The sequence below is a fragment of the Plectropomus leopardus genome, chromosome 6 (genome assembly GCF_008729295.1).
Source record: "Plectropomus leopardus isolate mb chromosome 6, YSFRI_Pleo_2.0, whole genome shotgun sequence".
Classification (NCBI taxonomy): Eukaryota; Metazoa; Chordata; class Actinopteri; order Perciformes; family Serranidae; genus Plectropomus; species Plectropomus leopardus.
In genome coordinates, this window is record NC_056468.1 from 5,040,342 (window position 1) to 5,167,058 (window position 126,717).

General features: G+C 38.7%; 4 protein-coding genes across 6 annotated transcripts in view; all 4 read left to right on the top strand.

The window, feature by feature from the left end:
* Positions 1-11,051, top strand: part of unc5db (unc-5 netrin receptor Db) — a 269,867-nt gene extending 258,816 nt beyond the window's left edge. Inside the window, exons 15-16 of the mRNA XM_042488868.1 lie at positions 4,765-4,943; positions 8,599-11,051. Of these exons, the coding sequence (XP_042344802.1) occupies positions 4,765-4,943; positions 8,599-8,860 (441 nt within the window). The 3' untranslated portion in view covers positions 8,861-11,051. The remainder of the gene's footprint in view (positions 1-4,764; positions 4,944-8,598) is intronic.
* An 11,352-nt stretch (positions 11,052-22,403) lies between these two features.
* Positions 22,404-36,325, top strand: hdr (hematopoietic death receptor). The gene is made up of 10 exons (XM_042488867.1): positions 22,404-22,554; positions 26,303-26,456; positions 26,655-26,783; positions 26,914-27,025; positions 27,200-27,291; positions 27,519-27,614; positions 30,199-30,236; positions 30,627-30,875; positions 33,840-33,876; positions 34,003-36,325. The coding sequence occupies exons 1-10, from the start codon at positions 22,531-22,533 to the stop codon at positions 34,293-34,295; spliced, it is 1,224 nt and encodes a 407-aa protein (XP_042344801.1). The 5' UTR covers positions 22,404-22,530; the 3' UTR covers positions 34,296-36,325.
* A 15,726-nt stretch (positions 36,326-52,051) lies between these two features.
* On the top strand, positions 52,052-64,103 carry LOC121944505 (lysosomal membrane ascorbate-dependent ferrireductase CYB561A3). 3 transcript variants are annotated; one of them, XM_042488318.1, is made up of 7 exons: positions 52,052-52,067; positions 52,678-52,822; positions 54,986-55,190; positions 61,695-61,903; positions 62,049-62,203; positions 62,287-62,443; positions 62,531-64,103. In XM_042488318.1, exons 2-7 carry the CDS (start codon positions 52,685-52,687, stop codon positions 62,555-62,557), a joined length of 891 nt encoding a protein of 296 aa, XP_042344252.1. In that variant the 5' UTR covers positions 52,052-52,067; positions 52,678-52,684; the 3' UTR covers positions 62,558-64,103. The 3 variants fall into 3 exon arrangements, with proteins under 3 accessions (XP_042344252.1, XP_042344250.1, XP_042344251.1); XM_042488316.1 differs by lacking the exon at positions 52,052-52,067 and adding an exon at positions 52,074-52,177; XM_042488317.1 differs by lacking the exon at positions 52,052-52,067 and adding an exon at positions 52,286-52,523.
* Positions 64,104-64,561: 458 nt separating this feature from the next.
* loxl2b (lysyl oxidase-like 2b) lies at positions 64,562-120,245 on the top strand. The gene is made up of 15 exons (XM_042488476.1): positions 64,562-65,027; positions 66,993-67,285; positions 72,781-73,140; positions 74,029-74,204; positions 92,178-92,389; positions 101,242-101,458; positions 105,658-105,841; positions 109,814-109,965; positions 111,071-111,238; positions 112,877-113,042; positions 114,535-114,775; positions 116,268-116,383; positions 117,061-117,197; positions 117,290-117,401; positions 118,635-120,245. Exons 3-15 carry the CDS (start codon positions 72,792-72,794, stop codon positions 118,703-118,705), a joined length of 2,301 nt encoding a protein of 766 aa, XP_042344410.1. The 5' UTR covers positions 64,562-65,027; positions 66,993-67,285; positions 72,781-72,791; the 3' UTR covers positions 118,706-120,245.
* Positions 120,246-126,717: the final 6,472 nt, after the last annotated feature.

Sequence of the window (126,717 nt, forward strand, 5' to 3'; positions counted from 1 at the left end):
AGAATTCAAATCATCATCAAATCATCACCGCACACACACACACACACAGTAAACATACAGGACATGAGTCTACATTGCATTTTACACTGTGGGTCACCAAGTTGGATCAATGTCTTTTCATACATTTTCATACAGCGCGACAACACAACAGTTTTAGAGGAGCTTCACAACAACATGAGCCAGTTTCTATCCAAATTTGGCACAAAATCTGAGCTAATTTCCATAAAATTGGCAAAAGAAGATGTGAATTAATTCAGGTTACTGTTGTTTAAACATTAGAGGTTGGTTCTTTTAGAAAATTTGATGATCAGGTGACATGAAACCATCGCAGAGGACACAAAGAGACTGGGGCATATTTGCAACAAAAAGCAGCCTGAGAATTTGCTGTCAAAAGGCTCCAGTTTGATACACCAGATTAGAACTAACAAAACATGTCTGCGAATCAACAAATCATTTGTTGAAATGATTAATTTGTATTGTTTGTGTTAGGCTAATATGTAAAACAATGAAATTAATTATGCAAAGTTTTTCTGCAGGGAGCCAATGAGCCACCCGCAGCCATGTTCTAAAAATAATTGCGGTCAAGCCAGCTGTCACTTACATCTTTGTAGTCAAATTAGCCAACAGCTGTAATGCATCCATACACTGACACTCACACTATACTGGCACTCATACTGACAAATGCTTTCAAATGACCCAGATCGAGCCGACGAGGAGAGCTAGTAATGAACTTGGCAATATTAGCAGATGGATACATGTTCGACTATGTCTGGTTTTTAAAATAAGGTGTAAACAAAAGGTGTATAATGCCTGTGTTTGGAGAAAAGGACCGGCCCTCAAAAGCCCAGCCCACTAGGAAAATTATTACATTATTGCAACTTGTAGGTAACGTTGGCCAATGTTGTGGGAACGTTCCCTGCTAGCTGGGTATACTCTGTAAATCTGGGGTTACAACATAGATACATTACCTAACCAATGTTGTTACAGTGGAACCAACTTGTCAACAGATGCCGCCCACCTGTCGCTAAAAAGCCTCGCCCTTAATTATACATAACTGTCAGCCCTAATAACATTTTATTGGTTGTGTTCTATAAAAATGTACCCACCCTACCATGAGCAAATGGCTAATTAATGTTGAAATTAGCTTTAGAGACCAAAACTGTTTTTTTCTGTTTGTTTTGTTTGTTTGTTTTTTAACCAGGAAATGAACATTTTAACACGGGGGTCTATGGGGACTGACTCACTCTTGAAACCAGCATCAAGTGGACATTCGAGGAAACTTTGCACTTCTGCGTTGGCCTCATTTTTCAGCCCCCAAGGTTGCCGCTGCTACTAAGAGGATTAACTGTCCATGCCTCATTTATGTTAAGATAAATATTGTAATTTTTAAATTCACAAGTCTTTCCTGGGCTGTTTTTGTTTTGTTTTTTTCAAGCGCACATGTCTCAAGTAAAACTACAATAGTAATTGCCTCCACACTGCTCTCTGCATCGTATACTCATTGATTTTGGTGAGCACATTGCATTGCGTTGATCATTTGCAGAGGGCTGTATGGTACAGTCTCATTAGCCCAGCACTCAGTCCTGACAAAAAAATTTTTTTTTTATTTTCCTGGTCGACAGTGACTGAAAAAACCTCCAATGGACAAATTGAGGCACACGTTTCCAGTTCAAACTCTAGCTCGCTCTGGTGAACTCACAGCTCACTTTTGTTCAGCTGCGTCCACAGTTGGAGATTCTTTCAGTCATTGTCTTGCCAGTTAAAAATTAAAGGACTCTCAAGAGATGACATATATGCTTGCCTAATCTAGAGGTGTGTGTGAGTGGTGAAAGTGCTGGTGCTGCATGTAGATGTGCTTCAGGCTGGATACAGTGAGATGTCTGCTGGACTGTGACATAGGACATAGCAAAAAGATGGCGCTGTGATTCTATCAGAAGTCAAAATGGTTGATGATGGACTTTGCAAGACGAAAAAGTCATTGGCAGCATCAGACTTAATGCTGCAAATGATGACGTAACTCAAAAAAGTAAATAAGTAAAACTCCACCCTAAATCCTGAGAACCAAACACCTGAAGGCTTGAAAGGTGGCCTGAATGTTTGTAATTTGCCCCTTTGTGGAAAGAGGACACAGGAGGTGGGATTCTTACAGACAGGAACTTTAGAGTACACTAGAGGTCAATCAATCAATCATTCATTCATTTTACATAATCACTTGTCCTCACAAGGGTCACGGGGGGCTGGAGCAAATCTCAGCTGTCATCGGGCGGAAGGCGTGGTACACCCTGGACAGGTTGCCAGACTATCACAGGGCCAACACATATAGACAGACAACCATACACGCACACAGTCACACCTAAGGGCAATTTAGAGTCACCAATCAACCTGAGCTGCATGTCTTTGGACTGTGGGAGGAAGCCAGAGACCCTGGAGAGAACCCACGCAGACACTGGGAGAACATGCAAACTCCGCACAGAAGGGCCCCCGCCCACGGACCGAACCCCATTCTGTAACACAAAGTGCCTCATACAATAAAACCAGAAAACACCCCCCAAACACACACACACACACACACACACACACAATTACACAGGCACTTGGATGAAAGAAAGATTTTGTAATTGATGAAAGCACTCATTAGGAGTAGTACTCATTAAAACCAGGAGCTGAGAAAGCACCACCATAAGTGAGGAAACACCAGAGGCAGAATAAAACCTATAGATAAAACATAAAAATAAATAAATATAATATTAACAATAAGTAGTAAGAATAAATAAATTTTTAGTCTGTGTACTCGATAGTATGTCATTTAAAGGATAATAGAACAAATAACAATAGATACAAATGTTTAAATATAAGAATAAAATAAAATGATATACTATCGAGTACACAGACTAAAATGCATAGATAAATAGTCAAATAATCCATCCATGTCTTTGCTGCCCTGATGTAGGCTTATATTCAGAGTATGCTCCTGTAATTGGTGTGTTTGAAGCTTGCTATCTAGAGTATGGTGTTTTGCTTTCAGTGGAGGTAACTGTGTGATATGTCTGGAAGCCGAACATTAGAAAATAACAGAAATTCAGGAAAAACATACCAGCTGGCTCTCCAGTAAGTAAGTTTGGTTAGAGAGGTTCAGAGTGGAAGAGGAGGAAACCATTGTAACTGATCTAAAGTTAAACTAACCACAGCCTCTGCTGACCCAAAGGAGAAAATTCCAATGTACAATATGTCATTTTCTGCTGCTGGAGGTCTCTCAATCAAAACAATAACAAAAGACAGAGCAATGTTATCATTGCACTCGGCTTTTTGCAGTCATGATCCCTCCTGTGTTCTTCATTCAGGAGGTTTTTACCAGGTGCTGAATTATCCACAGAGATATCTCCCTCTCTAAAACAAACGGACAAAGTCATTATTACTGGTAAAAACACTGAATAGGGCAGTTTCACATTAAAAATCAGTGTTTCTCCAGTGCTGTTTGTTGTTGACAACTTAAGATCCAAATGTTTAGAGTTTTTACCAGGAGCCAAATTATTCGCAGAGGTCTCCTCCTCTACAAAACAAATAGATTTGGTGATTCTAACCACCAAAAACAATGAATAATGCAGAATCACGTTTAAAATCAGCCATCTGCAGAGCTGCTACTGATGTTTGCTCAGTTGTTTCTCTGATAACTTAAGATCAAGACGTTGAGGACGTTTTTACCGGGAGCCGAAATCTATTGGTTTCTCCAAAACCAATAGATTTGGTGGTTAAAACTAATAAAAACACTACATAATGCACTTTTACGTAAAAAATCTGTGTTTCTGCTACCCTGTTCAGCATGGCAGGGGCTGGAGCCAAGGTGCTACTAATGTTTGCTCAGCTTGTGTCTCTCATAACTAAGGATCCAGATGTTTAGGAGGTTTTTACTGTGAGCCCAATTATCTGCAGAGGTCTTCTCCTATCCAAAACAGATTTGTTGATTAAAACTGGTAAAAACACTAAATAATGCTTTCTCAGGCTAAAAATCTGTGCTTCTCCTACTCTGTTCAGCATGGCAGGGGCTGGAGCCGAGCTGCCACTAACGTTTGCTCAGCTTGTTTCTCTGATTACTTAAGATCCAGATGCCAAGACAATTGCATTCGTCATCTGCTTAAAATATAGCTAAAATTGACCAAGATCTAAAAAGTGTATTGTAAAAATGTACCTTAAAAGTCAATTTATGATAGGTTCTTGACAACAACCATAACCCAGATGCCTGCGCAAAGGGGATATGACTCTATTGACAGTTGATGGTGACCAAATGACACAGACCATATCCTTGATTAAAGTTACATATTTTTCTAAGTTTGAACATTGTTGTAAATGTTTGGGATAACACAAGTACTCATCTCAATGAAATATATGGTGATGGTCTATTTGTTTTTAGACATGTTAATGCTGAAAAATTATATATTATATCTTTAAAGCCACGTTTTAGGTCCACAGGGTTTGAGTGTTTAACAATCGTACGATAGATTTTGGCTGGTGAACTGCTTTAATTTTGAGCACTGCCTGCACTAAGGGCACCTCTCGAGGCTACCAGATGTCTCCACCTTTGTCTTTCTTGTTTACAGTCTGTGCACTGATGTTTTCAAATGTTAAACATACCTATCTGAATTGTCCTGACCCAGTGCGACCCATCCATCTGGCTCTCCAAGCTGGTAAAAACAAGCACAAAGCGACATTTGCAAATACTATCTGACCCTGGTGTGATTCGATTCTTTGTCTGCTCTGTTCCTTTAGACTGAAAAGGAGTCAGTTCCATTTTTTATGCAGACAGACTGCACCATCACGTCCCAGACGGGGCCCAAGGCCTTCAAAATCCCCTTGTCCATCCGCCAGAGGATCTGTGCCACCTTCGACACTGCCAACGCCAAGGGCAAGGACTGGCAACTCTTAGCCCAGAAGCTCCACTTAGATCGGTGAGCGTATGATGTGCATCCTCTCTAAGATTGCGTGATGTGTGTGCATCTTTTCTCAGAAATGGCCTCGCCTTGAACACTCGCTGATGAGAATGATAACATGCTGTGAGTGTTAACCACATGAATGGGTCTTCTTTTATGCTGCTACCTTTCCTTCTTCATGTTCTCTCCCAGCAGTAGGAGACACAACTGGTAATTTTACAGCACATAAGTGATCGGGTAGTGTGTTTAATGCTTCATGTGCATTGTGATTTGTTACAAAACCGTATTTTATCACATGCATCTGTCAGAGTAAATCAGCCAGTCTTAAAGTGCATTACTCGTTTGCCCCTGTTTTTTAATCAACTGAAATGCATTTATGATGAGACACCGTGCATATATTTACCCAATCCAGTTGTTGTCTTTGCCCGGTCTAATCTTGTGGCAGCTATAATCTCCTGTTAAGTGCATGATTCATGAAATGCTGGTATCTAAGAGTCCTTTGGGATTCCAAATTATCCAGATAAGCTTTCCTCTCCAAGTTGGGCAGCTTTGAACTGAGACTGATGTGACCAATGGCTGCAGCCTTTTATGTTGCTTGTTGTTTTTTCCTCTTGTAAAGCCTCCAGGAGCTGCAGTGAAACACTGCCCCCAGCTGGATCCATCGTGCATGATACATAGAGTCACAGCACTGGCATAGCAACAAGCTCTCTTTTCTTTAATTTTGGCAGCACCTGAGAGTTCAATCCAAACCAGGCTGTGTTTGCCAGTAATTGCTTATCATTTGTGATGGTAATTTATTCCCTATATTTTTGAAAGTCTTTAAAGGTCACGCCTTTTGTTTTACGTACATGTAGAACCAGATGGCTTTGTTTACGACGCCAAGACAATTTGTGTTGAATTCATTTTTTAGTTACAGAGAGAATTAATGAGTAGATTTTATAATAGTTGAGTGAAAGGAACCCCAGCAGCCATATGGGTTTTTGTTAGTATTGATTTTTGATGTTAAGAATGAGGATAATGTTGCTAACTGTTTGTTATACGGTACATTCTCTCATTTGGAATACATTTTAATAGACAGCATTATAATAACATGTTTTCAGTTGGGATTCAAACATAAGTGTCCAAAATAACAAAAATACAAGAAAGATCTGTAATTAAATGATTTGTAACCTGGAGTAACATCACTTTTCCTGTGCAGCTTTTAGATGCCTGTCACAAGTATTTAAACCTTTCAACACTGAGCAAATTGGTGCAATTTCTTTCAAAATCATGGGAAAATGGCAATGAGCAGCTAGGTAAGAAATATTCCACAAATTGCAAGAAATAAGTAGATTTGGAAAATTATTTTTAAAAAGCTATGGAAAAATGCAGAGGGGAATAATGATAAAGCTAGGAAAAAACAAGTCTATATTTATTGTAAGTAAATACTTTAAATTTTACAAATATTATTTTATTTTTAAGCACTTTTTTCCAGGTCATTTCCTTGTACTTTAAACTTTCTTTTCCTTTCTTTTTTCCCACTAATTTTCAGGTAATTGTCTTATACTTTTTATTAATTTCTTGCTAATTTGGGGATCTTTTTTTCTCTAATTTTCTGTTTTTCAAATGTGCTCAGGGTTTAAATGGTTAATAACCTTTCTTGCCAAATGCACTCAAAGACATTAAAGATATAGCTTTCACAGTAGAAAAAATATGGCAGCAATTCTGATGATATACACATTTTTTTGATATGAGGATATGCAGTGTCATATCGCCCATCCCTTCAAGCCACACAGCAGTAGCTATATCCGTCATGTTTACAGCATGTAACTGTGATTTTTGGTGTTTTTATAAATCTGATCACTTGATAACCTCTCTGGCCAAATATACGCAAAAACATTAGGATGTTCTGGCTTTCACAGAAACAATATGGCAACATCTCTAACCATAGACACATTTTTATAGTTTGAGGATATACACTGTCACATAGCACATCCCTGCCAGGCAAAAAAAAGCTGCTATATTTATTAATATTTCTATGATACCAGCACAGACCGAACAAGAGAGCTGCTGTGCAAGAAATCCAAAATATGCAACTGCACTTGGACACCATAAACTCACATTTAGTCAGCAGTGGATATAAACTTATAGTATAATTAAATATGTGATATTATCAATAAAAAATGAATTTGTATCTTTGCATGAATATATCTAGTTTTGAAGTTAATCAGCATTTGTTCAAAACAAGACATTTTTTTCCTTAACAAGTCCCAGCTAATCTTCTTAGGTAGACCCACTCAACAAACAATGATCCTCTCAGTTGATTACACCTTCAGAAATATGGCTTAAAATCATTGCAAAATACTGGTCACAGATCATATTTTATGTACAAATTTTTCAGTAGTTTATGTCTGACTGGTCTTCTTTGATCTGCATAATCTGATACAAAAAGTTGCCTCAGTGTTTCAGTGAAAGGTCCTCATGTTTCGAACCAGTGTTGTAATTCCCTCCGGGGATATAGGATGTTTAATATGGTGTTAATTTGATATATTGTCTGGCGTTTTAAACATGTCAATGATCCACACTGTTGTATAGGGTGACGCTTCCTTCATTACCATGACAACACACCCTGTAGTTTTTCTTTGACTCAAGCCTACACACACACCACCCTGCTAGCTCCATCGTAAAGCACCAAATGTGTATTAATCTATTAATTAAACTCATTATTTCTTTCTGTTTTAGTAACATTTGCTAGAAGCTACAGTTCCCAGCTTTTTCATAGAATTACTTTCTGTGGTCCTTGAATAGGTTTTATTGCCCAAAACAAAAATATAGAATAACATGAGCCTTATTGTTAAAGCCAGGGATATTCAGCTTGCTTTGCTCTGGGGCCACTTTTGCAAAATGATGTGTTTTTTTGGATTTTAGGCCATTTTTAGGATTTCAGAACTTTTTAAGGAGTTTAGGACCTTTCTAGGATTTTAGGATGTTCCCAGGATTTTAGGATGTTCCCAGGATTTTATGACATTTCTACAATTTTAGGGTGATTCTACGATATAATTACATTTCTGGGATTTTAGGATGTGTCTCAAATTTTAGGCCGTTTCTAGGATTTTAGGACACTTCTAAAATTTTAGGCTGTCTCTTAAATCTTTGGATAATTCTAGTATTTGAGTATGTTAGGGGCTTTGCTAGGACCGCTATCAGGGGGTGCAGGGGATCTTCCAATGGCACTTTTTTGATAAACAAACTCCATTTTGATGCTTGTTTTTATGCACTGTGGAAACTTATATATACTAAAAGTACAAAAAAAAATTCTCATAGTGAATCTTTTCGATTTTATTATGAATTAGAAATTGGTTAGGGTACCACCCAGCAAACCACTGGGGGCCAGATTTTGCCCATAGGCTGGCAGTTGAGTATCACAACTTTACGGTCTGCGGTTTACTTGCTTTCTTTTCTGTGAATCAAAACCACACCTGGCACTGTTTCTCAAAGAAAAGAAAAAACAACTTAAATTATTCACAGTTTCAGTTTGACTCATGTCTTTACAGTGAATGCATATTTCCTCAGCAGGGATGCAGCCCATATCAGAAGCCAACATTAAACATCTCCCTGTGTTGTCCCTCTAGTGTCCGTCTAGTGACCTCTTTCCATGCCGTTCATTAATCCAGCTTTGTGTGCCCCTCCACAGAAACCTGGGTTATTTTGCAAAGCAGCGGAGCCCGTCAGCGGTCATACTGAGCCTGTGGGAGGCTCGCCACCAGGACACTGCTGACCTTGACTCTCTAGCCAGCGCCCTCGAGGAGATTGGCAAGATCCACTCCAAAAGCTCCCCCAAGGACCAGGATGAGCCGGAGTCTGACTTCAATGACATACAGGCGGGCAGCATGTACGGAACGGGCAAATTAGCAAATCAGACGACAGAGGACTCTGCCCCTGAATATACAGGCTGAGGGGGAAAGAGAGCGAGAGCTGACAGACTAAGGCATATATCTGTGTACGCACACAGCCAGTGATGGACAACACGCTGCGGCGGAGTGCTGGAAGGTCACGAGGTTGTGAGTAGATGGTGCAAGCAGTCAACATGCTGAGCTATTACAATAGACGGAGGTGAGCCGTACCCGCTGTGGATCTACCCCTCTCTTTTAAGATTCTGTCTGAGGATGGACTGTACATTTTTTTCTGCCTTTCCACTCCATTTTAAGTTCATTTTTAATTTATGTCTTGTTTCAAGATGCCCCTTTCTATATTCATCTTTCAGGCCAGAGGGTGAGTGGGGTATTTCCTGAACTTTTCTGCACATTATTTTCTGAATTTGTGTTAGAAGAGGTCTTTTTATCCCCCCTGGGACTGTCACTACCACCTCTGCTGCATTTCCTAGTGGTCCACACGGCAGCTGGACATATTTGCATAGAAGTTCTTATATGCAAATAAGATGATACAACTGTGGCGTCATTTCAGAGACATCCGATCTAATTTCTTATTTCCCCCCCAACACCACATCCCTGCGAGTGAATGAGGACTTAGAAGCTACTTTTTTGGCGTCCAATATTATATTTTTAAAAGGATGCTGCTGATTGCTTAAATGTTGTGATTGTGAACTTTCAAAGCCAAGTATCTTGAAATTCTCCCATTTTCATGTCACAAGAAGAAAAATTTAAAAATCTATTCTATGGGAAGTTTAGCACTTCTGATGGCAGCCAGTGTTGTATGATCATTTATACAAAAAAAAAGTTTAATCTCAAAGTACGGCACGGTCAGAGTGTGACTTCCCATGAGTTATGAGGAAAAAAAACATGGTCATGGCGTAATGTGGCAGAGTGAGATTTCTAACCGTGACATTGCAGTTCATTACAGTTTCCTCGGCCAAAAGATAGAGAGGGAGGAAGCTGTTAGACATCATTTCCTGGCACGGCAGGGAGCGCGTCGCCGCGTCTTATCAACCAATTCCCACCTTTAACACCCGTCACACAGACCTCATATCAGGCCCTGACACACCCAACTGCCCCCGCAGCCACCGCCACTGTCACCTCCCCCTTTCCCCCACATACACAGGAAGACACACACATTGACATTTCACGGCTGCAGAGGTCATGAGCACATTGAGATGGTGAGTTTGCATACTGTACAACAAGCAAATAAGGAAAACTGATGGTAACGGTATCAGAGATAACAACATGTAGGCACTTTTTTTTTTATTCATAGAAATGCGTGAAATTATTACAACCTCTCAACAAAGCATTACAAGGTGGTGGGTAAAAAATGACAAAAAAAATGACATGCTGACAACACAAGAACAATGCCTAATGCAAAGGCAATGAGGATGTTTTGTTGTGATGGAAACAAATTAAGTATAAAAAGTGCGAACATAAGGAGGTGTTGTGGTGGTGGATTGGTCAAACAAACATGCACTTTCAACCAGGAGACTGCTGTTTGTGTCCCATCATGATGAAGCCAAACGTCAATGTAGATATGTGACTAAGTGACCAGCAAGCGGCAACCTCCAGGGCTGAAAAATGAAGCCAACATGGAGTTGACAAAAACTCAATTTGCAACAATTAACATGCAGTCAAATTGTTTCTTAAATGCACCCTATATAGACTATTGACTTGCATGCCAGCAGACTGATTTAGCATCAGCTAAGGTCAGTAAACTCAACGTCCTTAGAGACAAGAACCACATTTTCATCAAACACTCTCGATATAGTACCCTTAAAACCATACGTAGCCTGTACAAACATGTACCTAAACAATAGATCTGTTTGTGCGTCCATCATGTGGCAACCTCCGAGGCTGAAAAATGAAGCCAGTGTAGAAGTGCCAAAAACTTTGCCCAACTTTACAGCAGAAATAAACACCAGAAATAAACACCAAGCTCCACACTCTCACCTAAATATGCAAATGTGGTCAACTCTGGCTCCAAAAAAACAAATGATTGAAACTAAACTAAAACTAAACTAATGGGCGGCGTCACGGTAACTATATCCATTATATTTATTAAACCGCGCAAAGTCTATGCACGTACTTTAGGTAACTACACAAAGTACTTAAGTTTGCCTCACCAATGTCCTGTACATCAACACTTTGACCAAAACCACATTCTTTTCCTAAACTTAACCAAGTAGTTTTCTTTCATTCAATAACCAAACTGTTTCACAACCATGCAGCGACCGTGAACACATTTTATGCCCACCACCACTTAATGTGTTGTGAAGAAGCCGTGTCCATTTCACGTATTTTTGGTTCAAATCACACTAAACACACATTATACTGATAAGGGGAAGGATGTTTTGGGGCATGCAAGGCTTTAAATTAGAAAAGCAAAACATATTTTGTGTCAACCACAGCGGTAATGGTAAATTAAAGGTTTGCTGACCTATAGAACTGTATGACCTTTGAGTTGAATGGTTACGAGCATACGGTCTATGTGGTGGTATGGGACAGAGGACTTGTTGGCTCAAATTTTTGAAAGATTACATAAAAAAAAAACAGCAAAATAAAATTCCAGTAACTCGGTCCTGGATTCTCTGGAAAATTCAGAGAACATACTGTTCACAGTTTTTATGCAGACTATTTCTCATGTGGAAAACAGAATAAAATTCCATGTACCGCCATTGTACTGGGGTGGAGACAGAAATCTCAGTGGAGGATATCTCTTCAAAAAATAAAATACTAGTATGTTTTTATGTCTAGGTATAAATTTATTCTGGATTCCTAATATGCTCGGCTAGGCTAGGATAATTTATACTTTATAGAGGAGAGCTAGCCAGTGTATCCAGCTGTGGAGGCAGGTTGTAAATTGTTAACCTCGAAAAGAATTGACTGTGCAGGAAATAGACTGACATTTCTGAATTCTATCCAAATGCGTACCCAGCCAGCAATTTTTGGTTCTAAATCGTTCTGAGAATGGTACACTGCAACCAGTGTTTTAGTAACGTTTTAAGTGGCAAGTTTTCTTTTAGTTCCCAGAATGTTCTTCTCAAAGTTAGGGTAACATAATATCTATAAATGTTGCCTCAGAATGTTGCAGTACGTTATGTTTTAGTCAGTTCCCTGCAAGCTGGGTAATCACATATCTGCACCTTTATCTTCAGTGTGGACATGAAGCATAGCCTCATCTGTGACCCTAACAACTCCGCACGTTCCTCTGTGATTCTACGACACAACGCCACGCAGACGTCAGGTGGGACACATATTTCTCATTAATTTTTACGTCCCTCTTCCCAAAATAACAAAACATTTGCTAAGTTTGCTGTGTAACACAGCTTGAAAAACAAAATTTAGCCTTTGAAAGAAAGATTAAAAAAGAGAAAAGAAATTCTATTCCCAGTTTTTTCAGTACAGGAATGAAGCTTTACTAACTTATTCTCAAGGTAAGGGCTTTTATAGTAAACATCAGTGAACCCTTCAGATTAAGTCGTGTGACATTTTTTCCCCACCACCTAAATTCAGGGAAACAAGCTTACTAATCACAGTGCCTGGAACTCTGAACACATTGTTTGAGTGGGTGTGGAGACTTTGTTGTAGCACCCTGTTGAGTCAGGCTTTGCTTTCACCCACTCCTTACTTGAAAATGCCCGCAAATTCCACGTAATATTCAATCTCAGTGCTCTGAATTGTATAAAGAGTCCAAAGCAGTGAGCTAGAAAGACATTGTCACACTTTTTGAATAACAAAATCAGAGCTTCGGCTTTAAATTGGTACCTCAACCATAACTGACTTTCATAATTGTCACAATTACCCTGAATAAAGAAAAGTACAATACTCGCTGTCAGCTAAACAAACTCACAATTCCTTGTCAACAAACCCAACATTTCTATTGGAATTTAAATTCTGTCGGCTATTTCTGAGACAAGAGAGCTGTATGTATTTTGAATTTGTCCCCCTGTGGTTTATCAGGAATGATATGGTGACTTTAAATACATCGCTGTCTGACCTGACATATGTGAATGGTTTCATCCAGAACCATTTTTGTTTCTCAGCATCATCTCTATGCATTTCTAACCAGATTCCATTGATCTTTTATGTAATTTAAGCTGGTAAGTGAAGGATGTGGAAGGTAATCTCTTTTTTTCTTTTTTTTTCCTCAATATGATTGTTTCCTTAATTGTGACTAACTGGATTCTCCTTTACAGTGTCAAAAAATGGAAATGTGTGCTTTTGTAACGCTTAGCGGTGGCTTATGTTGCATCGAGAGCATCCTGTTTGTGCCCATCCCACTCACCAATCATCCTCATCCCGGATGTGTTTCAGCTGTGTCCACTGTATCCCATAAATGTGTTGAAATTCTGTTTCTTTAAAGGTGAGCGCACACACACACACATACACAAACGTATTCTCACTATGTATAATGCTTTGGTGTAAGACTAACCCTGTATCATGAGATTAAAAGTTCACTGTTGCGTCCACGACTTTTTCTGTCACCTGAGTTGGTCGGTCCCATGCTCTTTTTTTGCTTTACGCATGGCCTTCGGCTTCATATCACTATTCTTGTGCCTTGTTTAACTACTGTAAATGGTGAATGTTGTAAAGTACAGATGCGGATGAAAAAAAAAACAACAATTAATCATACTGACATACATTTAAAGGTATTAGTTGAAAAAGTATTTAAGATTATAATATTGAATAGGCTGCAGAGCTTTTCTAGTGCTGAACATCTATGTTTGGTAATGCCAGGGCAGCTTTGTGGTATATTGTATCTATAATTATGGACATTTTGGATGTTTTCTGTACAGTAGAATTTGCAAATGTATATGCAGCCTTTTGGAAATAAATGTACAGTTGAAAGAGCTCAGCTTGTCCAAACACTAGTTATTTTGCTTTGTGCGGTGAAACTATCCCCAAATTAATTTTCAGTCCTTGACAGTTTGGTCAGAGATTCAGGTTTGTGATGCTTATAGCAGCTTATGTAGCCTTTAGCTGCTAGCCTCACGCATAGAGGAGGAGCAGGCTACAGTCAGGAGCGTAATCATAATTTACACAGGCGACATAATACAGTTGGACCCTTCTACTTTCTATAATTTCTACATTACGAAAACTTTTATATTTAACAAAAACAAAACAAAACAAAATATATATATATTATATATATATATATATATATATATATATATATATATATATATATATATATATATATATATATATATATTATATATATATATATATATATATATTAATAAAAAGAAAAAAAAAGAAATTCAAAAATCTGTAAAAGTCTGAAAGGGTAGGTAGGAAACTGAAACTGTTGATTGCTTCTTGAAAAAAAAAAACAATAGGATTTATATAGCATGCACTTAAACTTTATAGATCTTTTTTTTAAGGTGGCTAAAATGAATTTTGTTGCTACCCACAGCAGAACATTGATTAGCTTCCGTGGTGGTACCCCAAATGCTTCTCCAGACCCAGGGCATGTTGACAAACATCTGCAGTATGCAATACACTGACTATAGGTAAGTAGCTCACACAGCCCACCTTCCGAAATGTGAACGATCCCTGTAAGTAAAATAACTTGCTTGCTTTTATGAATTTCTGTCTATGACAGCTTTGTCTTTGAAAGCCTCTAATTTTGTAATAAATATATATTTTGTTGTTCACAGTGGCTTGAGGTGTAGGCCAGATAGGTGACATGATATTTAGTAGGCATCCCACCACCTCCAGAGTGGTTTTGTTATGCACCTTTTTGCCTATGGGTAAACAAATATATCAATCAAATTTAATTTCATCACCTTTTGGTATTTTAATCATCCACTTTCATGATGCCCCACCCCTACCCACACACACACATACACACACACACACACACACACACACTCACACTCCCTCCCAGTACACACACACACACACACACACCTTTGAAATCCAAATTCTGCCCCTGGCAATGGAGGTCTGTAAACTCAGTCCTTTCTAACCTCCAGATTTCACGCATCTCCCAAGGGAGACACAAAAGGCTTTATACAAAAAAGTTTTTCTCCTGTATACAATATCCTCTAAGTACCTCTAAACAGACTTTGATGTGTAAAATCAGTGGAGTTCCTTTTTTAATGGTACCTTTAAAAAAATGAACAACACCAAAATGAAGCTGCACAACAGTAGATAAAGGAAATCATTCATATTCAGATCAAGTTAAAGGAGAACTTCACATTTCACCCTGGTTTGTTCAGTTGTGAGGTGTTGTTGTAATCATCAGCGGACACTGAAGCTTCTACTGTTTCATTCTGTGTGCAAGTTCAGGAAGTTAGCTCACTGATCACCTGATGTGTGAGTCATGAATCAGTATTGTGGTACAGTGTGCTGTAGGTGTGACCTACTAGGTTTTCAGAAGCATGTTGAGATTTATTACATAAACAGTGATGAAATTCTGTACAGAACAACTGGTAGCTTGAAAAGAAAGAGTAGCTTGAAAAGAAAGAGAGCTATACACTCTTTCTCTTCAAGTAGCTTGAAGAGAAAGAGTGTATAGCTTGTGGGTGGATCAAGGCCAATCAGCGCAATCATAGAGGAACAAACTGATTCAAGCTTGCATCTGTGTCTGCAGGAATGTCATGAGTTCACTAATTATATGTTAAAACAAAAAAATAAGGCAACTATAATGAGAGTTGAACCTGATTTACTCACATGGCTGTAAGGCATTGGTGCTAATAGAACTATTGTATTGTTCGAGTTCTAACTGCTAACATGTAGCCAGCTAGGTTATTGTCATTTATGCCAATACAGGACACTGGTTGACACAGATTCATTATCAGCTGGACGTTGCATTGGTTACAGCATTTATATGTAAACACTGCTTAGTTAGTAGGAAAAAAAGATTTATTAGTGTATCACTTCTTTTAGTTTTTGTGTTAAGGACAGGTACAATGCAACACCAACGGTTGCTTTTTCTGATGTTAAAGTGTACTGTTTTTAGGTTTATATGTTTTTTAGGTATATATTATTTCTAACACTCATCCCTTGATGATAGAAAGTTTAAGAAAACATTAAAAAATACACATTACATACTAAAAAATAGTGCATATAATAATCAAAAACAAGAACTGCCACCCATCACAACATGCAAACTAATACTCAAACACACAGCAGAAACTAGTAAAGGAGAATTCAGAACATTCAATTGTAGCATGATACTGGCCAATTACAAGAACTGTATATTTTTAATTTCTTCTAATAATATATCAGGCTGTTGTATGGCAGGGCAAAACAGCTTTATTTGTATAGTACATTTTTTTTTTTTTACAACAGGGCAATTCAAAGTGCTTTACAGAGCAATAAAATGTAATAACAATCAAAGATACAGAATTACAATAACATAGTATGCTAGGTGATGATTGCAATATCTTTAGCCTTTTGGTGATGGCTGTTTGCTATGTTTGGTTCTTTTAAAGCTACAGTTCATAACAATATACATAATATACATAAAATAACTTTTTGTCATACTTGCTGAAACTGTCACTATGTCCACACAGTAGTACATGAGATGGATAATCTGTGGGGGAAAAAAATCATGTTCCTCCTCATACTGCTAATGGCATTCATAAGAATCCACCGCAGAAAGATTTGTAACAGGGCTGCCATGATGAAAACAGCTGAGCAAAACTAAGCACCACCCACTGGCCGAAGCAAACACTCATTTTACAGATAAACAGTACACTAAAATGTGTTTCTGAAAACATTTGAAGTGAAAAATAGGCAATGCAGTAATAAAAATCTTAATTCTTCTTTGATCAGCACTAAGAGTTTGACCTCAGTTCAGATGATGATCGGTCTCATGTACTACTGTGTGGATGTAGTGAGAGTTTTAGCAAATAGGACAAAAAGTTTTTTTTTTTATAAAAGTTACATCCACTTATAAAATTACCTGAATGAAAATCAGGTGGGGAAAATGACAGTGAATAAGTTTGCTATGACTGAAGACTTTTCAAGCATTCTTAAAATCATCCATGTGGTCAGATGTGGAAGTGATATAGGCCATATTTGCAGCTAACTAACTGCCAACTGTAGCATCTGCACCAAATCTGCATAAGTATTTAGCCAGAATAACTCCATCTTGCAAGAAATTAACATAATGTGTTATGTGTTTATAGCATAATGCTTAATGGGGGATGAATGACACAACATTGCACCAAGTATTTTTCCATCTCAAGAGCAAATGATGCTACTTTGTAATCATTATTGTCCCGTCAGTAGAGTAAAAGACAAAAACAGTCCTCCCCCAGTCATTGCAGCAATGACTTTTGCAGCTTGTTCCACTCAATGAAGGTATGTTTTCTCTGAACCTTGTTGTTCGAAGCCTGGTAATCCCCATTCATCACGCTAAAACTGCCACCTCTCTGAATTCAGGAAGTTGGTAATACACTTGAAATCATGAGTGGGTATTGACAACTGATCTGAAGCATGTTGTGGTGGTTCTGTGGGAGGATTACACTGCACAGATGCTGCTCGAGGAACATTGAAATTGTGGCCTCAAGAGGTTACAGTTTCACTTGTGAGCTGAACAACATTAACCCATTAAAACCAAGGCTGACTGGCTTTATTTCCTTTAAAAACATGGACAGACGGCAATGAGCACCTGAAGTAGAAATGACTCAGAAATAAGCATGAAAGTAGTAAAAAATACAGGAAAATTACTTGAGAAACCCAAAACAAAAATATAAATAAAATCATGAGACGAAAAAACAAAGAAAATTACCTGAAGAAGGGGTGCTTTAAAATTGGAATAATGCTCTGAAATTATTTTATTTTATATTTAATTTAGTTTATATTTATATTTATTTCTATTTAATTGTGATAATTCTGAACTAGTTTTCTTGACATTTTACCCTTGCTTATAAAAACATAATAATTTTCCAAGTCTAAAAAAATGTCTTGCAATTTGTGGGACACCTCTTGCCAAGTTGCTCATTGCCTTTCCCCCCATGTTTTTAAAATATAATTAAAGCAGTGTTTTCAGAGTTCACTGGTTTAAAAACTCGTGAAAGGCGTGTGAATGCAGCTCAAGAAAAGTGATGACCATCTAGGTTTCAGAGGGCTAAGCACATAACCGCTGAATCATATGATTTGAAGGTGTCCCTCCAACAGTGTGCTAATTGGGACCACACTGTATCCTCTTTTATTTTTAACAACCATCCAATAAGCCTATATTTAATAATCATCTCTCAAATCGATTACTCAAATTCTACAGTATTTATATAGCACCTTTCAAACAAATTGAATGCAATTGAAAGTCCTTTACAATTTGAAGAACCAAAAGCAAAAACAAGAACGTAAGAAATAAGCAAAAATGGAACTTAATGAATACAATAAGTATAAACCATAACATTGTGATGGTAAGACACTACATGAAAGCCAAACTAAAAAGATAAGCTTTTAGTTTATGTTTAAAAGTATTAATATTTCCAGCTCCTCTCTGATCCTTTGGCAGACTGTTCCAAAATTTTGGAGTTTAAAGGCTAAAAGCAGAATAACCAAGTGTTTTAGTTCTGCTCTGTGGCAGACCTAAAAAAAAGAAGAGACAGAGGATCTGAGGGGCCTTTCTGCTTCCTCAGCCAAGAAGAATATTTTATAATGTCCTTGTTTGCAAAAACTAGAAACTTTTTAGGTTTATAGGTTTTTGAGGTTTATAATAATAATAATAATAATAATAATTCCCAATATTAGTCCCTTGATGATAGATAGTTTAAGAAATCATTAAAAATTACACATTACAGCCTAAAATCTTTCAGTCAGGGCATATAATAATCAAAAACAAGAGCAACCATCCATAACAACATGCAAACTAATACTCAAACACACAACTGAAACAAATAAAACAGAATTCAAAACTATAATTTATTATAATTCACATGTTACTTACAGCTTACAGGAGCATGTTAACAGCCATGGCAAGATACTGGCCAATTACAAGTACTCTATGTTTTAATTTATAATAACATATTAGGATACATATGCTAGGTGACGATAGCAATATCGTTAGTCTGTTTGAAGCAGATGTTTGTTGTGTTTTTGGTTCATCTAAAGCCACAGTTTTTATTTAAAAAACTAAACAAAAAACTCATGTTCCTCCTAGTACTTAGAATGGCATTTGCAAGAATCCACCACAGAAAGTTTCAACTGCCATGTCGGAAACAGTTGAACTAAAATTAAGAAGGGCCCATCAGCCAGAGCAAATGATCTCATTTTACAGCTAAACAATGCACTAAACTATGTTTCTTGGAACATGTGAGGTGAGAAATAGGCAGCTCACTATAGCCTCTTTTATTTTCATCAGCCATCCAACAAGCCTATGCATTATAATGCCATTGTTTGTAAAAACTACAAATAAGCAACATTCATTTGAGACCTAAAATCTGTTGGAGGGAATTAAACATGTTAAAAGGACAACATGTAGGTCAGGACCATAGACTGTATATAAAAACACGCCCCACTTACCCCCGCTATGCTTATGTGAGGTTTAAATATCCGAGATACAGGCGTTGGCATCTTGTGATGGTGATGTCATTTAGAGCCAGAGTCTGCACAGTAGTAATATCTGCGGTGGGGAGTTCCTGGCAAAACAACCGCCTGACCAATCGAGAGCAGCAGCTCCATTGAATGCAAGTGCATGGATTGGCACATACAGCTGCCAATCATGGCAGAAAATCCCATTTTTGTATAATTTAATAACTCATTGAAACCAAACTTATCATGAAAACAAACACTTGAACAAACTTCAGAGTGATGAGAACCTGCAGTGACAGAAACTATCTTTGGGAAAAATGTATATGTTGTGTACTTTGAGTTTTTAGTTTGGTCCATATTTACTAACATGGAGGGGCGGGCTTTATGACCTATACTGCAGTCAGACACCTGGGGGAAATCGAGTTTGAAAAGTTACACTTCGGGGGAGGTCTCATGTTGTTCATCTTATATACAGTCAATGGTCAGGACTGATTACCACAGCAATCATGAGGCTGCTGATTGTTTTTCCTGGCTGTAAGGCTCTGTGTCCACAGAATTACTGTATTTCCTACCTCTAACTGCTAAAATTACCACTGTGACCGCCTTAGCTATTGTCATTTAAGTCAATAAGGGACCTGCTGTCAATGTTGGGATTATTTAGCTTGATGTCTCGGGCAGCCATGGAAGAGCTGTTGAAAAAAGAATTGAATGACAATGTACATTTGACAATGGAGTCAGTGTGCATGTGTACTTTAGGCAGTCTGCTGGTCTACTTTATCTTTTCATTCCTTCCTACTTGGCCTACTGTATCCCAGTTGATGACTGCAAGCTTCCGGTATGTAGTGGCTTTTTGCATGCTGTAACCAGCCATTTATCCTTTATGTAAATCCCCTGCCACTCTATGCTAATATTCCAAAAGAACAACCTCAAGTTACTGCATGAAATTAATACCCATGGCATCTAACCTCAGTATTCTGCAAAGCTTATTCAGTCCCTCTTCACTCCTCACTCAAAAATGTGTTTTGCTTTTTATTACTTCACTAGGATGTTTGAGCTTAGTGAGTTTTTACACTAGAAGGTGTTTTCAGAGTCATCTGCTGAAGAGATAAATGTTTAACACTTAGAAATCTGGAGCGACATCCACTTTTAGACACCTATGACAAGAATTTCAACCTTTAAACCCTGTGATAAAACCATAAATTTAAGGCAGGAAAATAAGTAAAACTGAAATAAGATAGGTAAAATAAAAAAATAATGATAGATAGATAGATAGATAGATAGATAGATAGATAGATGTCCTTATTCAGTCTCCATCACATCATCACTATAATGCACACAAACATCACATGTCACCTGCAGGTTGGTGGCTCCTTTGTATAATTGTTTTATATTGCAGTATAACCTGACACAAGCACAACACAAATCACTCTCGTCAGACGTTTCCTGCCTGGTTTTTGGTTTATTGCTCTCTTGTGTTGTTGCCCTGCACGTTCCTCTTTGATAAGCTTTGTATAAATCCCACATAGAAAAATACAGTATACTGAGTTAATCTGCTTACCCTTAACTCTTTCCCCTTGCACTGTGTTTCAAAAATATTCCCTCACACAACACAACCTTCCTCTTGTTGCACACACAAGTAAGAGAGGAAAAAAATACTTTTTTTTACATATCATTGGAATTGATCTTGACCATGGGGCAGCAGATGAGTAGAGTCCATCTGAATGCAAAATTCATGTCTTATCTCGGGAAAAAAAAAGGTTGCTCAGAGGTTTCAGCCTCCTCCCACGCCTTATCATCAAAAACACAAGTTCCAGCAGTGTGCAGGGGTACGTGGGGCAGAAATGAATCCACATGCAGTGCACTCTGTGAGTCTGACTGGTTGTGGAAAACACAAATGCAGTGTTGCATTGTGAAATTTAGAATAAGACATTGATGAGCTGCAGTGCTCAGTAGGCTCAGAGTGACAGCTTATTGTCAGTCTGCTTAGATTCACATGAAATCATCAGACACCCATCAGTCCGATCTTTGACAATGAGTCCGGACCCATCAGGTCTACGGCTTTCCTGCAAACTAACGGTCATGACCAACATGGAGCTATATTTTACTCCCGCCGTGTCTTCTCTAGTTGGCATCGACGCATAGTCCACATCCCGGTTCAGCTGAACACACCCCTTCCTGTTGGGATGCATATCTGTGCTCTGCAGACAACTGCTTGTTAGATACTGTTAAACTGACACACGCACACACACACACACACACACACACACACACACAGGAGAATGAGGTTTGCGAAAACTTGTGATGATGGCTGACTTCATGCAGTTTGCGATGAGAGGCTTTGTACAATCGTATGTTTTCCCCATTATCCTGCAGGGCCTGACAGCAGAGAGGAACCACTTGAAAACTGTTATTCAGGTTGCACTACAGCAACACTAGTGATGCCATTCAGCCTAAAAGCACTTCTACTTTTAGATATCCAAGGTGACAAGCCATGTGTGTGACAGCAGAGGAGGTTTTTATTTACATATTTTGCATTTTGAAATTAACAGGGGGCCTGTCTGCGTAACACTTTTGATTTGTTAAGTGTATTTTACTAATGATGTGTCTGCTTAAGCTCAAGTGGAATGCAGGACTTCTGCAGTGACATTGTGATATTGATTGCTGCTTTCACTCAGGTAGAGGCTCTGAGTTTTCACTGCTTTTAGGCTTTTTTCAGTCGTGCATAATTAAGTTGCTACATATACTCCAGTATACTAACTAGTGCAATATCAGGGTACTTGTACTTTACTAGATTATCTCCATGTTCCTTTATACTTCTACATCTGTCTGTCTGTTTAGCTGTCTTTCTGTCTGTCTGTCTGTCTGTCTCTCTCTTTCAATCTGTCAGTATGTCTCACTGTCTGTATGCCTATCTGCCTGTCTTCTCATTTGTCTGTGACTGTCTTCCTATGTGTCTGTCTATGTGTCTATTTATCTGTCTGTAAGTCTGTTGGACCAATAGCGGCTCTAGGAAACTATGTGGCCCCGCCCACCCGGTTCCACGTCATTGTCATTACTTTGACGCAGACACACCTGCGCGAGACTTTGACAAGGAAGGACACGAGACGCGACGCCTCTCAAAACATCTCGCCGCAATCAAGTTTTGGAATGACTCAACTGAAGTTTGTGGATTTCGACCGCTTCACTAAAGCATGACGAGGTTCCTACAATGTCTGGTAAGTGTCTCTGAAACAACAGAAACAGCACAAAAGTTAGTTTTTGCTCCTGGCCCCGGCCAGGACACCGGCTCTATTAGCAGTTTAACTCAGTCATTAAAACACTAGGTTTCGCTCGTGCTAACATGGCATTTCCTGAAAGTGAAAAACAAGTCATAAATGTTGTGTGGAGTCATTTTCAAAAGAACGCATCCGAGCTTTAATCACTCATTAACTCTCAGAAGTTTCTCGAAAGTCGTTTTAGTTCCTGTGGTATTGGTTGAGAGACACGTATGGACATGTCTTGTCGAAGTTATCACCTTTATCAGTTCGTTTGCCATAAAGAAATGTGAGTTTGGAGTTTTCTGGGTCGCTAGTTTGTCCCCCCACAAGACCCTCAGAATGTCACATTTGCCTGCCAAAGTTTATCTCGGTCAGTCTGAGCTCAGGTGCGAAATTCCTCGTAGTCTTCCAAAAGTCTTTTAGTCAAGCTCTGTGCCTCCTACACAACAGTGGACTGCTCTAAAGTTCCTATGTTCAACTCCTGCGGGTAAAATAGCCTAACAGTTACCATTTAGAAAATAATATTTACCTTCTCCTTATAAAGCCCACATTATGCCGTAAGCAAACGCAGTTGTCATTCTGGTGTGTTACACCAAGTTCCATGTACAAATTGTCAATTTGACGTGCTCGTCGGAATTTCCGCACGTGCATACCCTAAATGCCAGCGCAGACTATATTTACTGATTTTTTATAAATATACCTTTAATTCGGCGTGGTTGTAATCCACAAAATACCCTTGCTCACTTAAGATTTCATCTTTATATCTGACGTGCGTGTTATTCCCGCACTCATTCCCTCATATAGGCCTACTCGCAGAGGCGACAGCATAATGTAGCCCAGGAAGTTTTTGTTTTTTTTTTCAAAATCAAATGCCGTTGTGTTGACTATATGCATGCCGATTTAAAGCGTGACTTTTGAAAATTCAGAACATTTTTTTATAATAATCTAGATGAAAAGTAATATATTTCTGCGTCGTTAAACAAGATTGAATTCAGTTCTTTTAACCCTTTGAAACCTTGAGCGACATCATATTGTGCTGCTTTCAGATGCCTTTTACAGGTATTTAAACCTTTGAATCTTGAGCACATTGGGGCAATTTGGTTAAAACATGGGGGGAAAGGCAACGAAAGAAGTGTTTAACAAATTGCAAGAAGTTAGTAGATTTAGAAATGTATTTTAAAAAAGTTGGTGTAAAATGTCTAGGGAAAAACTATATATATAATTATCAGAATAACTTATTTAACATTTTGTTTGTTTACCAGATTTTCAGGTAATTTTCTTTTACTATTTTTTAGACTAATTTCTTGCTAATTTTGGGGTCAGTTCTTGTTTTCCTTCTTCCTATGTTTTTTGCTCAGGTTTCAAAGGGTTGGTGGAGGCTTGTATGATTCTTTTTTGCCCTTTACTGAAGATGAAGCCTCACATGATTCAGTGGTCTATAATGTATTATATTGTTATTTAATATAACTTATTAAAACACACACCAAAATAAGTGTATGTTTGTGTGGATGCACGTGTTTGTGCTTGCTAGTAAGAGGCACTGCCACAGCATGTGATCTTTTAGCTAAGTAGGCCAGCATTGATATTCCCGGGAAATATTGGGTGTGGACAGCAATCTGAGGTATGCATGATTGCCTTATTTGGTTATTCTCTCAACCTGCTCAGGTATTGACTGTTTGGACACACTGTGTTTGTGATTCCTCTTGAAAAACCTGTCAAGTTTAAGATGGCATCCCAGCATCGGCTTCGCTGAATTTATTAATACTACATAAATCAGACAGTTTCCATGCTCAAAAGAAAGAGTTTGAGCCTGTATATGATGAGGAGGAAATCCCCTCCTCATCATATCTACCTGCCCAGCTTCTATCGTGTGTGTCAGCTAGTGGTCTGATCAGAAGTGCATTCCACTGGGCGGGTACAGTCCGCTGAGCTGTTTCATCATATCTCCATAAAACAAGAGAGGAAAATGACTCATTCTGTTTCAGTGTTTGGAGTATTTGAACCTTGGATACATTTTCAAATAAGTCATTTCCTTTGAGCGGAACAGACATGTTTACAAAGGATTAAAGACTGCTATAAAAGGAGGAGGCTATTAGATACACAGATATGTGTTTGACTGAAGCATTCAAGAGGGACAAAACTAATTCAAGTAACTGTTACATTAATAAGTAAAATCCTGAAGATTTTAAACTGTGGAGACTTTCTCAAGTCAGCAGTAATGTTCCTCAAGTTATACTGACTCAAAGATTGTGATTAATCTTTTTTCCACTTTTTTAAACACTCATACTCTGTCGTCCTTGAAAAAGTTACATTTATGATTAAGGGTAATCATCCTACCTTTGATAAGATACAGGGACGTTTTGTGACATTTCTACGAGTTTTCCATGACATAATGATGTGCATTTCTGTTTGTCATTTGTTTTTTCTTTTTCTTGCTTTCAGACCATCAGCACTTGTATAGGAAGCATCCTCTGAATGCAAATCTATTTTGGACATTGAAAATGTACTTGATGTGTTGCCCTATCTTAGCAGTTCATATTTAGATGGTGCTTTATTATGAATTTCCAGGTATTATAACAAAGACAAAATAGGATACAATACATAAATATGTAAAACTCCAATTAGCACACTTGTTTTTTAAGTGCAAAGATGGAAGATGGAAAATTGAATGGCTGGGGCTGCAACCAAAGACTGTCCATCACTTCCTCTCATAGTCCAAGGTGACTTAAATATCTCATTTGTCCCAATCAGCAGTCCAAAGAGATATAGTTTACAATGATCTAAAAAGAAGAGAACGGCATGTGAGAAGGTGAAACAAGACAGTGTCTGTCATTTTTATGACTGTGCCAGCGATAGCACTGACCAGAGGCAATATGTTTTCGGGTTGTCCGTGCAACTGTCCATCTGTATGTTCGTAAACACAATATCTCAGGATATAGGTAATTTCTTCAAATTTAACACAAATGCTCACTTGGACTCAGCAATGACGTAATTAGGTTTTGGTGGTCAAAAGTCATGGTCACTGTGACCTTGCATCTGTTTCATTCTTTTAAATGCAATATGTCAATAAGGAATGAGGGAGTTTATATCAAATCTGTACAAACATAAAATTAGACTCGTGAATGAACGGATTAGAATTTGGTGGTCAAAGGTTGCAGTGACCTCACAAAACATGTTTTTGGCCATAACTCAAGAATACACGCACTAATTATGACAGAATTTGACACAGGGAAAAATAAAGTGATAGCATTTTATATCCAAAAGGTTAAAGGTCAACTTCTCTGTGACATCAATATGTTGTGCAAAAACACTTTAACTGTCTGTTAATCATTTGGTCTCTAAAATGTCAGCAATCATATTAATGTCTAAAACAATTGAGGGAATTGCCAATTTATAGGAGAAGTTTACATATTTACATACCTTGTTTTGTCCCAACAGTCCAAAATCCCTGAAGATTCAGTCTAAAAAATCAATAATTTTCAGATTTTACAGCTTGAGCCAATGCCATCTAGGCATTTTTGCCCAAATGCATTAAATGTACCAAAATTATGTTTTTTATATTGTTACTTATTAATTTTATGTAAACTGTTGAATCATTTTCAGCTATAAATGGTCATTAAAACAATTCTTAGGCAAAAAAAGGAGCAAACAACAACATTATTTTTCTTTACCTTTTGACTGTTGTTTTTTTTTTTTTTCCCCAAAGGTTTATATCTCATTGATCTGGCCCCTCAGTCACACTGAGGCGTTTCCGCGGTCTAGCCATGACAAGGGAGACAGCAGGAAACGGCGGGATGTCTCCTGCAGAGAGAACCTGGAGTACTCAAACGGCAACATCTGCTGTTTAAACTGTCCAGCTGGTAAGACACATGGAGCCCCTCAGAATCAGTCCTCTGAGACTGAAGTTCTGTCTCCAGCATGAATCAGAAATACATCACCTCAACTATGAAGCAGCTTGACTGTGATTGGTTATTATTAAGCTGGAGTGACGGGTCCAGATGAAGGGTTAATTAGGTAGGTAAATAATGACTTTTAGGTTATTTTGTGTTGTGTGGTAGGTACACATATGACATCACCCTGCCCTGGAGAAGGACAGAAGGGGACATGTGAGGAATGTGACTTTGGGACGTACATGGAGCACAGCAACGGACTGAAGCAATGTTTCAAGTGCACACAGTGTCGCTCAGGTAATTCTGCTTGACGGCTTTACACTATCGATTGGAACGACTGCGGAAGAAAAATCAATATTCAACCTTTTCAAAGTGCTCCGAGCATAAACTCAGACTTAACAAGGTCTTTTTCATGTTGCTTTCTCAGATCAGGAAGTTGTAAGGCCATGCACTCACACTCAAGATGCCGAATGTCAGTGCAAAGTGGGAAAATTTTGTGTCCACGACGACCCATGTGAGGTGTGCAAGAAGTGTTCAAGGTGAGTCTATGCCAACCAGACGGAGAACACAACTGAGGCTTGGTTCATACAAAGCGAGTGATGGAAGAATCACCCTTTTGTTGGCACTTATTTCTCAATCTTAGACTGTTTCTCTGTTGCTCATTTTCATTCCTTCATGCTTTCAGTATGTGTTTTTGCCTGCCTCCTAACTAGGTGTGAACAAGATGAAGAGGTAGTGAGGAACTGCACTGCTACTACCAACACACAGTGCAAGAAAAAACAGCCCGACTCTGTCTCTGGCTCAGGTACACTGCTCACTGAAAGCTAATGCCAACAAACATCATAAAGACTCCAGTCATCACTGGAGAGATGCATGGTATTTCTGACAAAATTCCCCATAAAAGGTCAAAAATGAATACCACGACTTAACATATCTGTCCAGCTGCAACACCAGTAAAGGAAAAAAGTATGAAATGTATTATTATGCCGTAATATGGTGTTAAATGTTGTAAATTGTGCTTTTTTTTGTCAGCTGGGGCCTCTGTGATTGTGTCAATTGGGCTGGCTGCTTTTTTGGTGGTTGGAATCTTAATTGCAGTGTGTGTATGGAGACGTCGTCGAACAACAGGTAGGTAAAAACTATTATAATACAGTGTTTTTTAAATGGACTACACACTGGCTTGGAAATATTCAAATCCTACATTTCCCAGATTTGTAGATGAAATAGGTTTGAGGTGAAAGTGACTATGCTTTTTAAAACTATTTTTAAGTCATATTAAGATCTTTAAGAGTCAGCTCTAGTTGAACGTCTGCCCTGCCACAGTCAGCATAATACTGAAAGGAACAATGTCAACAGGTGCTGTAAGCAAATTAAGACCTTGCAGATACATTTATAGTGAACAGTATGACACAACACATTTTAATATCTGACACATATTCCTTAATAACAGACAGTTGTCATCTTCAGGCCTGATCTTTCAATCGTTGATATTCTTGTGAAGTGCAGAATCTAAAGAGTCTTGGATATAGGTATATCTCTCTGCAAACAGATACATCCAATAATAAATGTTGTTCCGTTGGTACAAAGACATTTCAGGACACTGTCTGGCATTTCACCTGGATCATGTCCAAGTCTCGGGAAAGAAGTGTCTCAGTCTTGGTAAAAGAATCGTGACTTTCATGAGGGTTCACACTAGTTGCAGAGGCCCTTTGAAGCGCGCTGATTTTCCATTAGCGTTGCGCACTACTGTTCTCCGCCCATGTTACCAATCAGGCTGTTTACACTGTGTGCACCACAGCGCTGAGCTCCATGGCTGACTTGCAGCGATCTCATCTGCAGTGATGTTATCAGCGTATAGTCTATTTTTTATGAGTGGATCTGGCAAGAAAAACACACTGACAGTCTATTTTAAATGATATAAAGGATATATTGGATCTGATCATCATAAATGATAAAATATGCATCCCAGGCCCACTTGTCCCATTTTTTGTCAGTTGTTTTTAAACAGGTTTTAACAGAGAGATGAGAGATGATGTTTTTTCTTTTGTTTGTGGTGACCAGAAAGGTATTCTCATTTTATTGAGCTGATTGCTTACACCTTAAATATGAGTGACAGGCCATCAGACTGTCCTAACTAATGTTTTTCAGCTGTCATTGGGAAGCTAGAAGGGGCCCCACATATGTTGGGAGGGTTAAGGGGATTTGTGATCATCTTTGTAAAATTTGCCAATACTGGGGCTATTTGAGTCCAAAACATTTGCCTGGTGTTGTTTTCCTGATGGTGCGCTACTGCACACACAGAAGCAGGCAGAGACGGAGCTCTACGTCTGATTAGAAAAGATTGGTTGAGCACATGGCTTCCTGACCAGCTGCAGAAATGTGCCTCTGGTGTGAACAGCCAGACAACCATACACACAACAACTGATGTTGTGAACCTGGTGTGAAAAAGGCATCTTAATTTGAAAAATGACAGTTGATAAATTATCAAACCTGTTTCTGATTATTTTGTGTTGATCAACTAAGTGATTTATCAAGCAGTTGTTTCAGCTCTAAATAGTTTGAGTTTGATTTAAAAAACTATGCACATATGACGGAGCATAAAGGCAAGGCTTGGGCTCTTACAGCAGATACATTTCTTTTTGTCTCATTTTTTGGTGTCTTATCTTTTAGAGATAAACAGCTACAGCGCTTGGTACTGCTGTGACAGGTCTGCTGCTTCGGTGCTGTGGGGAGCACTTTGTTTTTCCTCACTGCGGTAACAGACACACTCAGATGGTACTGTTGCAAAGCAGTTGGCATGCTTTATGTAGTTCACGCTTCCAGAGTTGTATTATTAGCCGAATTTGGTTGACCAAAGTGAACATACAGTTGTTATCTACTTCTCACTGTCCAGAGAGGCATGTCATCATGCTCCGGCTGAGTTTTTGACACCAATGGAGGAAGCTCCACAGTAGGTGCCACATGAACAGGGCGAGAATGGTTTAGCTAAATCACAACAATGGACAATCTGAAAGAAATGCATGCCCTTTAATCACCACAAGTTAGACTGTGATCAGCCCTGTAAGACTGTAATTACTAGCTTGACATGACGTATCACACAGAAACAATTGAATATTTGAGTAGTGATAAACAGCGACATCACTGCAGGCTTTGTGTCTTGGGCTGTGCCTCACACACCTTCCAGACATGCTGCATGTTTTTGTAGCTGTATGGGCACAGTAACCTGCTGAACTGGACTGCTCATGGCGGGCATGACGCTGATCATTTCAGCTGATGATGACAGCAGCAGGCAGCGTAGTAGTAGTTGTGCAGTAACACTTCTTGCTGACAAAGTTGGGACAGAGCATAATCAAGAAGAACATAAATATTGGGTCTACAAGGATGCTTGGTTTCAGTTGTTGACATGTTACAGTTAAATACCTTTCTGTTTGGATTGGAGCCATGCTCTCAGGGAACTCCACCCAATCTTACACAACTTGTGCTGTATCAATCAGGTTTCAGAGCTGACCTTATGCTAATTCCCTCACTCTGACTTCACAGATTGGTGTAGTCAGAGATGCTGTAATGAACATCAGAATCCAGGGAGAGCACCAGCAATTTTCTGTCCTGTTATTCAATGTTGATTTAACATTTAGAATTAAGAATGATTCTTGTGTCATGTATGCTGTTAAATAGCTACTTGTGGGCTCTAACCCTCTCTTACTTTCCTCAGACTCCCAAAGATATCCTGAGGGGCTGAAAGCTGGACAGGTGAGGTCTCACTCTCATGAAGGCGACATCTCAAGAACACACTGAAGGAACTTTTTCAAATTTGGCACAAATGTCCACTGCGATTCAAGAATGAACTAATTAGAATCTGGTGGTGAGAGGTCAAGGTCACTGTGACCTTGACCTCACTTTTGTGAGTCTATATTTTCACAGACATGAATGTCAACTGTGAGTGCAAGTTGACTGGTGCACAGAGACAACCACCTGCATGGCAGTAATTGTAGTTCTAGATATACTATAGCATTAAGTAAAACAAGTGTAGATCTGTACACTAAGCTTATCACAAAGACTTAAGTTTATTAAAAACAAATATGACTTCCTTCAGAGGGACATATTGGATGTCTGTGTGATTATGTTCCTCATCCTCTCCAGCGTTACAGTGACAACTGTCCCACTGAGCGCAGTGGAGAAACCCGAAGGCAGAGCTCCTCCCATCCGATCCTGTCCCGGCCACTGGTGAGAACCAAATCCTCTGCCGGAATGGAGGAAGAGCGCAAAGTCCTGTGTGAAAGCCTCAGCAGCTCCGCCAGTAACTCCCAGCACAGTCTAACCGCCCTGCCCTGCTCTGCCTACCCCGCACCTCCCCCCAGCCCCGTGGTCCTCCGACAGCCCACCAGGAGGGTGAGAGAGCAACAGCTCCTTTCTAACCCTGCTTCCATCCTTGCTTCCTATTTTGCTTCCTTCCTTCTCACCTGCTCACCTGTTGTTTGTTGCCATTGAGTTTTGCTTTGCCGTCTGAACAGCAGACACCTTCAGCTGTCTGGTTACAAAGGTCAGACTGTGTTTCTCCTCCAGTTTACCCACTTTGATTCTTCTGTGTTAAATCCATGGAAAGTGTTTTGACACAGCCGCCTTGTTTAAATCAACAGTACTTCTTGACGTACTGACTTCTTATTTCAAAGCAAGCACTGGCTGCTCACCCTCTAGAATTATGCAGTTCAATTACATACTTATTGTGAAAATGATGAATGCTCCATAAGTGTCTCAAAGACAACTTGTGTATTTGTCTTTTTCACCCGATCTTCCAAGTTTCTGGAAACTGAATACTTTGAATACATTTAGTTTGGATTTTCACCTCTCTCTGATAATAGATGCTGATAATCCTCAGTGAGCTGCTGATGATTTATGCACTGCGACAAATGTCTTTCTCACTTTCATTACTACATTCTTCAAAATTAGAATTAAAGGTGCTAACTGGAGGCACACAGGGTTCTTAGCATAGAGTGTATTTAGCTTGTCCCCATAAGAGAAGCCTTTTTGGTTCCTGACAGAGCCTTGTATGAGTTATCAGTGGAGGGTGCAGCACAATAAGCAACACAAGTTAACAGCAGTAGTAAGATGACAGATGGCTTTAATTGCTTTTGTTCTGATGTCATCACAGTTTGCACTTCAGTTCAAAGAAAACGTGCTATTTTTTGTTTCCAGCCGGGAACCAACTTTTCGGGTTCCCTTTTATACTCCATTAATCCTGGTTGTAGGTTAACAAGTTAGCCCCAGGCCAAGGGAACCACATCTAGCAGTCCTTTATGAAGTTCTTGAAGGGCTGCAGCTAATGTGGTCCAGAGAGACCAGGGGGTGGAGATTTCATGAAATTACTGCCAGACTTTACTATTTCAATGGTACTGTGGATCTTAAATCTAAAAGGATGCTTAATGGCAGAGTGGACAGTACAGGGTTCATACGGTCATGAAAAACTTGAAAAAGTCATGGAATTTGTGAATAACCACTTGTATGCTTTAAAAGTTTTGGAAAAGTGAATGAAATTTGTTGCACAAATACCTGCGTTATAGAGTATATGTGGTTCAGCTATAATCAACAGAAAAATCTATGTTTGTGAATCATCACTTCAGTGTTTGGACGGGTCAGTCATGTCACTTGACGGCATGATGTTCTCTGTGGGGGTAACGTCAAACTCTGACCTGAGTTGCGCCTTGTTCTTTGAAGAGGCGTAAGTTAAGGAAATGCCTGGAAAATGCTGTTTTAATAATGTCTAGCTTTACTCTGGGTTGAGAAATGCAAAATATTAACTGTGTTGTAAAACGTTGGTCATTTCTAAAACAGGAGAGTTAGTGCGAGCTACCCATGCTAAAAGAGCTAATTTCAAAAGCTGTATTAACTTCCAGCACCGCCATTTTCACCTGGTCATCAAAGTGACACCTGCTGCCAGCTGCAGCTCTTCTCTGTCATCCATCACCAAACAAGAGACTATTTTTTCTGCTTTGTCCAAAAACAAAATCATACCTGCAGTTAAGGATGGGTACTGGAATCCAGGATAAAAGGGCCCCGGGCCATAGACAGTAGTTCTGATTAAGTTTGATGTTGCTGTTACTTTTTTAACGCATAACACCAAGTCAGTGAAGAGCAGAGAGGCAGCGGTGGAGACAACAAACAGCTCGCTATTGTAAGTAAGAACCACAAAACCTCACTGAGTAAAAGCCAACACTTTACCAGTGCACCTGTTCAATAAGCAATGTACACTCACTGTTTCGCCACTCACTTGTGGCGTTAAATCTACTTTGCTGCTGTAATACGTGCACACACAAGCCTGTCTGCAGTCTCTCTGCCGCTATTTGACAAAAGCACAGCGCGCCTGCTCAGCTAATAGCAAATCCTCACAAACGGTCTGAAACGAAAGCTGTCTTTATATAGTCGAACTGTTAAACTTAGTTTGCCAAAATGAATGTAAAATGTATCAGCAGTGCCTGCAGACAGTGAGTCACCTCAGCAGCAGAGGACATTAGGACAGGAGGACAGGAGGAATGACTGATACTGACTAATGTCTGTGTTCTTCATTCTTTCTAAGCTTCATTCAGTATTGTGATGTCGGGAGTAAGATTTTTTTAATTGACATTTTAGATATGTTTACAGTGAAATAGTATTAGGTCCAAACAGTGACTTTGCTGTTTTAAACATTTCTGCTGCTTTTCTAGAAACCACGTTTGCTTATTTAAAATATTTAAATGCAATGCTGATCTCAAGTAATGAATAGTTATGAAAAATAACTGATGAGAATATTGATAGAACAGAATCTTTTAAGAGTGCGAGTAGTAGTTTCAGAGAATGTAGGGACATGATTGTTTGCGTGTAAGTCATGGAAATATATTTGTTAAGGTGTGTATGAATCCTGAGAGTATCTCTACCTCTGGTCCTTTCTTAAATAAAGGGATCTTCAGACGCAAATGGTTCCAAGTGGAACCTCAGCCCTTATAAAAGAGCCCCTCTGGAACCCTTATTTCTAAGAGGGACAGTCTTGTGACACAGCTGCAGGCTCCTGTGATTGTTTAGAGGTGTGTCGATATTATTGGAAACAGAAGTTGATGAGTCACATGTTCCTGTTTACACCTGTTAAAGATTAACGCAAAGAGAGCATTCCTTCCTTTCAAACCTGAAATACAGCTTTGCATTTCTGCAAATCTGTTTTTCCAAATGATTTCCAGTTCAAGCAATGTAGCAAGGGATTTTAGGACATGCCAAGTGACTGAGTAAGAGATGAGTTATACTCACCAGGGTGTACAATTTATGACTCGTGAAGACTTTCAACAGACTTCTTTGGCTGTTAATGATTGTTTCTGTTTTGTTATTTAGGAAGAGGAGAAATTTCACAAGCTTGTTCCCATGCACGGTAAAGTATTTTAATTTTCATTTGTCCTCTCAAACATTACACCCCTCCTCCTGTTGCTGTCACTACAGTGGTGACTTAATATCTGAGCGAGGTCAGGTTGCTTCAAGCCGCTAACTTTGTCTGCAGGCGAAGAGTCTCTTCGGAGCTGTTTTCATTATTTTGAAGAAATAGACTTCAACCTTCACAAGAAATTCTTCCGTCACCTCGGGATCAACGACAACAAGATCAAGAGCAAAGACAACCTTCCCTATGACGACAAGATCCACGAGCTGCTCAATATTTGGATGGAGAAAGAGGGCAGAGGAGCCGACTTAAATGACCTGCTGAAAGCCTTACTTGATTTGAATCAGCGCCGAACAGCTGAAGACATCAAGGAGAAAGCTGTTCAGGACAGGCATTATTGCATCTCTGAGTGTTAATGAGTGGTTACTGTTTTCAGAACACCCGTCTGAAAACCTCTAGTTCTGTGAGTACCTCTTATGGAGTCAGTTCCTTGTTGCTGAGCGCTTACGTACCATCCAGTATTGGTTGGAGTAGCTCGCACAAGGCTACTGCCCATAAGGGTGTTTTGGTATGAATAGTTATGACTATTCAGCTGTGAAAAAAAATGAGAATGCATTCATTCTCATGGAAATCACTCAAGGTTGAGGACCGTGTGAGTCAAGTTACATGTCATCTTATTGATGATCATAAACAACTCCCAAGGCTACCTCCCAAAGAAGTGTTTTGGCCTGAGTAGTATAGTTTAACTATTCAGCCAAAAAACATTGCTCGTACATTTACTAAGTGCGTACTTTACTGATGCTACTACTTCAGTAAAGTTACTGTACCTTACTGTACTGTACAACTGTGATGGGAAATGCGGCATGTTTAGTTAAACTGCATGCCTGCTAGACCCTAAACAAACGCTCCAAAATGACAGCTTGAGTTCAGCTGTTTTTGTCTGACTGAAGCTGGAGTGAGTAGTTAAGTGCAAAAAGTGTTTGCTGTCTTGTGTACGAGGAGAGCAAAGACAAAGAACAAGAAGAAATGAGCAGAAATCAGGTTGAAGACAGGTTGATTGTCTGTTAGAACTTGTTGATGATTTTGTACAAGATGTGCTTTATTTATTTAATGACAAATCTGAGCATATGTCCTCAGGAATAAATGTCTTTATGACTGTACTGATTGATCAACGAATCATAAAGAACATGTCATTGAGATTACTAGAGAAACATTAAGTTTATGATGGTGGAGAGATGTTATGTTCTCTACCCCTGCCTAACTGTATTTTATTTGTATTCATTGAAAGGGATGTTTTGATCATGGTTCAGCTTGGCTGTTTTACTCACGCAAAGCACCTGCTCAAAATGGATTTGTGTTTTTTTTCTCTCTCCCAGTCTGTGTTGTGTTTCTGTACTATTGTTGCACTTCTGTCATAGTCCTGATCAACAGTAATGACTTACAGGGTTACAAAAACACAAAAGCTCCTGCTGGGAGCCTCTGATGTGCTTTAGAGAAATAATTTCAATCAATATATCAATACATTTAAATGGAAAATATTTCATTTTTTGCCCTTTTTCCGAAAAAGACAACATTCCAACTAAACTGTTTACATGACTAATGAAAAAGAATATTCCAATACTACTGACATTGATTTAAGTGTGTTAACATCGTCGTTTATCACGTCAAAGTATTGAAACGTGAAAAAACTGGAGTGCTTCTTTCTTGCAGCAACATTTTTCCAAAGTGTCATACTGGAGATGAACTTGTTTGATTGTTCAAAGACGGCTGTCGTCTTTCATTCCTTAAACCACCTTTTTGAAAAAGTTAGCAGTGTTAGATTTGGCCCAAAACCTGTTGATATCCAAGTCATTAGATCTGCAGTAGGTGAGTTTCTCTATCAGGTTGGCTTTTCTTTTGGGCAGGTATCTCTACCCCAGCCTTACAAGTTTGCACATATCCATGACAACGCACAGAGCTAATCATAAACAGACAAGATGCTGTCTAATGCAAACTGTGATTAAAAACCCCAAATGAGACCTTAAAACCTGAATAATATCAGCATATCCCAGAGGCCTTAATTGGAAATACTAAATTTGTAAAAAGGCCTAATTTGAAATGTCTAAATGTAATATTGTCTTAAATAGACTAGCATCAAATCCAGAATATTTACATGTTTTGGATGATTTGTGAAATATTAGTGTGCCTGTAAACATAGCCACTGTTACATATTGCCTACTTTTACTTTCCTTCTGTTGCTTTCTCTCTCAGGTCATGGAGTGTTTGTCAACCCATTGATTCTGAAATTTTTACATTTACTTTTTAATGGATTTCACAGATCCATGTGAGGCTGTTTTTATTTTGTAGAGAATTATTACATCTAAACGCTCTGAAATATCACATCTGTCTTCAGAGCAGAAGTTGAAATCTAACTTGAATGTGAAAAAAAATAAACTCTGCCACTTTATGTTGATTTCGTTGACTGAAATAACATGTTTTTATCCACAGAATATACATACAGTATAAGGGGGAATTGTGCTCTGATACAGAAAGGAATGTAAAATTCCCTGTAATACTGAACAGTGTAAGTTGAGTTGAGCCAGTGTGTTCGCAATTCACCCTTCACCCAAACTTGAGCAACTTGGTTTGATTTCTTTGGGAAAAAGGAAAAAGTCACAAGAAAATACTCTAAATTTAGCAGGGAAAACGGTTTTTAAATATTGAATTATAGATTTTAAATGGTTAATAATTCTGCTAATATGAGTATAGATTTCTGGACAGTTCCCCCTATTTTAGAAGTTTATTAAATTCTGATTTCTTTAATAATGTCATCTGTTTTATCTTGTGATCTTTCCAATAACATGCGATGGGACATCTTTTAACAATGGGCTCAGAATTCAAAGGTTTAACTGCATGTAAAAGCACAAGCAGCACAATGCAAGAAACGTGATATCGGTTTTAAAGGGTTAAACTGGGTCACACCCTGGTTATTGGATGAGTAACCAGATGTCCGCATTCGCAATGTTTACTTAACGTAACTGCAAAATATAAGATGAAGAACAGTTGTTCTACAGATGATGGCATGTGTATAATGTGTAATGATTAATTTGATTGGCTATCAATTTTCCCACTACCTCATTAGTCAGCTACCTCAATGGAAAAAACAAGATAAAGGTAACAGCATATTATGAAAGTACACGGATGCAGAATTTGTGTTTTAGAAAGAAAGATTTTTGAATGTGATGGCATACTGGATATATTACAATAATTTATTCGCAACAAATGTAAGGTAGTTTCCCACAAGTTGCACAATGCTGAAACTGAAAAAAACCTTTTTCATGGCAGACGTCACGCCCGCAGTTATTGGTCTGTTCTTGTAATGCATTACAGTGAGGCAGCATGCACCACAGTCTGCTACATTTCAGTAACTGCCATTATAAAAGTAAAGTTGCAGTCTGGGATTATTCTAGTTCTAAGTATAGAGAGACATTCTTTCTTTTCTTTTTTTTTGACTAATAGTCCAAACCCAAATTAAATACATCTGTACTTTTCTTGCTATTATATGTCAAATATCTACTGAGAAAAAGGCCTATTTACTTTAATAGAAGAGTAAGAAAATCTTGATACTTGAGATTTGGCTACAAAATGTGTATGTCCCAAAATGGGCATCTTGGGTAAATTCCCCCATGTGGGCACTTGGCATGGGGCCATTAACAAACCTGTGGACAGTGCCCTTTAGGGCCCACATGGACCCTACATACAAATGTTGGCTGCATTGCTCTGACTCCCGCTGTGGTTTCATTGTGAACCCTATTTTTGCCTCATGGTGACCACAATGCCGTTTAGCAGCAGGAGTGCTGTCGGTCTGAGCCGCACCACTGAGCAGTACAGTTAGTACCCAGAACAAAAGAGAGCTCTGTTCAGCTCTCTGCACCTTCAGCCCTGAAAGCAGCTGCTACATGTTGAGACGATGACGCAGGAGACATGTAGCATCCTGCTGAGCTCATAGACATCAGCACTTCCTGCAGAGGCAAAGGTTGACAGTTTGATGCTCCTTTCTTTGCAGTGTTTGAGTTCGTCCCCAAGGTGTTCTGAGGGACAGGTATCAGGCGCTTTGCCAGACCTTTGACGTCATTCAGTCTAACAAACGGAAGTTCTACACCCACACATCAATCTGTGTCGCTGACGTGCCTGCTCACACTCATTTGCCAATCATTTCTGCAGCCTCATTTTCGCATTCATTCCTCATTCAGCAGGTTGCATAGCGTGCTGCCTTTGCTGTTCATTTACTTGGTGTCTTTGTCTTACATTCCCATTATGAATATTGATGGGATAACCATGTCCGTCAATTCATACACCAGCTCTACAGTGTGTACTCAAAGCCAGAGCATTTAATGGAGGTGTCGCAGAAACATTCAGCCAAATGATACTTCTGCTGTAACAAATCAGCCGTCTGACTCTCATACGTCAAACTAATGCTTACTGAGAACATTATTAAACATTCTATCACGGCCGTCTAGTGTACCAGCCAAATTGCCACTCAGAGAAAAGGTGATTTGAAGGTATGTATCTATTAAAGACCTGAGAGCTAGGCTGCAGAGGCCGTTAGACTTTGTTACATGAAATACGTGTTTGACTGTGAAAATTGAAATCATTCTGCAGCCATGCAATACAAAGTAGCTTTTAAAGTAGAAAACAAATCCTCATCAAAATACATAGATACATATCATCCAATATAAAAACTACTGGAATGGAGAGGACAGGGCGGAGCTGGAGGGGGTGGCATCTGGGGCTCCAGCCCCAAATGTATTACAAAAGCCCCAAATTTTTAGATTTTAAAAATTCCATTCCATTCCTTTGACTACATTTACATGCACAAAATATTCTGTTATTTTTCTAATTCCAAAAAAGACAAAATGTCTTCTAAGGGCTCAGTTTTGTCAGTCAGTCAGTCATTCATTGAGTAAATATTCCTCTGTTGGCTTAATATTCAATTCAGATGATTAAAAAACACATTTTCTTGGCATTTTTGGCAATCCTAGATTTGCAGTTAGAGCAGCCCAGATTATCATGGCATGGATCGGATGTATGGACCCCCCTAGATTTGGGACTGAACCCCGAATGCATGCAACATCTGGCTCTGCCCCTGATTGAAACTGAGTGAAGGAAAACACATAACTTTTATTTTCTACACTCGCTGAGAGGATGTGAAATCAAAACTGAGAAATCCAACCAGCAGACCACATCTAAGAAATCACTCTCTTCAAACATTTAATTCAAATCTCAAACAGTGGCTAATAAAACCAGACGCAACTCCAAAACATAAATCCCGTATTCTTGATGTGTTACTCTGAGAACACCAGCAATGATAATTTGAATTTGCTCAACGTCAGAGCTCTTCTGCCTCAGTGCAAAAACTTTCACTTTCACTCATGTCAGCGCCAGTGCAGCAGTTCAGTGGAGTCTGAAGGGAACCATTTGAAACACTGGAGATTTTTTTAACGAGAGCGAGTGTTTAATGAGCGAGCCGCTCTGTGAGGCTGTCATGCTTGCTGTCTCGAAAAACAAATTGTTTCAGTCCAAACTTTGTTTTTGACACTCATGGTAAAGTAAATGTAAAAATCATAGTGGTTGCTATGCTAACATGCATGCAATGACATTGTTGACCTGTGGATATTTAACAGGTTTTATTTCAACCCTTTTCATCTTTTAGCATGTTAGCATACTAACATTTGCTAATTAGCACTTGACACAAAGTAGAGTCGAGCTGCGTTCACAGACGGTAGACAGCAAGTCGGATGCCATTTTAGTGACCGAGAGCAGGACGGTGAAATGAGGAGAGTCCAAAAGTTAAAATTTTTATCTTTTTGCCGTCCTCTGGAGTGTATTTTCAGCCGGATATTACAGTATGTAGCTCCCACTCACGGAGAAAACATGGCCGATCTGGACAACAAAAAGCTGATGATTTTGGTGCAGTACCCACAATCATACAATCAAAAATTTAAATCCTACGGCGGACATATGGTTGTCTTCAACTTTCTTTACATTTAAAGGAAATTTAACAATCATTTTAAGTTTGCAATAGAATATGGAGAGAAAGCGTCACTTTTTGGCATTACATACAACAAAAGACAGGAAACAATTTTATTTAATACTTTTATTCCATTTTTTTTCTTCAAAGATTATTTTTTGGGCTTTTATGTCTTTATTCCATAGGACAGGTTGAGCGGGAAAGGGGGATAGAGAGAGGGGATGACATGCAGCAAAGGGCCGAGGCTGGAATCGAACCCGCAGCTGCTGCAGTGAGGACACAGCCTCCATACATGGAGCACCTGCTTTTGGAGTATTGGTGCATGACATAAACATAGTCAGAGAAAATACATTTTAAAAATTTAAAAAAGCAAGTACAGCACAAATCAATAAACATCAATATATAAAGGAAAAAAATACAATAAAAGTATAAAAAAAAATATGTACAATGTATCTCACTTAAAAGTAGAAGCACCTGCTGACCCAGCATATCAGAAAAAAACATGTTTGATTCTGCAGAGGAAGATAAAGCAGAGACTGACTGTGAGAAGCAGACGCACAACATGAAACCACAACTCTGATGACTGAGACGTACTTTGATTTATGTGTGATTTCACACGTAATTCTATCCGGGTAAAGGAACTAGATCACGTCACTATGCTTCTTTTCCAAAACCTAATCTCTGTAACTTTATGTTTATTACTTCACCTCATGGGCAATAATTTTTAGGAAATCATACAAACTATTGTGTGTGCATTTTTATAGGATATCATGTGAAATGTTCTGAGGATATCTTGATATGAAACTGCACATAACAAGGTCTGTGGATTAGTTTGACTTTTTCAGATGTTTTTTCTTTTTAATTAATGTTGGTGCTTTGGGCACCACAAGCTGAGCGCCATCTAGTTCTGTTATACTGGAGAGAGGGTAGACATCTCTACGGCTGATAACTCCAACACTCAGCAACTTACCAGAATAATTTTGACTGATCAATAGAACTGCTCTAAAAGGACATATATGTTGTTGTTTTTCTAATTTTGAAGTGGACTTTCCCTTTAACTTTTAAATAAACCACAGTTTGCTAACATGTCTTTCACATCAGATTTAGAAGCTGATAATCTGTCAGTGCCCCTATGTGGCCAAACAATGAGTCGATGCAGCTTTAAAATCTAATTTTATCAATTCTTCAACAAGATTCAGACTTTCATTTCCTGAAACACTCAACTCCTACAGCATCTTTTGTCCCTATTTTAGCAAATTGACGGCAGTTTCCTGTGATTATTGGTAAGACCCCAAGAAGCCCAGCTGCCACTCCAGAGAATTCACTCCCATTCTGTGATAACAGCCCCATTGGCTCACCACAGCTGCCAAGGATTTCATGGAGCCGAAGGCAGAGACCCAAAACCTCTAGTGTGTGTGATCGTGAACCAAAAAGGCCTCTGGGATCACAATGACATCCAGTGGCGATATTACTCTCGGTCCCTTTTGGGGAAAGCACTCGCTGGTTGTGTCCCCGTTGCCACAACACAATAACTTTAATAGAGCACAGTTCAGTTCGCATCCCTTCCATTTTAGACTATATTTGACCATGTCTACATTCATTTTAACAAGTCAGATTTCCTCCAAAATGATCTCACACAATTCTCGTCATTTCCATGTCAGAGCTGTTCCAATAGGATGCTGGGTACTTCTTAGGTGCAATTTTGAGTGAATAGGGCCTAATTTTGATGACAGCTATGGTTCCATTCAGGCCAAGTAACAAGGAGATACACTAGCTTGCCAGTCTTCATACTAAGAGTTCTGTTAATCAGTGTTGAGACTGTTAGAAAAAGGCATTCAGTCTTACTTTTTTGGCCTTCAGGGCAGCTCCACTGGACTTAAAGGACAATAAAAGTGAATTTCAGCTGTAAAATATGAAGCTACAGGAGAAAGTCTAAAATATACTGCCTCCTTTGCTGGAAACAAGTGGAAATTTGCCGCGTCCCTTAATCTGAATTTGTTATACTGATGTACAACTCTGCGGAGAATAAATTGTAAAAGGTAGAAAAGGTCAATGTGACAGAATTCAGGATGACTTTTTCAGAATAAGAAGGGGGTAATTTCTTATTCACAAACTCAGCCCTCCATTCAGTGCCGACAGAGTGGCTCCACGCTGTAGATCAGTGTGACATCACTGATTCCAGTCTGCACTCTTCAATTTGCTTCAGGACAGGATCATTCATTCCACTTATTCCACAGCATAATAACCCAGATGGCAGTTTCAGTGGGGTTCCCATCACGCATTGTAGTTCCTCCACTCCAGCCTCATTTCCACCGAGTGCCCTGGTTTGGTTCAGTTTGGTACACGTTAGAATGGTTGATTTTGTTTCCATTGTCAAGAGTTGTGGATGGGACCAATAAAACCGCTCCATTACATACAGTTTTTTTGTCACACGCATGTTGATGTAACTATCACACTGATTTATTAAATAGAGACACTTGGTCAGTGGTCTGTCACTTTAAAATATGACATTGTACCCCTCCTGTGTCAGTTTTGGACGTTCAAGGTCACTTTTGAATTTACAGTTACATTCACTGTTGTTGTTTTTTCTTCAAAATAAAAGTTTCACAGGAAATGTAGGCTGAATCTGCTTGTTAAATGCATAAATAAGTGCACAAATAAATAAATAACACTTGTTGATTGATTTTCATTTGTTAAATGATGAGGTGCAGTTCTGCTATTGGAGAGGGAAAACAAGTCCCACCCCTTCACGTACTATTTGCTTGTACTGAGAGAAATGCCTGAGAAACCTGATTTTACTTTACTTTAATACATACATGGAATGGACAAGTGAGTCAGGCACTCCACGAAAGTAAAACGAGTAGTTAGTTCAACTAACTACTCGTTTTACTTTCGTCGAGTGGGGCAATGTCGGTGTGTAGGCCTGCCAGAGCTGCTCCAACAGGTTCCCTGAGGTCATACATACGTTGGAGAATATGATACGTGCTGTTCCAGCGTGTATCCACCTCTTGAATTAGCTTCAGGGCCTGCCGGCCCATTTGCTCCTGCACCTGCGTCAGCCTTTCCTATAAAATTAGCCAAAAAAACAGTGATTAATTCAAGTGTCACTGCAGCAGCAACTTAAACAAAACAGCATCATTTAGAATACTGCAATGAAATAAAGGAACTTACCTTTGCAGTGGTGCTGCTCTTGAAATAGCCCACTGTCTTACTTGACTTTGCCCAGATGTCAGCCAACACGGTGTTATGGTAAAGAGCCTTTTTGATAAGCAAGTTAAATATATGTGCCACACAATTTGTGTGACGCAAACGAAGCTCCTTGGCACATGCACCCATATTTGCTGCGCCATCGGTCACAAGGCAAGTAACTTTGTGTGTAATACCCCACTGTGACATGAGTGCTGCTTTCACTTGTGCCAAATTTTCTGCAGTATGTGCCTCAGGGAAATGCTGCACCCCCAAAACAACAGAATGCAAAGAGGTGCTTGCATCTATGAAATGGTATGTCACAGCCAGATATGCATCAGTGTTGATGGATGTCCACATATCTGATGTCAGACTAACTGCAGATGCCTTTGATCCAATGGCTTTGGCTTTCTCCTTGGATTCCTTGTATCTGTCCTCCACCATAGCTTTCAAAGCCTAAAGGAAAGAATAGAACAATCTTGGAATGGCAAATATGGGGAAATGGGGAAAATGCTTCATGTGCTTTCATATGCACCTGCCTTGTGGGGAGAACATAGGTGGGGTTCAAAGCTCTAACAAGCTTTCTGAACCCTTTGTGGCTGGGAATCCTCAATCACCATATTGACCAAGGCCTCATCCACATCATTCTTCTCTCCTGATGACAAAATAATGCAATTCAATTCAATTCCAGATGTCATTAGTCACATTTAAGATAAAAAAAATAATGTTGTCTAACACAAATGTACCATGTAATTTTATGTTTGTATGCTGTCTTATCATTGCGTCCTAAAATGACTTACCTGAGCTTGGTCCACCTTGGCTGGTCTCCTTGTTCTCATGCAGGGCCCTGTAATGCCTCAGCATAGATGAGGTGTTATTGTTGTATCCCAGTTCTTTGGAACACAACAGACACTTCACCTTTTAAAATACCAGAAATTAGAAGAAACAAATTAGAACAAGTGGTACGCTGTGTTGTCACATGTATTTATATTACGCTAGTTATTACTATGTGCTTACCTTATTAGGAGAGATCAGATCAAAATGTTCCCAGACAAGAGGAAAATCTCCTCTTTCTTGCAGGTTCCATCGCAAAAAAAGAAGCTTGAATAGACTGCAGATAAATGCGCAATAAAGTCCCAAGTCCGCAAAATGTGAGAGTAGGGGGGGGGTCTATTTCGTTTCGTTGCCCCTCATATTTCAAATCGCACACCAAACCCGCGAAACAGTTCCTGAATCAGTCACGTGGTCAGCTCTCATAGGAATGAATGAGGCCCCGCCCCCACGGCTGTATCCAGACTTCCTTATAATACATCCATGTTTATAATACATCCATGTTTATAATACATCCATGCTTATAATACATCCATGCTCGCGAGGCTTCGAACGTCACCACACACGTCATCGACACAAGCCTCCATACGTGCTTCACAAAAATATTAATGGATTACTTGACACATGCTTCGAAGCCTCGACACGGAAGGACACATCACTAGTTAGTTGTGGATAGCTTTGTTGGAAATACTGATCAGAACAGGACACGACATTTGTGATGTGGAAGAAGTGAACCTGGACTTGGCGCCAGGAGTTTATCGCGTTTGGCAGCGTCTTGTTGAGTTTGTCTGAGTTGAGTTAGCATGGCGGCTAACTACTTAGCGAGTGTTGTCTGTGGACACGAGGCGCTGCAGAAAGCCTCCCGCTGCCTTCACGTGCCCTGCAGAGACATCGTATTTAAAGTGTAAGCAAGTACACGAACGGCCCTCTAAAGCACTGGTGTATTATAGGTTAAAAGTCTGTGGTTAAAAGTTGTTATCATGAGTGGGAAATTGGGAAATTTCGATGATACCCGAGTGGCCAAGTTGTGACGTCGGCGTGATGTTTCAGGGCAGCAGAAATGGCGATAAGATTTGAAACAGTGTCAACAATTGACGGAAAAATATGTATCTATAAATGTACAAACACACACACACACACACACACACGCACACACACACATATATATGGTTATTTTGTTTCAAGTACCAGGCATTGAGTTTTAGTCTATGCATCTATTAACATGCAAGCAAACTTTTAACTATAAAGCATGCCAGGCGAGTATACTTTCGTAGACAACTCGATGTCATGGTTGGCAAAAGTCAGTGTTTGGTCAATGGTAAGAAACTTAAAAAACAAAAATAAAAAAAAACAAGTATTAAGTATACATTTTTGAAGGTGTATTATAGTATTAATATTAACTGGCGTCCATGTTGAGTGACCTAGATAATACAACTATATATAATCTGTAAATTGTATAAAAATTAAATATTATGTGCAACAATAATAAATGTACTGGAAACAGCTATCGACCCCATTTAAATGTTCTTAGCAGTAAAATGTAACCCACTCGGAAATTTCAAACGCAGTATCTGTTTTCCTTGGTGATCTTCATGTTGTCTTTAATGCTGTGATATTAAGTGTGAAAGCTCTAGTTAAAGCTGCACATGTTTGCATTGTTGACCTGACTGAAGTATTTAGGTTCAAGTTTTATGTCAGTTGTTTACTTTGATGCAGGATTCAACATTGTGCTTTTGTTAGTGTTATGCAATGTGCGCTGGCAGTGTGGCTGCCCTGTTATGCACTGCCAGTGCTAAAAATATGCGGTATGTTTTAAAAAAGAAAGTCCTGTATATGTGCACTTGAAGCTACCTTGAATATGAGTGTGATGTGATGTATGCAAAATACATGATGTTGGTGCTTTTCAGTCCATGACTTTAAATGAAACACGCAGTGTCATGTTTAAAATGTTAAATAATCCCAATTCATAGTGAAAAAGATAAAAAAAATAGTTCATGATTGGTGTAAAAATGGATGAAATATTCCACACAAGAGATGCTGTGTTGTTTAAAAAGCATTTATGTAATCAGTATTGTGTGACAGTAGTGTTTGAGAATTATGATGTGATATTCAGTATGACCAGAGAGGATTTGGATTTTATGACTCAAAGGAGCAGCAGCCTTTGTTTTTGAAACATGGTTGGATTTTGGACCTTGAACTCTCCTTGATGAAGGAGATGACGAGGACTATGGCTGGGCGATATCGGGAAAAAAGTCTTATCGCGATACATTTTTTCATATCAGTTGATATTGATCACAATATACATCAAACCATATTTCTGTCAAGCTTAAAGGTACCCTTTTACTGGAGTGTAATAAACATATGATTTATTATTATTTATTACATTTTCCAGCATTATATAAAAATGAAAAGCTACATCTTAAACAAACTTTAGGAACGTTTAAGCACATGGTGCTGATAATAGACCAGCCTGTCCTGACTGCAGGACTCTGACTTCAGCTTCTGTGAATCTTCTGTGCTATTTATCATTTTACTCAGGAAAAAGAAAACTTTTGCGTAGGCCTGTTTATCCTATAGCTGCCAACAGCTTGCCAACATTCCCAGTTAGAGAAAGTTATTTCGCGATTGACATTATCGTTTTATCGCCCAGCCCCAACGTAGATATGTCTGCCTGTATACTATATACCGAATGTGACCAACCTCACCCAGAGGAGCGGGAGATCATCTTTTGCGGGAGGAGGAAACCACCCATTCAAACAGAGCAAACGGTGCGGAAGGACCGATGAAGCCCACATTTGACGTTCTGAATAAAAACGGAGACATTTGAAACTGACTTGGCACTACCCTTTGTGACTGAAGCTAGCTGAACTGACCGCAACCAAGGAGCAAAGTGGAACTTAGAGGAACAGAAACAGCAATCCTGAACTCTGTTGCACTCAGAGACATTGTCATTTTGTGGCAAATTAGTTGTGTTAACCAACCAGTTTCATGGGATTAATGTTATGTGTTCAGACTGTGAAGCACTGTTAAAACAGTTATGGCTGTATTGAACACGTTTATACACGATCCACCGATTTATTGACATTAGAATACTGGTTTAAGAGGGGCCCATTTATTTTTGTTTTTTGCCTAAGTTTTAAAATACTTTTAAGTGAAACACACCCCTGTGTCTTCAGTTGCTTACTGTGTCTGTCACTCTCTTTTCAACCCCTCCTACGATTCTAGGTACTGATCCTAACATATTTAAATACTCTCAGCACATTAAAATGTGTTGAAAGAAAATAAAAGAATTTTTAGAATACACACATCCACATTAGTGCTACATTACATATTGAAGGTTCCAGTTAAGAGTTTTGACTCTGACATTTGTGGTTTTGAGTGAAATGTAAGCAACTTTTGACTTTAGTTTAGGACTAAAATAGCATTGATTTGACTTCAGATTATGGGTGCCAAGGTGGTGCCTATTATTCAAATGGAGTTATTTGCTTCATGCAAATGGCCAAAAAGTTTTCTAGCTTCTGTGTTTAATTCTGCAAAACTAAACACGGAGTTTCCATGGCTTTACACTGTGAAAACTTTACATTTTGACTTTACATTTCGATGGCGTCACAGATTTTTAAATCACTACTCTCAGCTTCAGGAAAATGTTACAAATACAATACTACCATGTATCAATAATTTAAAAAAAAGTCACAATTGACTTTGCAGTTCTAGCAGTCCTGTTTTACAGAATTCTCTTACGATGGTGGTTTGTGGAGGAAATGCTTTTCGGGATGCAGGTGATTTCTTTCACTGCAATACCCCAAGAAATCAGTGGGAAAAGAAGGCTGCAAGGCTGAGCTACCATCCTGAGGGCCTGGTGTACATGCACATGGTTAAATCGTAGCTTGTGTATAAAGTTATACAACCACTGTTCCTATTGTGGCAAGTTTACATGGGCTACATTAGTTAAACATGAAACAAAAGGATGTTTTTGCTGCCTTTTCATTTTCACTAGGTAAGAATTAGCAGCCACAGACATTACCGCTCAAAGGTGCAAGTAGCCATCAACAGCTTTTATGGTGGAATGTTTTCTAGTACGTTAGTCAAAGCATGATTTGATGTGAGTCAACACACCTAAATGTCAATAGGATCACTTTGACCATTCAGTTTGTTCTTATTGTCTGTCTTGCATGACTTACTCTTCTGTGATGATGGAGCCAGAGGAGCTGTGGAGGAGCTGTGGAGCAGCGAGGGGTAGATCTGACTCAGTCTGTGACTGTTTACAGACATCTTGTCACTCAAGTAGCCATGCAGTAAATGTACTGAAGTGTGTATGTAAATGCAGTGTACACAGGTGAGCAGCCTCAGTTGGCTGTTTCAGGAACAGTTTTTGGCACTTCCATATTGACTTCATTTTTCAGCCTTTGGGCTACATACGGTTCTAAGGGTAATATTTCAAACATTTTTGGTGGAAATGTGGCTTTTGTCTGTGAGGACTCAGGTTGCAAATTGTTAGCATTTTCTTTAATCGATTAGTGGGTAAAATTAACAAGCGATTAATCTTTATTTGAATAAAACATAAAAACATTGCTTATTTTAAAAGATAGAAAATGTGTTTTATTGCAATAGCATTTTATAGCCTATTGATTAATAGATACAAGGTTCACACGTTCGATTAAATTCTCAATGAGCGATTCTTTGTTATCATCCTTAGTGAGGACTGTGAGCTCTCTGGTCTAAGCTGCTGCTCATTCATGTGGTCTGCTGGCATATGAGTCAGCAGACTACAAAGGGTGCATTTAAGGTTGGGGGAGTAGAAACTGACTATTCAAATGAACGTATATTACTTAAGTAAGCCGAATATGAATCAACACAGCAACATAATAGAATCAAAACCAAGTGCTGACAGGAAGTGAGGTTTTGTTGTTTTTTTTGTCCACCCACTCTCATTAGCATTACACTAAGTGTTTCAGCATCCAGCTAAGAGTTTTGCCATGACAGGTTTGGTTTTGAGAAAAACACCAACAACAACTATTGACCTCATGACCGAAGACCTGCAAACCCCATTCTCATCAGCCTCAACTGTACCTAATGTCTAATGTTAGCTAAAAGATTGTGAACATGGTGAAAGTTATACCTGCCAAACATCAGCATGTTAGCCATGTCACTGCGAGCATGTTAGCATGCTGACGTTTGCATTTAGCTTAAGCACGGTGCCTTAGTGCAGCCTCACGGACCCATTAGCATGGTTGGAAACTGTTGAGCCTGTTTTATCATTAGTTTTCAGTGAGTTCTTAAACTTATGACAGTTGTTTAAAAAGCTTTCCAGAGACAGGAGACTTGACAACAAGCCTGTCGCTCACCAAGTTCTGCCTTCCTGGACTCAGAAAATAGCAAGGGAGAAACCACCGCAGGACTATAAGGAATGAGACTAAGTCCATGCCAGAATCCAAGAGGGACTAAAGGAAGTGTAGAACATTAACTTAGATGTCCGTAACAAAAGCCTGGAGCTGTCCCACTGTGTCACACAGCCAGCTCTGAACACTGAATTTAAGCATCTTCATCTCCAGCTCAGTGCTGTTCTGGCCTGTCACACTGAGAGGGGACTGGCAGAAGCATTTGAACAGATCACTTCAAGGAGCCTGTCAGAGGATCTGAAAGACTTTGATAATAGAAGTCAGAGACTTGCATCCACTGACAGCTTGATTCTTGTCTGTTTTAAAGAACAGCGCTGGAGGACAGGGGCCTCTGTTTGGGAGATATTATGATGCACCTTCCCTGAACTGGTGGGCATGGAAGCCCATTCTGCCACTGATGAACAGAAGATAAGTTATTAGAATGAGAAACTTTCATGATATGTGACTCGGTGTCTCACCCCCTGACATATACAGATGACCATTTCTGAGACTCAGTGTCTCAGAAATGGTCACCTGCATATGTGGGGTTTTTTTCTGAGAACTGTTTTTTCTGTATTCCTGCTTTACCTTAAAGGATCTGGTCATGTGTTTGAAGCTGAAACTAAATTGTGGTTAGTGTGAAAAAAGCAAGGCGCTTGCTTTTTGCACCAGTTTTGCTTTTGGCCATCTGCTGCAACACAGAGTATGCACAAACCAGGACAAATGTGAATAAGAGTACATGCAGCACAAAGCTGGCACGATGCATGGTGTGTGCATCAATGTGTGACTGTGACGTAATCAGATGTGCAGCAGAGAACAGGAGTTACACTGCATGCATACCTGGTTGACTCGAGGGATGATGATCTGAGACGTGCTCCCATGATATATCTTTGTTGTTTTTTTGTATTTTATATAAATTCATGCTGGTGGTAAGTGTAGCCTGAACGTTTTCGTGTCCTTCCATCGGTACATTGGTATGTCAGTATGTCAGTACATCTATATGTGTCATTCTTGTGAACAGTGTATCTCGAAAAAGCCTTGCAGATTAAATTCAGCACAAACGCCACCTTGGACTCAACAGTAATCTGATCAGATGTTGGTGGTTATTATTTAACATCATATCTCAGGAACAGAAGGGAAGAATTTTGGTCAGATCATGAATTGGTGACACTAATCTTGGATGACCATGAAACTGTGCTGATTGTATAGCTCTTCTGTGCTGCTGGGGGAAAGATGAGTGTGAAACAACCATGTTTTCACAGACGTGGATGTGTAAGAGAAACTTGACTGATGCGTAGAGGCATAAAACCACGGAGCAGTATTTCTAGTTTATTGTTAAACCTTTATACTTTTACTTCAGTGATAACATTTAATGCACAAATTCACGTTTATCAAGTATTTCAATATGGTAGTGTTGATATTTTTGCTTAAGTAAAATATCTAAATACTTTCCACCACTGTGATATATTAAATACATTCAGTAAGGGGCTGTACTTTATTTAACAGTGAAGGGGCTGTACTTTATTTAACAGTGAAGGGGCTGGCTGGGGTGTGACAAATATTTTCTTTAAGCCTCCCTGAGTGACTGGAGGAGAATGCTTTTGCCATAAATAACCACATTTTCACACAGTTTCTGGCTATATTAAATGGTGTGATTTGGGGGATTTTTAAAATGAAAACGTATCTTTTAAACCCACTTGGCTGGTTTGGCTTAGGGTTTTTAAAACAGATTCAAAACACAACCATTTAAAGTTGCATGTCATTCCCCTAAGCTAATTTAGAAATCCTGACTCCCTCCTCAGTGCTTATAAAATATTTGAAGTGCCTCCCTTGTTTGGCACCACCCCTTCCACTCTCATAAATAATGAACAGTCCCTAAATATTATAAAAGATATTAGGTTAAGTAAAACAAATAGTATATTTTCATAAAATATTCAAACATATGCTGTACATGTATACCAGCAGAAGCTGATTACTAACTGTGTGTGTGTGTGTGTGTGTGTGTGTGTGTGTGTGTGTGTGTCTAATGTGTTTGTATCTTGTGACAATGTAGTCTTTTATGACCAAAAACACTCAAAATGACAGTGTTTAGCTTGGAGCTTTTTAGGAGACACCGGGAGCAGCATATAAACTCATTTAAATTCAGGTAGCAGACTGAACAGAAGAGCAAATAACATACTGACTAACACTGCCTCCAGGTGGAGCTGGAAGACAGCAGATCTTCACAGGTCAGCCATCCTGCCGCCACGATAGCCCTCCTCCTGCAGTGGGGTCCCTTTCTGATTTTCACACATACAGTCATTGTAATCACAGCCAGCAAGAAAAAGCAGTCATTTGAATAATTTCATCAGTATTGGTAATTCATGTGTTTATACAATCCCAGACTTGCATATTGCCTATAATAGCTTTATTGCTGTATTATTTAATTATTTGCCTTGTTTTATTGTTTGTGTTAATATTGCATATGTGTGTGATTAGATTCTATTTTCATTTTCCCTTCTGGGTCTTATTGCTTTAACTGCCGCAACGAATTTATTTCTCCTGGTTGATCAATAAAGTTTTATCATCCTATTTTCATGGGGGCTGCCTGTTAAGAGATAAGGATAGCAGTATTAGTAGAACTAGAGGGCAGAGCATAATATTTAACAGCGCGGGACTTTTAAGTTATTCCATTTAATTACAGAATCATGATTGGAAAGTGCGGGGCGCTGCCGGGAGCGCTGTTTAAACATAAAACTACAATTCCCACAAGGCCTTGCGCTGTCAATAAGGAAATGGGAAAGGTAAATGTCGCTTCCCGGCGATTAAAATTTACCCTGTTTAACCTGTATACGCAGCTTTTATCCTCAGCGTTTTTTTGTCGCCGTCCCTCTAAATGTGGAGCTTAAAAGAGGTGCACGACTTTACGCTTTATTATTCGAATTATTCCGACTTCTTGTGTATGCTATAGCGGTCACAGTAGTACGTAACTTTGGACGCTAATTTTACACGACGTAATTTGAAAAACAGTATTTGACACACTTTAATTCGCCGTGCTTAAAATGTAGCTACACTAAAAAACGCCAAGTGGTTGTTAACATTAAAATATTTCGCTAAATTGCTAAAAAGTGTCGAACTAAATAACCTGATTTATTGAGTCATGAGACGTTTCCCTCTGCCAGAAAGCACTTGCGTTTTTCCACTTAAGTTTTATTTCTTTTTTTATGACGTTAAGTAGCTAACTCTGTCACATTTGGAAAGTGAGCAACTCCACTTTAATCTTTACAAACGCCCTAATTCCGGTATTTTTGTTTAGACGAAGAATACAATGTTTTGCATTGGCTTGATGATTCTAATTTCTCTCCAACCAAACTGACAAATGTGACCGACTCCCACTGTCCCCCGTATCCATAGGCAGCAGATGCAGCCGTCTGGCCCCTCTTCCCCCAGCTGTGCCTCCACCTCTGACTGCTTCCCCCTCAGCCACCGCAGCTCAGCTCAATGTGGAAGTGAGAGTCCAGATGAAGCACAGAAACACGAAGTGAGAGCAAATAACACGGTGAGTATCAGTTAAACAATAACCAGAGAAAATCACGAGGCAATGCAATTCGTTTTACATCATATGGCCCTGAGTTCAATAGGAAGTGCTGTCAGTGTTAAGACAGCTGGAGACAAGGTAAGGCATGCACATTTCTGATGGTTATCAAATATCGAGTTTATGATAAAATTGTTAAGTTTGATGTGATGCTTACATAAATACTAGCAGTTTAAGGTTAGAGGTAATTTTTACTGACCATGCATCAACATGCAATTTATTATTTTTTTCTGTATTAAGGAATTTGAATTAAGTTTCACATCCTTTTATAGTTTCATTGTACAAGTATTTTTGTTTAGTTAACATTAAATATTGGTTCTCAATAAGGTGCTCTATATATACAATGTTGCTGACAAAGGTTGCGGAAGAAAGTGTTAAAAATTGATTCAGTGTGTAAGCTTTAAACCAGACTAGATTTGGTTTGATAAAGTGAAAGAGAATTTTTTTTGACATTATGGAAATGCCAGAAATCTGAACAATGGAAAAGGCCAATGGCCCTTTTGCCATTAATTATTTAAAAAAAAAATCTGATGGTAATGAGGCACTACTGCCATTATTTAGACTTTTGGCATTTCCATTCACCTTTAGCTGAATGGAAATGCTAAAAATGTTTAAAATTTTGAAATTTCACAAAAATGTTTTTTCACTTAGGGGTAGTGGAAAAGTAGGTGTATGAATAAAAAGTAAATGCGACTAAGAGTAATGGAAACGGATTCAGTAAATAAAGACTGCGGTCATGATGTACTGTCATTGTTTATTTGTATAGGCCACTGCATGCTTTCTGCATCATCTCTGGCTGGCTTTTAACCAGTATCAGATTTTTTACTTGAGTAAAAGTAGCAATACTACAGTTTAAATATTTCCTGTTACACGTAAAAGGCCAGCATTCAAAATCCAAATTCAGTAAATGTGCAAAAAAAACATAAAAGTATATGCAGTGTTCAATTTTAGAATCACAAGTATTATTATTATTATCATTATTAAATGAATATTATATATATATATATATATATATGTCATTATTGATGCATTCACATCACTTAAATGTTGCAGCTAGTAAAGGGCTAATATTATGCTGGGGTGCTCGAACTACAATATATTTTGTACTGATAAGTACAAAATATATTAATGTAACTAAAGTAGTAACTAAAGCTTTAAAATAAATTTAAGTGGAGTAAAAAGTACAATATTTGCCTTTGACAATTAGAGTAGAATTAGAAAGTAGCATATATTAGAAACACTCAAGTAAAGTTAAAGTGCCTTAAAATTGTACTCAAGTACAGTGCTTGAGAAAATGTACATAGCTACATTTCACCTCAGCTTTTAACATGTTTATGTAGGGATGTTACCAGGACTTTTCCAAGAGCACAGAGCAGTAATATTAGTTGTTCACAATTCTCCATTGTTACTATCCAGTGCGCTCTCTGTTACTATACGTCTATTGTTCTCCTTTGTGTGTTGTTTGACTGGCGCTCTTTAATTACATCTTGTTGCGCCCACTTTGCATTGGCACCTGATTGGAGAGTTAGTACCACCTTCTGTTTATCTCAGTGAACTAACTCCTAATGTTTGCATAACAGTAGGGGGTAGGGAAGCTCTTTAATTTGCATTTTCTTTTGACAGTTTTCTTCAAATTTTGTTAACATTTGCTCTACATTTTGATGGAAACCCAACAGGTGAAACATAGACGTTGAAATGTTGTTGAAACAATGTTTGGGTAGCAAAAAAAATTGTATTGAATTTTCAGAAAGTCTTCAAAAGAAAAATGCAAATTTGTTTATTTTCTATTTTTATAGAAATGTGAGTGATGGTTTTTTGCACAGAAAAAAATGAAAATGCACATATAAAGAGTCACCTGGTGTGTAGTTAAAATCTGCCATATACTGAAATACAGTCTTTGAATTGCTGTTAAACTTTCACTTTGACCTAAATGTCTTAAAAGAACCTTTTATACAAAGTTTGGCCACTCCTGAACTAGGCAGTATGATCTGCACATGACCAGATCACTGCTTTCTGGGCAGTGACTAACTCATGTTGGCATTGGATCAGCAACATGTCATTCTGTCTGTCTAACCTCTGTGCTGTCCTACCACACTATTTGTCCTGATGTTCTTTTTATGGTTTTAGCCTACAGATCCCTTCAGAATGACGTCTGTTGTGCGATTCTACATATGCTACCTCCTGTGTCTGGGCCTGGGCTTGGCCTGCGTGGTGTGCGTGTGTGTGTGGAACAGCCAGTGGCGTGGCGGTTTCGCCTGGGATGGTACAACCCTGCAGTTCAACTGGCACCCTGTCCTGATGGTAACCGGTCTGGTTGTGCTGTACGGCATCGGTGAGTGCCTCTCTAGTTATAGATCAGACGGTTTCATTTCTGTTTCTCACTTCTTTTTTTATCATGTCAAAGTCAGACAGTATTTACATAACTACACATTACAGGTTTCATTGAGACCTAATATGTAATTTGATGCATCATCTCAGTGTCATACATGCGAGGCAATGTCCACAGTGACTGCTTAGCTTTAAGTGCCACTCCTTAGTGATTGCAGTCAGTTTTTTCTGATGTCAAGTAAGTTTGATCAAATGAAAGAAAGTGTTTTTCAGCAAGGAACTGTAATGCATCTGTAATGTGGTAGCCTACATGATATACCTGGCATTATACTGTAAAGGTGACTAAGTCTGTCTGCATTTGAATGTTTTGGCGTGATCACAGTCAGTGTGAGGTAGAAACTTTACGTGTTTAAGGAAAATCACATTAGATTTTTAATCACTTTGCTGCCTAAATAAGCAAACCCATATGTGAAAAACAACTATTTTTGAAGCAGTGGGTCATTTTAATCTCTTGATGTGTGATTAATACTGCATGTCATGATTACTGTACATTGCACATGTACTGTAGGGCAGCCCCACAGGACATGAAATGGTGTGAAAGGTTTTGAAATAAGTCAAAAATTGAGGCCGCAGTGCTAATGTCAGTAAATAAATGTGCTATGTACAGTGCACACAAAAAGTTATAATGTTCCACATATGGTAAACATTTGTGAAATATTTAACAGGCTTTGTTCACATTACAAGCAAATGTGGCCCAAATTAGATTTTTATGGCTCCACACCTGCAAAAGAAACATTTACTTTTTTCACATTTGCTGAAAAGCTGTATTCACATAGCACTACATGAGGCGGATAATCTGAAAAATATCATACTTCTCTGCTATCCTGTTACATCAAATGCAGCTGTCAGCCATGTCAATCACTGCTGATAAACTGCAGGCTAACGCCCCGGCCACACTGCACGCGTGAGCAGCCCGTGATGGCAACCTCACCAAATGGCTGCACCTGGCAATCTTGTAGTGCTCACACTGACAGCGTCATTGCTGCAACGCTGCTGCAGAGCTGCCTGCTGCTGTAACCACTGTATTTCCACAATGAAAAGCACATATTCCAATCATTTAAGAAGCAATGCAGTCACTGCATTGTCAGTGAAACAGTCCTGCAAGGCCTTGTGTTATCAACTGAAGGAATTCTGTCACCAGTAACATTGTCAGAGGTCTTTTATTTTTAAACAGAGACAGGAAAGGTTGAGTAAAACAGATGTGTATATGTATTTCTTCATGTCTGTGACTGGTATAGACAGCGTAGCTATAGTGAAAGGAGAGTGTCAGTATGACCATTAAAACTCCATTCCCACTATCTATTTTTGCTCTTTACCGTGTGTCATGCAGTAAAAATCGTCAAGACTCTGTCTCTCTAGATGCGCTGCAGCTGAGCAGCAGCTGGGACGTGCCTGAACAGCACTGCTCATGCCAACAATGTGGCTGCTCTAACCTGTTAACCTGGGGGCCGAAAAAGAACCCCAACAGGTTCTGTGACACTTCCGCGGCTCACACAGGCAGAGGATTCAAGGTCCTGTTATGTCATTGCCTAGTTCTCACTGCAGATGTTTTTAGAAACTGAGCATTGCGTTAGTTCAGGCAGGCCACAGTTTCAGCCCAATCAGCTGATTTCCCTCTATGGAACCGATTGGTAAATCTCATTCAGGACGCCCTATTTAAGCTGCTTCCTCTGGAAGATGCTTTGCAACTTGCCCCTACCCCAGCTTCTTTTTTTCATGCTGTGTCTGACTCATCAATATTATTTTATTATTTATCACATCATATGGCAAATACAAGAAATAGTTGTCTCTGACTAAATTGGTCCTGGCTGAAATATATTTTCATGAACAGTTTAGATGACAAATGAGAAAGTTTGTGACCCTGTCACTATGTTAGATACAGCTAAAAAAATAGATCCTGGCAACACCTACCAGCTGGACTAACTTTCTTATTTTACAGCTTAACAGAACGCTAAAATATGTTTCTGAAAACATTTGAGGCAAGAAATGGGCAAAGCAGAAATAGAATCTAGGTTTATATTTGATCAAGGCTGCCTACCATCTAGTCTGACAGTTTGACCACAGTTCATAAGCAGTGGTTAACATGATTGAGAGCTGCATCAGTGACTCCTCTGCTCTGATTGGTTGTTGCTAACCACACTGGTCTGATTCTAGCAAATGCCATTAGAGGCAGTGACAGGACGTGAAAAAATATAGTGACAGTTTCACTGAATATGACAAAATTTTCATACACAACAGTATCTTTAAGCCCTGTATTATGAACATAGCTGAAATATGTGGGGCCACCAGTTGATTTTTCCAGAACAGTTTCCTTAATACTTAATATTTTGGAAATTATTAAAACCGAAAATCATAAAATTCCTCATTAAAATACATTAAAAGACATTTAAAATGTGCTTCTCATAGACCAGGGATATTCAGCTTGCTTCGTCTGGGGGCTACTGTTACCAAATGACAGGAGGCCAGGGGTCAGTTTATAAACAAACATTAATAAATAATATAGAAATAATTTGCCTTGACGCCTGTCCTCTGGCACATTTTTTCTGATAAACAAGCTCTTTTAATGTTTTTTTTATGCACTCTGGCACCTAATTTACATTCAAAGTACAAGAAAGCCAGTGTCAATTAATTAATCTTCATTGTAAATTAGAAAATGGTCACACATTTTCACCCACCCAGCGGGCCACCCGACATAGACTATGATTGTATGAGTGACTAATAGCCACACCATTTAGCCTTTTCTGTTCACACTATGACATACTGATCCCTTGTCTGATATTACATAATGAGAGGTTTTATATTTGATTAAATATGAAGACAATGAATCTCATTATGCACAATTAGATTGCTATTGTTTGAAGCAGTGGTTCCCACCCTGGAGCTCAGGACCCCACAGAGGGTTGCAAGATGAATCTACAAAGGAGGCGCAGTGTGAGCAGCACATTAGCAGAGCAGCAGCTTTAGGCCTCTGTCTGTGTATTCACTGGATAGGTTCAGGCACTGTATTGAGTGTAGGTCACCTGCGTTATGGTAGAAGTCAGAGCCCAACACACTATCACTGCAGCTACGCACCTAAAACGGATGAATATAGACTTAAAGTGCAAAAAATATACTTCATGTGCTAATTTTGATGGGAAAGGTATACTGCTCTTTTCCCACGTAAATTATAGTGTGTACGCGGAAACACGGAAAAACATGGTAAAAATTGGCTATAGACTGCTTTACCATTGCCAGTGGAGCAGAGCTGTGTACACTGTGCTGCAGCAGATGAGTGTGCCTTTTGTGTGTATGTGGGGTTTTGTTTTAGTGTGTCCTTGCAATGTCACAGATGGACCAGAGAACAGGTAAATAGCAGGCAGCAGTATGGACAGGGGCATGTCACGTTGGTTACTTCTCTCGATATATCTCTTCCTTATTCAGTCTCTCTTGGTGCAGACTAATTTGGATCAGTGTTTTGATTCTGCTTTGGAGAAGACGGCGGTGCGTCATTGCATCTCGCCAGTTAAGGAGCTGAAATTAACACATTCAACTGGGTGTTGGGTTCCCATCAATGCCAATCAGAGCTAGAGGCAGTAAATACCTGTGACTACTGCAGAGACATAAGTCCCCGGCGTGAATGCCAATTGTACACACTTCCATTGTATCAAAAAGCCAGATGTTAGTGGGTGTTAGTGTTTTTTTTCTGCAGTCAAAATGAGTCATGCAGTTCTGTGGCCTATGTAGACAGCTGGATTGATTTTAAAATAGAAGCGTCTCTGTTCTCTTTAACTGGGTACAAAAACTATTAAAAAAAGTATAAATTTTGGCACGCAAAACTGGTCCTTTGTTAGACTTTTCTTAATATATTTTTTTCTTTGCAAACATAAAAACCAGCTGTTACAACATAAATTGCTTCATACATTTTTATGATCTCACAAGAGTAAAAGTTTGAGAACCACTAGTTTAATGCCTATATTCTATGTTTTGAATTCTGTAAGCAAGTATACTTATAGCACTTAGGCTTCAGGGGCCCTGTACACAAACATTCGGCAAATACTCTCAGAGAGCTTCTAACTTAGCCTGAAAATGTCTTGCAAAGAGACCTAGCTTAGGAGTGATTTAGGAAGATTATTTAAGTAACTTTGAGCAAGATAGGGAAGCTTTGACTTATTGAGATGGTGTGGCTGACCCGATTGCTAGGTATGACACATTCTTTTAAAAATTGTGATTGATTGTCACAGACACTCCCTTTTGTGAGCCTGCAAGGGTTTTGGGCCACAAGGAGCAACTCTTTGTAAATATGGCCCTGGAAATTTAACAGTGCATGTCATAGAGCCATATTCACCTTTTTTAGATTGTTGGGCATGGTTAATTTTCAAGTTTTATTTGTCATTCTGTTAAAAAAAATGACAGTGAAATGAAAGCTAGGTATATGGACTTGGGAATAAAATCTGATTTGAAATAGTGCAAGTGCAGTGCAATACGTGATCAGAGTATGTTCAAAGAAAGTTCTGCATGTACCAGAAAAAAAGGTTTAAAAAAAAAAGATTTGACATCAATGCAGACTTGACTGAATCCAGACTTTTCAATCCTTCTCTCATCGTGAGAGGAAACAGTGGTTTCTTGATTGAATAAAAAAACAATCCAATGAACTTTGTGGTGGGACTAAAGATTAGCCAATCAGCTGTTGTCAAACTGTTTTCAAGTAGTGCACCAGAACCATTAAGGAGTTACAACAACAATTCCCAGCACTATAGAAAAAACGCTGTTGAGGCTGTTCTAAATCGAAATGTCTTCTCAATATTACCTGACATTGAAGTTGGTCAGTGTGGACTCCAAATAACCTTAGTTTCAGGCAGATTCGTGATCTCCAGTGATTGGTCAGGGGAAGAAAACCAAATCCCCATCCCTCATAGAAATCGGTTAGAGCGGATACAATGGCTGAATCCAAATGTCCACCCTCCTGACTTGCTGACTGAGCCCTCACAGACTTCAGCCATACGCACTGGGATATGTTCCCCATCATCACGTTTAGTCTGCAAGGGCAGACTGCAAGCCGCTGATAGACAGGCCTTGAGTCTGTTTCACCCGTTACCATGGAAACATTTGAGTGACAACTACATTCATGTCCACGGTGATGGCTGCTTTCACTCTCTGTCTGCTCATCTGTCCCAGCAGATAACAAGATATAAATCCCATGTAAAGGTTTTTTTTTTGACTGAACAAAATTCTATACAAAATAGGAGCTACACATATTTTAATACAGAAATGTTGGTAAGTAAGAAAACTATGACTGAATAAGCTGGGTAGCACTGAAACTAGAAGAGCTTCTTAAGATGATTTTCTGTCACTTTTCTTAGCCTATATATTACACTGCACAGTCTGAAGCCTATATAGGCTGCAGTAATAATACATAACTTGATTACCTATACTTTTACACATTTCTGATTTATGATGTGTAGTTAAATACTATTTCTGGCCTGTATGATTTAAGTAATATTGTAATATAGTAATTTATCATCAGCTAGAGGCCCCTAGTTAAACTGAGAATGATTTTAGTCAAGCAGTTGGTTTTTCATTGTTTTTGTTTGTTTGTTTGGCCTTGTTTTTTGCCAGTCAGTGTGCTGTGCAGTGTACTTCTGGAGATGTTTTGGTTCCCTGATTTTTCTACAAAGTGAGCACTCTTGACGGTCGTGCTGCTCTTTGGTACAGGCTGCAACAGATGCGATGCAGTGGCAGGGAGGAGGAGAGGCTCTCCTCTCTGCTTAAAAGTGGTGAATTTAATACTCACGGCAACTTAATACGACACAGTCTCTGGCATAGAGAGGCTCTACTGTCAGCAAAAAATGTTGTTGCATACATTTGATCTGTTTTAGTGCAGTCAGCTTGTTGACTACATAAGATGAATGCCACTGTTAAATTGAACATCCCGATAAACCCTGTTCAAACTTAAAACCCTTATAAGTCTAACCCTTTTACATAGGAAAAAAAAACTTGAATCGTCGAATATTTGTATATAACGGCCAAATCTGATTCGACTGACATAATTCTGAGTCGGATACAGCCCTAGAACTCTGCATCCAGAGTGGACTCTCTGGAAGTCTGGAGAAAGTCTGCTTGAGGGATTTGGACAGCCCTCAGCACTCAAAGACTTCCCATGGACACACTCGTATATTAGAATAGAGATTTGGATTCAGCCAATGTCAGACTGATGACAGAAACAGAGTGTAACTGAGTCAGGTACAGCCCTAAACTCGGTAGCATCTTTTGATAGACTTCTCCTGCAGGTAAGGAGAGGGTGCCATGTGTTTGTTGCCTCCAGTTTGTGACAGTGTCAGATGTTTGTCTTCAGGCCAAAGTTGAGAGAGCTAAAATGCTTTTATTTATTTTTTCAGTGCCCTCCAGAGACATGAACTAAAATGCATTAGTGAAGTTTGGTATCTTTTCTGATGTTGCCTCCTTCCTGCAGGAGCTGTGTTGTACCGCATCCCCCTGACCTGGGGTCAGAACAAACTCCCCTGGAAGCTGCTGCATGCTGCACTGATGCTCATCACCCTGATCCTGTCCATTGTGGGGCTTTGTGCTGTGTTTGATTTCCACAATGCTAAACACACTTCCAACCTCTACTCCTTGCACAGCTGGATTGGAATCACTGCTGTAGCTCTTTTTGCCATGCAGGTACACAGCTGAATCTCTTTATTGACAAGTGCATTAAGGTAGGCATGATTGTTTTTATTTTGGTCTTGTTCTTAGACATGACTGAGCTTTGGTTGTCTGCCTTTGTATTCACTGTTGATGTCTGTCCCTGCATCCATCGGTCCAGTGGGTGGTGGGTGTGGCTGGCTTCCTCCTGCCCTGCACCCCTGTATCACTACGTGCACTCCTGAAACCCGTCCATGTGTGGATGGGAGGCAGCATACTGTGGCTCAGCATAGTTGCCTGCATCTCTGGAATCAACGAGAAACTCATCTTTGTTCTGTGAGTGCCATACTTCAGTCTTTTGTTAAATTATATGCAAGATAAAATGCTAAAATTGACCTTTTAAATGTGTTTTTCTACAGTAGTGGAACTGAGCCATATTCTAAGCTTCCATCTGAGGCTGTGTTGGGGAATTCATTAGGAGTTTTGATTGTTGCCTTCGGCTTGGTGGTCCTTAAGATTTTGTCCAACCAGGAATGGCAGCGACCAGACTCCAGACCTGAGGATCTGGCTTACACGGTGAGAATATCAGTTGATATGCAATAAAAATCAAATAAAAATACTTTTGATCATTTCATAATCATCCTTATCTGCTCTCTCCCACAGCCCTTGCTTCGAGAGGAAAGTGAATGATGGGAATTTCAAAAATGCTAACTGCTTCAAATCTTTCCATGCAAAATCAGTTCAACCATCACAGATCACCATTCCCCATAACAAGCCAAAAACTTTGACTTTGAATGTACATGCAGCTGTCTAAACCGTGTGAGAATTATCGTTGTGTTGTGGGTGCAAATATTTATTCAAATTATATTTAAGTTTGCTTTTTTTGCCAAAGAATTAAAAAAAAGTTTGATTAAAGCAGTGACATTTTTTCATTTAACTCTCATGGTTAACTAGCAAGCTAGCTGGGGGAACCTAGAGTTTTATTTTTTTTTTATATGTACTTTGCAAGATTTTCAAGAAAGACAGACAATATACAAACAAATAAGAAAGTAATCCCTCTCAGTCGTCACTTAAGGACCCACCAGAAGCATGTGGTGGTGTATTTATCTTCATAGACCCTCTGAGTGTTTTTTTGTATTATTTTTGTATTTTCAGCGTGCACGTGAGGTCTGGATTTGAAAAAAAAAAAGGTACCAACCAAGTAACTGCAACCTGACTGGTTCATGGAGGCATTCAAGCACAAGGTGGTAATTCTGGTTTCATCTTTGAGCTTCAACTCAACTCCGCTGTGCAGACTTCTGTTGACTCAAAACACTGAGACAGCTGATATCATCCCCTAAAGAGTCCTTGTAATCTTTCTGTCAACAGTGGGATGGAATTTGGCTCCATAATCAAAAGATAACAAGACAGAGCAAGAACATAGAAGTTAGCCATAGGTGTGATTAGGCTGATGCTCTTCCAAGGCTTATTGGTCCACCACAGACTGGCTGTCCAGAGTGTGTTGTTACACCTCAATATCAAATCAGTGCTGAAGAACTTTGTTTGCTAAAACCACAAAAGGCAGAAGTAAAGAAAACCCCAGAGGGGAGACTGCAGTGACTGTGTAACATAAAGGAACATATAACTGTGCAAATAAAACCAGCAGCAGACAGTAGACAGAGTTACAGAAGGACGCCACTGAGTGTAGATTCACAACTCCCTTTCAAATGGAAAGCCTTGGAGGATGTTTGGTACTTGGTAGTGACCTTGAAGGACCTGAGGGAATGCAATTCCCAGGACAGCAAAGCCATGACTCCCTCCACTCCGCTCCAATTGGCTAGCACTTGCTGCCTTTGTTGGTTGATTGATTAGATTTAGGCAAGAGGAGAGATTTCTTAATGTTAGTATTAAATGTCAAGCCAATCAGAATCAGAGTAAGGCAGAGTCAACTGAGTTTTGCGTTTGCTTACAGGCTGCCGGGGAAAGCAAATTTGCTAAGGAGAAACAGCTAGCCAAATGGCTGAAATGTCTTTCCACTGAAAAAAGAAAGTTGTGCCTGCAGTTTTTTGTGATGCATTCAGATGCCTCTCACAAGCATTTAAACTTCTGAAATGTTGGTTGGTTTGATTTATTTAAAAAACCACAGGGAAAAGGCAAGAAAGGCAATTTGGCAAGAAGTGTTCCACCAAATGCAAAAAAAAAAAAAAAAAATCTGAAAATGTGAGAAAAGGGAAAGGTAGAGAGATTATTAAAAAGATATGAAAAAAATGAGGGAAAATGTCAGACAAACTATCACTCTTATGATTATAATTAAATATTTAAATTCTGTAACAAAGAATAAATATGTTTTTTTGCACTTTTTTCAGGTCTTTTTTTTAAACAGTTTTTCTTTTTTGGTAAGATTTCTGTGCCCCTTTTTCATAATTTCTTGCTCATTTTTTTGGGGTCATTTCATGTTAAGTTGCTCATTGCCCTTTTTCTATGTTTTTGAGTGAAATCAAGCTAATTGCCACAGGTTTCAAAGGGTTCATCAGTGAGCTTTGGAGGTGCTGGCAGGTTTTATTTTGATATTGATATATTGACAGTGCCTCGTCTTTATTTAAAGTGAAGAATTTCCTTGCTCTATTCTTATTTAATGTGCAGACATGGTAGTCTGTTGAATTTTATTTATTGTTCTTGCAAAAAAAAAGGTGAACAAGTAAATTTCCCAAAACTTCCCAGTGATTTCTGATTCATTCGTTTTTACCAACTCCAGCATACAAGAAGTGTTTTGTAGTCCAGGTGATCTCCATGTATCTGTATGCAGGAGAACAAACGTAGCTCTTGGACATTAAGTGACCTTTCTGATTATAATTGCTGTGTAATATGAAACTGAATAGCAAAAAGATGTACTGCATATTTGTCTCACATGTTCCCCCTCACCAGTATTGTGACAGCCGAGGCCACACTCTGGGCTGTGGGACAACTCCCAGAGCTGCGCAGACATGAAAGACCAGGAGATGAAGTGAGTTCATGCAACACTGATCAAGATCAGTCACCGCTTGCTTTGTCTGAATAATAAAAAGACTGGCAGCAGCAGGGCAGTAACAGTCTCCACTGATGCTGAAGAAGGCTGAGAGGGAAAGTGGAGGAACACATCTAACACCAGATGCCACAAACATCTCGATGAAAGCGACAAACGGTAAGAAACCTGCTTTATAAAAGGCATGACAAGTGCTGGAAAAGTCACACAGTAAAGTAAAAACAGCCTGAACACTATTAACAAATCTACAGTCTCAATTTTGATTGTATGGTGGCCTTGAGGGTCAAAACAAAAAATAAAGACCCTTGAGACCCTTTGGTTGACACTTGAGACCCACTGACAGCCTCAACTGCAAAATTTTGGGGGTCTCTTGAAAAATCATCATTACATTATTTTTCACGTTATTATAAGGTCTCCCTTCATTGGGTGACGCTGCTCCAAACAGTCCAACACACTTGACCTCACGTAACCCCGCCATACACCTGAGACGTAACCGCGCCATATTGTTAAAGCTCTGGAGTTATTTCACCTCAGCAGAGTTACACTTGGTTAAAAACTGTGGACTCAGTACACCCAACTATACTACAAGTCGGAGAAAATATGTCTTAAGAGAAAGCTAAATTTATTGCTTGAAAATGTTAGCTTCTCTATGAAAATCTCTACTCGGTATTTCTCGTTATGAGAAAAGCGGAGCTAACACCCAGAACCATGCTAAAGCTAGCGGCGAGGCAGCTAGCTAGCACACCTGCAGGCGAGCTGGGAAGTCCCCTCCCGCCCAGCCACACCCGGCCAGGGTGGCGAAGACGGGGACCGAGCCGCATCTCAGCGAGTGAGCACCTGCTGTGCTCCATGTGAGAATTTATACACAGACATAGTAGTATGTCGGGTCCACGTGCGCGTGCTCGCGCAAGAAACGCAAATGTGCTGAGTGCATTTGTTGCAGCAGCAGAGCATTGACATGCTGGGTTGTGTATTTGTGCGAGTGGCCTCATTGTTAACCATACTAGCCTTGATTATGTGTGTGCAGAGCATGTATTTGCAGTGGCTATTATCTTGTAAATTGAATCTGTTCGTCATCACACCGGAGCACTTGCCATTGGGTATTTTGCACACTTGTTATAGTGCTTGGTGTGGACGCCCCTAAACAAGTTTCCATGTGTGTATAATGTATAAAGTTCAGTTTTAGTAAGGCAAATACAATAACTTGACTTTCTGTAAAATGTAAACTGACTGAACTTACTTACGGATTACTCCTATTCACAACAAAAACAATACACTGCCAAAGCTGCACCGCAGGGGATCTATCTGGTTTGTGTCATGAGGAAGAAATCTAGGAATAGAAGGTGACCTAACACATTGAAGGCCCAAAACATCATTTTATACAGAAAATGGATTGTTAGATAAATGTATTCTTGTGTGCCTCAAATTTTGCAACACTGTTGGAAGAAAATAAAGCCCAGTCCTATTTTACACCAGGTGGCAGCAGAGTCGAATCCAGTCTGGTGAACACTTAGAGGATGCTTATGCTGCACTATTCTGTCATTAGTGTTCAATCATATGTAACGCACAAATTTGCTAGTAAATAGTGTCAAATGAAAAGGAGATTGGCAGTCCTCCTACCCATGACAGGTCAAAGTTGAATTCTTGCATGTAGGAACTTTTTGGCATTATCTGCAGAGATGTGACATATTTGCAGTATAGAGCAGTAAAAGTGCATTTCTTATGAAGTGTATTAGTGAAGTTAATATATTAAAATGTCAGTTAACTACATGCCTGGTGGACATTTGTCCCTCTTCATTTTGAAGTGCGGCATAGCTCGGTGCCTTTTATTTCTAAGGCACACGCCAAAATAAGAACACACACCAATTAGTTTAATTATCATCTTCAAGCCAAAAAGCACTGGAAAATCCAACAAAGCGTATTCAGTGTTCTTTTGCTAATGAGTTTTTAGGGAGCAAGGCTAAATTTAGAACGAAAATTCATGCTTTGCTTTGCATGCATACTCAGCATTGTAGATTGATGAAACTTAAGTCAGTTTAAATATTGCTTATTATGTTGTTTTCTGTTAAGACCAGTAAAAGATGGCCCCTCCATTTACCCAGTTTGCCTATTTTTTTCTCACAGTTTTTCCGGCAGTCTTTAAAGGCAGCACTGTCCTATCAGCGCTGTGGTCAGGTCGGATGGTTGTTTCCACGTCCCGGGCCATTTCCGGTGAGGTCATCGAAAAGGTGGGCGTCAGTGAGTGGGCGGGGCCGCCGGAGCTCCGGACTAATGCTGGGATTGGCAGGAGGAGAAGAAGGAGAAGGAGTGAAAGTTTGGAGAGAAGGAGGAGAAGCTGCAGCTGACTTTGGGCTTTGCTCTGGACGTACAGTTTGTGCAGCCTGCAGGAGAGCGCGGCCAAAGGAGGAACAAGAAAAGTAAGTTCAGCTTAGAGCCTGAAAACAAGCAAAAGTTAACAGAAGAACAACCAAAGCTGAAGCCTTTGTTATTGAGACTTACTGTGTCTGTGTCATGGTCAGTTTAGGTGCGTTTGAAGTCCTGTAATGTTTCTGTAGGCTTTGCATTGTGCTTGACTTTTAAAGTTTTGCTCTGTCTCTAAAATCTGACATGGGATGAGGGACTTTTTAACCCTTTGAAACCTGAAGGAACATCACTTTTGTTGTGCTGCTTACAGACACTTTTCACAATTATTTAAAGCTTTGAAACAAGCAAACTGACACAAATTCTTTCAGAAAGGTAAAAAAGCCAATGAGCAACTTGGTAAGATATGTTCCACGAATTACAAAAAATGTAGATTTCAAAACAGTTTTGACAATTGCTATTTGTTTAAGTCATAAATAAGCAAACATACCAACTTTTTACTGGTTCGGTGTCTTGAAGGTGAGGGTTTGCTGCTTTTCTCAGTTCTATAGTGTAGGCTAAGTTGGACACATCTTGGGTTTTTGGTTGTTGGTAAGTTAGAATTTCAAGATGTCACCTTAGCACGTTAGGAACCTTTGATAAGCTTTTTCCAGGCTTGTTATTGACTTAACAGTAGTAGGGGGTTAAATTGAATCACCATAGTATCCCAGTATTTTGTGCAGCAGTATTGTATGGATACATGAATGGCAGTTATCATTCTTTTATTTTTAATATTGCAGTTATAAATGCAAGATTTGGTAACCTTCTAGAATTATAAAATCGATTTGCTATTTGAGTCCACTAGAGATATTTTGCTGCAAGAAAATGATTAAAGGGAGAAACATTATCTTTAAAACCTTATCTAATTAGTTAAAACAGTTGTTGGCCATTTTTTTGCTTTGGCAAAGCAATTTACAAAAGAAAAAAATGAGATAAATTACAAATTAAACTACAATATAAGTGATCTATTTTCTCAGCATAACAATATGTGTAAAATCATACTAATGCATCGTGGCAAAAGTGTTGTTATAATATCGTAACATGGTGATTTCCCATCACAACTGAACAGTGGATATTTCAATCTGAAAAATAAGGTGGATCAATTTGAAATTAGCACTAGTTGCAGCCCATGTTACACAATCACAAACAGTATTTTTTAGTGAATGTACAAGTACCCATTAGACAATAATCTACTCCTATGAATCGGGCCCTTTGTTTCTCTGGTAGGTCTGTCATAGTGGTAATTGTGCAATTGTCACAGTCCAAACGTTTTTGGTGCATTTCAGTCTCTGCTGTTCTCTCTTCACGTGCTTGCAGAGAATTTCTCCTCAGAGTTCTTCACAAAAGGGCACCAAAAGGCCAGTTGACATTCTTATAAACTGACATTTTGACCTTTTTAGCCGGAGCGTAGACCCCTCCAGCTGCAGGTAGGACACGTGTTTGACTTGCATGAAGGTAAAAGCAGTTTATATGAGACATAAAATCACTTCTGATGAGCTTCTATGATGGCACTAACTTGAAGAAGATTTTAAGAGGGGTTTATCTCTTAAGTATTCAGTTGAAAATACCCAAAATGAGCATGATTTCTTGTCTTTTGTCAGTGTTTCTCAAACAAAAGGGAGCAGAGGTTTCAGATTTCGAAGGTTCTGGTTCAGTGAGGTTCTTGACATATTGTTTTGTGCTCAATGCAAAGACGAGCCAGCAGATCCTGGATGTGTTCCTCTGTTTGATTGCATGTTGTTCAGTGGCTGCAGCTTCCTCTTTTTATCTCAGAACTCTTGTTTTGGAGAAATCCTGAAAGAGATCATTTGTTTTCGGAGCTTTAACCCTTTGGAATCTGAATTGACATCAGTTTTGTTGATGCCTTTCACGAGCAGTTAAACCTCTGGGCACCTGAGAATATTGGTTTAATATCTTCACTGTAAACAGGCAATGAGCAACTTGAAAAAAAACCTTAAAAAACAATATAAAAAATAGTAAAAGGTGACAAAAAACTGTCTTGAAAGTGATCTCTGGGGTAATTATTAGATTTGATCAAAAAACAGTGAAAACATGTCAAGAAAACTATATTCATAATTCTTATAATTGTGTATCTAAAAAGATGTACTTTTTGAAATTATTATGTTTAACACTTAAGGTATTTTTTCCATTTATTTTCTTTACTTTTTTAAAAAAAATTCAGGTAGCTGCTCATTGTCTTCTTGCCTTATTTTTTTGAAGAAATGAAGGCAAATTTGTTAAGGTTTCAGAAGGTTAAAGGAGATATATTCGGAAACAAGAAGGTCTGGAAACAAAGCCAGTTCTATAAGCATTACCTTAATTGAACCTAAGATTTATGGCCATGCTGTCAATGTGTTTTCAATGACAACACGGCTGTTTGGACTGACACATTGTAAGCAGACCCCGAGGCTGCGGGCTTCATTCCATCTGCTCATTCTGTAATGTGTGTGCTGTTTCTAGCTTGTGTAAGCACTGCCACGTTACAATGAGGAAAGTAGAAACCCCGCAGTTGAAGGATCGTCTGACTTCTGCCAGATGTTTTTACAAAAAAACTTGAAATTTGGAACTTTTAACATTTAATGCGTTGGTGAAAAACAGCTGTTGATGAGTCTGTGGAGGATGTCCGTTGTGTGCATATTTTTTGAATCGTGTTTTGCCCAAGATTGGTTACATCACATTGTGACTTTGGGATCTATTCTTTGTCTTTAACGGTAGGTAGAGGAATTGGTGTAGCCATATATCTGTTTTCCTGTGGGAGTCTGATGTTACATCACTGTGCAGGTGTCTGATTCAGAGTTGAGTCCAGCTGTTCTCCGAACTGGACATTGTGAACTTGAAGAGAACTGTTAATCATCTCCGGACACAAATAATCGAATAAATATGTAACTGTTTCACATAAATTAATAATCAGCTACTTAAAATGATATACTGATATATCACAACAATGATTAAAGCCATAGCAAGTTATGAAAATGTGTCCATTTGCAGTTTCAAAGACCTGCAAGGCTGTCCGGCTCCCTTGCGAAAACTCAAACGTGCAGTTTCCTAAAAATGTATTAAAAAACATGTTTGATAAATGTCTCTAATTGACTTAAAAAAGATGTGACCAGAAATATTCTGTCTCAAAACTAAAAACAGTTTTTGCAAACAACCATAAAGTTGCCTCCAGGTGTCAGTGAAAGAGTCTGTGAACATGTATTGACATATCATCAACTTATTTGCATAAACGTGGAAACAGTTAAATGGATTTTTACACAAAAACAAAGCAACATTAGCATTTATTTAGTGTTGTCCTATATTTTCTCTCTCTTTAGCTTTGTCGTGATCTCTGCTAACTAGGGCAAATTTCAGGCTGTGGAGCTTCTGTTCATCAACTAGTTGCTAACTTTGTCCTGTTTGGTTCGGGAAGCATACAGTGGGCTTAAAAGCAGCTGTCTGATGCTGCTGGAAATGATGTTGAAGAGGGCAGAAAGAGGGAACCAAAACACTAAATTAGTGGGCTCTTCAACCAAAACAATGAGCTGAAAGACGCTAAAACATTAAGTGGAACTGCAGAGTCTGGTAATAATTCTCTGGGAGTTTGTCACTATGAGTGCCTACTTTAATATTACACATAGTTATTTGATTTGTTGTTTTTATGGAAATAGTGATTAGTACAGCTTTAAAGGGATACTGCTGGGGGGGGGTCAAAAACAAAATTTATTTTAGCGACCTAAAAAAGCTCCACCTTAAAAATCTATCAGTTGAAGTGTACACTCTGTTAAGAATAATATTACTTCTTTACTGTGCGTCAGCCAGCAATTTCAGATGGAGAAATTAAGCCATTATATCGCTCTTGTTAAAGCCAGACTCCATTAAAAAAAGTTTAACATTGCTGTGCACACTAGCAGCTGGTCTTCAGCTGCCTTTATCATTTAGTTTGTGGTTTTTTACGGCTTGGGCGTTTTAAATGTTTAGTTTTCAATCATTAAAGTCACACAATAACACAGACTAACTAACAGATTAAAGCTGCAGTAGACCAGCAGACCAGCAGTGAGCTTAAAATGACTGTTTTTGTCCATGGTGTGTGGTGGCTTTGACGAGAGTATAGAAGGGGACCTGACTCTCCACTGGAGCATGCTTTCTGCAGCAAAGTTAGGTGGTGAAAATATTCTCAAAAAAGTGTACACCTAAACAGATTGTGATTTCTTTTTTTAGGTGGCTAAAATACATTTTGTTGCCGGCCCCCATCCACAGCAATACATTGCTTAGCTTCCGTGTCAGACTCCTGCCTGCTTCTCTAAACTTTGGGTGTTTCGACTGACATCTACTGTATGTAATACACTCACTATGGATAAGTGCCTCATACAACCCCAATTCAGAAGGTCTGAACTATCCCTTTAATATTCTAAGTGGATCAACATCACTGATTGTGAGCTTTTTAAAGGGATACGCGAGCAATTAAGACCTGCACATTCATTAATTTTGGGACTCATTAGAGACAGATTAAAAAACAGAATGGTCAAAATCAATGCAGTAGAGATACAGCAATTGACTGTGTTTTTTGTTCCACACTTCCTGCCTGGTAAATGACTGACATAGATCCAACATTTACTTACAGTGACTATAGGACTGAGGGAACAGTCATTATGTGTAATCTCATTCACTTTTCCTGTAGAAATTAATGGATTGGGAATGCTGTTAGTCTCCTATAGGGGTGGGCCAGTGATGAAACCCACGTGTCACAGTGGTTTATCAATGATCTCTGTGACCACTCTCAAACCGCATGTTCCCAATTTGTAACACAGGCTTTGTAGTCTCCAAATCCAAATTGAGATTACCCTGATGGTATTATTTGGGATTTTCAGACTGTAAAATTAACGTTCCCTTCTATACCTGTTCTTGTATGTTATTCCTCTCTTATTAACACACTGTAAAATCTGAAAAGTTGATCTTACTTAAAATAATCTTGATTGAACTGATTGCCTCATAAAAGAAAGTAAATATAATTATAAATCTTAATTTATGTTTACTTAACATGTGAGTGTTAAATTTACTTAAAATTTAGTTATATTTACTTAACTTTGTTAAGTTGTTGTGACAAGTGGAATGGCCTTGTTCTTTCTAAGTGTTAGCAACTTCAGTAAATCAAGTTAGTCTGTTTTAACTTGATCATCACAAAGAGGATTTTGCCAATGATGAGGTTGGAACTGCAGATTTTGTATTGTTAACATGTTTAAGAAAATGCAAATATCAATAACTATTATGCAACCGGCAGAATACAGATATATTGCTCAGTATGCTTAATTAATGCAAAATTAATTACATATAACTTAATTTTAAGTAGACTTAGCAATTATATATAAAAAATTATTAAATTAAGATTAATAGTTATATTTACTTACTTTTTTTTCAGAGTAATAGGTTCCCTACATTTTTTTTTAAGTAAAATCAACTTGTCAGATTTTATAGTGCATCAAGTACCATTATAAAGAACTATCTGAATTTAAACAAATGTTTTCTCTATTTTCAGTTCCATACAAGATGCGGCCCACCCAGCATTTGCCCTGCTGCACTGTCATTCTGTTAGTGCTTTTAGAGCTGGCCCTCGCCCAGTACGAACATCTTGGCTACCCACCAGGCTACCCCGAGCCGGAGCAGGAGCAGTACACCGCCCCGCAGCTGTCACCAGACACACCCAGGATTCAGCTCCGACTGGCGGGAGATAAGAGGAAACACAACGAGGGGCGCGTGGAAGTTTTCTACAACAACGAATGGGGCACCGTCTGTGATGACGACTTTAATATCCACGCTGCTCAGGTGGTGTGCAGGGAGCTGGGCTACCTGGAAGCCATCTCGTGGTCACCATCGTCGAAATATGGGAAAGGACAAGGTAAGTAAAGCAATGCTGCATAAGTTAGGGGTCGACAGATTATCGGCCTGGCTGATTAACAGGGCCAATATTTGGCATTTTGCTGATTATCTTCATCTGTGTTTTATTTTAATGATCGCCGATCGCCTACAAAAAAAAAGGTGCTGAGAGCTTGCTGTATATGTTATTGAACATTTTAGTTTTAATTATACAGTTGGTAAAGGCATTTTAATATAGTTTTGTGTTAGAGTTTGTTATATTCCCAATTCTAAATATTGACAAAAAGATTTTCTTTTTTTTTAAGATTTTTTTTGGCAGTTTTGCCTTTATTAGAAAGGACAGGAGATTACTAGCTTGAGAGGGGGAGAGCGAAGGGATGACATGCAGCAAAGGGCTGCAAGCTGGAATCAAACCCACGGCTGCTGCAGCAAGGACACTGCCCACATATATGGGGCGCCTGCTTTATCCACTGAGTCACCCAACACCCCAAGATTTTCATTTTTATTGTGAATGCACATCAGTTGCATATATCATTCATCTGTCTCATTAACTACTAATAATCTCTATCGGTATAGGCCCTTTTAAACCAATATCAGTCTACCCATAGCATCAGTGTTTTCATCTTGTCAGGGTGGAAACACATTTATTTTGGGCACTTTAACAGATATTACACAGTAAATGTGGATAGTATTTCAATTTTTAATGTAAGGCCAACAATGCATGACCTTTTTAAATGTATGACTTATTTGGACTATTATTCATTGGATACAGATTCATTATATATGCATCACAATTTTTAGAGAAGTCATTTTAGCCTTCAGAAGAAATCTGTTTCTCCTTTGTTTCCACTACTAAAGGGAAAATTCCTCCTCATAGAGGCACTGATGAATATCTCTTTTGTCTCTTCAGGACCCATCTGGTTCGACAATCTTCACTGCACTGGCAAAGAAAAGACCTTGGCCCTGTGTCCTTCCAATGGAATCGGTGTTTCAGACTGCAAACACAGTGAAGATGTAGGCGTAGTGTGCAGTGACAAGAGGATCCCAGGATTTAAGTTCATCAACACCCTGCCCAACCATGTGGAGGTAAACGAGCAGAAATCCCACACACTCTATTAAACACGTTTTTGGCTAAAGGCTTTGTAGACCTTTTTTTGACTTGAGCTGTTTTTTTCTTTGACATCTTTTTTACTGTCTGGCCAAAGGACATTTGTTTGCTGACACCTTGTGAGCTTGCATGCTGACAGCTGGGTTTTATGATCTGTTTTGCTTCTAGTATTTTGTTGTATAAACACCTTAAATCTTAAAAACTCTGTTCAGATGTCGAGTAGGTAACATTACTGCCTTCATCTATCTGTTAAAGTAATGGGGTGTTGTCGTTCAGACATTGGTGTCTGTAACTGTGCATTAATCTTAGTTATGGCACATGACAGGGCCGTTATGGAAAGAGTCACAATGCTGGGACTATATTTGGCACCTGGTGTGCAGGAGGGAGCAGTGGCACAGCTGGAGAGCAGTGGAATCACTGCTATTCATCAAGAAAGTTTTCTCTCACAAGCTGTTATCTGTGATGGATTTTAGAACTTATTTTGCTGTTGAAGCCTTCATTAATAAGCAATGTGAGGACAAGAAACTGCACCGATTGCAATTTCCTTGTCCGATTTCAATTTTTAAAAAGTCTGGTGCTGTAGTCACAAACATTCTGAGAACACTCTCAGTAGGAGTGATTTAGGGAAATTCTCAGAGCAACTCTGAACAAGGGAGGGACAGAAACTTTGAACTTAGTGAGGAGGTGTGGTTGACCCCGTTGACACATGACACATTTTTTTAACAGGTGTGATCGGTTGTCACAGTCATGCTCTGTTGTGAGCTTGTAATCGATAACGTAAATACGCCGATTTACTTAACGTGTGTCGACCTGTCGCAAGGAGGATATAAGGTTCGTTTCACAAACCGTGCGGCTTCAGGTCATGAGAGTGTGAGCAGCGCTGAGCGCGTGGTTTGTTATTTCGGCGCCCATGATATCAAATAAGAGCGTGCACACTGCTCCCCTGAGCAGCGCCTGTCAGGCGTGTCTGAGCTGTGTGTCAGCTGCAGCACGTGTAGAGAAACAGAAGCTTGCCGTTTTTTTATGCATGATGCACGTTTGTCAGCAGAAATAGACAGTGAAATTATATTTTAATTATTATATTGACTCTATGCCACTTTTTCTCTGTCACCGAGTTGAGGAGAGTGCAAAGATGTCTATTTTACTACAACTTCCATGCTTCCCTTTCAAAACAAAAACCCTCTGACAGTGTCTCTGTGGACAGAATCCCATCAGTTGCTGATACAATGCATTTTATTCTGAAACATTTACAGGACGGGGTAGTCAGCTGTGCAGGAGTTTGCACAGTTTGATAAATAAGTGGAATGTTTTGCTTATAAATATGAAAATACAGCACTCATATCAGCAGGCAGCAATGCAGAAGCCACGCTGCAAAAACAAGCTAATTTTACTGTAAGATGTTTGGTTGGTCTGCTGTAACAAAGAGTAACTGTTTTGTTAAGTGAATGTGAATGAAAGTATGTGAATTTTACATTGTTTTATTTATTTTGCTGTTGGATTGCTAAATGTAAATGCACTACATTCCTTTTACTTGAGTGGAGCAAGCTCTTGCATTAATTTTATTTTGGAGAGACTTTATATCAGACTGTAAAACACAGATTACCAGGTAAGACTGGGCTATTTTTTGTTGGGGAACAATGCCCTGCAGTGTATACTCTGCAATGATTGAAGATGATTGAATAAAATATTAAAATGTAAATGACAAGTTTTAAGATGTTATTTTCAGTAAATGTGTTGTTATATTAATCGAGTAATAAATAAATAATAGCTAGATCAATGAAAAAAAAAGATAGATAAATCCCTTAATTGAAAAAATAATCGATAGATTAATCACTAAAAAAATAATCGTTAGGTGCAGCCCTAATTGTAACTTTTCTTAAAGTCACTGAAAAGCTGAAATAGTAAAACTCCATGTTATGAAAGATGAATGTCTCTTTAGGCATCCACAAAAATCTCAGTGAAAATAGATGTTCATAAGTATTAGAAAACCTAGCTCAAAAACAACTGATTTGTCTTCCCAAATCATTTCTCAGAATTGTGGGGCTGAGATCACATCATGTTAGATGGACTGCTCCTTTCAATCTAGTAATGTTACCATTTCATTGTCTTTTTAATCTTAGTGATTATCTTGCATTTGGTTAGAAAGCTAACTTACAAACCATATAGACCACCAAAATCTGTGTTTTTATTTAACTACACTTCCTGGAATATGGTGCTACCTGTTCTAGTGTTTTCCAATCACTCAGCTATATGAAATGGTTAGCATACGCCATTAGTCTTCTGTTTATCTTTACAACTTAGCTAAAACTATAGAGTGCTGCAGGAATGAGACCTAAAACCCAGAAATGAGTCAGCAGTTTAGCACTTCCTTTTCCCTCGTCTCTCAATCAGTAGGTTTTTGGTTAGATACCTGAAAAAAAAAGGTCTGTGTTTAACAGTGAATTTTGCCGATTTTATGCATTAAAAAAAGTGTCAAAATGAGATGACAGAAAGTTAATACACCGAACATTTGCTTTACAGCCTTATTGTGAAAGGGATGTTAAGTAATGCGACCAGCCTAACATTAACTTTTTACCTCTGGCTATTTGATTTAGGCTTCAAAAATCCTAAAAGTAGTAGGCAACTGCTATTACGTTTGAGGGAAATTTATTATGTTTGTGGGATTATTACATTAAAACTGAATATTTGTATTACATTTGTGATTTATCACATTTGTGGGCTGTAATTACATCTGCGGGTGTTACACCCCACTTGGCGTGTGACATGAACCATCATGTGGGGTGTTCATGTATATTTGAACGGCAGAGGATCGGCTATAACCGACAGTGATAACTGATAACTGAGACTGCCAGTCATCAGTCATGGAAGATCAAGCTGAAAATCATCTGATTCTGATCACTGATTTATGCATCTAATGCTTTCTCCTCTCTCATTTTCTCATTCGTAATGTTTGTGAGAATTGTGTCTGTAACAGACAGATTAAAAAAGAATGGGCAAAATTATTTTAAAAAAGTAGCTTTGACTGAGATATCCTGATTTCAAGTCCCCGGTATAGATCTAGTTGTGAACTGCATCCTACATTTCCCATGATACAGCTAACTAGTGGCTTCTTTTCAAACCTCTCTTGCATGGATAAAGCCCACATCTCTCTAATTCTGACATCTCTAGAGTTTTTCTTTCAGACTTGACAAAGCTCTTCCAGAGTCCCAGAAAACACAATCTAATCCTTTTCACAGGGTTAGCAGTACTGCTAATGTCCCTTTGAATAATAAATCTTCTCTGCATTTGGCTGGAAGCAGCTCTGTACACTTGAAGTCAATAACCCGTACTGCCTCTGTGTTAATAACTGTCCTGTCTCAATAGCCTGCAGTGAAAGCGTGTCAGCGAAAGTGAAGTTAAACTGGTAATTGTTAGGTGTTGCACTCATAACTGTCAGAGCTGTCTGTCCGGCCCCTGCTCCGCTGAGCATCGCTTGCTGGGCCGGCCAGTAAGCTTTAGCCTAATTGCCACCAAAAGCAGAATGTTATCTTTCTGCTCACTGTGCAGGCCTCATGAATCCACATTCCAATGTTATGAGCAAACCAAAGCTAACACTCTGCCTCTCTGTCTGACCCACTCCTCTGCCTCTTTGGAGAGTTTAGAAACTAATATAGCATTTTCCATAATGCCCCTCAGAACATGTGGACAACTCAGCAGAGCTTTTCTTCTCTTTTCCAAAAGCAACTGTCAGGATTTAGGCGTTGTAATGGTTGGCTTAAATTGAAGAATGATTCATCGAGTCCCTACGCTGTCAAATACACTCCCTCTGATTTAAGAGTTTGTTTAACAGGTTATAACGATATTTCCATAATAACAATGGATCAAATAACAATGAGAAGACAGTGGAAGAGATCAGGTACTGATGAACCTACAGCAGTGTTTCTCAACAAGGAGACCGGAAACCCCCAGAGATCCCTGAGAGAGTTCCAGGGAGTCCCCCAGGAAAACAGGGGAATAGTTTATTTTCACTATTTAAATGATGACAGAAGTGAGCCCAAAAGTGATTTTTCTGATCTTAGGTTTCGCTTCCGTCACGGTTCAACTGTAGTTGACCACTATAAAATTCTGGTCTTAATCATTTATAACAACAAAAATCTTTTCAGATGGAGATTCCTGTTGCAGAATCCTATCAAATGGGGTCCATGACCTAATGTGTATCAATTTAGGGGTCCTTGACAATGATCACCTGAATCTGCAGCTCCTCTCAGCTTTGTTGAGCTGTCCAGTCCACAAACCTCCTGCATACAGCGTAGTGGAGCATTTTGCAGTCAACTGTTTGCTTACATATGTACTATATCAACTTAAAAAGGGATAATATGCAACTGTGTTGTTTACAACTTGCCACAATATCGCATTCATCTTGGGTGTTATTTATTTGTTAGCAGCTAGGCTAATTTATGCAAAGGGAATGTCCTTGGCTTATGCTACTAATTTTAGCATGTTTTATTTTCTGGGGAAAAGTATCTAGTAAAAGTATATTGTTTTGTCAATTAACTTTGTGAGTTAAAATGGAGCCAAATATTGTACTTTTTGTTTTAATGTCACTGTTAAACAGAAGCTTAACAGTGTAGAAATCTTAACACCAACTAGAATTTTAAATGTGTAATTGAAGAGCGAGGCAGACTCACCAACCAAATTAGCGTGTGCACACAGGGCTTTTTAGACTTGATTAAACCCACTAAATATGAGCGATTGGCTGTATTCCCACTGCCACTGAACTCACCGCTGGAGAGCGAGTCGGCCTTTCTGTTAGCTTGTGTGTTGTCTTGTTTGGTGTGTCCATGCGACGTCATGGAGAGGCAGGAGAGCAGGTAAACAATAGACGGCAGCAGAATCAGAGGTCTTTGAAAACTTTTCAGTGGTTTTATCTCTTACTTATTAAGTTCACCTTTCAAACTGCTCGGGAAGAGACAGACAGTAATTAGTGACGGCGCGTTATGCATCTCGCCAGTTAAGGAGCTGAAATTACCGCGTTTAACCGCCTGTTATGTTCCCATCAATGCTGATCAGAGCCGGAGGCGATAAAAACCCATATCTACTGCAGAGTCATTTGACACAGGTGTGAATGCTGATCATACGTGATTCCCATTGCATTAAAAAGCCAGATGTTAGCAGAGGTCAGCAGGTTTTTTGTGCCGTGGGAATGAGGCTTCAAAGACTCTTGTGTGTCATTGCTAGCAGCCTACAGCGATCTAGTTAGCTTACTTCTTTCTAACTTTTTAAAGCTGCATTGTGGTAGCAGAAACATCTAGCTGACTTCCTGTACAGAGGTTTACACATGGTGTACAGACAAATGGGAAAGATTATGATTCTCCAGCAAGCACGGTTGGAGAGGTCTAGACGTCTGGAGTCAAGCGGGGATGATAGCTGAAAAAAAAAAAATCAGATTCAGCTTTTCCGTTGAATGAAAGAGGTCACGTGGGCTCTGAGCTTGTATTGTAAAACACAGCCAGGCCTGTTCTTATCATCTGGAAGTGGAAATGTGGTGATTCACCCAGAACTCGGGTGTGCAATGGCAGCCATGACGACATGCTACGGGGGGTTTTGTGGTATGGGATGATTAGTACTTTGAGAGTGCTGAGGAGACTGCATGCAGAGGCACGGCTGCCTTCTCAGGTGATGGAAACCTCAATGCAACGGCTAGCCAGTCCACCACAGAGGAAATACCCAGATAGTGAGCTAAGAGGAAAACGTGAACCCTTGCATGCACGTGTTGTTGACCTTTGACATCTGTGCCCAGATTCCTCTCTGTGACTGCTTTGTCCTCTCACATTGTTGAAATGAGTGTTGCATTTTGAGAGTTGCCAGTTTTCTATATAAATGGGCTTGTAAACTTGTAGAAAACAAACATCTCATTCCACGAATTTGTTCTTTTGTGGTCAGCGGAGTTCATCGGCTTCCAGTGTATATTCAACCTTGTGTCTCAGTCAGCTGCACACTAAACAACACAGGTGACACCCAGTGTTCAGTGCTGAGTTTATTTATGTATTCCTGTCATGCTTTAGGGAAGTCTGCTGCCTCGCCTCAACATTTTAGTTTATACAGAGACGGCTACAGAGAATTACTGAGGTCTGACCTGCGATCATGTGCATGCATTACATTCCATTTTCAACCAATTTCAACATGAAGAAATTCCAGGCCTTATGAAATGTGATGTTTGGCAGTGCCCGCTTCCACGCTGGGCCCACAGGCCACCTCATTTATCCAAATTATATGAACAGTGTTGCAGTCAGATTTCTCAGCCTGATTTATTCAAGTCAACAGTCATAGAGGGGACAAAAACAGCAGTTAGAAACATCTGAGGAGCAGCTTGTGAAAGAGGAATATTCTTAGTTATTTGACTCTATGGAGAAATGTCAACTGATGTGGAGACTGGCAGCACAATGGAGCATTATAGAAATGTCTGTCAGCAGTGAAGAAAAGCTGGAGAGATGTAATTAGGGCTGAAGATTGTAATTGTTATAGCCAAACGTCCTCAATTATAAGTCATTAAAAGCTTTTGAAAATGGGTTATAATGGTTATGTTCACATTACAAGCAAATGTGGACAAAATGTGATTTTTTTTCTTTTGCTCTTATGTATCACAGATCAGATTTTTTCCCCCAAAGGTTTTGGAGAAATTGTACCTTTTGTTACACCCTCCACATCCTGGCAACCACCCCTTCTGATTATCTTCTGCACCCACACATCTATGGCCATAGAACTTCCAACAATAGGTGTTAATAGAGCAAGTGGACCAGAAGTCCATTTGTATGACAGCCCATTTTCCCCAAAACACACACCCATTGCTCTTAAAATCTCAGAAAATACACTATGCACTCTCCCAAACAGAAGCACGTGGCCAATAATTATACAGAACAATGTTATTGGACCTCCCTACTATAGAGAACCCCAGCAATGAGTCCTAAAACCCAGAAATCTCTTAGCATTTTAGCACTTCCAGTTCCCTTGTCTCAAAGTCGGTGGTTTTTTGAAGGTGTTTTTGGTTAACTGTCTGAAAATAAGGCCTGTGTTTGACACAATCTGAAGAGACTTTTATGTTTGGTTCTACAACATAAAATTTGTCTGTAAATACCTCACTCAGATTATCTTGCTAAACAAAACATGTAAGTATCATAGATGTTTGTTTATTTTCTGCAATGATCCAAAATCCAATGGAAAAATCCCAGAGGCTTTTTTTTAGGATGGAAACCAGGGTGATTTGCTATAAAAAGGTTCCCTTCCTGAGGCACAATTCAGGTTTTTCATATTCATCCAACCAAAAGAAATTGGCATCAATTGATGACATTTTAGTAAAAAATATATTTCTCAAGTCTTCAAAAACAGAACAACAAAACAAAAAAGGAACCTCATTCTCAGTATAACATAGGTCACAAAACAAACAGTCTGTCCTCTTCTGGAGTGTCATTAAATCTGCCAGTCTCCAGAGCTGAAGGTAACCTTCCTGAACGTAACTGTGCACACAGGGATCTTTGTCCTTTGTTTAAGTCATACTTCACATAGGGTTCCACACTGTAACTATCCTTTATAAGACAATATGTTGGTAGTGTTGGCTTGTACCATATATCAATAGACTATTTTTATTCATATATGAGAAACATCATGCTCCTCATCTCCTGAATATCACAGAGTAATCTGTTCTGGAAAGTATATGACAAGCTGTTAAAAAAAAAAAAAAAAGTATATACATGAATGGAACCTCCACCCCTACACTTCTTAAACAAAACACCCCTCGTCATCTTGAATTAATGAAAAACCTTCAGTGAAAGCTAGCACAACATGTAATCTTAGCTCATGGTGAAAAATGTAGATAGTAGGAGAAAAGATCTTTGTGATAACAAATGCCAAGACATCCCACGATGCCTTGCTCACTTTACCTCTGATAATCTTTTGTACTGACAAATAATCTTTGGGTGTCATACCAGAACAGGTAGAGATGAAATCTTGCTATAGTGATTAATAGAACCAAAGCTCTCTTCTTTTTTTCATTTTCGTTACCTTCATTCATCTTTTACTGCAGTTTTCCTCCCAGTCTCCCTCCTTCCTCTTTCTCTGCTGCAATCCCCCTCTTAAGTAGATTACAAGCAGCCATGAAGTCACCCCAAGCAGAGTTTACAACTCTCATTTTCTTCTCTTTAGTCATTTTTTCCCTCTGAGGGCTTAAGGTCAAATTTCCCACTCTCTCCTCGCTGTAAACCATGTCACGGTACAGCACAATAAATTGCCTTGTCAGCTCCTCAGCATGTTCACACTGAGCGCGGAGAGATACATGACTGCCCTTTGTGTCAAAGTCTTAAAATGGTTTTAACTATTTAATTATTTTCCACATAGCTGTTAGATGTTTCTGCAGCTTTGTTAAAGCTTTCTCCCAGAGGCATTACATTCCCACAGTGCAACGCAGGCGGATGTTTAGTCCCTCGAGACTCTAAAATTAAGTGCTCCCTCTGACATCAGTGTGAGTGGAGGATCTCACTCGGGGTAGAGCTTGCTCTAACAGACAATATGTTTTTTTAGTGTATGTGTGTGTGTGTGTGTGTGTGTTCGTGTGTTAACTCTTTGAAAACTTGGTTAGACATCAGTTTTCTTGTACTGCTTTTAGATGCAAGCTATTGAACCCTTTGAAACTTGAGTAAACTGGTTTGATTTCTTCAAAAACATAGGGAAAATATCATGACCAACTTGGCAAGGAATGTAACTGAAAATTAGTTTAAAAAAGAGGGTGACAATTATTTTTAAAAAAATATCAAATGACTATGAAAAAATGACCGGAAAATGGTTTTATAATCATATAATTATGTGTGTAAAATTATGTTGAACTTTTTTGGGGGCTGATTTTCTTTTTCTTTTTTGTTTTTGTTTTTCACTTTTCCTTTTTTGCTTAATTTAAGGTAGTTCTTTACTAATTTTTTGTTTTTGGGCAGTGTTTTGTTAAGTTGCTCACTGCCTTCTTTCCGTGTTTTTAAAAGAAATTGGTTAAAGTAAGAAATGTCCAATCTGTTACTTAATAGTGACAAACGTATCAGGAAGTAAGCCTTTGATTACCCTTTTTATTGAGACTTTTGGTGTTTTTCAAGTCATGTGCAGAGCACATTTGTCACGTTTGATTGGTTGTGTCGTTGAAGAAGAATGCGATATTGTCATTGTTTGCTAGTTCGTTCTTTGGCTCTTCCCCACAGCTGTTCTCCTTTTCTCTGTCACAATGTGGAACATGTGTCCCATGTGCTGACAGAAAAATACATTTGTTATACGACCAATGTGTACAGTTTACACAAAGCATCAAAGTTTATTCTTGTTTCCCAACTCAAGGTTCACTTACTAGTACTTTATGGAGCTTTCAACTGTGCTACATGATATTCATCATTGAATGGAGTTGTCTTGGAGATTGATCTGTTTACATGTGAGCGCAGTAACTGCAAATGTCTAGCCCATGTTGACTTAAAGATTACGCATCAAAGTTGATTCCTGACCATCGAAATAGGATTTTGTCAAAACTTAAGGTCCCCTCACAAGCCTTTTTGTGAAGCTTTCAAACATATCACATGGTCATCATGAAGACAGGACAAACTGGAGAATAGAGCAAACTTAATCAACTGTCATGTGATATTGTTATAAGCTCTGGCAAAAATCTAGTAAGTGGAGCTTGGGTGATATTTTTTGGTCAGTTGATCCACCACTTTGGTCCAAACTGAAATATTTTAACAACTTTTGAATGAATTGCATTGTTTTTTTTGTACAGTAATTCATGTTACCCAGCAGATGAATCTTAATGACTTTCACTTACAGCACACTGACATTTGTAATTTTGACAGTAATGCTTTGCCAATTCCTTGATAGATTGCCATAACATTTGGAACAGACATTCACGCCCCCTCAGGAAGAATTGTAATAAGTTATGTGATCCCTATTAGGTTCAAATTTTCAATTTGTCTGGTACTTTGGTCAATAACTTTAGCCTGCAAAACCACTAATAGGCAAATGTTAGCATGCTAACAAGTTAAAACTAAGTTGGTGAACATGGTAAACCTACCTGAAAATGTTGGTATGGTCTTTTTGAGCAATAGACTATAAAAAAAGTGCATGTAGCCACTTTTTCTACTGTTGTTTTGAAGCCTCAAGTTTGGCATTTTAGCTGTAGCTATCTTGTTTTTTTTTTTGGAGCCAGAGTTAATGATATGGAACCAGCGATGGAACTGTAAATGAGCAAGGAAGGGATCTGACTGAGAACCGCGGTCAGTTAGCGCCTTTTAGCACACCGCCCCCCAAGTGAGAGGTGGGGTTGCCCCCTGCTGGCCTACTGCAGGTAGTGCAGGTTTAGGTCATTGGCCTGGATATAACCCCTTGGTGCACACCTGTTAGCTTGCTGATGTTAGCATTTAGCCCAAAGTACTGTTGTGGCCAAGTTCAGCCTCATGTAGCCACTGCCATGTTTGTAGCTGTGTTGAGTTTTTGGAAAGTACACCTTACTGGATATGTCTAAAAAAAGTGATGCAGGCTATTTACCAAACTGATATTTCTCAGCACTATATAATGTGATCCATGGTATGTGTGTTTGCAGTTGTCAGCCATTACTTTTGAGAGGTCAAATACAGCCACAGTAGTACATTTCAAACAAGTGCTTTTTGTTTATGCTGGCGTAGGGCTAATGGAACTCTGGTTTTATACCTCATTTCCAACTGTGTGCACAAGATTTTGTGTTCTGGCTCCGTCTGGATCAACAGGAAGCCTTCCACATATGGCTTAACTAATCCACTCCACCATATCTATAGATACAGTACAGAGGAGCAAATGAGAAAAACGCAGCAAGAGTGTCTCTTCATTTCTTAAAATCAGTCTAAATTAATGTTGTTTATTCAGTAGGTTTGTCATACTCTAAACTTTGTCAGCTCTAATAATGATTTACTTTGCTGTCAACAGTTAAGAATGTAAAGAACTTTTATTTTGGAATAAGAAGAGAGTCAAATAGTCCCAGCAGCCAGGTCCTTGTACCCTGAAATCACTCCCAAGTGTGACTTTATTTTCCACGTTTTTATGTTACTTCAGCTTTAATGCCACATAAAAGCACTTAATTTCCATTCAATCATTGTCTTTGTAATTTACACTCCAGTTCGGGGTTTGTCACGCCTTTGTGAAACATCTGCTTCCAGTTTGTTAACAAAAGCTCTTTTAATAGATTGTTAAGGAGGAACTGCACACTGCGACACAGCGCATTCTGTAAACACTATCTCTGCAAACATACAATCTTCAACTTGCGTTGCAGCTGGTGAAATAATGAGTTCTCAAGAAAGACTGGGTATTAATTATACATGTAGAGGGGGAGTTGTTGACAATACATGAACCTGAAGATGTCTGCAGCCCGTAAGAATTCTCAGAAAAAAGCATGCAACTGAATACTAAACTGCATGTGAACCCAGAGTTGTGGTATTTTTCTGTGGATATGAGGTGATTTCTGCTGGCAAAGAGACTTGTTGAAGACCTCTATTGGAACCATATGTTCTAAAGTTCCTTGCACTTTATTTTTTTCTGGTAGATGCAGTCTTAACTCCACTGTGGACTTTGAAGGAGTTGTGTTCTTCGTAACTAAAAACCAATCATATTCTGAGTTCCCTCTTTTTCTAATAGTCACAGATGACCATTGGCAGTACAACTGAAATAGTTAAGTGAGTATTTGTATGCTCTATGTTGTTTATATACCAGTGGACTAGTTTGAAGTGAGAGAGAAATGACTGGGATCTATTATTGTTGATGGGCCTTTTGTATTTGGCCATCAGTCCTCTTCAGAGACGTCCTCTCTTCCAGGATAGCAGGAGGCAACCTGCCATTTAGTGTTGCCATTTTGAACCTTTTGGAGAACAACACTGTGAGAACAATGGAAACAGCACACACTTTGTCATGCAAACTGAGAGAAGACATAAATAGTGGTTTAAAAGAACAGACTCTGATGAATATTCTTCTGATTAACTCCTTAGAACCTGAGAAAATTGGCTTAATTTCATTTAAAAACATAGGAAGAAGGCCATTAGCAACTGAATGAAAAATGGCCCAAAAATTGGCAAGATATTAGTAAGAAGTTACAAGGAAATTACCTGAAAATAAGAAAAAATGGAAAGGAAACAAGAAAATGACCTCAAGAAAGTGCTAAAAAATGTAATTGTTATTATTTTCTGTCACATAATTTTGAATAGATAATTAAGATAATTATAAATATAGTTTGGACATTGTCCCCTAATTTTTTATCATAAAATCAGCTGGATGTAATTTTTAGGTCATTTCCTCATCACTTTTGCATTTTATTTTATTTTTTACAATCAGTGGGACAAGGCAAGTTGCTGATTATAATGTTTTTTAAAGAAATCTAAGCAATTTTCTCTGGTTTTACAGGATTAAATATTATGAAAGGCGTCTGAACACAGCACGTGAAAACTGATGTCAAGTCAGGTGTTAAAGGGTTAAAGTGTCAAAAAAACATCTGCATTAAGTCTAGGACAATAAGATTCTTTCCATCTGACAATACTAAAAGTAGATATTTTCCTGTTTCACTTAGTACTAAAGAGTTGCTCTCTGAAACACAGATTGCTGAAACAATGATGAAGTTGTGCTGTTGGGAAGGCCTAGCTTCATGGCTAATGTGGAGAAGATGACTGATAACTATTATGCTTTGCCTAACTACCTTTAAAGTGAGGAATAGATATTTTTTTTTTTTTTTTTTTACAAATGAGTGAAATTGCTCTTCTCTCTAAGTGAAAAGTTGAATCCTAAAGCAAAACTATGTGCACTACATTGGTTAGGCGTGCATGGGAGAGCTTGTGTCCATGGATGTCCAAGTCATGACTGGCCTTGCTCTGCCTTATTCTGCCCCTGACTGCCTTATCCTGATATTCTTACTCTAATCCTAACCAATCTCACTCATCTCTGCCTAAACTAAGAAATCCAACCAACAAGGGCAGTGAGTACTAGCCAATCAGAGGGAGAGTAGGACCGGTCATGCTTTTATCATTCTAGGAAAAAATAATTGGCATGTGTCAGTTAGAGCACCACCGTATAATGCAAGCCCCCAGGAAGTACGCTAGGCTCTGACACAAGTTTCACATTGTGGCCAAATGGGGAATTACACCGTCCAGATCTGTCACGTGATGCCTGTGGGCCCAGAAAGGCTTCTCCCTAAAGACTTACTTTGAGAAAAAGACGTCTGTAAATCAGTGGAAGAATTTTTGTATGCGCCAAAATGACTAATTTCCCCATCTAGATTTAAGATTCTAAATAACATTTGGAAAGTTGAGCTGCAAGATTAAGATCAAGCTAGCAAAGCGCTAACCTGGAATTCGTTCACTCTGCCGGCAGAAGTTACCCGCTCAGGCACAGTTGGCTGCTGTACGTCTCTAGTGCGCATGCTTTGTAGAGCCGGGGCATTTTATACCCACAAAAAGAGCTTTTTCCCCCCCCTTCATGAGCAGTTCTGATAGGAATAAATAGGGCCCGTCTCCATGGCTGCCCTTTAACCTTTCATACCAGCAACTATAGCCGTAGATCTACAAATCCTTTAAATATTTATATGTACTTTTAAAACCGCCTTCTCTTGTTAGACACCCTGGGCATGGAACAAACTGCAAAAATATCATTACCTTAGAAATCCCCTATTCTCTGAATACCTTTAAAGGTCTTTTACAAACCGCCCCGGCACTTGTTCCTGTTCTACATAATCCTTGATTTAGGTGGAATGTGTGATGGATATCGCTGGCATGGCCAGTATGTCTCTATGTCTTTTGTTACAGCATTTTACTTGTGTTGCTTTAATGTACTGCATGTGTTCAAATATGTGCAATTGTTCTTTATGTGAAACTGCTTATGCTGCCCTCTTGACCAGCATTCCCTGGAAGAAATGCACTTAATACACTAGTGGCAAGTTTTGAGAGTCCAGCTTTAATCATCCAAAAACAGGCTCCAATATCCTTCTTTTAGGGGAATTAAGTAATTTATTAGTTCATATGACATGAGTAACCCAATAGGCCATACATTTAGGAATGGCCTCCAGGTCTGGGTATCATATAGGAAAGTACAATACCAATACCAGTACCCTTAAAGTGATAGCAGTACTAGTAGAGTACTTTAATTGTAACCTTTTTTTCTACTTCAATTGATTCTCCTTATGTGAATGGAAGCATTTAGTTATGTAAAATGCTACCAGTTGCCATATATGTGTAGCACTGCCATACTTTCAATGGTTTTGGTTCTATTTCTGCACACTAAACTGCCAACTCTGTAAATATGATGAACTCAACTCAACCACACCAAAGACTGTACGGGTTGTAGCTGCTGCAGCATTGGGTCAGTTACACTTCAAATTAAATTGAAAAACATTTGGTGATTTGGTGCAAACAAAATGGTGCAAATAGTCATTTTTTCTAGACCAGGGTACAAAAAGGATCGAATGCAGGTATTATTTGACTGGAGGCGTTTTGTTACTACTTGGTACAGGGTTATTTTAGTAGATATTTTAATGGTATTAAATACCGTTTAGCCACCTGCCCTCCCTGCTGCCCTTGTGTTCCACATGGACAGATTATCAATCTAATGTAGGACCTTTCTCCTGCTAAACTGACTACAGTATTATACGGTTTAGTTTGTTAAAATGAATGATTAAATGCTGTATTTAGTGCAATTTTTTCCCCCAAATTCTCATCAGTCATCACATGAATATTATATATATATTACTATTATTATTACAAATAATATAGACTAGGTTTAATTAAATACTAAGTATAAAAGGTTTTCATGTCGGCCTGTATGTGCAGGGAGATAATAACAGAGTAAATAATTATTATTATTGTGTGGGTTTGTCAACTTAACGTTATTGATTCATATATTTTTACTCAGACTACTTAAGGTCTGTAAGAGCCTGAAGAAACAGTGGCGACTCTCCTGCTTTGATGTGATTCATAGCTTGTTCCCCAGTTGTATTTTTCGTATGTGCTGTGGTCCTTAGACAAACAAACAAAATCTGGATGCTGAGACTCATTTAAATGTGGTTTCGATGATTAAAATAAAAATAATAATTCTTAAGTTTCTCAGTACCAGTAAAAAGACAGTTTTGTCTGCTGCCAGCAGGTCAAGCTTTTGCCCAAACATTGCCCCCCAAAATGACTCCTCGCCTCTAATTAGACAGTCAAAGTGTAGTGGTACTCCAAATTAAATAATTAAGACTCGAAACAATAAAGGATTCTATGAAATAGAAAAATACCTGTTATAACCTCGAAGTAGCCTCTGTAACTCAACTAAGCTGAACCAGATTGAGGGCCCCTCACCTCTGCGGTACAACTCATCCCACTAATGACTTTTACGTCTGCGCCACATTTCCTCCTGGATAAGCAAAGACGCAGGAAAGGCCTCCTTTTTTGGAGTGTGCCAGAACAAGACACACATGGTAGAAATCGCTTCTGTTTCGTCCACGTGAGGACAGTCTGAACTCTGAACAGAAGGATGAGGGAGGCAACCAGGGAACAAGTTGGATCTTGAAATCAACTAGAAAGTAGCTTATATTATGTACGTTCTCCTATACACACAGATAAGGGTTTGGCATGGATGTTGTTTATTCTACCAAGATTTAGGGACAATTTGTTTGAGGGAGAGGACAGAGTATTTTTTCCCTGTGTTTATCAGACATTCAATCTTGATATCTAAGCACCAGCATGCCTTGATAGGAATCTTTGTCAGTACCTTTTTAGCCTGTTTGGTTAAATGTTTGTTAGTCAGTCTATTTCCTTGCTAACCCAATCGCAACATTTGGCTCAAACTTATTTTTTGCATTGCTGCCTCCGAGTCATGTACTGTATATGTTGTAAATCTAGACAAGGTCACCGTCACCACATTTCCACTCATTATCATGTTCCATGATTTCAGCCTTTATCCAGTTTTATATCATCTGTAGTCCAGAGCTTGCTGCCTCTGACCAAAATGATGAATGTGGTTATCTCTGGGAGAAAACAGCAGAGGGTAGACACACCGCTGATTTGTACCTTTCACTTTGGTGGCCTCTGCCCTTCCCTTGAGGCAAATGCCAATTTAGGAAAACCACCCTCTCTCATTTTTTGATGTCTAGGTTCTTCTTGGCTGTATATGAGAGGAGTCTGTACTGGCCCATCTGCTGAGTGAAGCAACGTATTCCCCCCTCCAGCCAGACTGAGCTCCCTCCCCTCAGCCTGCACTGTCACGTAGCACAAGAATGTGGGTTTGGTCTACTGGAGAGGAAAATGTTGATTTAATCCCTACAAAAAGTCCGAGAGGAAAGGCTCCAGGCTAACAGACCTGAGTTCTGCTTAGATGCTCAGAGGACTCATCATTTTTAATTGGTCAATAAAGATTTCAAACTAAGATGGAAAACTGTTGAATTGGTCAACATACCAAATCAAAACACATAAACTGAAATCATCCATGTGTCTCTAAACTGATGCTAACATTTTACAACTACATACAGGATAGTGGAAAGTAGATACCATGCTAACACTACAGTCATGTGCACCACTAAGTGAGGCAAGAGCCCATGTTACCATAGACCATGCTGAGTGACACAAGGCTCCACGCTAATAGTTTAACACATGCTTGTAATAAACTGTGGGACTTTCTTGAAAACAAAAGACCCATCTCAAGGGGCTTATCCTAAATAAAACAATTAGATTTGTAAATTTTCTACAAAATAGAATAACTACTGCAGACTTACAGTTTGAAATGACTGTAACATCAAACCCTGTCGCATGAAGTGGAGATGCTGGATGATAGAAGATTTTGTACAATTGCATTGAACAAAAACTCCAAATTCTAAATATTGACAGAAATATTTTCATCTTTCTTGTAAATACATATCAGTTCCAAATAATGATTGTCGGTGTCATAAACTACTATTATCCGATGTCAGTATTGGCCGTAAACAACAAATATTGGTTGATTCATATCAAAAAGCCCAGTAGAACTGAGGAGAACTGAAGAGTTGGGTGATAATTCTCCATGAGTATGTCATTACAAGTCACCTCTCATTCACATTAAACATAGTTAATACTTAGTGATTATAAAAATATTGACAAGTCTAGCTTTAAGCACACAGCAGGTAGCTTACCTGGGTTTAGTTAAACTCTGGGCATTCCTCAAAGTGGGTGTTAAGCAACAAAGTTAGTGAAAGTAAACATTTTAAGAATGCCAACACAAAATAACCCCTGGTGTTCTGTCTCAGCAGTATGGGACTGTCACACGTCTGTACTGCTCAAGTCTGTGGTCGATGATGTTGTAGAAGGCGCCTGGAAAGAAACAGCAGTCTCTTAATTGCCTCCTACGGCACGTGTACTCACAGTGCTGTTTTTGTGCATTTTTCCTTTACTGACTGATGCTTTCCAGCGGCACATGAAAATGTGTTGCACGTGTAACCATAGAAACCCTTTGATACTTTTTGGCTTTAAAACCTCAAAACAGTTGCAGGGCAGCTGGTCATGGTGTTAAGCATTAATAAGGTGATTCGCTGTAAAAATTTTTAAGCAATCTGGTGAAGACTTACAAGCAGCACACAAGGAGCTGCGGTTACAGTCTGAACCTGGGGTTCAGGGGCTTAGATTGCATGTTATGTAACACAGGAAATGCTGCATCAGGAGCGATGTATAACCTGCTTACATGACATGGGATTGCAGTCTCTCCAGCCAGAAAATGAAAACACAAGATGCTTTATTGCCCTTGTGCAAATCGAGTACATTTCTCAAATGAACATGAACAGTTCATGAACTGTACAGAAATGGAGCAAAAGTGGAAATGAGTTATGCATGAACACATACACGTACTTCTCATGACAAATGACATGTCTGCCAGATAAACAGTCACATACTTTGTTGCCAGAAAAAAAAGTTTCTTGATGAATGTGCATTTCTCAATTCTTACAGAGCCTTGATATTCAAGTGGAAGACGTGCGGATACGAGCCATCCTGTCATCGTACCGTAAGAGGATCCCTGTAACAGAGGGCTACGTGGAGGTCAAGGATGGCGGTAAATGGAAGCAGATCTGTAACGCAGAGTGGACCCAGCTCAACAGCCGAGTCATCTGTGGCATGTTCGGCTTCCCTGGGGAGAGGAAATACAACGCCAGAGTCTACAAGTGAGTATTCTACTGCTGCATGTGTGGTCCTGGGTAACTCAAAGAGCAGACGAGGATTTAAGGTTTAATTCACGAGTGGCCTCAGAAAACACGGTTTTCTAAGATTTTGCAACAGTGTCACTCACCAATTTACTGTGGATCAGTGGGCGTTTTGCTGGGTGATCTGTCTTTCGGAAGGTGGCAGATTGTCAGCTCTGATCTGTTTTTCCCTATTGCTTTACCACACCCTCAAATTGGTAATGACATGTTCTCCAGTAACCCTCTCTGTCTGACATGGAGGCAAAAACCAGGGTTGTACCCACATCAGTTTGCAAGTCAACTCTTAGTAGCCAGTTTTAGCTGTTCTAATTTAATATATATGTAGAAATGCTTAATACTGACGATTTTATGAAGTTTTTTTCTACTTTTTATGATTATGAGAAATAATTACTTTATATATATATTATATATATATATATATATATTACTTTATATTACTCCGCTTACTAACAATATTGTCCAGTATCTGTAGCCACCCAACAATGAGCCCTCTTAAAAACTGTAGATGATGTAACCTTTCATCGGTTGAAGGATGTCAGGTACTTTCTAAAAGCAGATTGAAACAGAAAGTGAATACTAATTTTCTCCACCAAATGTATGCCATGAGGGGATCATGCATTTGGTCGTGTGTGTGTGTGTGTGTGTGTGTGTGTGTGTGTGTGTTAGTGCATGTATTTGTCTGTTGCATCTAATCTTGCAAACTACTGGACCAATCAGCCTAATGTTATGTGTGTACATTTATGACTATATGCTAAAGGACCTCGTGTGGTTGCGGTGCTTCATAATTGTAGAAAAACTTGTTTTATGCTGTCAGGAGAATTTGATGTGCTCTGTGGAATGTGGTGCAGATTTAAATATGCTTAAGGGGCGCCTCTGAAACAAGCTATGGTTCATTTGCAGGAATGGTAAGGGTTGTCTACAGTGGTTGTTTTGTAGCTGAAACGCGACTGCATAGCAGAGATTTACACTCTGCTGAGTGTACTTTTCTAGTAAGATTAATTAATTAATTATTTCTGTTCATCCGATGAAAGTCATAGAAATAGATTCAACCTCCTTTTAGCTCTGTTTTGGTCTTCACTAATTCCTGGGGGACATATGGGTCTTTGGCTGCTAAATACTCCACTTACTAGTCTCCATCCTTGTCTGTCTGCTATTTGTTGCTGAGCAGTTACATACATACATACATGCAGGGGGTTTATTGGAGATTTTTTGGTTAAAACAGCCATGTTCAGACAGTAAGGCTGAACCAAATCAGTAGAATCACGGATCATGAGACTCTAAGAATGAGCTGAAAGACGTGTACATGCTTCATAGAGCAGAGAACTGAAGAGGTAAAGTCGAGTTCAATTCTCTTGGGTTAAATCACTACCAGCAACCCACATATATTACTCATAGGCGTCTCATCCATTGCTAATGATGAGTGTAGTTTTAGGAATATGCACAATTTGGTAATCCAGCCTTAGCCTGCAGACTGTCCTGTAGAACGTCATGGCAGGTCACTGAAACTAAACCTTTCACATTTCATTTGAACTCGACTGAGGGATGTTGAGTTCCATAGTGGAAATAATTGGACCCTGTGGTGGGTTACTTTTCCAGCCTCAAGCTAACTCTCAAAACATAAAATGTCTTTGTCAGCTCATCAGGCCCCTGACCTAAATCCCTTTATCATACTGTACTGTTTTAACCATTTACCGCCATCTGCCATTAGGACACTAGCATAAGAACTTCCACAGAATGGAGAGATTTTGGTAATTTTGGTAATTTGGTCCTTTTAACCCTTTGAAACCTAAACAAATTAGCTTACTTTCTTTAAAAAAGCCTGGAGAGTGGCAAACAGCTTAATAAGAAATGGCCCAATAATTAGCAAGATACTAAGAAGACATTACAAGAAAATAATTGGAAAATAGGGAAAAGTGAAAGATATATAACAAACATACAAACAAAAGAGAAATAACCTCAAGAAAGCGCCATAAAAAAATCTTTTTTTTCTGTATAATAATTTTAAATATATAATTAAAAGAATTGTAACTATGGTTTGCTGAACATTTTTTCATGCATTTTTTCATTTCCTTGTCACCATTTACTGTTGTTTTTTGGAGTTTTGCAGGATATTTCTTGCCAAGTTGCTCTTTATGTTTTTTTTCTGTGTTTTGCCAGAAATCAAACCATTTTCTCAGATTTCACAGTTAAAATGCTTGTGAAAGGCATCTAAATGCAGCAAGAGAAAACTGACGACGGTCCAGGTGTTCAAAGGTTAAATAAAATAATCTTGATATTTAAACATTTTATCAGTCCGCCGGTGTAATAAACCTGTGTAAAAATTGATCAAGGATAGTCCATTTGTTCTGATTTAAGAGCATAAATTAGCTTTTAAAGGGTTAATCTACATTGAAAAAAAAATCTTGCTTGTTCCAATATGTGGATGAATATATATACCTTAAAGCCAACCTGACTCCTGTATTTCCAACATTAGTGCGTTCCACAAAGCTGTCGTAATGCATGAGCTACCACCGAGGGATCTGAATCTTGCTTACACGAGGAAGCTTGCAGCCAAACGACCACAGGTTAATCAGGGCTGACCATAAAACTTCAAGCACTCGAGTTAACCTTGAATTTACTGTCTGTATGGCTGGAAGTTTCCTCAGCGTTAGGTAACCACAGCAGAGCACGACGGCTCCCCAACTTTCCATGTGCGTGTCAGTCTGCTCCCGCCTCGGCCCCATGAAACGTGTGTTATTACAGACTGTCGTTTGGAGCGGCGATGACACGGAGCCAAGAGCTGCTGCAGTTTCATAATCTCGAGTTTGCTCATATACTGATGCTCCTGTGTTTCTTAGTTTCATCCAGTCACTTTGAGATTGCCAGATTTAAATTACAATGTCAAAATGTGGAAGTGAAGAAGTTGTGCTTCCTTGTGATGTGTAATTGCGCAGCTGTGTTCTTTAAATTGAGGATTTTCAGTTTCTTGCCACAAAATTACAAGAGATCAGAATAATATGTGGTTTTTACAAAGAAAGACAAAAAGAAAAGGTTAAAATTGGAATTGTGAAAATGCAGAGGGAATAACTAAGATACCTAACCTTTGAAATGTAAAAAGATTGGTTTAATTTCTTTCAAACAACACAAAGAAAAAAATGAAATCAGCAACGTAACATGAAATTTGTTGAAAACTGCAAAAAAATCAATTAACGTTGACTAAAGAATGACCTGAAAATTGCCTAAAAAGCAGCAAAACTACAGATTGGAGGGATGTACTGACCTTCAACCACTAGTTTCGCACCTGGTGACTGCATTATTCCAGAGGGTCCACACACCCTTCGAGCTGCCCATTGTGCTAAGCCACTGTGATAAGGTCTAAGACCTTGTTAGGTTTTGCTATTTGACTGAATTTAGGTTGTGATGTTGGGTGACCAAAATTCAATGTCAGGACATTTAAGGCAGATAACATTGATATCTTCCTAGTTTTAAGTAGTCACCAAAATACAACATCTATCTTACATCTCAACCAGCGACATCTTGACGTAGAATAACAACTAATTGTGAGGTATGAGCACAAAACCCAACGCCCGCAATAATCATAATCTTTACGTCCACACAGTTAGAAATTTGTTGTTAGACATTTAAAATATTGTCAACCCGACGCTCGCATTTGTTGACTCAATACCACTTTATACTGCAGTTTAAAGTCTCTTTTTGGCACAGAGATGAGGAAATACAAATATTTTTGTTTTACCTCAACTTCCTTGCTTCCCTTTCAAAACAAAAGCTATCTGTCAGTGTGTCTGGACAGAATGCCATCAGTTGCTGATGCAATGCATTGTATTTTGAAACATTTACAGGACGTGGTTGTCAGCTGTGCAGGAGCTCGTATAACTTCATAAATGAGTGGAATATGTGCTTATAAATATGAAAATACAGCACTCATATCAGCAGGCAGCTGTATGCCTTAAGGCCCAGTTAAGGCTGGTCTATTTTGATGCAGAAAGAAGGGACTAGTTATTATCATTTCTGTTAGAGTAAAGTTGTAGTGTTATTCAAATTGCACTAATTTTACTGTAAGATGTTTGGTTGGGCTGCTAGATTTGAGGTTTGTTACTGTAACAAAGAGTAACTGTTTTGTTACTCCTCCTAAAAGTGACTTGAATTTTACATTGTTTTATTTATTTTGCTGTTGGATTGCTAAATGTAGATTGCACTACATTCCTTTTACTTGAGTGGAACAAGCTCTTGCATTAATTTTATTTGGAGAGACTTTATATCAGACTCTAAAACACAGATTACCAGTTTTTTGTTGGGGAATAATGCCCTGTGGCGTTTTAAAATGTTATTTTTGGTAAATTTGTTGTTATATTAATCGAGTAATAAAAAAATCATAGATAGATTAATCATTAAAAAAAAATAATCATTAGTCGCAGCCCTACACATTGTACCAGATGGTATTCCTTACATCTAACTCCAACAGCAAACAAGGCAACCCCTGAAATGATAGCTTAATGGGTTACTACCGAGTTGATATACATTCAGTTGCTGAATTTTTAAAATGTAGTTCCCTGCTCTCCTTAGTACTAAAAAAAAGAAAAAGAAAAAAAATCAAGCTCCTTGTCCTTAGTATGGGTCAAATTCCAAAGCACTGCTACACCTTCCATACACAACTCTATGGAGCAATTTGTCAGACTTTCCGTGATGTAAAATCATGGTATTCCCTTTTATTTAAGGGCCACTTTCATGTGCAGGATCATGGTTTTCAAGTAGAAAGTTAGTGGTGTAAAAGTAACATTCAAATTTACTAAAGATACTAAGAAACACAACTTGGGTATGTGTGTGTCACCATGTTTTAACCCTTTCAAGTTTGGATCGATATCAGTATTTTTGCACTTGGTTCAAATATCTTTCACAAGCATTTAAATCTTCTAACTGTAAACACATTGGTTTGATTTCTTTTGAAAATGGGGGAGAAGGCACAGAGCAACGTGACAAGAAATGTCCCTCAAACTGCAAGAATAATTAGATCTGGATTTATAAAAACAACTATGGAAAAATGTCTATTCAACTATACTCATAATTATTACAATAATGTATTTAAAATTATGTCACAGAATTATTATTATTCCTCAACACCTTTGTCAGGTTTCCTTGGCCTTTTTTTCTTTTTGACTTCACTTGGGTTTTTTTTTGCTATTTTTTAGGTATTTTATTATCTGTTTTAGACTTTACTTTTTTTTCATGCAATTTTCTCATGCTTTGTTTTAATACTACATGTTTTTACTCATTTTGTGCTTTTTCAAAGTAATTTCTTAAGTTGTACATTGTCATCTTTCCATATTTTTGAGAGGTCAAGCCAATTTGTTCAGATTTCAAAGGGTTAAGCTAGGTTGAGATTTTGGTGAGAAGTCAGCTGTCACAGCCTCAGGACCGCCAGTTTATTCAACCATCACTCCATTTCAACAGCACCGATATGCATCACAACTGTGTTCAAATTGCATCAGAGGAGATAGCAGAGCCAGTCCACTGGCTGCGGCTGAGAACATTAGCTTTGGAGAGCGTCCAGTCTGCAGCGTCCCTTTCGCCAGCTCCCAAATGAAAAACAAATGCTGCTTGTCCCATTATAATCCTCCTTTTTTTCACGTCCGCCTCAGACATGAGACACAAGGATAGGACATGCCGTTCTGCAAATGACACTCATTAAATACATGAAATGGGCTCAGTAATAAATGGAGAGGAAGAGATTAGCAGCCCAGCAGGCCTCGAAGAGTCATTAACCCCAGTTTGCTCAAGTTCATGTGGAGGAGTGTGAACTCTCCAGCTGTTGGCTAACCTTTCAATTCAGGCACTAATCATACAATGTGCTAATGTCATTACCCTTGTCTAGTTTTATGGTGCCAAAACAAAGCATTGTGATAGGTGCAATAATTTCACTTCAAATTTTGATAAATGTCATGTTTCCCAAACAGTAGGTATAAAAATTCAATTGCAGCGGCAAGTTAATAAAATCCTTTTTTCTCGTCTACTCACAAATATCACAAGACCTGCCTTAAATGACAGAGTTTATAGAAATGAATTGATAAGAGAAATAAACCATGTGTTTTACTCTCTTTTTTGCCACTTGGTTGCAAAACTCCATTAAAAGATGAGCATCATCGCACTTGATTATGCTAATCTGTTGCCTGTTTACATATCTGGCAAAAACCAGCTGACATAAAAAAACAATTTTCACATCTTTTAGCTCTGTTTTTGGTCACCACCAACCTTTGAGGGAAATATCTGGCTCTTAAGTTACTAAATGCTCCACCATGTTTGCAAGCCAGCAGCTAACTTTGTCTGTTAGCCTTATTGGGGAAAGCTGTGTGCCATCAGTTTATCAGCTGTTTTTGCCAAAACAGCTGCCTGCTGTTGCTGAAAACAAGGATGAGTTGGACTACACTGAAAGTTGCAAGCCCTAAAGTAAAACAAGTAGCTGTAGGATGCTTTAGGTGTTTTCATGTAAAAGATTAAGTGTCACTGTGCTGAATATGATTGCCCCCTCTTGCTCCATTAACCTGTGCTCCACTTTCTCATTATTACATCGTATGCTGTAAAGCCCCCTGAGGCAAGCTGTGTTTTGTGATAATGGGCCTTTGAAATAAAATTGACTTAACTTGACTTGACTTATTAGACTGCTGATATTCTATACTGAACCACACTTAAGTGATCGTGTACAGGACATTCGTTAATGTTGTTTCAGTATAGAAAAGCTTGCCATTTTCAAGATCCCCAGCCCATACAATGAAGTCAACATTTGCATTATGCTGACTATCGTTTCTGTTTTGGAGACAATATCATTAATGAGATTGATGATTGTTGCACGCACATGCAGATTTCTGTGGATAGCGGTGCCATTGAGAAAAACCTTTTAGGGCAGCACGATTATTTTTTTATCGATTAATCTATCAATTTTTTTTTTATTGATCTAACTATTATTTTTTTATTACTTGATTAATATAACAACGAATATACTGAAAATAACATTTTAAAATGCTGCAGGGCATTATTCCCCAACAAAAAATAGTCCAGTCTTAACTGGTAATCTGTGTTTTACAGTCTGATATAAAGTCTCTCCAAAATAAAATTAATGCAAGAGCTTGTTCCACTCAAGTAAAAGGAATATAGTGCAATCTACATTTAGCAATCCAACAGCAAAATAAATAAAACAATGTAAAATACAAAACAGTTACTCTTTGTTACAGTAACAAACCTCAAATCTAGCAGTCCAACCAAACATCTTACATTAAAATGAATGCAATTTGAATAACACTACAACTTTACTCTAACAGAAATAATTATAACTAGTCCCTTCTTTCTGCATCAAAATAGCCCAGCCTTAACTGGGCCTTAAGGCATACAGCTGCCTGCTGATATGAGTGCTGTATTTTCATATTTATTAGCACATATTCCACTCATTTATGAAGTTATACGAGCTCCTGCACAGCTGACAACCCCATCCCGTAAATGTTCCAAAATAAAATGCATTGTATCAGCAACTGATGGCATTCTGTCCACAGAGACACAGTCAGAGGGCTTTTGTTTTGAAAGGGAAGCAAGAATGTTAAGGTAAAACAAACATCTTTGTATTTCCTCATCTCTGTGACAGAGAGAGTCTAAACCAACATGCAAGTAGAGTTGCAAAGGTTTTAGTGAAACAGTGCGATGCGTCGATGCACCTTACGTGAATCGACGTATTCACGTAACCGATTACATCAACGTGTTGCTCCAGCCCTAAAACCTTTGCAACTCTACTTGCCAACAGCCTCTTAGTTAACTTTTTATGTTGGTTTTCACACCTAATATGATGCGTGCCTGAGGACTAAGGCTGTACAATACCGTAAAAAACTTGGTAGCCTGAGCTATTATTCGCTTAAATCACGGAACTCAACAGGCTTATATTTGGGACAAGCGTCTTTGTGGGACGGGCTCTTAATTTCTTTCGAACAAAACTGTTGCTCAGCAAAGATGTGAAATACAATCAAATTCTTTATTCAAACCTCTTTTTTGTGCCTCTCTTGTTTACTGTCAGTATTACTTTAGTGCTTTTGATTTCAGTCAAATGAACTGAATGACTGAATGGTAAAGAATCTTACCAAGCTAACCAAGTGTGTAGTGTAATTGAGACAGGCCTTTATTAGTTAAAATGTGCCCCACACCTGGCTGGTATAAAGGTATGGGCGTTTAATTGGGACTAGGCTTCTATTTAAAGTTTTACAGTATATCGATATTATATTTTGTTATGAGACTAGTTGTGGTGTTAGATTTTGGTTTTTAAAGGCTGCATTACAGTTAAGTGCTGTAATTTTGTTGTTATTGTGTAAATGTATTATAAAAGCATCAATTATCAACTTTTCAGTATTAATCAATATTAAGGTTGTTCGGCAAAAATATTGTGAAATATGATTTTCGCCATATCGCTACACCCAGGCACAAATGCCAAACCATGCTCGGGTAGGGTATACCATGTTTATACAAATCAAAAAAAATGGATTTTGGGGTCAGGTGTATTCAGATCCTGGCCCAACTCCCTGATGTGACAGCCTCCTTAAGAACTGAATAACTGCAGAGTCTGATGATAATTTTCTGTTTATTCATCAATACTAGCAGCATTTCACACATTACACAGGGCTGTTTGACCTATTGTTTATATAAAACTATTTTTCTAGTGGTATTTGTCTCATTTTGGGGGAAAAAACCACACTGTCTTGTGTGTTTTTGATACACCTAGTTGAAAACAACCTCTCAACTGCTCAAAGATTTAATTAGTTTCCTTTTCTTCTCCATCTATCCAGGATGTTTGCTCGCAGGAGAAAGCCCACATACTGGGACTTCGCTGTCAACTGCACTGGCAATGAAGCCCATTTGTCCAGCTGTAAACTGGGCCAGGCTTCATCACTCAAGTCCAATGAGACCTGTGCTGGAGGGCTGCCTGTTGTGGTGAGCTGCGTGCCCGGCAGAGACTTTGCTCCAACGCCAATGACGGGATTCAGGAAGGCCTTCAGACAGGAGGTAGAATCCTTTCTAAATGCTTTATGTTTCACAAGCTATTAATTTTACCATTGTAGTCCAGACTGTTCCAGTTCTTACTCAGACATGAAAATTAATTTAACTTATACTAATTTTTAGAAAAATAATTGTCCCTGTGTAATGAGCCTTTGTAACAGAAAGTTATGCCATCTTCTTTCAGTGGCAAATTAATTGTGTGTGTCTGTGGATGGTGTCAATTAACTGAAGTGGTAAACAAAGCTGATATAAGAAATAGCTGCACTGGTTCACTTCAGGTCTCTGGCTCTAATGCAAAGGGAGGGACATTCAGTGTTTTGCTTGGACATGGAGCCAGCTCTGACATTCGTTGCCCTGTGTCACTCGGTGAACTGCAGCTGCAGCTGCTTGTGACACGTCTCATCAGTATGAGTTATCTTCATCTTGGGGTTTTAAAGATGACATGATGTTGTAAAGTCCTCGGGACAACACAAGGAAATATGTGTATCTCCAGAGAGCAACGCCAGTGTCAGCTAGCTTTAATTGTCCTCAAATACCCTTGAGCACAAAAATCAGTCAAGCTGCAGCATTAAGGCAGCTTTTGCAGTTTACACTAAAAACACAGATTGTGTTGAATTTTGTAAAAAAGACAAAGACAGAAACTTTATTACAAGCATGACATTTCAAACTGAAATTTCACCAGGGCTTACAGTACATGATGTTATAAGGATGCAGCGCTAACCTCCCCCCAGACAGCTTGTACACTACTTACTTTTCAAACTAACAAACACACAATAGGCACCCATAACCCATAAAAATAATGTCCTCACACCTATTAAAACTGAGAAATACAACTGCACAACTTTTGAAATTTACTTTTCTCTTGGTCACAGGAGACTGACGAGGCTCAATTGCCTTGTTAAATCATCTTAAAACACACTTCACTCAAACTTGACAGAAAACAAAATGCAACTCACCACTAGTAATCTACTTAGTGAACCCACTGTTCCAATAATCACAAAATAAATCCTTAATCCTTAATTCACCAAGATAGATGTAAATGACATGCCGTTATTCCTCACTGCCTCTCCCTGCTGTTGCTGGCCACCGACTGTTTACAGTCCTTTAATTTCTTCCTCCACCACTAAGTATCACTGTGTCTTTTAGCTTAGCCTAACTGCTCCACCAGTAGAGAACGGAAATTGCACCCTGGTGGTGTGTGCTGTGCACTACATACAATGAGTAGGAGGAAGCGCCTGTATTACCCTGGTATACTGTAATACTGTGATACCAGCCAAGCCTTCCCCTACCTACCTTAACATGACAATACCTTCATTAAAAGCAGTGTCCAATAAATGATTTTCCCAATTTGGAGCCCCCTTCCCAAACCTTTTGGATGAACCAGACAGCTGCCTGGGAGCCAGACCTTATCTCCCAACTTCAGTGTTGGACCTCACTGATGTTCTTGTGACTGAAATGGGGTCAAATTTTTGCAGCCAAGTTTCAAAATCTGGTGGAGAGCCTAAACTAGAAGAGTATATGATTTTAAAGCAGCAGATTAATGCCCTTGATTTTGAAATGGCCTGCTTAGCAGTCATATGTGGGTGTAGTGCTTGAAAACATTTATGCATGAGGCAAAACAGATTTTGATCAAAAGTGAATAGCATTTCTATTTTGTCACACAGAAATGTTTTCTTGTCAAAAAAACTTAAGCAAGACTTCACTTACTGGCTCCACAGGTGCTGCTCTCTTCCTGATTTTGATCTTTGACCTCCCCTGTGGTTGAAAGAGGGATGTTTTCACACCTATAGGAGATTGAAATAGACTTTGTTTTGTCTCAGGGTTTAAGGGGATGTGAAACTTAGTCAGTCTGTAAACAGCCAAACCAACTTTCACATCAAGCCAGGAAATACTAAAAAATATTTAGTGCACCGCTAAGCTGACACGAACTTCTGTCTGTGTGACTCCAGCAACATTCCACTGTGAGGTTTGAGCTTGCCTGCTCTCTGTCACGTTCCACAGCTGAGTGCCGGGCTGGGAGCGGCGTGCCTGACATCATGTCCTAAATCTTCCAAAACGTTTATAACAACTCTGACATGAAGAATTTTTATCCTTAAACCAGATATTATCATTTGTAGAAAAAAAAAACAAAGCTCCTGTCTGATAAAACTACCCGATAGCTGGTGTAAAAGTGCAGTGAAGCCTTTGCAGGGCCATAGTCATTGAGTCAACATTGAAGGGGGCCAAATCTGTAGGGGCATCTGGTGTCCCCCAGAGGAAAAAAAAAACCTAAATTTAAAAAGCTAATTTCTCAATGTATTTTTATATTATAAGCAATTACAGCTATACAATACACCATGCAAATATGCAATAAATGAAAAGTTCTTCTGTCTACATAAATTACACATGCAGCAGATTTTAAATTATTGACACTTAACTCGAGGGCTATCAGTCACAAATATAACGTAATAAAGACATATACATTAGTTAAATATGCCTTTGAGCATCATTGTTTATCACTGGGTGAATGTATGGCAGATTAACTTCAGGTAACTTAGTTATGATAGCAAACATTAACGATGGTTGACTGATAAGCATTCACAAACCTGCCTGTTTTCACTGAAACCGTTTGTTTCAACTACATGCAGATACTGCAAAGAAGCAAAAAATTAGCAAAATATTACATTGTTATATTTTTATGCATATTTTGACTGAGGTGAATTGTTAATTTTTGATATAACGTTGCAATAAGTTTTTTCTCTCATCAACTGATGCTAACATTTAAGCATCCTAACTTAAAGCAAAGCCAGCAAGTAGACAATGCCCACAATTTATGAGATGTTTGCTAGCTAATGCAGGAAATGAATGCTAGCTTGTTAATGCTCTGACAGGATAATAGGACAACATTATGAGAAGATAACCATTTATAAAACTCTCATTTTCATAGCACTTTACTTTATCCACCAGACTCCATTTAAATAAACAGCAAATTAATCACTGTAAAACACACTTCATTCAAAGTTGGTACGGGAAAAATAAAACTCACAGAAACCTTAGTGGTTAATCTTTCCACTGTTCCAACAATCACCCACGCTGGTTTCACTGAAATAAACCCTGAGTTCATCCAGTTAGATGTAAATATATGCTGGCTCCATATACGCTAAAATTACTGTTTATTTCAGTGGAGTCTGGTGTAATTGGCGGTTGCGATTTTGGGGCTGTTTCTGGTTAAACAAAAAGGATTTTACTCTTTACCACAAAGGTTTATCACTATAGAGATGCTTTACATAATGTCTGAGACACTTAAACAATCTGATTCTGTTAGTGGTAAAAACACACACTTTAAGTGAACCTGCACAATTGCCCCTTAACCTTACATTTACTGCACATTACATTCCTGCTTCCCTGCAGCCCAATACTGAATCAAGGTCAAACATTGTTGCTCCCATTAGTCTTTTAAACACAAAAACATGGGAAAATAGGGTCCAGTTTGAAAAGTACTAAAATGACCCTTTAAGTTATTCAGACAGTCTTTGATCATGCTCTATATCGAAACATATATCTGAAATACATGTACTGTAGTGTAATGGGTACCATCCTTTTGATTGTCTATTGTTTTACAAGATTATGTGTCACATTTTTGGATGGTGATTAGTTCAACATTGTTGTCAATACCAGTATGTGGAGGATGTATAGACCTACATCCTTGTTATCATTTTTTCCATTCTTTTATTTGAGCACAAAATCAGAAATTGGAAAAGCAAGTCATTTTCTGTTTTTATCATTTTGTTTTTTGGAATCGAATATTGAAAAAACAAGCCATTTTTTGTTTTATTTTTGAAAAACAAATGAACAAATGATAAATGGATTTATAGGCCTACATCTGGAGAAAGGATTGTATTACAGAGCCGGAACATTAAGATGACTTTATGAATACCAAACAGCACATCATACTAAACAGCCACTAATGTGTTTATCTGTAAAATTAAACACTTCCAGTTTGTCCAAACAGTTAATGGGAGAGCTGCATTAATAGCATGTTCTATGAACATGAAACCACGCAGCCTGCTGACTCAGCTCACCACAGAAAGCAAAAAGGTTGAGGCTCCAAACTTTCACCTGACTGTTATTTTTAGAAGAATAAACAAAAAAATGTGGTTTTAGTATCTGAACATTTTAGTTTTTACATTCATGTGTTTCACAGTGTCTCTCTTTTTCCTGTCTAGCAACCGTTGGTTCGTATTCGTGGTGGGGCCATCGTAGGCGAGGGCCGAGTGGAGGTGTTGAAAAATGGAGAGTGGGGCACCATATGTGATGATAACTGGAACCTGCTGTCTGCGACCGTGGTGTGTCGGGAGCTGGGCTTTGGTACGGCCATAGAGGCCCTGTCTGGAGGTCGCCTAGGGCAAGGTAGACTGCTTTTCCTTTTTCACTTTTATTTGTGCAAGAAAAGTGACTCTTTTTCCAGCTGCTCCTTGCTACACATTTAGATTTGGGGGGAAACATGAGTGAAGGGTAAAGGAAAATGGGTTTTTAAAGGCTTTTTGTGTCATTAGAATCAGCCTAATCTCAGCTAGAGTGCTGCTGTCTCCCTCTTTCAACATCTTCTTTCTCTATAGCAGCTAAAGCATAAAGAAACGTCTGTGAGCAGAAACAGCCTGTACTAACCATACAGTCGACCTGAAACAATCTCATGCCACTGAGCTCAGACTGACAGTCTTTATTGTTGGAACAAACATGCACACATAATGTCCACATGGCATGAGATGGAGGGTTACGACTATGTAGCAAAACCACATATCCCAAACATTTTTAGGCCATAATTCTATCCTTTAAGCTGTCCTCCCTGTATCACCCCTGCGTGCCACCGAGCAGAGAATCATGAACTCACAGACCTGATGGTTAAAGCGATTTAGCTCGCTGGAACAGGATAAGTTATATTGTGCAGGTCTGTGAGGATGGGAGTCTGTCCTGAGGTGGTATGAATTTGGACATCACTCTGTCGGGATATATGAAGATTCCTGTGTATTCGTCTTGACTGAGGCAAGAGATAGAGAGAGCCGAGCTCAGCTGGACTGTAGGCAGAGCATGTGGAGAAAAAAAGGCGGGTTTCCTTGACAGATTTGTCAATTTGTCGTTTGTCAGTTGCCCTTATTTTGGCTCTAGATTAATAACCCTTGAGGTAAATATCTGGCTCTTCATCTGTGAAAAGCTCCACTATGTTCACCAGCTACCCCCCCATCTGCATCTGTACCGTTAAGTGCTGGAAAATTAGTGTTAAACTGTTGTGAAATATCAGTTTTGCTGTAAACAGCTGCCTGTTGTGTCTAGAAGCAAGACTGTGAGTAAATAAGTGTGAACCAAAACACTAACATTGGGAGCCAAAACACCATAAAAATGAGCTGAATGAGGCCTTAACGCTTCATAGAGCAGAGGGGAAATGCACATTCAGGTGATAATTGTAGGTTTGTGAATACAAGTGACACTTCTCATACAATTTGATTTATTAATATAAAAAAAAATATTATTGTTAAACTGTCTTAGGGGTTTCTGCCCCTACCTGAATACAATGGAAACATTGTGACCTAAAATAAATAATAATAATTAAAAAATATGAATTTATGCAGCTTTTACACCAAATCTTAGCCCAACAGTATTAACACTGACATAGATTATAGTAAACAAAACTCTTTATTCCCCTGCCACTCTTTTTTCCCTTCTCACCTTGCTTTAATATGTTATTGTACCTGTAAATTCATTAAAAAGAAATAAATTAATAATAATAATAATAATAATAATAATAATGATAAGAAGAAGAAGAAGAAGAAGAAGAAGAAGAACAATAATGCCTAAGGGCCACAGCAATTTTTTTTTCTTCAAAACAGCGCTTCTGTTTTATACTTTTAGGAAAAACTCTGGGTTGTTTTTGTTTTTGTAACATTTGGGTCTTTTAGTCATTTTGGTAGTGACTTCACTGAGATTATTTTGATGTGTACAATAATATCAGAACTGATAGAAAAAACAACCTAAATAAACTAAAAAAAATTCAAAAAGCTGTAACAACTGAACATTTGGAGTCACATTTGGAAATTGGTAGGTATTTTTATTACAATGCTTAACTTGTGCTTCCTGAGGGTATGGACTGGGCCCAAAAGAAGACCCCCACCCTGTCTAGTTATTTTCTAATGGAGGCCTTCACTCAGAGCAGTCTCACTTTATGGTCTCCAGTGACGAGTCTCTACCCAGACTGCACCAGCAGGGTTCCATCACCCGCTGGCTGCATGGAGAGCTTTATTGCAGCTTTGGAAGTTGGGTCCCCCACCCAACAAAATATGTGCCACTGACCTGCATCTAAATTACACACTCAGCAGATATCTAGCACCTGTTTTATACAGTGCTGTAAAGACCTGGCTCCCTGTTACAAAGATATACTATGGAAAAAAAGTACCATTTTCTCTAAGGGTCTACCAATAATGACTGCATACAACACAGTATTTCTGTGGAGTAGGTGTTCCCTTTTTCATAAACAGGGACATGCTGCACATTCCAGTATTATTAGACATGGAAAATGTTGAAACAGAGAGTGAATGTGACTTTTCCAAAATCATTTTCCATCATGATTTCTCATCAGTGGCACTCTGTGACCCTTCATGGAGAAAAACAAAGCTCAGATGGAAACAATAAAAAAAACCTCAGATGGTCATAGTACACCATGATAAACATTTGCAAAGAACATTATAGGAAAAGGCATGTCTTTTTAGAACATAAAGTATAAATCAGAGCTGTTTTGAATCTTCTCATAACTACTCATCCTTCGTGCTTAGAGTCCGGTTGTTTTAGCAAATATGCTCACATGCTTTTTGGCCATAGTTGGATGGAAAGAGTGAGACCATGTTCCTGTCTGTACGCTGACTATAAAGCTATAGGTGGTTAGCTTAGCTCAGCATAATAACTACAAGCATGGGGAAATATATATATTTTTTGTTCATTTAATATAAAACCCTAAGTGTAAAAATGAGAAGTTGTGGTTTTATGGAGAGTTATAGGCTGTTACACACCATGTTTTGGCTGAGCCACTATGGCCTCTGTTGTCTTCACTCTCACAGTGACCACATGAATACAGGTGCTTGCAGGCCAATTTTTAGACATGTGCAAAGCCAGGCTAGCTGTTTCCCCCTGCTTCTAGTTTTTATGCTAAGCTAGGCTAATACACATGTTGAACTATTCCTTTAAATTCCTAAGATACTAAACCAGAGCTGTCTGTCTCATTCTTGTGAAACATGATATCTCAGGAACGCGTTGAGGGAATTTCTGTAAATTTGGCACAAACATCCACTTGGAACCAAAGATTAAATGATAAGATTTTGGTGGTCAAAGGTCAAACGTCAAGGTCACTGGGACTTCACATCTGTCTCATTTCAAACAAGCTTTACGCCCTGATGTCCTTGTACTGTACAACTAATGATGAGCCTTTATTGTTCATATTCACCACAACTAACTTTGATGACATCTACTGTATTTTACATGTTATATATATTTCTGCCTTTATTTATGGTATTTATTTATTCATCATGGTGTGACTTGGTATATTGACTACTGTTGCAAACTAAATAGCCCCTCAGGGACAATTAAGGCTTTATAATCTGATCTGATCTGATCTAGTCTAATCATTACGTGAATGCCATTTCTCAAAAACGCCTTGAGAGAATTTCCTCAAATTTGGCACAAACATCCACTTGGACTCATTAGATTTTGGTCGTCAAAAGTCAAAGTCACTCTGACCTCACATCCATCTCATTCTCATGAATGCCATATCTCAGTAACACCTTGAATTTTCTCAAACTTAGCATAAACGTCCAGTTGGACTAAACAAAGAAATGATTCCATTTTGGTGGCCTTAGGTCACTGTGGCCTCAAAAAACATGTTTATGGCCATAGCTGAAGAATTCAAACACTAACTATGACAAAATTTCACACAAATGAGTAGACATTTGTGTGATCAGTTGATGAAGTGGTGATACCTTTTTTTATCCAAAATGTCTAAGGTCAACTTCACTGTGACATCATAATGTTTTCTGGACATTATTCGACACCGTAACTCATTTGGTCAGATATTTAAGTGATGACACTCGTCTTGGGTGTCCACCTTCAAACTGTGCAGACTGTATAGATTTTCTCTGCTGCCGGGTTGCAGATTTGTTTGGTGGTAACTCTTGTTTGATTACAAACTGGAGCTGTATTTTTGAATGAAATATGTAAAATGACATGAAATGGAAACACAACACAGGCATGTCTCTGCCATAATAATAATCATGTATTTTTCCCTCTCAGTTTCAGTGGGAAGCATCTTTTGAAACAGTTTGTCTTGTCTGTATTTTTCAGGTATGGGCCCGGTGCATATGAATGAGGTGGAGTGCTCTGGATTTGAGAAGTCCATCACAGAGTGTTTCTTCAACAAGGAGGCTCTTGGTTGCAGCCACGAGGAGGATGCAGCCGTCAGATGTAACGTTCCTGCTATGGGTTTCCAGGAGTCGGTGAGCTTCACTGTTGTGTTAATCACACACCACAGAAACATACTAAGAGACACGACTGTTTAGTTTGCACCAACTGTAGCAGGAGGCGAGGAGTGCCCTTCCAAATCTTTTAAGCGTATGGCCTTCTGCAGACGTGCAGATATTGTGCACATCGTGTAGGTATATCTGTATCACAGTCAGTAACCCTTTGAAACCTGGATTGACATCTCTTTTCTTATGGTGCATTCAAATGCCTTTCACAAGTATTTAACCCTTTGGACCCTGAGCTAATTGATTTGATCTCTTCAAAAACATTAGAAAAAAATGGCAGAGAGCAACTTGGCAAGATATGTCACGCAAATTGCAAGAACTTAACAGAAAATCACATTTCTAGATATGATAATTATATATTTTAAATTATTTGACAGAATTAGTAAAAAAAAATGTTAAGCAGTTTATTTTAGGTAATTTCCGTAAGAAATTGTTTTTAGTTTAGATTTGGGTTTTACTTTTTGGCAATTTTCAGGTAACTGTTCTTTTACTTTTTCCTTGTTTCTTGCTCATTTCTGGGTCCGTTCTTCTTAAGTTGCTTGTTGCTGCTTTCCCATGTTTTTGAAAGAAGTAAAGCCAAGTTGCCCAGGTGTCAATACTTGATTGTTCATTCAATCAAGTATTCATTTTTATCATTTTTTAATCATTTTATTCAGTAATCATTCTTACTTTTATTTAGTTAACATCAATACTGTTGCTAAATAGATTGCATTAATACTGATCATTTTACAGTTTCTGACTGCATAACATCATTTTTTTATCAGCATCTTTTATTGCATCTTGTTAGTGCTTCAAGTCATAGTCTTGATTATGACTGTCATGCATATTTTTTCCAAAACCTTACAGTCATTGGTTTAATTAAATTTGCTAGCCTTTTATAGATATCATGAATGCTGGGTTTGTTACTTTACCTTACCTGCTGCTAAATGTATCTTTACCTAAGATTAGAAAAAAAAGTTCCCCCAGTATTTTCAAAATGTTAAAAACCAGCTACATGCTCCCAATGCTCCTGTGAAACATCACTTGTTCTTTTAACAGTATCCTTTAAATCGGCACCTCTGTGCATTTTTCTTAGCTGCGTCTGAGTGGAGGCCGGAACCCCTATGAGGGCCGTGTGGAGGTGCTGGTGGAGAGGAACGGTTCTCTGGTGTGGGGGACGGTGTGCAGTGAAAACTGGGGAACGATGGAGGCCATGGTGGTGTGCAGACAGCTGGGTCTCGGCTTCGCCAGCAATGCTTTCCAGGTACAGGTTGCAGCAGCCAGCGGGTTGGAAGCATCCCGTTTGGGTTTGTGACAGGATTTAGTTTTCTCTCTTCAGTGGAAATGTTACAGCCTTTGAAGTAAATATCACAAAAGAACAAAACCAACAAATGGTGTTTATTCTCCAGCAAACCTAGACAGTACAAATCTGAACACAGGATCTTTGGCAGGAAAAACTCTGGTTTAACCCTAATTTTCTGGTGTACTTTACATGTCAAGTGTAGTATTATTAGTGTTTTTTTGCTGTATCTGGATCTCCAAAGTCCTGATTTATTGTTTGCTGTGTGCACACATTTTCTCACAAATTTCCTAAAGGAATTTACCTGAAAAGAACTGTGTCATTTCATTATAATAGAGAATTTGGTTGAATTTCCTGAGAACCATTTGTGAAAACCTAATCAATTATTGATTTATTTTTGACTCAGTGTTGTAAACTTTATCCATTCAATCCAATCATCTTCTACAAATTGAAAGCACTTTTGAATTTGAATTGTGTCCCAATAATTCAGTTCATTTCTAATGAAAATGAAATGCAAATGGCCTTAATCGTTTCATTTTCGGAATGGATGAATTTAAAAGATTTAATAAAGGAGGCACAGCAGGATGATGACAATTTTCAGTTCATATGATTATTTTAACTTACACTGAAATCCAAAAATGCAGCTTTGAATTTATTTTGTCAGTTTCATCTGCCAGTCTGGAAATTACGAATATAATAATTTCTTATCATCACAGTTGTGTTATGTTTAAAAGTCATTTTGTTAATAGTTATATTTAACCATTTAACAGCTTTTGACAGTTTTTGCAGATGTGTGGAATGAAGAGCAGAGTTTTATGAGAGGAAATAGTAAACTAATGGTTTGTGTGTGATTATAGGTGTATAGATTATAGATGTCAGGTTTACCTTGAGGCAAAGTGAGGACTGTTTGTTGGAATAAGGGTGTATTTACTATGTTATGGTTACTGTGTTTGGCTCATTTCTTCATCACATATTCATTCATACATTACATATTCATATATTCCAGTCATAGGAACGTAAGCTGCAGGCTTGTTTGGAGAGTAAAGTTGTACTTTGAAAACACATCATAACACATCATATAGTATCTTGAGAGTATGATGGTCTGGCTGTGCCCTCTAGTGGTCAATGAAGAGAATCACCTTTATTTAAAGCAATCCATTACTGTGAACATGGATACCTTTAACAAAATGAAACATTTGCTTGGCATTATCACAGTAAAACATTTAGTTGATATACAGTCAGCATATATTTGGTATCTTTTCAGGTATAACACACCATTAGACTGAAACTAATGTACTCATAGCATGAGCAGGTCATCAAAATTTACCATTTTTTTTGCCCTCCAATGTTGAACCCAAATCGGCACCAGTGAACACTGCTCTCATACATGAAGTGAACCACAGTGAATTGATTATAGAATTTTTTAAAAGTTCAATTTCATGCTTGATAAAAAACATATATAAGTTTATGTGTGGAGTCTAACCAAGAGTTGCACCTGGGCTTCAAAGTGAGTTTGTAATCCATCAAAGTGTATTTTGTCAGAGGCTGATGGCATGGTGATGTCCCTCTAATGTCAGCTGTGTGGGTCATGTTTTGTCACAGGAGACTTGGTATTGGCCGGGAGAGGTGAACGCAGACGCTGTGGTGATGAGCGGCGTCCGCTGCTCTGGTACTGAGATGTCTCTGTCCCACTGCCTGCACCATGGAGCCCACCTGAGCTGCCCGAAAGGAGGCGGACGCAACGCTGCCGGAGTCTCCTGCTCTGAGAGTAAGATACCCACAGTACATATATAACATAATGTTGTTGGTGGTAAATACTTGTCAGAGGTAATTGTCAGAAATCATGCCCAGATATCATGTATTGTTACATCAGTGAAATAGTCTGTAGCCTCTTTAAAGGAGCTATTTGTAATTTCCAGCCACCCAGTCCAACTGAATGGGGGGCAGTATTTCACTCCTTAGATGCTGGTCTAACTAATGTGTCCATACAACTGCAATTTACTGTCTTCAGTCACGAATAAAGGCAACTCATAACTGACAGCAGAGTAAGAATACAGTCGGTCAAAATAAGGCTGTCGGCTCATGATCTTCATGTGTGGCGTTTGTGTAGAGTTTACTTCACAGCTTACTGAGCTCAGTTTTAGCAACGGCGCAGTAACAAGAAAACAGTCACATCATGTCAAAAGTTTATCGTGAACTGTAAGCCTACAGTCTGTGTTGTCATTAGTTTCACCAAAGACTTTTTTTTCAGTAAATAGCCAAAGTTTCATGTTACTTACCGGTCTAAAACAAATAGTATCTTTTCACTCTCCAAGAGCTGTCTCCAGCGTGGGAAAGACACACCAATATTACTCTAGATTTGCTGCTTGTGATGGGGATATAACGGTCGTTCTCCCGGAGCTTCTGCAAAGCTGTGTTTCTTACACACTAACTAATTCACTGAGACTGTAACTTCTCTACTCAAACCACCGACTCGGGGTTGTTCCCCATCGATATGTATTTCCTTTTCACCTAAACCTGACCTAAACCCTTAGCCCTCACCATAACCACCAACGGGGGCGCTACACATTAACAGGGGGAGGCACTAATCGACAGGGGAACGCGCTTTGACACAACACTGGCTGGTTCAACTTCTTTATCCTCTCCGGCGTGTCTAAATCTAGTGTCTCACCGTCGCCTCTCAGGCCCGGATGTGTGATTACAGAAGGGACAGCCTGCTCCTGGCTTCTTAGCAAGGGATATCTCTGCAATACAATACATAGACATCTTGGACATAATGTCAAAAGTGTTACTTCTTCACACTATGTTGATAGGGTTAGTTCATTTTTTGAATGTTTTAATCTAAAATTATGCCCAGATCTCACATACAGCTCCTTTAAAAACATGAATGTTGCATAGTCATGAAAAAAAAAATTAAAAAAAGAAAAAAAATTAGTTAACATTTCCACTTTTAATTATACCTTGACAAAGCCTTTGCTATTCAATTTGTCAGATCACACATGCACACTGAAAAGCTTTGACTCTTGCTCTGCAGTTTTAATTCAGCAAATGGAATGATTTCTGTCTCTGGATCAGCTCTTCCTCAGAGAAATGTTTGCATAACTCCAAGTCCAAAATCCCTCCTGAATCACAGGGGCTCTGCACTTGGAAACAGAAGCCACTCATTTTATTTAGAGCTTCTCCAATGACAGGGCCGTTTTCTTTAGGTTTCTAAAAATGTCTGCTTTTCTGTGGTTTCTGTTTCATCCTCCTGTCCACAGCGGCTCCTGACCTGGTGTTGAACCCTCAGGTGGTGGAGCAGACCACCTACATGGAGGACAGGCCCATGTTCATGCTGCAGTGCGCGTACGAGGAGAACTGTCTGTCCTCCACCTCCAGCCAGGCGCCGGCCAACTCTTACCGCCGCCTGCTGCGCTTCTCCTCCCAGATCCACAACAACGGCCAGTCGGACTTCCGGCCCAAAGCTGGCAGACACTCCTGGGTGTGGCACGACTGTCACAGGTCAGTGTGACAGAGTTCAATGGTTTTGTCCAAAAATCATCATCCAGGGCTGAAAAAAACAACAACAACACACAAATAACACTTGATTTAATGGCCACTTGAGGCTGGCAAGGCAATTTAACCCCCTCACCTAGAAATAAACATGATTTCAACCCGGAACGTAAAACGGTCTTGGTCCTTTTAGTAGGGGCTGACCGACACTGTTTTTTAAGGGCTGATAAAGATACCGATTATAAGTAGTTCATGAGACTGATAAGTGATATTTGTAATCGATATACATTTATAATAAAAATGAAAATCTTTCTCTCAATATTTAGAATTTGGAATATAACAAACTTCAACACAAAACTTTTTGAAATGCCTTTAGCAAATGTTTAACCAAAACTAAAACTTTAAACATCAAATACAGCAAGTTCACAGCAACTTTTCAAAATAAAGTCAAGTGAAAATTTAAACAAAAAAATGAATAAATAAAAATAGCTCCCTTGAGATTTTACAAAATTCCTCCCATGCTGACACTCCACACACAGACATGATCTTCTTATCTAACTTGTCGAAAGAAAACAAATAGGTGGATTTATCTGAATGCTAAGGGACTTCTTAATAAACTGCTAATCTAGCTCAGAAATTCAGGACGGCATGTTGAAAGTTTGAATTTGCTGTGGTGATGTCTTATATTTTTTCAAAATCTTTTCTACTCTCACATGAAAGGAAATCTGGTTGTAGTGGGGGATACTAAGTAATCACTATTAAACAAATATTTACATAAGATACTTGGATTTATTTAAAGATATTCATGGGCAGTTGTAAAATTCAGCAAAACTTTAAATTATATTAACGAACAGGACACTTTTGTAGTCTTTCTTGCAGAACAATGAGCCTACTGAAATGCATGTGACATTCATCACTGGAATCAGATGTAACCGATTTATGTACAAGGAAGATAAATCACAAGTTAATTATAAATCACAAGTATAAAGTCCTTTATAAACAGCACAGTAGAAGAGGATATTTGAATGATTCAGAAATGACATCTCAAATTAGACTTAATTCAAAGAAAGAGAGATGACTCAGCTCCCATCATGCCTTGTCTCTGCAGCAGTTTTTTTCCATCCTCGTGTTCAGCTACCCTGTAATTGTCAGTGAGCTGTAAGCTATAGCTAGTGTACAAAAAGTTCCACATTTTTTTGTGGTTCCTGTGTTGGCTGGAGGAACAGTTCACTGCTGGCAGCTTCATGCAGCTACCAGCTTTCCACACGTCAAACCTTTGGCACATTTGAGTGGCAGAACCTGACAGTCGATCAGGCCAGAATCACACCATTTAAACAAAAAAGCTGTTGATTGTCGATGCCAACTAGATTTTCTTTTTTGAACATTGTTGCTCTTTCTTTAGCAGAATAGAGTTACAACAGACAAGAAGTGCCTATTTGTACTTTTGTGTGACATTTGAGCCTGACAAGGTTTTTAAAATGATATCTCTGTCTCTGTGTAGGCATTATCACAGTATGGAGGTGTTCACGCTCTATGACCTGTTCAGCCTTAATGGAACCAAAGTGGCAGAAGGACACAAAGCAAGTTTTTGCCTGGAGGACTCAGAGTGTGATGAAGGTAAGAACTGAAATTGACTCTGATTTGACATTAACTTATCTTTTCAGAAATGTGGCAGAAAGACTTGTTTTTTAATAACTGGCTTTTAAAGCTGCATTAATCAAAGTGTATTCTTTTGGCAATGGTTTGTGACTGTGTAAAGTGAGTGACTGAGATCTTCTTAACTCTTACTATTACAGCAATATTAGATTGACTTTATTGAGTGGCTGAAATAGAAATAAACCTGCCAATGTTTTGGACATCATTTCAATCAATGGAAACGCAGTCATCTTGTAGTTGTGTTTTATTGAAATTTCAAAAATATTGCCCAAGTTTTGTGCAAATCTGTAATGGAAACCCCCCCAGTAAGTTGTTAAATGCTTCACTATGTTTACCAATGACTATAGAGTGAATGCAGTGGAGTATTTAGCAGCTAAAGAGCCAGAAAGTTTTCTCAGGAGTTGGTGGAGACTAAAACAGTGTGATTGTTGGTCTTGCACGCATCAGTTGGTCAGAAACACAGTTGCAAATAAGTGCAAATGTCTGCTTTTTAGGATAATATTATGTCAGTGTTCTGTTTATAGCTTGTTCTGCTGCCCCCAAGTGGCCAAAACATCGAGAGAGTTTTATCATTTTAGGAATGGGTCTCAGAGGGTTTATTTGCCAACATTTTTACATTTTGTCTTGTCTTATTTCAGGTATTGAAAAAAGGTACGAATGTGCTAACTTCGGAGAGCAGGGGATCACTGTGGGCTGCTGGGATACCTACAGGCACGACATTGACTGCCAGTGGATCGACATAACTAATGTCAAACCTGGAGATTACATTTTCCAGGTACTGTGTCCTGTGTTCTGTTGCTGTTTTGACTCGTAATGGAGTAAAATGATCTACCCCTCCCTGACTTTTTCATGTTCTTCCCCTCACAGATAGTAATTAATCCAAACTATGAGGTACCGGAGTCAGACTACACAAATAACATGCTGAAATGCAGATGTCGATATGATGGCCATCGTGTATGGATGTACAGTTGCCATAATGGTAAGACTTTGCAATTATCTGGAATAATGTCCGTAATATTTACTGTCCTTTAAAGTTAGTGATGTAATAATTGAGGGTTATGCTGCTGGTAAACCCGAGGTAACTTTAAACTAGAAAAGTCTCCTTGTTTAGAAAAAAATCTCTGTTCATATTATAACATTGTGAAAAGGATCCTGTTGTAGTATGCATGCCAGGCTAGCAGTTGGCGGTGTAACTTTGTAATGGCACACTATAAAAGAATAACATGATTAATGGAATCGGATTTAAAAAAGTAAAAATTGAAATAATAATAATAAAAAAAATCTTATTTTCTCCCATAACTTTGCTCAAAAACAGATTATCATTGAAAACAGTGCATAAACAGGCGGTTGCTTGAACATCCCTGAGCAGTCAAAATAAAATAAAATTATAAATAATAAATTACTACAAAATCAAATATGAAACAATTCAAAAACTAAATGTTGACAGCTTTTACATCATGCTGTTATGTTTCCTTACTATAGAACAGAACATACGTTGTTTTTTGTCGAGGCCCATTGGGGAACAAAATGTGTGAAAAGCCGATGCCGCCTGTGGTAACTTTAGCTCTTCCTGCTAAGATAAAAAGGCTAAAAGGCAGCCTTCTGTTGAAATGTGAATGCGAGCCAAGCCTGTGTTTGGTGGTATTTTTCTGAATAACTGCTATAACCGACCACACCTGCACCTCAGCAATGTGTGCTTTAACCCTTTATATAATCACAATTGATAGCATAAGCAACTTTATGCATGTGAATTGGGGGAAAAAAAGAGGGGTTATCCTGGCGTTGTTATTCTAGGTCGTTGTTAAGTGTTGGTCCAGGACCACCACCAAGTCACATTAATCCGGGGCCGTCGGTCAGTGTTAGTCCAGGACAACGCCAATTCTTCTTTTCTTCTTTTTTTTTTTTCAATCACAATCGAGAAGTGCTGCTGATTGGTTGGTTGTAATGTGAATCCTGGACAAATAAGTCATCGATCCAAGAACAAACTAACTTGGGGATTTTAGATGCCATGCATGGTCTCTCCACATAATAATGTTGTCGTGTGAACAAAAGGCCAAACCGCAAGTTTAACGTTTTGTGCAAGAACCTTTGCCGTATAAATGGTTCCTATTTAGGACCATAAACTCGAAGTTTAAGACTCGACTTTAGACTCTGATTAAACCATTGCGCGTGAAGTGTAGTGTTAGGTGGTAATTATGTCTATCTCTGCTAGGTGGCTCATTAAGCATCGAGACAGAACAAACGTTCCCAGGCCTCCTCAACAACCAGGTGACCCACAGGTAAGATAAAACAGAGGAGAGGAGTCGACTGGCAGCCCCCCAACCACTTCGCATCTCCATCTGTGGTGGATTCCCCCTGTCAGCATTGCCCTGGTAACAAAAGTCTTTTCATGTTCTTCCTCATCCATGAGGCAGCAGCTTTTTTTGCCCCCACCCCCAGCTGAATATTTGATCCCCCTCCTGTCCAAACAGAGGCAGCTACAGCCTTACAAACACCTCCAACCTCCCTGGTTAAGAACAAAAGAATGGCGCAGCTCTCCTAGTGCCCTGTGACTTTTCCTTTTTAACAAGTGATGAAATAAACCTGCTGGGAAGTGGCAGGTATTTTACACAAGCTGCAGCATCACAGAGTGTCATCAAAAATGTGTCCTCTTTGAAGTGCCACACTTTAACAGAACCCTGCTGCAATAGTTTTTGTTCAAAGCTGGCCCTGTCTGTTGGTGGCAGGTAGCCTGAGGATGGAGAGGAATCATAGATAACTATAGCAGTGCTATGTCTGGAAATAAATGCAGTATTTTTCCATTTTTCAACTGTTTCATAAAGTGTGTTTTACAAACTAAAGTCCATATACACTGACTTTATGAGCATCTCTTTTGCATGTCAGTTATTTAAGCTCAAGTTTCACATCTACATTATGAATTTTATGCAAATCAAGCTTCAAAAAGCAAACAGCCCATTCATCACAATTTACAAGAGCTAATTGCCCAATACAGCTGCAAAACTAATCCAGCAAGGCTGAAATATATTACACACTGAAGAGCCTCAAAGTGCCCAAAAGTCTTCTTTTTTTTTATAAATAACTGGAGCATATTTTCTCTGGAATTTCTTGAAAAGTACATGGACTGTACATCCCTGTACAGACTTTATGCAAGACTGTAGTCTTTGCATAGAGTCTGAAAAAGTTCACATTTCAAAGAGGAGTTGCACTATAATCCTTTGTAGGTGCCAGTGTCACAAAAGTCATCTCAGTTAGTCCAGAAAAAATTATTTGACCAAAATCTTTCTCACAAATTTACCTATAATTTAAATGATAGTATGCATTACCTATGAGGTTTTAGTTTTGACCAGTACTGCTATTTAGCTTTCCAGTTATTGTGCCAGGTTAGCAAAAACTAAAACCAAATGCGTATTTAAAATGTCTCCCCATTGGTATCGAGCGACATCAATTTCAGCTCCCAGACAGTAGGCAGGTTTACATTACAGATTTGCGTATATTATATATTTTTTTCATATATTTTTGAAAGGTTGATAAAACACAGTTGCAAGATAGCTGCATTTCCACTGACTGATGTTATTTGACTTCTCTCGTGATGTTTTGCGACTTCTTTTCTTGCGATAACATTCCAAGAAGCATGGCGATTGATGTTTAACACATTAGCAGGTTTATGTCTATTGCAGCCACCGCACTAGAGTCATTATTTCCAATCAAAGCCAAGGTAGCCGTTTTATGCGAGCGATTATGGAAAGGCGAGTCCCTTATAGTCCACGATTTCACAGAGGAATTGTGGATTCAAAACTTTAGGATGATCCACTCAACTTTTGAAGAGTTATGTGATGCAGTAACAGCTCTTGTAGCTCCTGCTGCATCATGAGGGAGCCAGTTCATACTGACAAGCACATAGCCATAGCATCATGTGAGCTATAAAAGAGAAAAGTGTTTCCATTTTAGTTTTGTGAAATACCACCTCATGCAGGTTTCTTGAAACTGATGCGTTTCCATTACGCCTGGAACACAATGCATGCATGAGCAGCGCATGATGGCAAGTTGCCAAACTGCAGCGCGTTTCACACTTGTGGTGTTCACACTGGCAGCGTTGTGGCAGTTCTGCAGGGCTGCCTGCTGCTATGAGTTGTGTATTTCCACATTTATCAAATCTGCATGGCCAAAAAAGGGTTTCCATTGCAGTTTTGCAAAATATTGCTTTTTCGAATCCCTTGAAATAACACATCGTGTGAGCGTAAAAACTTTGCGTATATAAATTGATTGATTATCTTATTTGCAATTTTAATTTGTGCAAGTTGAGGGTTAATGGAAACCTGCCTACTGTCTTGATGTATTCATAACTTTTATTACATGTAGCAATATTTTGCTATTGAAGCTAATATGGGAGCTTGTTTCTTTTTTCTCCCTTCATTGCCTTTCTAAAATATCCACATTCATTACACCTACCAACGTAAACCAGCAATTTAACACCACCTAGTAATCTTATATTGCTTAAAGTCCAACTGAAATTAAATCGCTGGCTCTCCAGCTTACCTATGCCCTCTGTAGGTTCATATTTCATAGTGTGGTTTTAGGACCACAGATATAGAAACATAGATACTTCACTGGCCGCTGCTCTGAGCTTGCCGCAATGCGTTTGCGTGGGTGCCATATTGGGGAGCTCAAGATCTGCTAGTAAAGAACCACGTGTATTGAGAGATGCAGATTTCACTATAAAATCGACTTAAACTCGCTTTTCATGAAATGTTTCTAAAATGTAGTAAGAAGTTATGAAATTATGTAGTATGTAAGTATGAAATTGCATGAAATTTAAAAAATGCAAATACTTGTTTAAAGTGCCAGTACTGTAAAATTGTACTTAGGTACTGTACTTTGATAAACTACACTCCGTCACTGGATGTTGCTTTTTCAAAAGTTAAAGCTTACATGTCCCAGTGTTGTAGTTATTCAGAAGATTACTGTTTTGTCTCTTTTGACTCCAGTAACTGAAATTAAATACAACAATTAACCACTATCTTGATCACTTTCAGATGTTTATAACAAAACAAATTTCATGACCAGAGCTTGAACTCACCAATATGGCGTCCAGACAGATGCATGTCAAACCAGGAATGCAGTATCTATGTTTCTATATCTATGTTTAGGACGACACAGCCAGTGTGTGCCATTGGTTCTTTGTCTCGTCATTTCTCATCTAACTGCATTAAGACCTGAACAGACCAGCATTTAAAAGAGCAAAAAAAACAGAAGATGCAATTTCCATTCATTCCAATGGAATACTGGTAATCAATGGATTCACTGGCTAGGACAAAATAGATCGGAGCAAATTTCAAATTTCAACTTGAAAGAACTTTGACCCACAAATGTGCACCTTTAAGCAATAGCAATCCATATTGACAGTGCTGAGGGCCTCTGTGTGAATGTGGAGCTGGAGAATCCAAAGTGGAGAAAGCTTCCATAGCTAACTCACGGTTCTACAGCATTTGCTTTTACTCAGCGTGTTTTGTCAGAAGAAAAAATGTAGAGCGTTTTTACATAAAAAGAGTTGATGGAAGGCCTACAAGACTGTTTGCAAGCTCATCAGCACAGATCATTTTATTTTCCTTCTTTAACAACCTTTTTATTAATTCAAATTATGTAAAATGGTGAACAAACTGCCGGGTGGTAGTAAACAGAACAGTAAAAAAAAAAAAAAAAAAAAAAAAAAAAGGAGATAATCTGAAGGAGCTATGAGTGACTTCAGTGGTTAGCTCACCAGGTAGTCACAGTAGTTTTCCAGCGAGCACTAGGTGCAGTACCAGTTGGTTTTTTTTTCAAAATTGACATGTTTCCATTATGCATGGAACATGCATGAGCAGCGCATGACCGCAGCGTGATTCACACTCTTGGTGTTCACGCTGGCAGCGTTGTGGCTGTGACGCTTCTTCAGGGCCACCTGCTGCTATGACTTCTGAATTTCCACATGAATTTATTTAGGCAATGCTCACGCACTGCTTACGCAGGCAGTGTGTTTCAGGCGTTAGGCATATCTTATATTCGCAGTTTGAAAGTTAATGGAAACCCGCCTAGTCACTACATCACAAAACAGCTGGAACAGAATATTATGCAGACATGAATACATTCTGCTGTGGCGGTGACTCCATTGTTGTATCACAGTCTGAGTAACTGCCAGATTGCAGCCAGAGACAAAACATCAAAGAAGACAAACTTTGAACAGTCTCACATTAACTTTACCTATCATATTTTAATGTCTTTTTCATATCTGCTGTACAAGAATGGATCTTAGCTTAGCGCAAGTCATCCAAAACTAGTGGCACTCTGTTGGCTCTACAGGAGGATTATAGTACTGCTCTTCAGTAACAGGCTTTCACATAAAGGAAGGCTTAAGCTATTTCCTTTCACTACTTTTTTTTTGCCTTTTTAAGGAAACACAAAGGTACAGATATCATCCTCTCAGAGAAAGAAAAAAGCATTTCTCCCTGTTTAGACAGAGCTGATATTAGTTACTTACTGTTATTGAAGTTAGTTTTTTTTATTTACAGTTTTATTCCTTGTTTTTAAATATGTTACGTACAATAATGTGTGTGAATCCTGTTTTATTGTACTTTTTTTTATAATGGTGCTATCAAACTGGTCCTCTGTTTTCTGAGGGTGCAGTACATGTTGAACAGCTACATTATGTATACTGACAGTATACTTGAACTGAGAAACAATTTGCTTTGTGTGTTGAACTATAATAAAGGTCAGAGTTATGGAGCAACCAAATCTTTGTTGTGCATGTATGCATTTTTCAGCATCACCCTGCTTTGCATATTTTCCCTTCAGAAAAGTGATTTAGCTTGGTCACTCTTAAAATTGAAAAAAATAAATTTTAAACTTAGAGGTTCTAAATCTTACTCCCACTGAAGCATTGATTAATTACTATAAAACTTAAATTAATAGCCAGGCTATTATTTGCTTAAATTACTAAACTCAACAGGATTATATTTGGAATTGGTGTCTGGTGGGCTTTTAATTCCTTTCACTCAAAACTTGTTCAGCTAGGATGGAAATACAATCAGATTATTCATTTAACCTTTTGAGGCCTGGGCAAATTGGCTTTTTTAATTCAAAAACATGAGTAGAAGGTAATGAGCAACAATAAAGGAGATGAGAAAATTACCAGAAAATTTCCAAAATATTCCAACAGACAAAAAACAATCAATCAAAAAAACAAATAACAAAAAAACGAGAAGGTAAAACAAACAAAAGAAATGACCTGAAAATCTTTAAAATTATAATAATTCTTTAAAATGATTTTAAATAAATAATTATGATAATTATGGAGACAGTTCACCAGACATTTTTTCTTAGCTATTTAAATATTAGTCTTCTACATCTTTTTGCATCTTTTTTTGGTTATGATGCCATTCTGATAAGTGATTCAGAGCTGCTGTTTGCTAGTATTTTACTTTTCATTTGAAACATTAAATGTTTGTGACTGCGTTGAAATCAGTGTGATCGCAAAAAAAAAGATTACAGTAGAGCGGGAATGATTGAAATGCACAGTGGCTTGGCTCAATGCAAACAGCTGGTGTCTTAAAACACAGACTGTGAGCTGAAATTGTTTCTTTCTTGCTGCAGTCAGATTCCCAGGAGTGTACGTTTTTTTCCCCCCACTTATGTTTACTTGAGGGATGAGAAACAATCATCTCTGGCATCATTTACACTGCAGCAGATGTGATTTTTAACCCATTCTGTTTCAGATTTCTGCACATTGTAAAAATGTGTCATATGTTTGTAAATAAACATTCTCCCCAAGAGTATTTTTCAGACTACAATGGAAAAAAAAAAGAAAACGGGGCATTACTTTCCTTAATTAAACTTTTAGAATTCATTAAGGATGGAACAGTTTATCACATTAACATGACGAGCAGACGCTTGCATATAAATACATTTTACTCAAGTACAGTATTTCCATTTTATGCCACTTTATATTTTACTCAATTTTTGGCAAATATTGTACTTTCAATTCACTAGATTTATTTGACCATTTTAGTTGCTTTGCAGATTTTGATTATTATTACAAACTCCAACCTCCAACCTCCTTCTAGCGGCTGCTAGAAGCTGTGGTCAGAAGGTCGTCGGTGCCTGTCGTGGCGGCAACAGATGGACCCAGCCGGTGGATACCAGCGGTGAAGGAGGCCGTCAGGCTGAAGAAGGAGGCCTTCTGGGCTTTGTTGGCCCGGGGGTCTCTGGAAACATCGGACAGGTACCGGTTGGCCAGAAGGGCTGCAGCGGAGGCGGTCAGAGTTTGGGGAGGCCATGGAGGATAGGGTAGTGACTGGAAGAATGAGACTGTGGTTACAAGCGGCTGAAATGAGTTTCCTCCACAGGGTGGCTGCTCAGTCTTAGAGATGGGGTGAGGAGCTCGGACATCCAGCAGCAGCGCGGAGTAGAGCCGCTGCTCCTTCGTGTCAAAAGGGGCCAGTTGAGGTGGTTCGGGCGTCTGATCAGGATGCGTCCTGGGCGCTTCCTGCTGGAGGTGTTCTGGGCACATCCTACTAGTAGGAGGCCCCGGGGCAGACCCAGAACACGCTGGAGGGATTACATACATATCTCATCTGGCCTGGGAACGCCTCGGGATCCCCCAGGAGGAACTACAAAGCGTTGCTGGGGAGAGGGACACCTGGAGTGCTCTGCTTAGCCTGTTGCCCCCGCGAACCGGCCTTGATAAGAGTCAAAAATGGATGGATGGATTACAAAATATAAATAAACTCAATTATGATATATTGTAATATATTAAACTACCCAGCAATATATAAAATCATTTCATTTACCAGCTGAACATTAAAGGTATGAACAGATTGATAAATAACTTAATATCATCCACTCTAAAAAGAAATTCAGGCGACCTGTCACCAACAATTTTTTTTGGTTGACCTAGATAAACATTTTAAGTTAAAGACATATTTTAAATAAGTCGTGTTGACATAAAGATGTTGAAAATGATCTCAACGTAATATTGTGTGAAACTTCAATTTTAAAACAAAATTTAAATTGTAGTGAGGTATTTAAATTGTCTTGATGATTTAACTTCTCCACCATCACTTCAAGAGTCCCTCCCCTTTGGAGCGATGACTTTTTTGACCATTTTTGACATGCTATACTATGGTGTTTTTCAACATACTATATTAAAATCTTATATATTGACTTTTTGAACTGCCTCTCCAATGTACCATACTAAACACTTCTTCAAAATGCTATACTATGACTTTTTTCGTCATTAAAAAAAAAAGACTTTTCAACATACTATAGAATGGCATTTTTCCACAAACTATGCAACACTCTAAACCATTTAAAATATTGACGTTCTGGACCTCTTTATCAGTGTACCATACTATAAACGTCAACATGCTATACGATTACTTTTTACGACATTTGGAGCGCTGAGTGTTTTGACCATTTTTGACATGCTATAGTATGGCACATTTTGACTTCTTATGCTATGACCTAAAAACACTCAGATATTGACTTTTTGGACCTTCTTTTCGTTAGAACATCCTATAAACTTCTTCAACATGCTATACTACAACTATTTTTCGACATTTTGAGCGATGACTTTTTTGACCTATTTCGACATGCTATAGTATGGCATTTTTCCACAAATTATGCAAAACTCTAAACCATTTAAAATATTGACGTTCTGGACCTCTTTTTCAGTGTACCATACTATAAACTTCTTCAACATGCTATTCTATGACTTTTTTTGGCTTTTTGAGCGATGACTTTTTTGACCATTTTCGACATGCTATAGTATGCCGTCCCAATTTTCGTCACACTATGCAAGGCTCTGAAACATTAAAAATATTGACTTTTTGGACCTTCTTTTCACTAGAACATACTATAAACTTCCTCAACATGCTATACTATGACTTTTTTTGGCATTTTGAGTGATGACTTTTTTCATCAATTTCGACATGCTATAGTATGGCATTTTTTAACAAACTATGCAACACTCTAAACCATTTAAAATATTGACTTTCTGGACCTCTTTGTCAGTGTACCATACTTGAAACTTCTTCAACATGCTATACTACAACTATTTTTCGACATTTTGAGCGATGACTTTTTTGACCTATTTCGACATGCTATAGTATGGCATTTTTCCACAAATTATGCAAAACTCTAAAACATGTAAAATATTAACTTTCTGGACCTCTTTATCAGTGTACCATACTTGAAACTTCTTCAACATGCTATACTATGACTTTTTTGGACATTTGGAGCGGTGACTTTTTTGACCATTTTTG

Coding starts and splice junctions, on each gene's coding strand:
- hdr (XM_042488867.1), top strand. CDS start 22,531: ATGACGAGGTTCCTACAATGTCTG. Junction 22,555..26,302: donor CGAGGTTCCTACAATGTCTG/GTAAGTGTCTCT, acceptor TTTTCCCCAAAG/GTTTATATCTCATTGATCTG. Junction 27,026..27,199: donor GTGTGCAAGAAGTGTTCAAG/GTGAGTCTATGC, acceptor CCTCCTAACTAG/GTGTGAACAAGATGAAGAGG.
- LOC121944505 (XM_042488318.1), top strand. CDS start 52,685: ATGCAGCCGTCTGGCCCCTCTTCCCCCAGCTGTGCCTCCACCTCTGAC. Junction 61,904..62,048: donor TAGCTCTTTTTGCCATGCAG/GTACACAGCTGA, acceptor CCATCGGTCCAG/TGGGTGGTGGGTGTGGCTGG. Junction 62,444..62,530: donor CTGAGGATCTGGCTTACACG/GTGAGAATATCA, acceptor TCTCTCCCACAG/CCCTTGCTTCGAGAGGAAAG.
- loxl2b (XM_042488476.1), top strand. CDS start 72,792: ATGCGGCCCACCCAGCATTTGCCCTGCTGCACTGTCATTCTGTTAGTG. Junction 101,459..105,657: donor GGAAGGCCTTCAGACAGGAG/GTAGAATCCTTT, acceptor TTTCCTGTCTAG/CAACCGTTGGTTCGTATTCG. Junction 113,043..114,534: donor CGGAGTCTCCTGCTCTGAGA/GTAAGATACCCA, acceptor TCCTGTCCACAG/CGGCTCCTGACCTGGTGTTG.